This window comes from Pseudorca crassidens, chromosome 13 (genome assembly GCF_039906515.1).
Source record: "Pseudorca crassidens isolate mPseCra1 chromosome 13, mPseCra1.hap1, whole genome shotgun sequence".
Classification (NCBI taxonomy): domain Eukaryota; kingdom Metazoa; phylum Chordata; class Mammalia; order Artiodactyla; family Delphinidae; genus Pseudorca; species Pseudorca crassidens.
Genome location: NC_090308.1, coordinates 76,064,556 through 76,208,734, shown reverse-complemented (window position 1 = coordinate 76,208,734; position 144,179 = coordinate 76,064,556). Strand labels below are relative to the sequence as shown.

Here is a 144,179-nt window from a genome sequence, read left to right as displayed (position 1 = left end):
CAACAAAATACCATAGACTGAGCAACTTAAACAACAGGAATTTATTACTCACAGTTCTGGAGACTGGAAGTCCGAGGCCAAGGTGCCAGCATAGTTGGTGTCTGGTGAGAACTCTCTTCTAAATGGCCACCTTCCTGCTGTGTTCTCACATGGCCTTTCCTTGGTGTGTGAGGGTAGAAAGAGAGAGAGGAAGCAATCTTCCTGGTATTTATTCTTATAAGGGCACTAATTCCATCATTAGGGCTCCACCCTCACCTAAACCCAGTTACCTCCCAAAGACCCCCATCTCCAAATAGTATCACATTTGGAGTTAGGGCCCCAGTATATAAATTTTAGTGGGACACAATTCAATTCATAGCAGTAAGTCTGAATTATTCAAGATTGTATTCTAGCATCAAGCACACTGTGCCTGGAACATTTAAGTAATAAATAAATATGTGTTGAAAGAACATATGTATGAATAAGTGAGTAAATGAATAAATTTCTATTGCCATTGGAGACAAGGAGAAGGTCTCAAGAATGGAATTTTGGGGAACAATTTTGATGAGTGAGAAATAAGAAGAAAAAAATCCAGAAAAAAGAAAGGTCAAGAAGGGAGAAAGCTAGACCACAAGATGTCTTGGAAGACAAGACATTGAGAGATTTAAATGAGGATTATTCAGCTGTGTTAAATAACCAAAAAAGGCTGACATTAACATTTATCACTAATTCTTATAAAAATTGCATCAGTTCAAATTAGCAAAAAGGCTAGGGATTTGATGCTCAAAATAACTTACACTAGAAATCAGGTTATTACTAAACAGTCATCCTAATTAAAATGGAAAACAAATCATAGCATACGTAATATATTTTGTCAAAATACTAACACTCACTGACAACAAGGGCATTGCCATTCTTCTAAACAGCATGTGCTTTTTGCTTGTGAGAGAGGAATTTATAAGATTAAATTCAAAAGAAATAGATAGAACCATTGAGAGACAGAAACTCTTGGTCTATGGTACTTTAAAGAGCAGACTGTGTAAACAGATTTATAACTTGCTTCGATTCACTTAACAATATATGGAAATGTTTTCCATGTTATCACTTAATCTTTCACATCATTATTTTCAATAATTGCATCACACTCCATCTTAAACATGGAACAAATGTTACTAATTGCTTTTGGATAAACAGTTGTTTCAAATGAACTGCAACTATCAACTGTTCTGGGTCTACTATAACTAGAAATAATGATTTGCAAATATCATGACTATATTCTTAGAATACGTTTTTAGCGTCAATAAGGAAGCACATTTTTAAAGCTTTTGATTTAAATTCTCCTACAAGCGGTGATAGCAAGTACTGATTTCCCCACATCTTCATCAGCATGGGTTTTATCATCTTTTTCTTTCTTTTTCTAGTTTTTTTGATGTTGCTGAAAAAAATTGTCACCATGTGGGTTTAATTTGCATTTACATGACTAGTGATGAGTTAATATTAAATAACACTAGACTACCAATATATACTCACATATACATTCAGGATTCATTGAGTGGAGAAGAGTAAATTTATTCATTGAAACATCAATTAATTACTAAATTTCTTCCGTGATCCAAGCTCTGTTTTAGATAGTGCAGATAAATAAACAAAACCAACCAAAGTCCTTGCTGTCAGGAAGCTTATATTGTAGTATATAATAAAAAAAAAGATAATAGAAAAAATGTTTAAAAGTCAAGAATACTAAGGAGGAGCAAACCAGAAACCAGAAAAGGATGCTTAGATAATTTGAGAGGTCAGCTTTAAATTGGGTATTCAGATGCAATGGTGAATGGAATTGTTTCCTTAATTTCTCTTTCTGATAGTTCATTGTTAGTATATAGAAATGCAACAGGTTTTTGTATATTAATTTGGTATCCTGGAACTTTACCGAATGAGTTCAAGTAGTTTTCTGGTGGTGTCCTTAGGAGTTTCTATGTATCATGTCATCTGTAAACACTGACAGTTTTACTTCTTCCTTTCCAATTTGGATTCCTTTTATTTCTTTTTCTTCTCTGATTGCTGTAGCTAGGACTTCAAACTCTATGTTGAATACAAGTGGCAAGAGTGGGCATTCTTGTCTTGTTCCTGATCTCAGAGATGACCTACCAAGGTGATATTATTTAAATAAAGACATGAAGGAGGTGAGAAGTGTGGCTTTATATATAAGAGGAGAAGGGAGCTGCAGGTAGAGGGAATGAGAAGTACAAAGAGCAGGAGCAGGGCTACCATCTCCTGGTTTAATTATTAATTTTCTAGGATCATCAGTGAAACCAAGTACGGCTGGGGTAGAGGGACTGAGGTGAGTAGTAGAAGGTGAAGTCAGGAAGGTTTCAGGCGTCCAAAATTGACTATTATCCTGCAGATTATTCTAGGAAGTTTGGCTTCTTAATGAGTGAAATGGGAATACACCAGAAGTTTTGAGGAGCTGAAAGATATAAACTGAATTGAATTTTAAAAGAATTATCCCTGCTCTGTGACAGAGGTTGGGGGCCAGAATAGAAGACGGGAGATCAGAGAGGAGGCCGTTGTAATGATCCCTGTGAGAGACGAGGGTGGCAGGAGAGGTGCCAGCTACAAGTGAAACTCTTGGGTATATTTTGAAAGAATTTTCTGGAGGGTTTGCTCTATGTTATGAGACAAAAGAGAGAATTCATGGGTAACTTTAAATTTTTGGATTGAGTATGGAGTGGCCCTTAATTGAGATGGGGAAGACTGTGCGAGAAGGAGGCCACGGAAAGAAAAGATTAGGAGGAATCGGCTTTTGGAAGCACGAAGTGTGAGTTGCCTACAAGACATTCCAGTTAAGATGTGAAGGAGGCAGTTGGATATACAAGTGAACAGTTAGATGTACAAATTCAGGCTGCAAATATAAATTTGGGAGTTAGAGGTATGGCCAGTAAGCCTAAAAATGAGTTTGAAAACTAGGACATGGAAGATACAAAACCTTCAAGATCTGCAAATATTTATTTTTTCAGTTTTAAAGTAGAAAATAGTAATATTTACTATGGGTAATTTTAATAGAAAAATACTAGAGAAATTGTCATTCACATGAACTTCTTAAACATGCATTATAAATAGAGCACCCTGTAATTGTTAAAAATGGTAATAACCATGTATTTAGATATATAGAAATGTTCAGAGTAGTGCTTGAAAACACGACTACATAGAATATTACACAGACATGCATACTAAAAAAATCAAAGATTAATAAAACTCAGTTGAATGGGGAGTAAAAGTAATTCATAATTATGATATAACATGCACAAGTCTCTGGGGTTGCTTTTCAAAATCACTTAGCAATATGATTCAAAGGTATCTCCCTTATAAAGTAAAGCTACTAACTGAGAGATTTGGAATACTATGTAGTAATTAAAAAGACGATTTATATCTAAATGTACTAATATGCAAGGATCCCCAAGGAATGTCAGGTTTAAAAAATCAAGTTTCAGAACAGATTTATATTATAGATCCATTTATATTAAAATTCCCATATGCATATGTACAAAAAAAGTCTTGCTCTCCTACCCCTATATTGCCCTTCCCCATTCCCCTCTCCCCACTGATAACCAGGAGTAAGAGATACAAAGTATTAGGTATAAAATAAGCTACAAGGATATATTATACAAAACACAGAATACACCCAATATTTTATAATAACTATAAATGAAATAGAATCTTTAAGAATTGTGAATCACTAGATTGCACACCTGTAACTTATATAATATTGTACAGCAACTATACTTCAATAAAAAAATGCTTAGGACCCCCAGAAAAAAAATAGATTTGTTTCTAAACTGTGGAGTAAAATTCTTCACAGAGGTGCAACTTATTAGTATAGCTTCCTTCCCTTGAGGCATAAAAATATGAATTGCAACCCCAGGTGACACACAGCCTCATCATTCATCAGATACATTCTAATATTAACTATAATGTAAATGTTCTCTTTAGATGTTGTGTGGCCTAGCCTACCATTTGCTAATAGAGCTATTGATCAGAATCCATAAAATAAAAATAAAAACTTTGTACATTTGTTAGTATGTGGCATAGAAAGTGTCTGGAGGGTGGAGACCATGACTGTGCCTTTCTGAATACTTCAGTAGGATACTGTTCCTACTCTTTGACTCCATTAAAGCACTTTAAAGTTGAAAATTGTCCAGGACTGACTAATTCCAGGCAGTTTGAATTACCTAATTAAACCAATTTTTTAAATGTATATAATACAAACATTAAGTATGTAACCTTGGTGTAAGCAAGGACATATATATGGGGGGGGGGGGTGTGTGTGTGTATAAATACTTTTAAGTTCAAAGTATTTAAAACTTCTGGTTGAATTTTAGAAAATAAAATACAAAACGCAAAGAAAGTTTTTCTGTTCACAATAGGATCTGCATCTTACAAAGCCTCCTTAAAATGTATGCCTATTGCATTTCCACACAGTGTTCTCATCATATGGGAGATATGAGCTTACTCTGAATGGAGGTTGTGGATTTATTTCTTCTTTGTCAAGGTCATAGAAGGTAGAAAGAGAGAGGAAAAAGGGAAGCAAAGGGATTCACATATACAGTAGGAATAATTCCACGTTCCTTAAGAATAGATTCATCAAATCAATGTGTTGTTTACCTTAAACTTGCACAATATTATATGTCAGTTATATCTCAACAGAGAAAAAATTAATGGATTTACAAGCTAAAATACAAGTTTTTTTCTTTTTACAGTTGAAGACTTGTCTATATCCAGTTGTTACATCTTTTCCTTTCTTTGACACCAAATTTTTCAGAAAGACTCAATTGTTCTCACTATAATGAGAGGTGTAAGCATCTATATAGGTCTCTGTCACTATTGCTATCTATACTTGCTAGGAGCTCTTGAAACATTTTCTCCATATCTCTTTGTGAATTCATCCATGAGAAGAACCAGACAGTACAACTCTAAAAAAGCTTTGCACATAGAAAAATTTATTTGTCTTTAATCTTTTACTTTTTTTAAACAGCCAGCAAAACTCAGCTAAAGACCTATCCTTCCATAGGAAGCCTGCTCTGATTCACTAACGAATCACATACAGAGCCCTGGAGCGCACTTGCTTCCCTGTAGCTAGCAAAATGTATTAAGTTATCTCTAACATTATCTAATGAAGCACTTCCACTGGTGACTAAAAGTAGCAGAGTCCCTCTCATAAGAGCCACATTACAAAATGGAAATGCCAGCCTTGAGAAATGGCCACTACTCTGATCCAAAAAGGAGCCCTTAATGAGTAATGTTCACAGGAGAAACAAAAACATGAAAACTTCTGCAAAAGTAACTTTCAATGTCATTCAACCAACAGAACAAAGATCATAAAGATCATGAAAAAACAACAGAGAAGTAATGACTTAGCATGTCAATGAAACACTCCATGTCAATGAAAGACTCTAATGGAATATATACCCATTTCCTTCACTTTCACATGATAAAATTTAAAACTTGGAAGAACTTATACTTAGAAAAGAAGCAGTTTCTCTAAATTTAATCATTTGCTTACCAAACAATGACAGTGTGTGTTTATTCTTTGCTGCAGGAAGCTACTCTTTCTTCTTGCTTTTTAAAACCTTTTGTTGGGATGGATGAGGTAAAGCAAGTGGAAAGAAGATGGAACCCTCCATCACCACTGAGAGTAGGAAGAGGCAGAATGCTGTCTTCTTCTCTGGAGCAGCAAGAGCGAAACAAGAAAGCCAATCATTATGCTGATGTCAGAAGTTTTGGGGGAGAGGTGCTAGAGAGGCAGGGGGCAGGAGTCCATCCTGAAGATGGTCCAGGAGTATAAGCAGAGAGAATATTTTGGTTGGTAGAGGATTCACCAACTTAATAAACACTCTATGTTAAGAGATAGTAGAGGTAGGGAAGTGTTAAACGAGTAACCCAATGCTGCCACCAAGTCCTCACCAAACCATGGTGGCTGACGCTGCAACTTAATTTCTATGCTCTCTTCCTATCATGCCCCAAGTGTTTCTTTGAAATTCTGCTTACCTCACTAATCTATGCAGCCAGTACCAGTCATTCAGACCGATTTGCATGGTGAAACTTATTTGACCACACAGGTGTAGTGCATAAGATACCTAGTTCAGGCAGACCTAAGTTAGAATTGAATTTCCACAATGTACCAGCTCCATGGTCTTGGGCAACTTACTTAACTTAGATTTGCTATGTCATATATGGGCATCATAGTGCCTACTTCGTAGATTGTGGTTGGGATTTGATAAGATAATTTCAGAAAAGATCTCAGCACATAGTAAATATCGAAGATATTGTGGCTATTATTATGTTTTTATAATAGACGTTCTTCTGGCGAACAATATATTATTTCTATTAAATGCCCCATTCTTCAGGGGCTGGTCAGTCTTTAGTCACAGACAGTATCAATACATCAACTTTTTCAGAAATGGAGCTAAATATACAACATTTTCATCAAGTGGCAAAAGCTTGAGCTTGAAAGCTGTCCATAAGCAAAGAGTTTTCAGAGTTTAATTATTCTGAAAAAGCAGTTTCTCATTTAATTATTTCAAAAGGTACTTTTCATATAATGATTGTTAGTGATAAAAAAGGATCGCATATGTAAAGTGTTATTTAAGCATATAAAATTTGTAAGGATAACCATTAAGCAAAATCATTGTTTTCTTTTAGAATGTTTATAGCTTACCTTTTTGAATATTTTAAAATATATATTTTCAGACTTTGAAGACATTATTAAAAATGTAGAAAATTAAAACTGGATTATCAAAAGATAATTTTCAGCAAGTCAACAATGTAAATAAATCTTTGGACACAATTTTTTAAAAAAGAAATGGAGCTAAATAGAGAGGAGCATTTAATAGAATTTTTCTTCTAGAGTTTTCATATTTCTGTGCTCTTTAGGTCAATCTACTGGCCAATGCTATTTTGTGGTGTCAGTAAACATAAATCTCATTAACCAAATTAACAGATACTTGTCAGGGAAAATGACCATTCCTTCACTCATTCAGTCATTCATCTAGCATATATGTATCAATAACCTCCTATGTGCTGTACACTGCTCCATATACTAAGGATAGAAAGTCCATGATACCATAACCCCTGGGGCCCAGGGAACTCACTGTCTAGTAGGAGGGTTTGCTTTGTCAAAAACACATAGTTATCACTATAGTTTTATTTAGAAAAAAATATTTTCCATAAATGTCAAAGATTAAACAAATTGTCTTATGAAATATTACCTATTTCATGAAATATTACATTTCTATTAACTTGATACCTTTAAAATGTAATGACACTAGATAATATTAGAGACATACTATAAAGGAAAACAAATAATATAAAAACTGTACATATACAGATATACAGGATAATATCATTATGAAGAACTATATTTTTTATCTATCTACCAATTGAGAGAGACAAAGGGAGAGGGAGAGAAATACACTAAAATACTGAATTTTAATGAGATTACTGGACGTTTTATTCCAATCCTGAATACAGATAATGCAAAAAAGGAAAATTATAGTATTATCATAGAAACACATATTTTAAAAGAATACTGGCTATGTGAAGTTATCAGATTGTAATATACAATTATAATACATCATAATTAAGTATTGTTTATCCCAAGAATGCAAGGATGATTGAATATCAGAAAATATATCAGTGTAATTGGCCACAGATATAAGTAGCCAACTCATGATTACTTTAACAGATGCAGAAAATCATCTGATATGAATCACCTCATAATATAAAAGGGAAAAAAGCAATTATAAACAAAAGGGCATTTCCGGGCTTCCCTGGTGGCGCAGTGGTTGAGAGTCCGCCTGCTGACGCAGGGGACACGGGTTCGTGCCCCGGTCCGGGAAGATCCCACATGTTGCGGAGCGGCTGGGCCCGTGAGCCATGGCCGCTGAGCTTGCGTGTCCGGAGCCTGTGCTCCGCAACGGAGAGGCCAGAACAGTGAGAGGCCCGCGTACCGGGGAAAAAAAAAAAAAAGGACATTTCCTTGATCTAGTAAATCTCTAATAAAAATCAGTGGCACACACTTTACTTAAAAAATGCATTCAGACGCAATCCCTTGTTAAAAGAAAGAACAAGACAAGGATGACCATTATCGCTTTTATTGTTTAACAGAGTACTGAGGTCCTGGAAAAATACTATAGGAAAAGACAATAAGATGTATAAGATTTGAAAATAAAAACATAAACAGTTTTTATTTAAAGATGATAAAATAATTTACCTTGAAAAGCCAACAGTATTAATAATGTATTAAGTTCAGTATATAATATTTCCTGGAACAAGATACACATATGAAAATAAATAACTGTTTCTATACACAGGCAATAACAAGCTAGAAAATATATCCAAGAGCAAGATACACTTCATAATAGCCGTAAAAAAAAAAACCAATAAAGTACCTAGGAATTAACAAAGAATATACTAGAAATATGGAAAGTAATCTAAAATTTTATAATAGAAAAAGCTTCCAAATTAATGGAGAGAAAAATCTGTGCTCTTCTACAGGAACATTTCAAGTGTTCATAACATAACCATTTCAAGTGTCACAAAATTATTATAAGAAGTCTTAATCATAAATCTGGCTGCATTCTTTTTAATAAATGTAGTAAATACATTCTCTAATTTATATGAACATATAATGGAAGGTATTTAATGATAATTACATAAAATTAATGATTTCTTCTTCAGTGAAGACACTATGAACAAAGTTAACAGATTAGGGACATACTAAGAATAAACACATGCCATGTCTATTACTGACAAAGAAACATTATCTGAAATATACCTGAGTGCCTACAAATCAACCAGAAAGAGAAACAAAATTCCATAATAAATCAACACAGTATGAATTTACAGGAGGTAGTTCAAATGCCTGACTGGTATATAAGATCTTCAAATTCATTAATGATTGAAACATAAAACCAAGATAATAAATTATCTATTTATACTTATGTTTGGCAAAAATTAAGATGCTAGATGTTGTCATGTATTGGTAGAGATATAATGATAAAAGATCTCCATCATTCCGGTTTTACTTTTGAGAATATTCTAATAATTATTCACATTAAAATTATATATATTCTAGGGCCCAGTAATCCAACTGTTGAAAAATATTTCAGTCATATCTGTTAAGAGGATATATTTAACAATATACATTGTAGCAGTCTTTGTGTTAACTCCAAGCTGAAGGTAAGACAGGAATCCATCAGAAAAATGCAGAGGAGCCATGCCGTGAACACTTGGAACTCTGAAAAGCAGCAGATTCAATATATGCCATGCAGCGTGAATGTAAATTTTTTTAAATACAGTGCTTAGAGGAAAAAGGAAGGAACCTTTTAAATACGCGTGTTTTATCTTATATTTTGTTTGGAATGATAATATAAAGAAAAAAAATGTCACAGATACCTGAGAATGTCACCTATGGATAAGGGGAGGAGAAGGGGACTGGGAAAATGATGATGGTTTACCTTAAACTAAAGAGTATTATTAGCACAATCCTTTGTATCTGAGCGTCAATAAGAAAAAAATGTATATTCTGTTAGAAGTAAAGAAATAAATGCAATCTACAATGGAAGAAAATAATAATTATAGTAAAATATGTAAAAGAAAAAGCTCTACAAAAGCATAGCTAAGAGAGACTACCTATAAGGAAGCCAAAATGAAGCTTTCTGAGGATAAAGGCTGTTAATTGGGTGTTGAAGGTTGAGTTCACTAGGATGAAATGTAGAGGGAGAACATTCAGGATGAGGGAAAAGAATATTAAAAGGCTCAAAATGTGAAAGAATGGTATATTTTTAATTAGCTGAGATGAAATAGCATATTTGTTACTTTTTTAATACGTAACATTTTCCTCAGAATATTGTAAAGTAAAATTTAGATGAAGTTATTTTTCATTTATCTTAACAAATTTTGGCCAATATTTTATATAAGAAAATACATAGATTCATACATAATTAGTTTAATTCCAACATTCAATTCTAAAGTCATTATTCTTTGTAAAATAGAAATCAAATTATCACTCCACTAATTTTTCACAATGAAACTTTTCTTTCACATCTCAATGATGCCATCTTACATAGCAGTTGCTTTCAAAGACTGAAAGTTATCACCACCTGTGAATCACCATTTTCCACCTCATCCATTCACTTAAAAAATTCAAACCACAAAGTTTTCAGATAAATAAAAGTGCCTTGCATTTGCTTCCCTGGCATATGAATCTCTTAATATTTCCCAACATGCTTGTTCCTGGTTTTTTTGTTTTTAACTTTATACCCTAACCCCTTATACTACTTCGCTAGACCCTTTCTTTGTACCTCTTCTGACTTTCAAATCCGTACATCCATCCAGAGCTCTCCTCTGACCCTCAGATCCCAGGTCTCCTCTGTGTCTATTCACTTATCAAAGGTCTGAACCTCTCATTATAATTGCAAGGATTATATATTACTCCTCAACCTTCCCTAATTGTATTTTCTATTGCAGATAATTTTAACTGGTCCTCTAAGCCAAAAACCTTGGAGTCCTCTTTCATTCTTTTTGTCTCACACTTCTCATTCAATCAGTCAACACCTCCTGTTTACTTCGGCTGCTAATTACTTCTTGATTCATTCCCTTTCGCTCAGTCTTTATTGCCCCTCTCTCCAGGTCAAACCCTCATTATCTATCACTTGGAGAGAGGAACTAAGTGTTCACCCTGCTTTTCACTGTCTGCCTCAGACCTGTCCTCCAGTGAGTCTTCAGAATGAGCTCTCAGAGAAATGGTCTGACCTTATCATTCCCATGCTTAAATCTCTTCGTCTCGTTTTCAACTCCTGAGAAATGCCATCCAAGGTCATTCAAATAATTCAAATCTTTGAACTACAGAATAATACAGTTGATTAAAGCAATGATCTTCAAACTTTTATGTTGCATAGCCCTAGTAGTAAATATTTTAAAATTTATTTATAATTATATGCACATAATTGCTAATATGTTATTCATATTACAGAATATTCACCAAAATTTGAGATTAAAATGAACACAAATAGAAGCTCCAGTATTTTTCTGACGCTGGCCTTCATAGGTCATATTGTGTACTCCTGAGGAGTTTGTGAACCCACTTTGGTGATCTCTGGACTAAATAGTGTTGTTAATAAAGTCAGGGTCACAGTTTTGATAGCTCTTTCTGCCAGTTAATACCTTTTTATGTATAGCAACAGACTATGCCCTTCATCTAAGTCAGGCATGTTCAAAATGTACAATTGAATCAGAATACCTTGGGATTTGAAAGGATTTTAATGGTCTAACCATATAACCTTCAAGATGTAGTATGGAATAGCACAGGATCAGTGTAAATTTATCTCCACAGGTGAAAAACAGATAAAGTACAGTGCTTCAGAAATGCATCCATTGTCTTCATACATGAATCATTACGCAGTGGTTCAAAGTTAACTTTAAGCCTTTATCTCTTACTTTAAAAACCCTCCCCTCTAGCTAGCTATTTGACTTACCTTTTACAAACATATCATAAGCTTTTTTCCTGGCTTCAAACTTTCCCTTGAGCCAATAACCTACCTGGAAATTTCCCCTCTTACTTTTCTGACTACAAGAGCACTGATATAGCATTAGAATTCTCACTCTTCCCTGATTGCTTCATTAGTCCTCTTTCTTTCACTTTTCTTCTGAGTTTCAGTATTGTGTGTCCAGTTCTCTATTGGACAATGTCACCTCATCGTAGTTCAGGCTGCCATGAAAAATACCATCAACTGTGTAACTTAGCAGAAATTTATTTCCTCACAGTTTTAGAGGCTGGAAATCCAAATCAGGGTTCCAGCAGAGTTGAACATGGCAATGGCTCTCTTTCCTGGTCAATTTTTCACCGTGTCCTCACGTGACAGAGCGAAAGTGCTCAGGTTCTCTGGAGTCACTTCTTCTAATGGCACTAAGGCCAAATTGGGAGGCAGGGCTTCAACATGCAAATTTTGAGGAAACACAATTCAGTCCAAGACGTTCCACCTCTGGTTCACCAAAATTCATGTCTTTTTCACATGCAAGATACAATCATTTCTTCCCAATAGCCCCAAGAGTCTTAACTTGTCCCAGCATTGTCCCAGGTCTCATCTAAATAGGATATGGGTGAAACTCAAGGTATGATTTATCCTGAGGCAAAATTCTTCTCCAGCTATGAACCTGAGAAACCAGGCAAGTTATGTTCTTCCAAACTGCAAGGGTGGAACAGACACCAAAAGGGTGGAACAGACACCTTTCCCATTCCAAAGGGGAGAAATCATAAGGAAAAAGGGATGATGGGTCCTGAGAAAGCCCACAGTTTAGCAAGACAAATTCCACTGGATCTTAGGACTCAAGAATAATCCTCTTTGCCTCCATGTCCCACGGGGGCATAAGTGTCACCCTCAAGTCTCTGCCTGGAAGTCCTGACCCCACAGCTCTGCAGGAAGGTCCCACATGTCTTCAATTAATTGAATGAGGCCTACCCACATTAGGGAGGGCAATCTGCTTTTCTCAACTGACAAATTAAAATGTTAATCTCATCCCCAAACACCCTCACAGACGCACCTAGAATAAAGTTTGACCAAACGTCTAATGTCTAGGTACCCGATGACCCAGTCAAGTTGACACATAAATTTAACTATCACATACCTGATGTCCCAAGTGACTGCTGACTGGATACAGTTGCACGTTAGAAAGTCATAGTTTCTGTTGAAGATAGATGAGAAAATCCAGAACAGGAGGCTCTTACGTCCTTCCCAATCCACCCTGGATTACAGTAATATCCTTCACTCAGCCGTATGACACTCATCATTAGTTCAAATTCTAACGTTTCTCATCGCATCATTCTCAACCTCATCCTTCAGAAGCTCAGCTTTGGCTTTGCCCCCCTCTCTGTTCCCCTGGCAGGCCTAGACCTGGCATCTGGTTAGGTTCATGTTGGCCCTTCCTTGATAACACTTCTGCTTCTTAAGTACTGGCCCCTTGGTGGTCACACGATGACCTCACCTGCCCACCTGCAAGAAAGGTTGAAGAGTGTTGCATTGTTAGAAGATTTAGCTGTTTAACTGATCTGTTACTTTTTCTTTCCAGGATTTTAGAGGTTATCATATTTTACGCATTTCCCCATCAACTATATTATAATGCTGTGGTCTACAAAATGCCAAATAGTCATGTCTGATTTTACATCCCAAGTATTTTTCAGTTTGTACCTTATTTGCCACCCTTTCCACCACTAATATAGCTCAGTCTTTTACTATCTGGGAAGCTGCCTCTGAAGGAACACCTCAGGTGGATCGTTATTTCCAAGCTTTCGCTGTCAGTTGTGAATGACCAGAAGTTCTGTTTTATCAAGGACTGAGAATCAATCAGTCTCTCTCAGATAAATTCAAGCTAAGCAAGCCCAAGGGACAGATGTACAAAATTGGAATTTAAATATATTCATTTATAATTAAAGAAACCTCTTTCAAGTAGACTAAATGTCTACATTTCATAGTTAGCATGGTCGCTCCCTGTGGAACAGCTACATGGGTAGTCAAATTAAAATCTGAAGATAGCTGGATTATTACAATATCAGAACACCAGGAAAGAGACCATCTAGCAGTGTCTTCAGCAAAGATAATTAGAGGTTTTCTCTCCTGCTCTGGTGATAGATCTTCCCTGGGGGGCAAATATTCATATTTTTGAGGAAGAATATTCTTTCCATGGATAATAACATGGCAGAATGACCAAATAGCCTCTCAGAAATTTCTTTCATTCTGTATATACTCTTTTGCTCACATATTTGATTTTTTAAGGTTAATACAATAAGTTTGACTGCAATATATTTTTAATTAATTGAATGAGACTTCATTTTATAGTAACCTTTTTATTGCCAAAGTTGAAATATCACTAGAAATAGAAGATCCGGTGTTTTAAGTGGTAATGGTGAAAATCACAGTGAGACAAAAATCTCTGGACCATCTCTTGTTTTATAGGTGGGATTATATATAGTTTAGTTTGTTTTTAATTTATATACAAAACTTACTTTAACAGCTTGGGTTTATATTCTCTAGCAATATATAATTTTTGATTAACTATTAAAGGAAGGAAAATATACTTTAAAAACCAGATCAGAGAACAGTAAGTTTATATTATCTTAAAAATTTTTTTGCTCACATGAGTGTCTCACTTGAAAGAATAGGCAGAAGTCTTCATAAAGAAGGCTGTAGATATCCCTACAGATAGAACCAGTACTTTCCTTTGAAAACTGGTCTTCCTCTGCTCCAGGATATAAAGCATGAATGATTAAGCCCCCAAAGTTCTACAGACATAGAGTATGGAAGTATCGCTTTACTTTTAGAATATTTCCATATATATATATATATATATATATATATGGCAGTTCAATGACATAAGTTAAACATTCCCCACAAAATAAGCAAGCTTGATAAATAGTTTCCCTGTGAGTATACCTGGAAAAATATCTGTCGTGAAATATGTTCCTCAATTATATTCGATACTCTAAACTAATTTAATTTTAGAAGACATCTCCCAAAAATGATATTTTAAATGAGGTTGACCTTGAGCCATTCTTTCTGAAGTTAGAAAACAGGCCAAATTATCTATTGAACTGGCTCCCATGTTTGACAACCAGTGTAAACAATAGTAACCTATTTCTATTTTCTAAGAGGTGGAGAGAAAAAGGTCAGAGGGTTGAGATTTGGGAAGGATGGAGGGAGAAGAGGCATCCACCCAAATCATATGCAAGAGGTTTCAGGCTTTTAAGAACCTGTTAAAAGGAAGAGGATCCAGAGCAAAATTCTATTCTCAGGACATGAAATAATCATCTAGTCTGTCAAGGCTTTTTGACAAAGCTTGACTTTGAATTCATTTAGGAGGAATCTAACCCAAAGAGGTAACAAAGACAAACTAATTGCCTGGGAGTAATCGTCCATGAAAAAACAATGCTTACATTTTCATAATGGCGAAGAAACTTATATAGGAGATTTACTTAATTTGATTAATTTTGTTTAACTGAACTAAATTAAGTAGACGTTTCTGGGCAAAATACCAAAGGATTGCCAGACTAAAATACACAAGATATTTAGTCTTCAATTATTACCTCTCATGTAAACAGAAATTCCCTTGTAATAGACACTTTTCTCATCTTGAACATAAGGAAACGGATGTACAATTATTATTGATAGGAAATTACTTTTTATCCTGGCACAGAGGAAGTAAATTTTTTAACAAATAGGAAAACTGAATATTGGTTAAATTAGGTACCATTTTTTATTTTATTTTATTTATTTATTTTTAACATCTTTATTGGGGTATAATTGCTTTACAATGGTGTGTTAGTTTCTGCTTTATAACAAAGTGAATCAGTTATACATATACATATGTTCCCATATCTCTTCCCTCTTGCGTCTCCCTCCCTCCTACCCTCCCTATCCCACCCCTCCAGGCGGTCACAAAGCACCGAGCTGATCTCCCTGTGCTACGTGGCTGCTTCCCACTAGCTATCTATTTTACGTTTGGTAGTGTATATATGTCCATGCCACTCTTTCACTTTGTCACAGCTTACCCTTCCCCCTCCCCATGTCCTCACGTCCATTCTCTAGTAGGTCTGTGTCCTTATTCCTGTCTTACCCCTAGGTTCTTCAAGACATTTTTTTTTCTTAATTTCCGTATATATGTGTTAGCATACGGTATTTGTCTTTCTCTTTCTGACTTACTTCACTCTGTATGACAGACTCTAGGTCTATCCACCTCATTACAAATAGCTCAATTTCGTTTCTTTTTATGGCTGAGTAATATTCCATTGTATATATGTGCCACATCTTCTTTATCCATTCATCTGATGATGGGCACTTAGATTGTTTCCATCTCCGGGCTATTGTAAATAGAGCTGCAATGAACATTTTGGTACATGACTCTTTTTGAATTATGGTTTTCTCAGGGTATATGCCCAGTAGTGGGATTGCTGGGTCATATGGTAGTTCTATTTGTAGTTTTTTAAGGAACCTCCATACTGTTCTCCACAGTCGCTGTACCAATTCACATTCCCCAGCAGTGCAAGAGTGTTCCCTTTTCTCCACACCCTCTCCAGCATTTATTGTTTCTAGATTTTTTGATGATGGCCATTCTGACTGGTGTGAGATGATATCTCATTGTAGTTTTGATTTGCATTTCTCTAATGATTAATGATGTTGAGCATCCTTTCACGTGTTTGTTGGTAGTCTCTATATCTTCTTTGGAGAAATGTCTATTTTTTAGCCACCTGCTGGGCTTACATATATTACTATGGCCCTTCACAGTGGGGTCACATTCACTAAACAAGGAAAGAACAAAGCTACAGCTTGCTATAACCCATTTATAGGAAATTACAGGAGAACTTCTCTCTTAAGGCATGTGAGGTGGAGTTTCACAAGCTCTTCATGCCACAGCATGTCATGAACAGAATCTTTAAATTGTTTCCTGTTCTTTAAACTATAGCTCACATGTTTATTGTCATGAAGATCAAAACTAGCTCTTTTTAAAGAATTTACCCCTCCTCTCCACCCTCCCTCTCCCCTGCCTCCACCAGTAATGTCTAAGAATTTCCCTCGTTACTGCATCACAGGTGCTGGAGACGAATATTTCGGCCCTTCTTCTCTGCTTTCATTCCTTGCCGTTGCAGTGCTGGTACTGCTTCTCTGTCTACTGTCATGGGCACCACTGCCTCTATTGATGTCAACTCCTGATGTGCTACTCCTGCTTCCTCCTGAGCACCGCCCTGCCCCTGAGGCTGGAGTTCCTCATTGCCACCCCTAATTGAGCTGCTCAAGGAATTGGCTGCTTGTTGGAATACTAGTGTTTGTCATTGCAGTTGCAAACCTTTGGAAAGTGGATGCTTGGGGAGGTGTGTGGTCTACACCTGCCTTCTTCTGAAAAGGTACAACTCTTCCCTCTAATGACATCACCGCAGTCTCTGAGTCTCTGCCCACATCCCCCTAGTTCCCAAAGAGAAGGAAGCCCAACCTCATGCAACGCTGAAGTTCCCATTGTTCCTGTCCCAGCATAAACTGCTTATCAGGACAGATACAATGGTTGCTTATGATACAATGGTTGCAATTAAAAATTCATAATGTGATGTAGTTACTACATTCTTTTTATGAAGCTTTGGCTATTCGAAGTGCATGCTCAGAGTTGTTCACATGTGAAGACCCACTGTGGTGTTTTAAGATGGGAGTTAAGTATATTCTGCAATAATTCATAAACATTTTATTTCATGAATTAGCATGTAAATAGAAGGCCTCACAGAACACACTTATGTATATGCTGCCATGGGAGAATGGCACATTGAAAAGTATTTTTTGGTATATTTCAGCAACTTCAATCCCACCTTCATTGGCCCTTTGATCTTGATGTCCAAGAATACAGAGATAATCTTCTCCAACATGCGAAACTAAGCGTAAATAAATAATGAGTCTATTGAAGTTCAATTAAACAGATAATTAATCAAACAGTGTGTGTTTTGTTAAGAAGTATCCAACTTCTTAGGGAACCATATCAAGAATGCTTTGTTGTTGTAAGAATGTGATAGCAGTCCCCTGGAGGACTGCAGTCAGAGTGGTTAGCCTGATGCCAATATTTTTCTTATGCCATAACTTATGGCATTATGTTTGCTTTCATAATTGGAGGGTGGAAAAGCTTTAAGATCTTGAATTTAGGATGTTTTCAAATTTCATATCTTTTGGAATACATAAATTTAAAACCTAAGGAAAGCTCTCTCTTGTTCTAAGAGAATAAACTTACTATTGAGGCATTACTGATTACTCTGTAGTTTGGTGTTGGCAAAAAATGCAATTACTATGTGGCTCAACTTGATCAAATCTAGCTTAGTTGCATCAATATAAGAATGTAAGAATATATGAAGTTAATTGGTAATGATTTTGAGCCATCTACTGGATTTCTACACCCAGTCATCTGCAGGGCTCACCCTTGCACCTGCCAGATGTGACTCCCTCTGCATGGCTACAGAGAGGTTAAAGTTGGGCCATGACAGTAGCTTAAAGATCCAGTTGCTCATCCAGAGCAAACCATGATGAGAATCATTCCTTAAGTATCAATTGAAGTGTGGTTATTCAAGATGGACAGGGGAGGCATGGTTTTAATTTTTAGATTGAGCTTCCAAAGGGTGGATGTGTGGGGCTATAATAAGTGAAGAATTAGTTCAGTGAGGACTCATCATCATCATGGCCTCAGCCCTACCATTTGATCAAGACATCCTTCAACAAATCTGATCTTCAGAAAGAAGCATCATTTACTGTGATGGAAGGATGAAAGGGAGAGGACATGAAGGGTAGAAGACAGTTTCCTAGTTGGGCGTATGTGATATACTCATATCTTTGTGGAATGCCGTTTTCCTCTTTCAACCACCTCTCTTGCTTCTCCCCTGCACCCCACTATTTGTAGTGGTAAGAAACTAAGGCTGGACATTCCTTCAGTTTAGCAGACATTCATTATGCCCCTACTGTCTGTTATCTCAGATTGAAAATACATAGCAGTGCACTTAATGTTTCAGTTTTGCTTTACTGATACCTGCTCAGTTCTTGGTGAAGAATTCAGGAGCAACAATATTGTTGTGTGTACATTTCTATCTTGAAGCAATTTATTGCTATGACTCTATATATTTTTAGTATTTCTTTTTAAAAAGAGCGAATAGAAGTTAGAAGGAATTTGTAGGAAGGCTGCTTTCCATTTCACCTTCTATCCCTTAAAGAAACAAAGGCATGAAATCGTTATTCTGTGATTTTCTTTAAATATTTTCTCTTTTAGGTTTTTAATTTTTCAGTTTTGATACGTGACACTTAGTCCCAACATGATTGTGAATATGTCGCATGACAACAAGAAGTTTGCTTATTTATTCATTTACGTATGTTAAATAAGATCAAAAAATGAAGCTTGAATGACTTTATGGAAATTTCTAGGCCATGTATGAGTGTGTATATGGAAGTAGGATAGGGAAAGCCTCATATCCTTTTCAAGGGCCTAAAAGTTTAGATTCTTTGTCGTTCTTTATGTTAAAAAAACATATTTTGTTTATTTCTTTGAAGCAAACTTGTATTGCTATGCTTAACTTATACATGCCTCATTACCTTAGCAGCACCTTATAAATTATAACAAACTATGAGAAGCGAGACCTACAGCCTGACCTGACCTCAGTAGAAGATAATAACTATGGAACCCTTTGTATGGTTCCCACAGTTTGATTACACAACAGTGGGATGGTAGTCACTTTGGATTAAAAAATTTTTTCAAGTTAAACTCCCCCATTACAGAACTAATTGCAAAAATATTTTAAGTTGGTAATCTAGACAATTACACAACTTCTTAGCTTTCATTTGTAGTCGTGGCCTTGGCAAATTTACAAGATAAACAGAAAAACGTTAAAATTTTGGCAATAACACGCTTATTAAAACTTACTTTTCCTTAACAGTAATATGCTGGGCCTCAATTTTCATTTATTCTTTGTCTTCAAAAAACTAGCACACAAAGACCTCATAAAGTGATAAGAACAAGGCAAAAAAAAAAAAAGGTATAACTAATGGATAAGATTCTTAGCACATCCAATTTCCTCTCACTGCCTCTCTGCACTAGCCATCTGAGTACAAGAGTTGCTATATTTAATAATCACAGTTTGGGAAAGATGATGGTGGTTGTGCTGTCATTCTTTTAAAATCTTGAACCCATGAGTCATTCAAAAATTAAAGGATAATTTGAATACTTGAGGGAATTTAGGTAGTTGGGAAATGGATGATATTAAGCAGATTGATGAGGGGAAGTACATCATTTAAGTCATTGACTGAGATCATTTTAACTTTCTAAACTGAAAGCTGTATAGAAGAGCTCTGTACTTATCCACTCAGAAAGGTAACGTTGACATGAATACACCTAAAACAACCCACAGGGAACTAAACAGTAACTACATAAAAGCCTTAGTTAGCACGTCCTTTTTACAGTAGTACATTTTTTTAAACTTTTTATTTTATATTGGAATATAGCTGATTAACAATGTTGTGTTAGTTTCAGGAGTGCAACAGAATGATTCAGTTATACATATACATGTATCTCTTCTTTATCAAATTCTTTTCCCACTTAAGTTGTTACACAATATTGAGCAGAGTTTCCTGTGCTATACAGTAGGTCCTAATTTATTATCCATTTTAAATATAGAAGTGTGTACATGTCAATCCCAAACTCCCAATCTATCCCTTCCCCCCACCCTTCTCCCCTGGTAATCATAAGTTTGTTCGCTAAGTCTTTGAGTCTGTTTCTGTAGTACTGTACAGTTCCTGGTGTTACTGGGAAACTATTTCTTTTTAAAAATAAGGAACTAGAGTTCATTCTACCCTACTGGCCCCAGTCAGTAAATTAATTGAGCTATCAACTGCTGGACTCCGTTCCAAGCTAAACTATATTTAAAAATTAAAACATAATAAAAGAAGAGAAAGAAAATTGCCATTCTCACACTTCCAGAGCATATTAGAAAAATATATTCCTCCATGATTCTCCAAATACTGTACTTCTTTGTGTATTATTTTGTGACAAGTAGTTCAGTTTGCATTGGTCAGTTGGTGTTTAATGGGCACTGATGCCCCTTGTGGCACATTACTGTTTAGGGGTTGGAAGACCTAATTCAAAAGCCTCCTCCACACTTCTCCTGAAATTACACTAAAATATTGTTACTGAAAACTGAGTCACCATAGAAATACACAAATATCAGAGAGAAGGAGAAAGGGAGAGAGAAATAGAGGATTTAGAAACAAGATGATAAAGGCTATAATGTTGAGCCCACAGGCTATGTTTCCTAGGGAAGGGCAAGGTTGCTGAAGAACTGAATTTATGGAAAAAGGCACAGTATTTCCCCTACACTCTCTTCCTTCTTTCTTGTAGGTTAAATACAAAGATAGATAAAAGACAGTCTATCTGAATTTTTGTTTGTTTTTTCTTTTGGTTTGTTTTGGTCAAACATGACAAATCCCTGCTTTTCTAAGCAGTATTCTATAGATTCTCCAACTTAAGTAGCAAGTACACAGTAGACACATGGAAATAAAGAAAGACAAATAATCCTGCGCAGTGACCAAGGAGTTCTCATGTCAAAGCATTAAAAAAATACATTCCCGACTAACATACTAGTCCCCCCTGCCATTGTTCATAGCCCAAATGAGACACGGGCCTAACACTATCCTAAACTAGTTAAGCCTTCAGACTCCCCAAGTTGGACATCTTGATAATAGTGCAATAAACCAGAAGCCTAAGTAGAAGCTGGAGATGGCAATTCTATCCCTTCGAACAGATCGTCGTGAAGGGCCCACACGGCATTGCTTAAGTCAGTGGTTCTCAAAGTGTGATCTCTGGACTGAGAGTATCAGTATCGGTTGGAACTTGTTAGACATGCAAATTCTCATGTCCCACCCCAGCTCTACTGAACCAGAACCTCTGAGTTTTAACAAGCCTCCATGTGGTTTTGATGCAGGTTCAAGTGTGAGAACCACTGGCCTAAATCACGCAAGGTTGATAATAAATGACTTGTTATTATACAAAAGACGACTGTGCTTATGTGCTCCAAAACTGCCTTTGAATACAGTCTCAAAAGAGAAATGTTTTAAATGACACGAGCAATAAGGAAATTGAGGACTAGGTGATAGAGATTTAGTCTGATGTACAAATGTCAAAGAGAGGTCCTCAGAGGAGAAATGGGAGAAATTAGATGGCAATGGAGAACACTAACAGGGAGAAATGAAAAAAAAGAAATAAGGTAAAAATGAGTATTGATTTTCCTTCCTTCCTGATTAAATCCTTCAAGTGGAGAGTTTACCTGTGCCTGTGGACACTCTACAGTTGGGAGACCTCACCTGAGACACATTTGAGGGTTTGCCTTTCTGCCTCTGAGGTGCTTTGTGTGTTATGTGGCCGGGCTAGCTAGTCCTACTACGGGTTAAGGCCTTGAAAAGATTTTCGGAAGACATAAGCCATGTGCCCCAAATGAAAGGCAAGTGTATTCCATAGGCTTACTGGCCAGACCAAGCTGAACTGAGCACACCGGTTGCAAGTGAGGTGAAAAAGCTTTTGAACACGGCGGCCCCTAAGGAATAGTCATGGCCTATATGCAAGCCACAAAGTGCTGAATAAGTGTGTTTGATAGTATTCTCTTAATTAAACACTTTAACATGAAGCCAGGGTGAATAAGTGCCCCAAATATACAGTATTTCTGGAAGAAGTTGTAAAAGAGAATACATGAACTTCACAAAATTATCCGAAAATCATCGCGTGTAGAAAATTTATATAAAATATATAGGTGGTTAAAAATTTCGTAAAAATAAAAATAGTGTGACTACCTTAACATATACAATAGTTATTTGAACGTATGTGCTTTGGTATGTTCGTTGCATAGTTACTCCAATTCTTTACCTCCCTCTACAGGTTCTCTACTTCGCAGACTCTTTTTTTCTGACAAATGAGCTTTTGTGCACTGATTTCTTTTTTGAAAAATTCTCCTTTTACTAGAAAAGGAGAGAAGACTTCTGAAAATTAATGAGGTCCTGATTAAGAAAAATTAAAAAAAATGAAAACATCAACAAAATAAAACAGGAATCAAAAACCATGTGATGGATTTCCAATGCCCAAAGGTTAAAACGTTGCAGGTTTAAGAAAAACGTGCAAAAAAGATTACACTAAGATTGGTACTTGGTTAATGAACTGTGAAGACTCCCTTAGCAGAGACAATTGACGAAGTAATGGTGTTAAAAGTGTTCCTAGGGCTTCCCTGGTGGCGCAGTGGTTGAGAGTCCGCCTGCCGATGCAGGGGACACAGGTTTGTGCCCCGGCCCGGGAAGATCCCACATGCCGTGGAGCGGCTGGGCCCGTGAGCCATGGCCGCTGAGCCTGTGCGTCCAGAGCCTGTGCTCCGCAACGGGAGAGGCCACAACAGTGAGAGGCCCGCGTACCGCAAAACAAAAAAACAAAAACAAAAACAAAAGTGTTCCTAGAGGCCTGACAGGTGGGCTTCAAGCAGTGGTTAATTGCCAGGCTCCAGAGGGAAGTAAAACAGGCAGCTCAAGTGGCTGCTAGAAAGAAGAGCAGTTGGCTTCTTGCCTTCAGAAAATGTGAAGTTGGCAAAAATCCCCACAAAAACAAAAACAAAAATATTTCACCTTTCCCTTGGAATTGTGTTGTACAGAAAGTCACTATCTTAGATATACAGGTCAGAATCTTTATACATCATAATAAAATCAGGACCAGGTAATGCATCAGAAGATCTTTGACTCCAAATCTTTATCAGCCTCTTAGTGGTGGTTGTGGTCTGCTATCTAATCCAAGGCCCACTCCCAGATACATAGGTACCTTCCTGTGCTAAGACATACAGGACCCAACGAGCCTCAAGTCCTGAAGTCACTCAGTCAGTGGAGATTTACTGAGTGTCTAATGTGAGTTAGGCACTGGGCTAGGTCATGAGGGATATGTACTACAAATCTGGAAGAGACAATGACTGTCTTCACTGGAGCTTGAGGATATGATGGTAACCAGGAAGGTTTCATGGAGGAAAGGAAGTATGTGGTGAGTCTCGAAGGATAGGTTTTCTTTGGGCAGAAGGGCAAACATTGGTAAAGTGGGGCAGTTTGGGGAGGAGCTTCCTACCTAAATTTCTCACACTGAATCCCATATAAATAGGATGACTATGCACCTTGGTTTGGCTAGGACAATCCAAGATTATCTCTATCCTAATGAGATTATAATTGTGTCCTTTAATCTCAAAAGGGCTTTATTTGAACAGGAAACTTTATGGTCACTTTTTCTGTCAAATATCAGACCCCTTTTTGAGAGTGACACTCCTTTACACCAAAATGTAAATGAGGACATAACGATCAACTGCTTACTGATAAATGTAACAATCAAATGCACGTACAAAGCACGTTTTTATTTATTTTTAATTTTTTTATTGGAGTACAATTGCTTTACAATGTTGTATTAGTTTCTGCTGTAGAACAAAGTGAATCAGCTATATGTATACATATATCCCCATATCCCCTCCCTCTTGCGTCTCCCTCCATCCCCCCCCCCACCCCACCCGGCTAAGTCATCACAGAGCACTGAGCTGAGCTCCCTGTGCTATACAGCAGCTTCCCACTAGCTATCTATTTTACACATGGTAGTGTATATATGTCAATGCTACTCTCTCAGTTTGTCCCACCCTCCCCTCCCCCACTGTGTCCACAAGTCTGTTCTCTATGTCTGCGTCTCTTTTCCTCCCCTGCAAATAAACTCATCAGTACTATTTTTCTAGATTCCATATACATGCGTTAATATACGATATTTGTTTTTCTCTTTCTGACTTACTTCACTCTGTATGACAGTCTCTAGATCTATCCACGTCTCTACAAATGACCCAATTTCTTTCCTTTTTATGGCTGAGTAATATTCCATTGTATATATATATACCACATCTTCTTTATCCATTCATCTGTAGATGGGCATTTAGGGTGCTTCCATATCCTGCCTATTGTAAACAGTGCTGCAATGAACATTGGGGTACATGTATCTTTTTGAATTATGTTTTTCTCAGGGTATATGCCCAGTAGTGGGATTGCTGGATCATATGGTAACTCTATTTTTAGTTTTTGAAGGAACCTCCATACTGTTCTCCATAGTGGCTGTATCAATTTACATTCCCACCAACAGTGCAAGAGGGTTCCCTTTTCTCCACACCCTCTCCAGCATTTATTGTTTGTAGATTTTTAATGATAGCCATTCTGATTGATGTGAGGTGATACCTTATTGTGGTTTTGATTTGCATTTCTCTAATAATTGGTGATGTTGAGCATCTTTTCATGTGTTTGTTGGCACAAAGCAGGTTTTTAGACTCCCATTCACATGGCAGAGGAAGTGACCTAGAACTAAATATGTGTGTGTGCATGCACTTACATGTTACATGTTGATGAGTACACATATCATGTCTTGCGGTGTTCAGTGTGATGAAAACAGTGAAAGAACCCGAAGAGGACACAGAATGACAGCTAAGGGAATGAGTGCTATTTTATATATGGTGGTCAGGGAAGGCCTTGCTCAAAAGGTACCATTTAACAAGAAACCTGGAAGACAGGGGAATGTCTAGGGGAGTCACTGTGAGTAAATCTGGGTGTACTTTTGAGAGATATGGGGATCCACTGGAGGACTTCTGAGCAGTGGGATGGCAAACTCTGACATGGATTTCAGAGGACGCACTCTAGCTGACTAAAGTGAGAGGGGGTGGGAACGCTTAGAATGCACAAGCATTTTGATTGTTTATTCACTCGGAAGTTCAGCTTAGAATCATTCTTCATTCTTTTCTTTGATGGCATTGTTTTATTTCAATATACTCTTCATTAAAAAAGTGTTTGCTAATTCTAGTATAACTTATGTCCTGCCTCTCCAGGGGCATAAACTAGCAATAGAACTTCTACGTTTTCATATTCTAGCATCAGGGTGTCTGCACATAATAAGCTCTACCATGTCCTCATGGTAAGGAATTAAAAGACATTAGATTATTAACTTAAGAAAATAAAAATGGGTCATCGTTTCATGCACCCTCCCTCCATCCCTTTCAGAATAAACATTTCTGCTTCAAATTCTTACCCTTGAGTTTTCAATCTCTCTCACTTTCTATACCTTTTCTATATCCAGGGAAACCCATTGAGAACCTATCTCATTAGACTGCCCTGTATTCCAAAACTTGTTTCACCTCCCATTACAGTGTGTCTCCTTTATGGCCTGACAAGACTGAGAAGGTCTGTGATATTATCCTTGCAAGCTAACAAGTTAGCCTGCGTCAGTTTCATGGATGCTGATAGAAAATATGAGACTACCGGGCCAGACAAAACGACTTTATTACAGCACAGGCATATGTTTAATGGTTACATCAGGTTCTTTTGACCCTCAAGTCACATGGAGATGACACATGGCAGCCTGGGTGGATGCTGTGCACACGGTAGGGTTTTGTTGAGAAACCCCAAGCTGAAGAAACCTCAGTCTTTTCCAACTGGCTGCAAGCAAACTTACCTGACCTTTGCTCCGATGGAATACATCATCTTTATTATACTGGAGAGAAAGCAAGAAAGACACTATCTTCCAAGGCAGTTTACTGTACAAACTTCCTTGAAAAGATTGTCCAGAACAAAAGCCAGTCAGTACCTTTAATTTCAAGACATGCAGAAATGTAAGAGACCTGTGGATGATTATTTCTCAACCTGGCCTGAAGAGTCCAGCTAGATGAATGCAGTTAATGATATGGCCAATGTTAGGATGTGAATGGATAATTATTGGTTAGTACCAGGGACACCTATATCTTAACAAGGGGTTCCTAGACCCCTAATGGAATAGAATAAATCTCTGGTGCTGGGAATCCTGAATGAAAGTGGTAAAGGGAAAGAGAGAAAGAGGTTTTTTAATGTACTTTGGAAAGATTTAAATGGTCACCTTGTTAGTCAAAAACTGCTAAGAAATTACGCCTTTTACTAAGAAGCTCATTATATGAAAATACCTCATTGATGTCCAGGAAGCAAAAGAGTTTTCCTAATGTTATTCATATTAGATGAATGATTATTATGGCAGTTAACTGGTATATAATCCAATAGCAGTTTTCCTCGAATTGTAAATACTTATGTCGCACATTTTTAATGAAAATCACTTCCTAGTATATATTTATTTGAAAATGCTTAAATATTGGCTCTGTGTTGCTTACCTGCTGTAGTGTGTTTCATTTTACTTAATATTTACAAATAGTTCTTGTCTGACACACACATTTTTCTAGTTTATTTGTAAGTAACTCATTTTCATGTAATGGTTGTTTTAAAGAAAATCAAAGCTCAGTGGCAATAATTTATTGCTCTTAAAAAATCACTGGAATGAAAGATGCTATTCACAAGCTGATTGAGGTAAGTTCTGAGATATTCTCATTATACTGTGATTTTATAGGTGGTGCAGATCAGTAACTAGATATCAAAGAGATTGAAAGGAGTCTCTTAGGATTCCATTTATGGAGACTGGTTGGTATCACCATATTCTCTAAGTAATGACCTACCAAAAAAGCAAAATTTGGAAATATTCTGTTATTTGAAGTGTCAAGTTTCAAAAATTATCATTAATTAACACTTTTTTACTTCACTCTTCTGTCATATGCCATAAACTCTCAAAAATGCACATCAAGACATTAAAATGAAGAAAAAATTAAAATATCATATTATTTATTGTACTGTATACACTTGCCATGTGTTGTTATATTTATAAATAAAATTTTAATGCAGTATCTCATTTGATCTTTCAAATAAACCTGAAAAATTATCTAGATAATCAAAAAATTATCTATTTATGATTAAGGAAACTCACACTCAGAAAGTTGCTGTTTCTTTCTCAAGGAAAAATGCAAGTAGTTAGTCAGAGAGCTTGGATCCAAACCTTTGCTTTTCTATATGATCAAGCTTGATAAGCTAACCATCCTTCTAATTTATAAGGTCACAAAAAAGGAAGCCAGGACTTATATTGTCCTACATTTCCTGGGATCTATTTGATAATCCTTACTTTCAAATCCCTGGTTTTCTCTTTCCTGTTAACAGGCAAAAAATGTAGGCATGCATTTGCATTAAGATATAAAAAGAGAAGAGAGAGGAGTTTTCTTTTCTTTCTTTTCTTCATTAAAATTCAGAGCAGAGCCTGGCACCTCAGATTAAAGATAGTCATCTCCTGTCAAGGTTAATTGGATACTCTGTATCTGGTTCTCAAAATACATCAATTAGAAACAATTAAGACAGCATTAACAGAGATTAGAAATAGTTACATATTTGGGGACAGTTCTATGTAAAAACGTCCTTTTAATTCCACAACAATGAAAGATAGATGGATATGTAATTGAGTGCAGTGGCACATCCAAGTTCAAAAAACCCATATGGATCTTAGATGGCTGGCAGAGTTAGAGGGCTTCTATTTTTAATATGAAGTAGTAAGAATAATGAGTTTTATGCCAAAAGAGGCTGGTCTACTATCAATGAAAACAAAACCACACAGACTTTGTCGTCATGAGGCCATATGGAGATAATAATACTGGTAGTTAAACCTCCGCTGAAGGAGGTCAGTATAATCGTTCACTCCCTCTTTAACACAGGAATGGAAAGGAGCAATAAAATTGTTTACAACCAAGGAGAGAATTAAAGCTTCTCTTAGCCAAACTTCAGAGGTTCTTTCAACTGGGACACCTCACATCACTTCAGGTGGATTGCAATAGCCCACGCATGTGACTGGAAATCCCATTTCTTAGTTATCTCTTAGGACTAGACAATACACAGTGTTCACAGAGGTCTAAATTTGTTTTTCTCCATGATGAGAGAGAGAGAGAAGGAGAGACAAAGACGGAGAGACAGAGAAAAAGAGACACAGAGACAGATAAACAGAGAGATAGACAGCTGGGGAGGGCAGGGGCCTTCTCTCATTAACACATTAAAGTAGATGAGCTGACACAGTAAAAGTCAAAATGATCTGTGATGGGGAGAGTGTGGCATTCAGAATTGAGGTTTATGATGACCACACTTCATTTCATAGCATGTTCTCATCACTGGTCCATACACCATTCCTCAATTTATTTTATTTTCTCTCTCTTATTACCAAGCCCTCCTCTCTGTACCTGTAAGAAACCATCTAAAAGCTGGACATTTCCTTAAGTATGCATATATCTTTATATAATAAGTAGCACTGTTTCGTTTTGAATGGTATTATACGACAAATCTCATTCTTTCCTTTTTCACTTATAACTAGAAATCTAATCATGCTGTTGTATGCACAACAGCATGTTGTGTGTTGTTGATGTGTTGATTCTAACTACGGCAAAGCATACTATAGAATAGTGACTACATTTTACTTATCCCTTCGTCATGTGAAAGACACCTAGTTTGCCTCAACACCACCCCAAACATGAGCATTCTTGTTTATGTTCCTTACAACCTGTATGTGAATGAATTCGTTCATATAGCCAGAAGTGCTACCGTAGGGACCTGGATTACACACATTCTTAATTCTGCTAAATATTGCCAGATTGATTTCCAAAAAATCCTCCCCCCCCCCCAAAAATGTGATTTGTATCAGCTCACATTCTTACAAGTTGGGCATGAGAATTCTCTCTCCTAAAGTTCTTTGCCAATTGTCATCGTTCCTCTTCTAATTTTTATGATTCTGATAGGTGTGCACGTTATCTTATTTCAGTTTGAATTTCTCAAATTTACTACTGAGTTTTACAACTACATACGCTTTCTATGTGTAGGTTTCCCCATTCACAAATTGCCTCTATAATCTTCTTAATTTTTGACCATTTTTCTATTAGATAGCCGTCCTTATTTTTCCTTGTTTTTTGGAGAATTCTATTATAAAATAAATATATAAATTCCATTGTGGTTTTGCAAATATCTTTTCCTAAATAATCACCTATTAATTTTGTCTATCCAGTCCTTCACTGACCTGAAAGCTTTCATCTTGATATTAACAAATCAGTTTATTACCTTATGATTTATGCTTTTTGAATCTTTAAAAAAAATCTCTCCCCACTCTTAAGTCATAAAGATACTCTCACAAATTTTCTTTCACTAGCTTTATACTTTTACTTATTACATTTAAAACTCTTATATATGATACAAGGTAAGGACCTCAACTTCATTTTCTTCATATCTGAGCCAATTTCCCAAACTTTGTTCAATTTTAGTGGTATTAGTTTTACCAACAATCAATTTCCTATATTTATGTAGTTCTCTTTCTGAGATCACTGTTCTGCTCTACTTCTATTTTTCTGTTCTTGCCTCAATCCATTCTGTGTTATTGTCATAGATTTTTGAGTACGTTATTTTATCTGGTTGGGCAATTTCTCATTCTTTGCTTTCTTTTTGTTAGTTGACTTATGTATTTGTTGTACATTATTCTTTCATATAAATTTTAGAATATGTTTGTCTAAATTATCTAGTTGGGATTTTGATTGAGATTCCTTTAGAGTTTTGAGTGAGAGTGGATATCCCTATATTAAGTGTGCTCATCAATAATAATGATACGTGTCTCTAGGTATTCTGATTTTAGGTCCTGTAGTGGTTTTTCGTACTAGTATAAATGTTATCTTGCTTTTATTATATTGACTATTGATTTTCTCCTTGTATAGAGGAATAATACAACCAAGCCTCATTAAAATCCTGCTTTAGGATGAATCATTTGTCTCCTCTAACATATATTAACACCCATGTTGCCTTAGAGTACATAATTCTCAGAAAATATTTTACTATACTGAAGTATTATATTGATTATCTTTACTTTTGTCTGTGTGAAGGAAGGATTAGAGAGGTAAAATTATTTAGAAGAGCAAACTAGTTTACTTATGAAGAAGTTTTACCAGGGAGTCCAGGCTTTAGAAGAAGTTGAAACCCAAATTTAAAAGGAAGGAAGGAAGGAAGGAAGAAGAAAGAAAAGGAAGGAAGGAAGAAAGAAAAAATTAAAGAAAAAGATCCCCATAAAATAATGAAGGTTACCTTACAGTTAGCCAACTGATGGTAGGAAATTAGCAGTTTTCTTCAAATATATATGCTATTTGCAAAGACTTTTCTATATTTTCACATCAGCAATGTGAAAGTCAGGGATAAAATTGTTTATTAAGAAGTCAGTAACTTTCAAGAAAGTCTCAAAGATTAATTTATTCTGGGGACTAGAACTACACAGAGTTAACTGTCTTTTCAGTTTATTTCAGTTTGAAAAGCTTCTTTTTCACCCTATAACTGTGGTATGTGATGTGCACACTGACTTAAATAGAGGCAAGGGGCGGTATCAGATTTGCTTTCATACAGAAAGGCACAAACTCAGTGAATAGACAATCCATCTTAAACAAGTCATTCTTAATTACTGATTTTTCTGAAACCTGACTAGTTCTTTTTTATTTCCAAAGTAGCAACAGTTTTATATTTCTCTGATTATAAAATGATGTATTTTTCAGAGCTTTCCTTAAGTACCTTGAAATAGATTACGTGATTTAAGTCAGATGGACCTCTTCATTGAATCGCTCATGATATAAAGACCTATGATATTTAATTTCTTTGTTCACTTGGTATCCTCTAAGACTTCGTATGAGACCATATTGACATCTGAGAACAGACTGAGTATGCTCAGAGAAAACACAAGTCTATGTTTTGAAATAAATAGCCAGTATCTGTGTCATCCTATATCATCAATCGTTATGTCTGTATAGGTCCTCCCAACTCCAAGGATTTCTCCCATTGATGGTTTGCTTCTCTGGTTAAAATCTTTCCTTATTCATAGACCCAATCAATCTGTACCTCAGGCTGTCCCCTTTCTATGCCTTCTCCACTGGTGAAATAGAATCAATCATGAAACCATAAATTCCCCCCACATTAACCAATGGGATTAATGTGTTGTAGCAAAGCATAGGTCCACCAGTTCAGGAACAATTATTTTTTCTTTATTAGTGAAGTATAGTTGATTTACAGTATCATATTAGTTTCAGGTGTACAGCACAGTGATTCATATATATATATATATATATATATATATATATATATATATATATATATATATATATATATATATACTTTTTCAGATTCTTTTCCCTTATAGGTTATTATCGGGCACAATTATTGACATAGAAACTTATTTGATCTTAAGTCCCAAAGGCAATTGTACGCCTCTACGTAGACTAATAATGTCTTGTTACATTTCTCAACGACTAAATTCAGAGCAAAGGCCAGGTTCTTAACTTTTAACCTGTATAAATTGGTTACAGATATAGATTTAAAGCTGGCAATGCTCAGAAGTCTTCTAATTTTTCTTTCATTTGTGAGAAAGTAAAGCTTTATGTTGTATATATGTTATTTTACTCAACTATACAGTTCTAACAACACTCACTAATTATTCTGTGGCTTTAAAAGATCTCCTCAACTGGGAACCAGTAACTCAATGCAGTTTGAAATATGGGGTAATAATAATGATTTCTGTTAATTGACTTGTGGTACAAGTTTTGAATAACTTTTCCATCTTAATCTCAAAAAAATGTTACCAGAGAGTAGGTTCTTGTCTTGTTGCAGAAAGAATTCAGAGACAAGACAGGGAGGTCAAGAAAGCAAAGTGAGGCTTTATGAAGTGCTAGTATGCTCTCAAAGGGAGAGCAGGTAGACTCTGGTGAGTAGCTGCTCTGAGATTTTTTAGCAAGCTGGTTATATGGGGTGTAGAAATGAAGGGGCAGAATATTCATTAGGGAGGTAAGGGTTTGCGGGTCATATTCCCTGATTTTCATCTCAGCTCCATCTTCCTTGGTAGAGGAGGAATTTTTGTCCTTATTTGGTCTTGATCAAAAGTGTCATGGCCCCATGACATCAGTCCGTGATGGGAACTTCTCATCTGCAAGGCTAATTTTATTGTAATGAGAGCATAATGAGCAAAAGGTTACATTAGGACGCTGGCGATTCCCGCCCTTTCCCACCTTCCTTTGTCTGCTTCCAGGACACTTACGACCCTCAAATGTGGTTTCCTGTCAATTTGGAGGTTCCTGCTTTTCTTTATCTGCCCAAGGACCCCCTGCTGTTTACAAGCTGTGTGGTTTCCTGCCATCCCGTGCCCCCCCCTTTCTCTGCTCATATTCAGTTATCTGCCTACTCTAACATTCCCCCTCAAGGAGTCTGCACTCTTAAAAATCTTTTAAGGGGCAAAGGGTTGATGCTCTGCCTTCTGTAACTGCTTCAAGCTGAGCATGGTTGTTGCCCCTACCTGGGGGTCCAGATCTCCTTGTTGTCTGTCAGAGATAGGGGTCGTGGGGTTGTGTAGAGTGGCAGAGAAGGAGAGTGCGGAGTAGAAGGAAGCAACCTTGCCCAGCGGGTGTTGATGTTCCTCATCTTCAGGTGGGATGGGTTGAAATTTCTGGTGTAGCATCATCTGAAGCTGGAATTGTTGTGTTCTAGAGAATAGAGATTTAACTAGGTAGATAAAAATACAAGGACCAAAAAGAAAGAGGAGAAATAGAGTGGCTGTGGAACCTAGAAATGGCAGAAGCCAAGTATATCCTGGAAACCAACCCTTAGGGTCTTGGTCCATTCTTGCTTCCCTTGATTATACCTGTGGAGCCAGGAAGCCGGTTCATGGATTTTTTAAACATTTACTTCTACTTCTCCCGTGACATTAGTATATGTGCAGTGTGTTTTATTTATGACAGCAAAAATCCCTCCTTAGCTTGCTAGGAGATAGTCTAGGGCTTGGTGGTTGTCAAAGGCCTCCCCTGCCAGGGAAGCTAGGGATTTTTGTAAAAGTGTGAGAATGTCTCCAGTTTTCTTTAGTGCGCTATCCAGGGAAGAGGTTGCCTCATGGTAGGCAAATCCTCCCCAAGGGGCAGCTGCAGCTAGAGTTCCCATAATTCCTCCTAGCACCAGACCAAAGTTCCTTTATTTGTCTCACATGGGTTACAATGAAGACGGTTATTTGGGTTGGGGCCACAGTACCCAAGGTGCAGTTTCCATAAGAAGTGTGTTGTCTGGACGTGAGAGAGCAATGGCTTTGGTCATTGTGAGGTAGTTCTCAGAGGTCCCACATAGCCATAATGATCCAGGTGGTGCTGGTAAAGCAGTATGATTGGTTTGGTTATACAGCTGCAGAAAAGTTCCATGAGGTGGAATACAGTTGCGGTGGGGTCCCATCTATATTCTGGATTTGGTCTCTGGTTTAGAGTGTCAGGAGGGACGGCCTTCTTAAAGCTGAATCAGGTAAAATTAAATAAGTTGAGTATTTTTCCCAAGTTCATACAGCTAGCATGTGTTTAAGTCAGAACCTGAAACAAAGTTCCTGATTTTAAACAGCGTGATCTTGAACAAGACTTTGGAGATTTTATTGGCCCAAAAAGCATTTAGAATATAAATACTGTGTTAATTACAGGTCACAATTCTTGACAAAAAGTTGCCATAATTAAATTCACGAAACTTTCGGGTAGGGGAAAATTAATGATTAACAGGAAAATTTCACATCTTCCAAAATTATAGGTCAGCCTATTATATAGTCTTTTAGAGTTCTGTGGCAGTTTTATGCTCAAGAAATTTTGGAATTTAGTTACCCAAATTGATATCTAAGATGGAAAGTTGTGTATCAGTTACGATCACGTCACAGATCTGGTTGCGTATTTGTATCTAGTCTTTTATGAAACTTTCATCTATTTCTAATGACAGAAGATAGAACAATACCCACATTTTTAAGCAAATGCTCTAACTGACTTCTTATCATTTCCCCAAACCCTTGGGCCAGAAGAATAAGAGAGTGGGTCTCTGGTGGAGGGCATCTCTCACACTTCCATGCAGTAGTCAGTACACACAGGGGGGGAGGGGATGTAGCAGCTCATCCCAGCAGTCTGTGACTCCAATATGATGCTAAATCAGCACCTTCCATTCACCATTTCTGACCCAGCAAGGCTTGCATGGCTGAAAAATGGAAATCATTACAGAGAGCTGTAAAAAAAAAAGGAGTCTCAAGATGTCCATTCTTTTATGAGGTGGAAAACAACTGGGATTACCAGCAGTCACTCGGGTGCTACCATCTGCTCATTTAGTTCACATATCCAGCTTAACCAAACAAACCACTCAACTCCGCCAATTCAAAATTTAGACCAACATTTACATCAACATAATAATGGATGAGGGAGGAAACTCCAAATGTTTCTACCAGTTTACTCAATGGGTAATGATCGATTCTAGCAAGTCACAGAATAGGAGGATTAAATCGGAGGAAGCCAGAAGAGGATTCTCCCAGGGTTTCTTCCTTCTCAGGCCTCCACCACTGTACTAACCTGAAAACCACCTAAAGGCAGGTAATGAGTCCTTATATCTATAGTCACCAAACTGCCTCAATCACTGTGTTACTCTCATTGCCTTTACTCTGAAATATGCCGAAGGACATATATTCATGTAAGTTACACATCAACAAAGAAAATCAACATGTAAATTTAAGAACACAAATGTACAAATACCACAAAAACACACTCTTTTCGAGCTCATAAAAGAGGGAGTAGAGACTGTGTCATCAACGTCATTGGAGCCAGCTGATAAGAGGTGAGCCACATCGTACATATGGATTCCTCCACGGGCCACCAATGTGTCTTTAGGCTTTTATCAGAATTCCAGCTTTCACAAGACTGTGTTCACATTTTGCATAGTTATTTAGTTCTTGCTATAAGAGTTATATTCAAAACAAATTGAATGCTATTGATTTTAAAGTGACTTTTTAGAGCTACACCTGCACCAAAAGGCAGAAAATACAGAGTAATCGTTTATTCAACAAATATTTACTGAGTGCATATTATCTAGGCACTGGAGACACAGAAATGTACAAGTTAGGTGTAGACTTTCTTTTAATGAAGGATACGGTCTGTTTGTGTGTGGGGTGGAGGGGCTTAAGTTTACAAAATAACTCACTAAATAAATAAGCAATATGATTTAGGATAATATGAAGAAGTGCTATGAGACGGTGTGCTAGGGAGTGCATAGGACCACTTTAGATGTGGAAAGAAAGCCTCTGTAAGAACTGATTGACCAGAGGAAATGTCCGTGGGAAGATCTAGAGGCAGACCTGAAGCAGATCATTCCAGGCAGAGAGAAAAGTCCTAGAAGATCCTGATGCAGGAAGGGAGTTGGTGTGATGTGTCAACAAAAGGCGGCCAGGTGGCTGGAGCAATGAGCTGTGGCGATCGGTTGAAATCAAGTCGGTGGGAAGGTCAACAATGACTGTGATGTGAGAGGAGATGAGAAATGATGATTTGAGTCTCCTGAGCACACACCCAGGAGCTGGTAGCTCGCTTGCAGCGCTTTGTATCCGTGGGCACTGGCTTGCTCTGAGGCAGGGCTGCATCACTCCGCTTCTGCTGAACTGCCTAGCTGCAGAGCGTGCTGTTCTCTGAAAACATCACCTTCATTTCGACTGCACTGCGAGTAGGCGGCAGTGCCATTATGTCAGCCTTTATGAAAAGAAATTATCACCAAAAGGTACAGAGTGCAGGATCTGGGAAATTCCTGCTTTAACTGCCCAGCAGGACTGAAACAAGGAGCCCGGGCCATTTCTGCTTCCTGGTAAGGCTCAGATATGCTCTAAAGCCCAGCGCTCTAACCCCTTCCATTCTGGTGAGGCCCCGAGAATGCAGGAGTCCTAAAGAATCCAGATTCTTCTCAGTGGCAGACCAAGACACTAGCAACACAAATCTCTGTTCAGAAATGAGGCATCACAGCGCTCATGTTCAAGGTGCAAATAATCTGCCTTTTTAGCTGCAGAAGCCAAAATGTTTCTTTGGTTAGCATTTGGGGAAAGAGATGGGAACGAAATTGTGAGTGCAAACATTGAAGTGTTACAGAAAACGTCTTCCAAAACGGGATTTTTTTTCTCCTGCCCAAGTTCGTAAGACAGTGACAGAGGTAGAGGCAGACTTTTTCTGCATAAATGTTTCCCCTAACCAATGCCTCACGTGTATAGCACACAATACTCTTCAAACAGCATACATGGTAGAGTGACGCCACAAGGAAAAAATACATTCTTTATTTCTACAGATGTCTTTTACTCTCTGTCGCCTGATGTTTACATAAGAACTAAACAGTTTGAAGAGAATTATTTCTCATTTTGAAAAGAATATCACAGAACACATTTTGTGTGTTTGCCATCAGAAGTCTGATTTCCCCTTTTTAGTTTTTCTAATAAGGTAATCACACTGCTGGAATCAAATGATTGTGACTCAGGCTAGATCACACACACACAATACCCAAATTCAACAGAAGCAGGGAAGAGCTTTCAGATGTATCTCTTCCACTGCACAGATGCTGGGAGTCTACAATTCAAGAAGCTGAAGAGAGGATGACCCAAAGCAAAAGATATAAATATGCTCCATTACTGAAGGGACTTGGCTGAAAAACACAGAAGTTCTACCCCCACTGCAGTCAGCTCACATCCTTTTTATACTTTCCTCCTCCGAGACCTCCTCAGCCTAATGCGCGGTTATTGAACTCATCACAGTGGAGCTCTCCATTAGTTTCCAGGGTAATTGTTCTTTATCTAAAATAAAACTTTACAAATTATAAAAAGCATGCAGAGTTCACAGATATTATTCAGTATAACTCTTATGAGTTATAAAGTACTTTATAATTGCTTTTTTGTTAATTATGAGATTAACTTTTTCAAATAAAAGAACAAAGGCAAAATAGCCTGGATGACACTTGACAAATACCAAAAGTGTAAAGCTATTTAGAGGATTTTAACATTCAGGAGAAGGTAATTACCTAGAGATCTGTAATATTAAGGATCAAATATGATGGACATTTACCTTCTGACCAGCAAGAATCTTCAAGCTATTTACTTTTTATTCTGATTATAACATATTATAAATTTGGTTTCTTTAAATTGGAAATGCTGCAAAAGAGAAAGTCAAATCATAAATTTGATTTCCCTTTCTGCTACAGTAAATTCCCATTAATGTGCTACAATAAAGATAGCAAAATAAGTAATGTATTAGTGTACTATCTGGGGAAACAGAGGTAGACGCTGCATCTTTCTTTCATCTACCTGAACCCCTCAATAAAAACAGACAGAGAAACTAAACAGAAAAAGCCAGAAACCAAAGGACCATATCTATAGTGATACTAGGTTCAAGGGAAAAAAAGAAGCTATTAGTTTATTTTAATTTCGATCATCAAAGTGAACCAATAGATAATAACTGTAAAAGAACTAAGAGTATTTTAAGGGGACTGGACTACCATAAAAATAACCATTGTAAAAAGAAATACAGCCCTTCTTTTAAAAAAACAAAAACAATTCTAGAAAGCAAATAAAATAGAAAACTTAGGGAAAGAGGAAAGACTGATAAGATAATATGTATCCAAGAAGTGATTAAAAATATGTATATTTCTGAATTATATACTAATATTAAAAATGAAAGGATAAACCATAACATGTTTTAATGGTTATCTGTAGAGGAATTCAGAGATTAGATTAGAAAAGACCTTGGTAGCAGCTACGCGTCATTATTTATTGTTATTTTTTTAAAAAAATTTACCTATAAACATGTATGGATACATATAAAACAAAATTAAAAAGACATCCCTAAAATTTTAAAATAAAACAAATCAACCCAAATATTTCTCTAGTTTATAGCATAACCACACAGAAATCACCTTTTCCAAGAGCCTTTATAACAAAGTAATTTGATGTCATCTCTAGAGAGACATATCCTAAAGACAAAAGAGGTAGTAAAAATTACCTGTTTTAATTATCATGTGATTGCTGGTAACACTGGCGTTTTATTCTGAGAAAATCATGTATGTAGTATGTGATAAAGTAAATGAGTATGTGATATTCAAATTTCCCAGAGTGGCTGTCAGGTTTCTTGTGGGAGAAAGGAGAAACAGATGTAAAATAGAAGGAACTAAGTAAAAATTCTATAGTGTCGTTTTAATTGTAGTTATCAATATTTATCCTTTAGTATTTTATCTTTAAAAATACAAACATTCAATTCCCTTCCTCTGTCCATCCACTGAAGAGGCCCAGAAATCGTTATGAACTAATAGCAATGAGCACCCCTGGTGTGTAGATTAGATTTTTTAAACATCATTTCCCACTGGAAGAAGCAAGGGTTCTTTGGAATAAGGGCTAATTTCATCACTGAGACATAAAATACACATGGGGAGGGGGGAAGGGTAAGCTGGAACGAAGTGAGAGAGTGGCATGGATATATATACACTACCAAATGTAAAATAGATAGTGGGAAGCAGCCGCATAACACAGGGAGACCAGCTCGGTGCTTTGTGACCACCTAGAGGGGTGAGATAGGGAGGGTGGGAGGGAGGGAGACACAGAGGGAGGAGATGTGGAGATATATGTATACGTATAGCTTATTCACTTTTTTATATAGCAGAAACTAACACACCATTGTAAAGCAATTATACTCCAATAAAGATGTTTTTTTTTTTCAAAAAAAAGAAAGTATATTGAGAGATTGTGTTGAAACATTTTAGATGTTTAGTGTATGTTTTCTCTCATTATCACTTACAGTTAGAGCCATCAGCCTAGGGTAGAGAAACTCAAATTTGTCATGCATACTTAAGCATAGAAATTATAAGAAAACTGGAAAGATGAAAGTTCACATTACAGATTAAATATATTTACTGCATATGATTAAAATTGTTAAAGAATGACCATATCTAATTTCAAGTGTTGCCCATCATTCTGCAGTGCTAAAATTCCATCATTCATTCATTTATTGATTTATCCATGAACTGGTGAACATATATGTACTTTCCTATGTATCGAGAGAGTGATTTCAGTGTTAGAGTTTCAGTAATTAATAAGGCATACACTTTATTTTGAATACTGAACAAGAGAGCACTAACAAATAAGCAAATAATTTAAAACAATGTGGTAAATTTATGATAGAGATATGCAGTTCATTAGAAAATAATAGAAAAACATAAATATAACCACTCAGCAAGTGAAGGGAAAACTATGAGGTGTTCCAGGTTTAGAAATATAATAAAGAAAAGGTCTGGGGTGGACACTACGTAGGATAGAGAGAGGGACAGGGAGAATGAGATGACAACACACAACTCTTTTGTCATCAAAATCGAAATATAGTATAAGTAATTTTATTCAGTCTGCTGGGTCATTGTATCAGGGTTGAAAATTTAGATCATTTTCACTAGTCTGTAAATTCTCCATGAGGATAAGTACTGCCTTGGCTTTGCTCATCATGATATGCCCAGCATCTAACACATTTTCCAGCCCATAATATGTGATCAATGAAAAGTTTTTGAATAGAGGTACGGCTGGAGAGAGAGATGAATGAATAAATGTCTAGTTATTTTCAGAAAGACTGCAGTCAGCATTTACAGGCATTAAAATTTGTCCTTCTCTTGGATTATTCCTTACCATAAGGCCCTGGAAGTGACATTTGTTCAGAGAGTTTAAATATTGGGCTGGCTTTTGAAACATTCACAGACATTTTAAGAAATAACCAAGGGGTATCAGCTGCAAACAGCAGCTGAGGCTGAGGAGATGGGCTTCAGGAATCATCAGCAAGGCCTGCCTCTGCAGAGCCCTGACCTTGTTAGCAGACAAACTCTCCAGGGAAACTTTGATACATGCGTTCATTCATTCATTCAACAGACGTCTACCCAGTGCCTACAATGTGCTGGCACCATATAAACACTGGAGATGCAGAAACAGACTTTCACACACACGTGCACGCATATACCTGCCCCTACAGAACATATATTCAAGTCAGAGGAGACAGATAATTAGTGAAACGTATAGTATTTCATCTAGTGATATGTGCTATGGAGAAAAATAAAGGAGAGAAGAGGCAACTAGAGTAATGGTGAACTGTGGCCTCACTGTCTATGGAGGAAGACATAATCTGGGTGTCCAGTGCATCTTGAATACTGATATAACCGGGACATAAGGGCATGAGGTTAGACCTATTGCCTCCAGAAAGTTAGTGATGGGGCTATGAGGGTTTGATTTGGGTGGAGGGAGGTAAAGGTGGAGAAAGGGGGTTGCTTGGACTGTGCATTGCTCACTCGTGCTGGGGTGAGAGGTAGTCTCATCTGGAGCACTGCCAGTTCCTGGGCCACCTCCTGACTCCTTCCAGGCCGATGTGGAGGGCTGGGCCAGCTGGTTATCTCCAGACACGTCCAATGAAGACGTTATATTTACCATAAAACTTAGAGATGTCAGAGAGTCTAAGGAATCATGTACCTCAAGTTAATTAACTATTAGGGCTTTGGGATAATAAAAATAAAATCAGGGCTGTAAGCTTTCAATCAATATAACTAATGCATTGGTCCTTAGATTGGTCTACTTAATAATTATAGGGCTCAGTATTCTCATCACATCTCCATCCTCAAATTTGTTATATGACTTATCTATATATCCAAAGAAATACTGTTAGAAAGAACTGTGTTGAGATGCACTAACATGGACCAGTCTCTTTCAGACCAATGAATTAATTTTATTGATTGAAAGCTTAATGCCACAATTTTATTTTTATTACTCCAAAGCCCTAATAGTTAACTTGACATTCATGATTCCTTCTGATTCTCTAACAGAAGGATAATTATAACATCTTTATTGGAAGAAGACACAGACCTGTGATTCGCGCCTATGGTCAATGCAGGACCGAATGACTTGGCAGGTTTCCCAATGGTGCCAGGATTCCAGGAGACATCAGCTTTTCTATGGATACTGTGGAAACTCATTAAGCAACAAATCAGAGTGCGTGTCCAATCCTCCATGACCCTTTGCCACGTAGACAATAAAAATGGGGTTTATAAACAAAACTTGGACAAAACAGAGTAATAATCATCTGCTTCAAAAATAACAAATGCTAAGAAACTTCTTTTGTGTAAGGCAGAGTAGGGCCCAAATAACTACTTTCCAGATTGGAAGACAAAATTGCACTGTATGGCAAAGTTGGTAGCATCGCAAAACCATTTCAGACCTGCCCCCTTAATGTAGTACACGATGGACAGGTGCGAAATGAGAAATACAGGCAACTCAGGTAACAGCTGACAAATGAAGAAGGGCCCAGCTGGGCTTGAGATTTTTAGAGTTGGTTTGGGAAGAGCTTAAATCTTTGGAAACTGGATAGATGGAGAGAAATGGAGAGGGAATTCCAAATAGGGTGAACATTGTGAGAAGAAACAGGGAGGTGGAAAAGTAAACTGCTTTTCCCAAATTTATTCGTTAAGGGATGGGCGGATTTCAGCAAGACGGCAGTGGGATGGGTGCATAGCATTAGATTCGTGTACAGACGACTACAGAACTCCATGACCTTAAAAAACATGGTAGGGAAACATTCCATCCCCAAAATAGGTTTGCTTCTTTCTTTCTTTTATTTTTTTCTTTTTGCAACATAACCAAATCAAACTTTAGAGCAACTAAGAGAAAGAACGTTCTCTGCTGTGTTTTGAAAACCCAATTCCCTTTGCGTTCCTTATATCTTTAAATAAAACCAGAGGGAACTGCCATTCTCTCGGATATTGCTAACAAGCCAGTTTAGAAGCTTTCTAAAAAATCTAGAAACAATAAATGCTGGAGAGGGTGTGGAGAAAAGGGAACACTTTTGCACTGCTGGTGGGAATGTGAATTGGTACAGCCACTATGGAGAACAGTATGGAGGTTCCTTAAAAAACTACAAATAGATCTACCATACGACCCAGCAATCCCACTACTGGGCATATACCCTGAGAAAACCATAATTCAAAAAGAGTCATGTACCAAAATGTTCATTGCAGCTCTATTTACAATAGCCCGGAGATGGAAACAACCTAAGTGCCCATCATCGCATGAATGGATAAAGAAGATGTGGCACATATATACAATGGAATATTACTCAGCCATAAAAAGAAACGAAATTGAGCTATTTGTAATGAGGTGGATAGACCTAGAGTCTGTCATACAGAGTGAAGTAAGTCAGAAAGAGAAAGACAAATACCGTATGCTAACACATATATATGGAATTTAAGAAAAAAAAATGTCTTGAAGAACCTAGGGGTAAGACAGGAATAAAGACACAGACCTACTAGAGAATGGACTTGAGGATATGGGGAGGGGGAAGGGTAATAAGCTGTGACAAAGCGAGAGAGAGGCATGGACATATATACACTACCAAACATAAGGTAGATAGCTAGTGGGAAGCAGCCGCATAGCACAGGGAGATCAGCTCGTCTGGAGGGGTGGGATAGGGAGGTGGGAGGGAGGGAGATGCAGGAGGGAAGAGATGTGGCAGCATGTGTGTATGTGTAATTGATTCACTTTGTTGTAGAGCAGGAGCTCACACACCATTGTAAAGCAATTGTACTCCAATAAAGATGTGAAAAAATAAATAAATAAAAGCAAACAAAATGAAAAAGAAAAAAGAAGCTTTCTAGACAGAATGTTTTCTTTGGGGAGCTTCAGAGCTGCCGCGCTTATGAAGTGTTCAAAACCACTTCCTCCCCCCAGCATTGTGCTTCTGAACGAGGGGCTCAGTATGACTCTCATGCTGGACTTGTTTTCCCCCTCCCAAGAGAGAAAGGAAGGTCTTACAGAACATTTAAACACGTAGAACTCAGTCATTCCTCCAGGAAAATGAGAAACTGCAAACAGTACTCTGACGTACGAAGAAATGTTTTGAAGACTGTAAATGTCTCTGAGGGGGAAGTTGATGAACGGGAACTCGGGTATTATTCACAGTTCTCCTTTGTTCAGGTTTTATGTAACAACTAAAAGCACCCACGAAATTGTAGACACATCTTGTGCAAGGTTTATTTTCAGTGAACATAATGAAAGCCATACTTGGGACTATTGGGAAATCAGAAAACTTCCACTTGTTTTGGTAATTAAAAGACGTGTATCAGAAATTGCAAGAATTGTGCCTGAGTGGGTGAGAGTTTACTGAGCAGGCAGTGGTTAGGCTAGTTCATAAAAGACAACAAAGCAACAACAATACTAATACGAGCACTTACTATGTACTAAGAGTTTGTATACACTATCCCACTTCAAGGTCATACCACCTACTCTTTGAAGGAAGGATTATTATAGGGAAGGTGAGGCTTAAAGAGGCTTAACCAACTTGCCCAAGGATATCAGGGCTAAACAGTGGCAGAGGCAGAATTCAAACCTAAGTGTCTTACTCCAGACTTGGCATGCTTCCGCACTAAGCCCCATCACCTCCCTGCCCACTGATAGTTCTGAAATGAGCAGGAAAGTTCCTAATTCCCTTAATTTCTTGTCTTTTTTGCTTTCTGCATTCTCTTGTCAAGTGACGTTGATGTCTACATGCTTGAGATAACTGAATGGAGTCTAGAAATTGGTCACCATAAAAGGTCATGGAAGCAACCCCTGGAGGTAATGCAAGGAGTTCTTTCTGGAGATGTCAACATGTGGGGCTGGATAGCTTCTTCCTCAGGACCTGCCCAACACATGAGAGGGTACCCTCTGATGGCTTCCATGTGGCATCCAGTAGAGACCTTTAAAATATCAGGGAGATGTTTCTGAGGCTGCTCCAGGGTTAAATAACTTGGAAGCAGGGACCATAGGCAAGGCTCTCATAGAATTGATGGGCCTGAGCAGAGACTCAGAAACTTTCACTAATGCTTAGTAGAACAGCATTCATCCTGAACAAACAATTTTATCTCTCCCGCTGCCCAAATAGACCTTCAATAATAAAAAGGACACAGCGCTGTTCCCTGTTCTTGATACAGGAATCTTTAGAGATAATCTTCATGTAATCAGAAGAACTGAAAATACAACAGTGAAAAAATTTTAAGGGACTCTTAGAAGTACTTTTAATTATTTTTTTTACCATATTAATAATGTTAATGTTCAGATATAAAACTAAATAGAGAAAAAATGGAGTGGTAGGAAAAGGTTGTTGATTCTTCAAGTCTATATTTATTGAGCACCTACTGGACGACGGCTGTTATAATCTGTATCATAGAAGATAGGAAAGCAGTATATCCATAGACTATTTTGACTTAAAAGAATTGAAGATGCATGTATAACATGATATTTTTCAAGGGAAATAGTTACATATTGTCCATACTCTCCACTTTGGCGATTTGGAAACTGCACAGAATCTGACATCCAAATAGCATAAGGACCATATTGCAATTTCTACTACTTCTTCATAAACTTTTAGTTTCCTTCCTTTAGTGGGTTAATACCAGGCTAACTACACTGAAAGCAATGACTCACCTTGCCTTAGGTCACGCACTAGTGTTTATAAATCTCTGAAGGAGTTATATGTTTTAGATAATGGATTTCTGTTCCTTCCGCCTTGCTTTGTACGATCACTTCTGCTATCTCAGCATGATGAATCTTTCCATCTTGTTAGATTTATCAGACAGTGAAGAAACTTGACAGTCTGATGACTCTTTTCGTTCTCCTTTCTCAAGGTTCTCCCTTGAAATGTAATGAATCTGTAATTAAAGCAGCTGCATTTCATAAATAATCCTTTAAGGCTAAAACACAACCATTGTGAGTTGAGTAGTTATTATTGTCCAGAGAGACACTCTCCGTAGCACTAAGTATTTTAAATTAATATTAATAAATGTGTCAGAGCAATCACAAACTCAGTCCCAAGACTGGTCAAATATGCAGACTGAATAGGCAACTGCTTGCCCTGCAGTGACACAGGGGCCGGCAAGTACCTGGTGGTCCATCAAGACACCCATATTTGCTCTCCCTTATGTGAAAATCAAACAGGGAAAATTCTTTTTCTTTTTTCTTTTGTCTTGGGTTTATATGTTCATCCCTACCGAAAGTGTAAACATTGATGATGTGTATACATTTAATATAAGTTGGAAATGCTTTCTTCAAAGCATATTTTAGATTCGGGAACTATAAAGTGAAAATGAAAGGATGGACGATAAGGGAAATGGACACCTAATGTAAGTGGAAAGAGAATTCTTCAAGGGGCTCAACTGCATTGGAGGCCAGTGTAAGCTTTGGCTAATTCAGAGACATGCTCGGAGCTAACTGCAGTAAAACGAAAAGTAAAATAAATTCTGAATAATAATATCCTATCACAGGACTAGACTATTCATCCGCATACTCTAGTGAACGACTTACGCCCCAATGCCCCATGACTTAATAGTTTCCCAAAATTTTACTCATTTATTCAAGAAACATTTAAGTGTCTAAAATGTATCTTCCAATAGTCTAAGTGCTAGGGTAACAGCTGTGAACAAGATGGACAAAATTCACTCAGGAGATTTACATCCAGCTTTAAAATACCTCCTTTAAATCGAATCTCATTACACCATTTCTTATCATCTAGATCTATCATAGATCTATCCAAAAGCCACAGGGCAGTTTTGCTTACAGATTACAAGTGATCCCTTTCTATGGGCTATCTTCACAAGTAGTGAAATAAATAAAATATTTTATCATTTACAAATATACCTTTGCTCTGAATGAATAAGTGAACTCATTTCTCTGTCCCAGAGCATCGACTTCTCTTGTTAAGAAAGAACAGTCCAATCTCTCTGCACAATTCTACCTCCCATAATAAACATTTAATGCCTTTAAGCAAAGAATGTTATTCTCATTCTGGACTCTAGAAATTAAACAGAAACATTAATGTTATTCCTCTCATTTTCTCTCTGATGTCCTGTGTTGTATCCAAAGCACATTAGTTTGTTGAAAGGGTCAGAACTGAGACACAGGTGTCAGTGTGAATGACTGGGAGGTAAAGAAGAACCTGCAGAATAGCTCTTCATATCAGTTTGAGGTAGGAACCTTGGTTCCATCCACAGTTGTGAAAATGGAATGCTAGGCAGGCAGGCGTTCCTATTCAGGGTAGTTTATTAACAAGAAATAGAGGCTAAGGTCAAGGTCTGTATTTCTACCTGCTAGGCGTATGCCCTAGTGCAATTTGCTTAATATCTCTAAGCCTTAGTTTCCTCACCTGTAAAATGGACACAGTATGTATACTCACTTGTTATGGATTTCAGAGGAAGTATTGTTCTATCCTTATGTTACCAAGTTTGCTTGGTCCCTGTAGCCCTAAGAGAAGGCAGTCTTGAATACTTCTACCTCTTCTCTAACACTTTTTCCTTTGCTAATCAATGTACAAAGAAGAATAACATGTCAGTTGAACATGGGGGAAACCTGATATATACTGTCATATCAACCCTGAGAAGTGTCATTGCATTAAAAGAAAAAAAGGAAGTGGTCCGGGCCTCACCTCCCTTCTGCTATCCTAATCACTAAGGAAGGCTTTTATCTTGTTGGCCCAGATAGCAAAACAGACCTTCTAAAGACCTAGCTGGAGGCTTACCTTGTTCTGTACCTTCCTTCCTTTCTCTCTGAAACTATCCATCCTTTAGGAGACTGTATATTTGATGAAGCCATGTGGATTCCTCATGTATAAAGGTCATCTCTGTATGCTCACTTTCTGGACAAATGCCTGAAGATCTAGCTTTGGGGAAAGAGGGAAGCCTCCTTTTTAATGAAACCATAGCCACAGTCTCAAAGCAACTTTACGCAAAATAGAACCGATGCTGTACTTTGCTTTCATCTGGCACTATGTATCAACATCTCACCTTGTTAAAGAACAGAGGACAAAAGATTCGTAAATTTCCAAGGAAGAGTGTATAAAGTGTATGTATATGAATTCAAATTCAAGAATCTAGTCCCTACAAGAACTGGTGAGAGTAGGTGGACCATCAAATTGCAAAGGCAGAAAGCCAGGAGGAGAAAGTCTTGTTACTTAAATGGAGCTGCAAGCTGTGGTCTTGGCACCAGAAACAATGCAAGATCCTAGTTCTTGGGACTTGGGATGGAAAGGAAGAGCAGAATTAGCTGTAAGATTGAGATGTTGGATGAGAGCCCATTCTGAGGAAAGATAACACTAGGCCCAGATACTGAAGAAGCACTGAAAGTCTTAGTGAGGGATCGTTTGACACTTGCTATGGCCATTTAGAGGACAGGAAAAGACCATAAATTTGACAGGGAATTAATTAACACTGATCCAAATTGATTTCAATGTAAAATCCTTCTTACTCAATTAAAATAATCTAGAAAGATTTCATTCAGTGCAGTAGCTTCATTTAAGTAGCCATTAATATCCTATAAAAATATCCCCTTGGGTAGATCAGTGTTAGGATGTCACGTACCTCAAGGGGCCAACCATGAGATGCAATTGGACAAAAGCAGTCAGATGCAGGGAATCTAATAAAGAGCGTTGGGCGAAGAGAAGGGGAGAACTGTAGATCACAGAGCAGCTGCCAGTTGGACAGCAACAAGAGCCTCTTCAGGGTGTGGTTTCTCAAGAAGATCCAAAAACCCAGGTTCTGAGAGTCTTTTAAGTATGGCATTAAACAAGTTTTAATATTGGCAACTAAGTCTACTTTTATAAATTCATGTTAGTGGGAATATCAGTGGTTTCAGCGTGAAGCCGTGGGTTTGTTATAGGACTGAGGAGCCATTTTTTTTTAATTCATGGTTCACTAGTCAGTTAGGGTGGAAATCAAATATACTTGGCTTGCCCTTTTCTATCTGACAGAATTTTACCTAAATGACTTCATTAGCTTTTTTTTTTTTTTTTAATGCGTTACACGGGCCTCTCACTATTGTGGCCTCTCCCGTTGTGGAGCACAGGCTCTGGACACGCAGGCTCAGTGGCCATGGCTCACGGGCCCAGCCGCTCCGCGGCATGTGGGATCTTCCCGGACCAGGGCACGAACCCGCGTCTCCTGCATCGGCAGGCAGACTCTCAACCACTGTGCCACCAGGGAAGCCCTTCATTAGCTTTTTAATTAACAAGAATAGATATACCACTTAATCAAGTAATTTGAAATATGCTTTGTACCTTATATTATGATCTGTTATTAAAGTTATAACTAGTAAGAGGGAGAAGTTTGAGTGGGAGAGTGAGCAGAGGAAGCAGGTTTGAAGATAAATGAAAAAAGAAGAAAGAGAGAAGCAAGGAGAGAGTGAAAAGGCAGAGCAGACAAATGGTGCTGGAAAGAAACACATCCTGGAAGAGAGAAGCCATTCACACACTGGGAGAGCATATAGAGAGTAGTTAGAGAAATTCTCAATTGATAGCAATTGAGAATTTCACTTTGCTATGTACCTCATTTATTCACTCCCCAATTAATTCAAGTTAATAAAGATAATATTGACTCTCTTTGGATGCCAAACACGGTGTAGCTGAAACAGATGCAGCAGTGAAGAAAAGCAGGCCCACGAGTTCATGGAGTTTACATTTTCATGGGGAAACGGAAATGAGAAGATCAAGACATTAATATCTAATCTGTCAACTGGTAGGAAATGTTATAGAAGGAAAATACCAGGGAAGGAGAGGGAGAACTCATAGTTAAGAGATTGCCTCTTTGGGTAGGTGGTCAAGGAAGGCCCCATTTTAGCAGACATCTTAAGGATGTAAAGGAGCTGCCCATGAAGTTAACACTACATACTTTAAGCCACCTCCATGAGGGCAGACACTGCATCTGCTTTGTTCACCTCTGCCTTCTCATCACTCAGCACACAATGATTACTCTGGGAGGGATAGCCAAAATAGCCTTACGCGGTAGGTATTAGTCTCTGGACAGCCATAGCAGGAGATACAGCACATTCCCCCAAACCTGGAAGAGTTCAAGGTCATCATATTCGTCTGTTAGGCTGCTATAGCCACATACCTCAGACTGGGTGGCTTAAACAACAGAAATTTGTTTCCTCACAGTTCTGGAAGCTAAAAGTCCAAGATCAAGGTGCTGTCAGAGTTGGTTTCTAGTGAGATCTCTCTTTCTGGCACGTAGACAGCCACCTTCTCACTGTGCCCTCACATGCCCTTCCCTCTATGTGTATTCAGAGAGAGGTCTCTGGTGTCTCTTCTTCTTTTTTTTTTTTTTAAATTTTATTTATTTATTTATTTATGGCTGTGTTGCGTCTTCGTTTCTCTGTGAGGGCTTTCTCTAGTTGTGGCACGCGGGAGCCACTCTTCGTCGCGGTGCACGGGCCTCTCACTATCGCGGCCTCTCTTGTTGCAGAGCACAGGCTCCAGACGCGCAGGCTCAGTAGTTGTGGCTCACGGGCCCAGTTTCTCCGTGGCATGTGGGATCTTCCCAGACCAGGGCTTGAACCCGTGTCCCCTGCATTGGCAGGCAGACTCTCAACCACTGCGCCACCAGGGAAGCCCCTCTTCTTATAAAGACATTGCTTCTATCAGATTATGACCCTATTCTTATGACCTCATTCAACCTCAAATGAGGTTTTCCCTCCCTAAAAAACCTACCTCCAAATACAGTCTCATTGGGCGTTAGGGCTTCAATATATTGACATTGGGGGACTACAATTCCGTTCATAATAGCCATTGTATCCAGGGAGTTTCATTAGGCTTCTTTAATCACAAGCAACAGGTAGTGACCGTGATTAATTTAGACAAAATGGAGTGTGCTGAGTGGATGTTAGGGACAAAGCTGCCTTTACTTCAGCCTGGTACCGCTGGTACCCAACTATAGTTGGGCAGTGAATAACCTGTACGATCATAATTCATGGCCTTATTCAAGAGCCTTGGAGAATTGAAGGAAATGAAAAACCAGACTTTGGAAGAACAAAAATCAGAGAATTTCCAGACTTCAAAAGCTGGAAGTCATAGAGTCTCTTCAGTGTGCCGTCTTGAATGACGCCAGTCATTTCAGTCCTTTTAGACCTCCCATCAAGATAAAAGTTTGGAGGCTCTCAAGTCATGCACATCTCTCTTCGTAAAGAGAGGTCAAGAAACTTGATAAACAGTTCTACTGAGTCTTTCTTCATTGGGTCTGGGATGGTGCCCAAAGATAAATCAAAGGGCTGTTACAAGAAACAGGAGGGGGCTTCCCTGGTGGCGCAGTGGTTGAGAGTCCGCCTGCCGATGCAGGGGACACGGGTTCGTGCCCCGGTCCGGGAAGATCCCACATGCCGCGGAGCGGCTGGGCCCGTGAGCCATGGCCGCCGAGCCTGCGCGTCCGGAGCCTGTGCTCCGCAACAGGAGAGGCCACAGCAGTGAGAGGCCTGCGTACTGCAAAAAAAAAAAAAGAAAAAAGAAACAGGAGGAATGGACTCTTGGCAGACAAAGTTGTGACAGCTAAAACTCCTATTCCAGAGGAAAATGAGCCCTGGCGCCAGTGTGTGGGGATTGGAGTTCATGCTCTGCCATGTTCACTGGCTCTGTGACTTTTGTCAAGTTACTTAACTGATCTGTGCCTCATATTCCTCATCTGTAGATGAAAGAAAATTCTAGAATTATCTCATAAAAATGTTGATTTAATTCATAAAAACTTAGAGCAGTGCCTGACAGTCTGTAAGTACTCAAAAAACATTAGCTAATATTATTTTATCTGAGACTTAATGTCCTCATTCATGATCTACTGTATATTCTGCTTTAGAAAGTAATTTCTAAATCATTTGATTACCTGATTATTATTAAACAAATTTGGATTTAAACTGATTGAATTTCTCTCTCTCTCTCTCTCTCTCTCACACACACACACACACACACACACACACACACACACACACACACACGTACGTGTGCATGCACATGCTCTGATGTACGTCTCCTAAGTTTCTTCCTAAATATATTATTGGGAAATATGCTTATGAAATTGCTCTTCATGAAATTATAGTTGTGAATATTCAAACTCACTCAAAGGCCAGAGATCAAAGCATATGATAAATGCAGTATTTAATAGGCTATGAGGAGGCGGCCAGAGAGTGAAGGTGGGTGTTAGTAATGGTTGTGTAAAATTATTTCTATTCAACATCAGGCAGAGGGAATAAATACAAAGTTAATGAAATATTTACATGGCACAAAATTGGGAGGCACTGCAAATGTTGGAAAAGCCTACGAACCAATAGCAATGTAGCCATAAAAAGGAAAATAAAACAAATGAAATTCAACTAAACAACAGTGGAATATTATGATGAAATGAAATTAAATTGAGACAGTAGACTCCTAAATGATAACACTTATTACAGTGCACTTTGCAAAATTTTTTACATCGTCATCTCCACTGCTCAGCCCAAAGCACTAAGAGACATTAACTCATTTAATTAAAAAATTATTGAGTATAGACTGTGTAGATGCAGTGTTGTTCAGGGAGATGCACCAATGAACAGGTCCACATCCTAGCTAGTGATTGCTCAGAGTCTATTTCACCCATCTTTGTACCCCCTAAGGCACAAACCCGGAGAATAGGAGAAGAAAGGAACCAGAGGCCATTTTTCAAGTGATACCTAACTAAAAAAGGAATACTCAAAGTCAAAAAGTATCTGAAAGGAAAACTAATAATAACACGTATTCATTCCAACCAGACCCTGCTTTCAGTCCTTGGGTTGCATTCTCACTTCATCCTCAAACAGATGCTGGCACCTTGCCTTGCACTATAGTTAAGGAAGCTAAAGGTGAGTAACTCTTCCAAGAGTACCTAGATTGCTATAGTTAGCAGTGGTGCTGAGATTCAAACCAGGTTTGTCTGATTTGGTCCTTTTAAATCCTCATAGATCATTTTAATTTCTAGGAGGTAGGACACATCTAAGAGGAGCTTTATTTAAATCTGTGAATCTCATGCATTTTCACTGAGCACACAGAGAATTTTCATGCTTGAATTCTTGACTCTTTTAGTTGAAAAAACTGTAAAAAAATTTTCAACTGGCCATCAGCATTAGTGATTATTTCATTGTTAACATTTCTTATTAAGATTTGAGTTAGAATATATCAAACATGCTCACTGCTTCTTTATTCTGAGCTAAACTCTCCTTTGTGAAATATTTACATACATTATCTCAGTTGATGCTTACAGCAACTTTGTAAGGTAGGTAGTAGATAGGGAGGGAGAAGCATTTCCTTATCCTTCTTCTATACTGTTTGTAAACTAAGATTTAAGATTTATCCAAGGGCATATGAGGAAACTTTTTTTTTTTTTTGGAATCACCATCCCCACCCCAGCTTACCTGATACATTTTCCTAATCTTGTTTGAGCCCAAAATCACTCCTTCCAGAGAGGTTTGTTTTACCTTCCCGTAACTTGTTCATATCTATTTGTAAAAGACGAAGAACTACTTCAAAGACACTGTAAGACTTTCCTGAAGGGTGTATATAAGAAGTTGAAGCTAAGTTCTGAAGTACTCCATAAATGCTGAAAAGAACAAACAAGAATAGACCTCAGGAAAATAATCTGAAATCAATGAGCAGAATCGCTCTAGAAATCAATATCACCAAAGGAGACAAATGGCTGAAAACTGAGGACAAATTAGAATTGCACACACAGTGTAACACAGTACCCAAACAGGCAGTGATTCTCAAAGCTGTGTATAAAGAGACATTTGATCATACGTTAGGAAAGTAATAGCCTTTTTCTGCAAAGCTCTGGGGACACCGCATCTGATAGTAGTGTCTGAGGTAATATAACCCTAGCAAGAGTGCAATAGACAGGCAAAAGAAATGATTGGGGAGAAGAAATATTACTTTCCAAGTTAGGCTAAGGAGATTAATGTGTGTAGGTTGGTGATGTAATGTCAAAGAGACCCATGATTCTGAGCAATAATATCACTTCTCCAAAGAAAAATAGATGTTATTTAGTCTAATTTATGTGGGCTCATAAAAACAAACCAGCGGACCACTGAGGACTTAAAGAAACTAAAGCCAGATCTGTGCCTCTAACAAGAGTGTTCAAAATATTCAAAAAATGAAAGTGTATCTTAATTTTTAAATTGGCCTAGTGGCAAAGATTTTGGTTGATTCATTCTTTCAGTGAATTCTTATTGGATAATTGCTATGTGCTAGGCAGTGTATTAGGGGCTGAGGTAGAAAAATGAAGAAACTTTATCCTAAAGAGCTCATTTTTAATTCAAAATGCAATTGCATTAGAGGGTAAAAAAATTGTTGGTTGTAGACAAGGGCAGAAATCTAGAAATTCAGGGAGGCACAGGGTAAGAAATGAGGTTATGCTCAGCGTTGGTGCTGTCATAGCACCTGTCTCCACTCGGCAAAGTCACAGCTAAAGTCCAAATCTGTCAAAAATATGAAGTCAAGAATTTTCCCCATAGGATTCTGTTTCATTCTTTTACCTACTAGTTTCTTTTTATAAAACGTATCTAGAGAACTTGAGACAACATGTTCGTTAATGATAAGATGTAGTTCTTTCTGATAAGCTCAGCCCTGGCATATCCATTTATGAGAAACCAAAGTGACTTTTTCAACTTCGATTACTGTGAGATGACCACATCAAAGAAAAAAAAATGCAATTGCAAACAAATGCTTTATTAAAAGGTGTCATGTGTCTTAAAATGCACTTATCTGTATTGGGATGAAAACAGGCGCTTAGAGGAAGGGCAAATTTTTTAATGGGGTGGGAAAAAAAGAAATAACACTGTAAAACGAATTTCATGTTTTCTTTCATTTGGCTTTATAACATAAAGTTCCCATGTTATTATACACTTTTCACGAACATTTTAATGGCTGCAGATCACGTCCTGGAGTGCAAGTGATCACACTCTGCCGGCAGAAAGGGTATGGAATAGGCATCATGCCAGGCTGGTGCTGCAGTAAGCCAGGTCACTTTATGTGTGGGCGCCTCCAGAATGTCAACCCCACCAGTGAGCAAAGTCACACTTTCCATAGCCCAGATTTGAGCTCTGCTCACCAAATCCATGCTTTGACTTCCATCGGAAGAAAATCAAGACTTGTCTCTATGTCATGCACTAGTGGTACCTGGTAGCTTCTGTAGCCTGGCTTTGGGCCAGTGACTCATCTGTACTAAAGCTGAAGCAGGTACTCAGAGAGGAGGAGTGGCCATGGCAAGTGGGTACCATCCACACTTCGCCGGCACTAGTGGCATCATCCCACCATATCCTTCAGACCTGGAGGGGCAGAGTCTCCACTGTCTATAAGCCCTGTGGGTTGCCATAATCCTTGCCACACTCATCCTAAAAAGGAGGGAGTAGTTAACAGGTTAATACTATTAACCATATCAATTATCTCTTTAATTGTAATAGTAAGTAACACATATGGCAGGCCCTGTTCTATCTTGCATGCACTAATTCATTTCAACCTTGGACTAACTTTAGGAGGGAAATGTGATTGTTTCCCATTTTATAGGGAAGGAAACTTAAGGTTTAAGAATAGTTGAGATTTCTAGGAGAAGCTGCTCAACATCACTCAGCAGGGCTGTGAGAGAGCCAATATGGGAATCCAGGCAGTCTAGATATGGAGCCTACCTGCTTTACCATGGTGTTACCTGCACATCAGGGCTTCACCTGTTTAATTAACCCAGTGAGTGGCCAGATCTCCAGTAACAGAGTATATACGATATTGGAGCCAAAAGTCCTCTTTCAGTACCAGTTCATTGAACCAACAACCCGTGCTCTTATTAAGAAAGCTCTGACAAGGCCAACATAGCTTCAAATGAGAAACGGACAGAAGAAATGTTTGAAACAATAATGACTGAGAATTTTCTCACACTGAAGTCAGTCACCGGACCACAGTTCCAGAGAGCTGAGAGAACACCAAGACGAATGCCCAAAAACTACATCTAGGAGTATGGTCTTCAAAGTACAGAGATCCAAAGATAAACTCCTGAAAGAAGCCGGGAAAAAACAATTGTGTGTTGAGAAATAAACGTAAGATTACATTCAGCTTCTCCTCAGAAACTATTCAATCAAGAAGAGCGTGGAATAAAATATTTAAACTATTCAAAGACTATAAGCATCTCTTACAACCAAGCTCCATGAAGCAAAGTGTAAACACCATATGTACTTATTGGTGTTTACACTTTTTTTTCTCTTTTACTTATTGAGAACTGTCGGTTCTCAATAAGTTCTCAGCAGACAAATAAAACTCTAAAAAGAACTAACTGGAAGTTTTAAAAAGAAAATATATTAGCTGAAATAGGAAATTCAATAAACAGGCTTAATAATAGAATGGTGGTGACAGGGAAAAAATCATTGATTTTGAAGATAGAGCAATAGAAATTATCTAATTCAAGGAATAATAGTTAAAATGCTTTAAAACATCTCAAAGGCTTGAGACAAGTTCAGTAACAAAAGTCTTATCATTCATATTATTGGGATCCTAGAAGGAGAGGAGAAAAGATTGGTGTGGGAAAGAAATATTTAAATAATATCTGAAAACTTCCCACATTTGTTAAAAGGTACTAATTTAGAGATTTCAGAAGTTCATTAAAACTAAATAGGATAAACTCAAAGAATGCCATGCCCAGACACATCACAGTTAAGCCATGGAAATCATAGGCAATGAAAAATTTTTAATTTACTACATGTAAAGGAAAACAGGATGTGATTGAGATAATTGTGACTTTCTTGCCACAGACAGTGGAGGCTAGAAGACGTTGGAACAGCATCTTTAAAACACTGAAGTAATAGAAACAGGTAACCCAGAATTCTTTATCCATCAAAATGTTTTCCAGCAATGAAGGTGAAATAAATACATTATAGATAAAGCAAAACTAAGAATTTGTTGTCAGCAGAACTGCTCTAAAAAATACGTTAAAGGAAGTTCTTCAAGATGAAGGGAAATTATACCAAAGGTAAACTTTTTGAGCTTTAGGAATGAAAAAAGGGCAAGTAATATAGTAAACACAAAGGAAAATATAAAGAAATATATTTAAAGAAATACATTTAAAATATAAAGAAAATATTTTCTTTCATTTTATTTAAAATATGTATTGTGGATGAAAGGAAAATTATACCACATTGATGTAATTTTCTATGTGTATAGATGAATACATATAAAAACTGTAACATGAGAGTAAAGGAAGCTGAAAACAAGAGTGTGCTTTTTATAACCACAGTACTGTTACCAATTCAGAAAAATTAACTTCGATAAAATGCTTTTATCTAACTTACAGTCCACGTTCTAATTTTCATAATGATATATTTTATATCACTTTCCCTAGAGTACAAGATCAGTTTAAGATCACATGTTACGTTTAGTCACATCTCTTTAATCTCCTGTAATCTGGAAGAATTTCTTATCTTTTCTTTGTATTTCATAACATTGAAGTTTTAAAGTATACAGTACAATTATTTTATAGAATGTGCTTTGATTTCGCTCTATAGCTTCATGATCGAGATTTAAAGTCCACATTTCCAGCTGCTGGAATACTACATAAATTATACTGGGACCTTTAGAGGATGCCCCATTTGAAGGCACCTGTTGTCTGTCTGCTCTTTATTGGGTATGTTAAATTTGATCATCTAATCAGAGCGTCCTCTAATTTTCCCACTGAATAGTTATTATTTCTGTTTTCTAATAAGCGATGTATAGGAAGACCCTCTGAGATTAGGCAGCTGTTCTGATCTTCATCAAACTTTGTCCCTGTTTTTTTAATGTTCAAGTGATTTATTGTAAACAGGATTACCCTAGCACTCCACCATTACTGGCTGGCCCCCTAGCCTTAATACTCATTCATGATTCTTGAAACCTTTGGAATTATAATTTCAAAATAATAACTTTCCAACTCTGCCACTTCCTCCACGTTTACCCATCGGCATTCTATTGTAAAAAGAGACATTTGTCTAAACTAACCAGCTAACTAGTTTCTACTGCAGACTCGTAGATTTCTATTTTACTTTTTAAAAAATCTGCTTATTTTCTGGCATAACAAAAAATTCTAGGGTCATCTTGGACCTTCCCCACCCCAGGCCTGGAATTAGCCATTTCTTCAGGAATATCTGGTTCCCGAGGATGGGATATGGTACTTATAAAACAGCATTCAGGTGCTAGATACACTCTTTGCTATTAGGGCATCATTATTTCTAGGTCATTTCAGTGGACAGAGGTAAGATATATTTACAGGGATTTTGTTTTGCTTTGTTTCTCTAACCTGAGTTTATTTAGCCGAAGCATTGTGTTCAATAGTTACTTGAATTAGTTCCCCCCTCTACCCATTCAATGTGGCTATGTTACTCATTTATAATATAGTTGGATTTACTTGCCCCTGTTTGCATTCCATCTTAGAATTCCTTCTATCTTTCTAAATTTAATTTTGAATGTTTAGAATATGAACATGATTCCCAAATTATTCAAAAATTATACTCAGAAAAGTGTTACTCCCTCTGTTTTCGCTTTCTTTTCTCCTTAACCTAATAACATAGGTAACAAATCTTGCAGGGTTCTAGTTATCCATTTTGTGCTATTTTTTACAAAAATAAGTAGATTCACTCTGTATGACAGACTCTAGGTCCATCCACAAGTAAAGAGAAAAACAAATACCATATGTTAACAAATACAGTATATACGGAATCTAAAATAAAAATGGTTTTGATGAACATAGGGGCAGGACAGGAATAAAGACACATAGAGAATGGCCTTGAGGACACGGGGAGGGGGAAGGGTAAGCTGGGACGAAGTGAGAGAGTGGCATGGACATATATACACTACCAAATGTAAAATAGATAGCTAGTGGGAAGCAGCTGCACAGCACAGGGAGATCAGCTCCGTGCTTTGTGATGACCTAGACGGGTGTGATAAAAAGGGTAGGAGCGAGACGCAAGAGGGAAGGGATATGGGGATATATGTACGCATATAGTGATTCACTTTGTTAGACAGCAGAAACTAACACAACACTGTAAAGCAATTATACTCCAATAAAGATGTTAAAATACAAAAAATGTAGATTCATGTATGTTATATTTCTCCCTCTTTTGTACACAAATGGAAAAATACTATATATAAATGTGCACTTTACTTTTTAAAATATATTACGTATTACAAAATGTATAAAGAACATAAAGAATAAACAATTTCCCTATATATTATGGTTATTACAATGTATTTTGTAAATCAGTTTTTACTCAATTTTTTTCACAGCTGAACAGAACCTTTTGTTCATTTAACAATTCCACTATATTTGGACATTTAAGTGGTTTATAATATTCTGCAGTTGCAAATAATGCTTTAATGAATAACCTTGAGCAAAGCCATTTTTGTTGGAGGTGTATCTTTAGAGTTAATTTCTAGAAAAGAGATAGCTGAGTCAAAAGGCAAATGCATACATTGACTTTCAGACATTCCCTTTCATAGTGGTTGTACATTCTTTGAGCAATATATGAGTGACTATTTCATAGAGTGACCACAGCTTCGCCAGCATTGCCAACAGGATATATTGTCAAGCTTTCAAATTTTGTTCAATATTTCACTTATAAGTAAAGATGAACATCTCTTCATGTATTTAAATATTTAAAGAATCCGTATGTATGTGTGTGTGTCTATACTGTTTGTGTGTATGTCTATATATGATTTCCCATTTTCTTTAGGTTTTTTCTCACGTTTATTAAAATTTCTTCATATACTGAGTATATTACTTTGTATCAGTGATGTATGCTGCAAATGTTCTTCCAGTCTGTCATTTGCCTTTTGATTTTCTTTCTGATGTGCATTTTTCCTATGCAAATTTTAATAAATCTATTTATTATGAATATTTATATGAATTTATATATATCATATGAACATAAATCTCTAAAGTCTAAAATAATCTTATTTTATTGAATATTGATTTTTACATATATTTAGAAAGTTTCCCTACATTCATAAAGGAATTCATGAAGGTTATTTTTTTAATACTTGGACAGTTTTATATTTCACAATTAGAACTATGATTCATTTAGAGTTTCCTCTGTGTATGTTTTGAGAAAATAGTCTGTTTTATTTTTCAAAATATCTATTAAACTATTCCAACACCATTTACTTAAAAGGCCATCTTTGCTGCGGTGATTTGAGATATTTCTTTGTTATTTGTACTTGGGTTTATATCTGAACTTTCTATTCTATTCCATACATCTATTTGTTTATTCATGGGCCAGTGACACAAACTCTAATCATAGAGGCTTTGTTGTATGTTTCACATAGTGTAAAAAACTACTTCCTCCTCATAACTATTCCTTTTCAGTGGCGTCCTAGCCATCTTTACATGTTTATTTTTCCCATTAACTCAACTAGCTCCAGAGAAAACTCTATGATTCTTTTACTTTTATCACATTGTTTATAAATTAACTTAGGGAGAATTTATATCTTGATGCTGTTGAAATGTTCTAAAGAGCTACTTTTGTTCAATTCTACTTTTTGAAATTTCAGGGCATTTTTTTTTTCCGTTTTTGTTTTTTTGCGGTACACGGGCCTCTCACTGTTGTGGCCTCTCCCGTTGCGGAGCACAGGCTCCGGACGCGCAGGCCCAGCGGCCATGGCTCACGGGCCTAGCTGCTCTGTGGCATGTGGGATCTTCCCAGGCCGGGGCACGAACCCGTGTTCCCTGCATCGGCAGGCGGACTCTCAACCACTGTGCCACCCGGGAAGCCCCCAGGGCATTTTATATCTTTCACATATGTTCAGGGTTTTTTAAAAAATAAATTTATTTTATTTTGGGCTGCGTTGGGTCTTTGTTGCTGCACATGGGCTTTCTTTAGTTGCAGTGAGCGGGGGCTACTCTTCGTTGCGGTGCGCTGGTTTCTCATTGCAGTGGCTTCTCTTGTTGCGGAGCACGAGCTCTAGGCGCAGGGGCTTCAGTGGTTGCAGCACACGGGCTCAGTAGTTGTGGCTTGTGGGCTCTAGAGCGCAGGCTCAGTAATTGTGGCGCACGGGCTTAGTTGCTCCGTAACATGTGCGATTCTCCAGGACCAGGGCTCGAACCCATGCCCCCTGCATTGGAAGGCGGATTCTTAGCCACTGCGCCACCAGGGAAGCCCTGATCAGGTGTTTTATGTTAAATGTATTTCTAAGTATTTTTATTATCATAAAAGAGGCTTTCCCTTTTATTATATATTCTCAGATTTTATTTGGTTTTGATGACTCTGAGGAGTATTGGTTGGATGTTTTTAGGATGCACCTCTATTAGAACGGGTTTAATGTTTTTCTCATATTTAGACTCAGATTGTTGGTTTTAGGGAGGAAGATTGAGAGATCAAGTATCTTTTTAATCTCTCCACACCATATCGTATCAACGTGAATTACCATTGTAATTCATGATCTCCAGGCTGAGGTACTACAGGTCAGATTTTTCCACTGTCAGTTACTCTTTTGCCCCCTTTCTATAGAATTTTTTCCCTCTTCCCATAGCATACTCTTTGAAAGACAATTATTTAAGAAGCAGGGATTTACACTCCCCCTCCTTGAGCACAGAGTGTCAACATAGATTATTTAGAATTCTTCTGCACACAAGACATGTCTATTCCCTCCCAGTTATTTATTTACTCAATAATTTATACATATAAGTATGGGGTTATGGATATTTATTTTATACCTTGGGTTATTCTTTTGTTCAATTATCTTTTGCTCAAATTGTTCCACCATTGGGAGCTATTTCAGTTGGCTCCTATGTACCTCTGACATACCCATTATTGTGGGTTTCATTTTTTAGCATTCTGTACTTTCTGGCAGTACAAGATGCTCCAGTCCCAGAATCATCCACTTTTCTAAGCCAATTTTCTGATTTTTTTTTTTTTTTGGGGGGGCAGAACACTGCTAGAAACCAGGATCTCTCCCTTAGAAACTAGGTGTGTTCATTGCTTTTGGGGTGTCATTGTTTCTTTGTCTGAGTTGACAGACTAAGGAAATCTATAGGCGTGATTCAATTTTTTATTAAGATTTTTTTAGAGCAGTTTAAGATTCACAGCAAAATTAAAAGGAAAGTACAAAGAGTTCCGATATAGCCCTCACCCCTACACATGCACAGCCTTACCCAGGATCAACAACCCTCACCAAAGTGGTATTACGTTTGATGAATGTATATTACAATTGACCAGCCTATACTGACACATGATAATCACCTAAAAACCATAGTTTACATTAGGATTCACTCTTGGTGGTGTACATTCTATCAGTTTAGAAAAATGTATAATGACATGTATGCATGGCTATGGTATCACACAGAGTATCTTCCCTGCCCTAAAAACCCTCTGTGCTCTGCCTACTCATCCCTGCCCACACCCCACCCCCTGGCAACCACTGACATTTTTACTGTCTCCACAGTTTTGTTTTCTCCAGAATGTCATATAGTTGTTATCATACAGTATGTAGACTTTTCAGATTGACTCTTTTCACTTAGTAATATTTATTTAAGATTCTTCTATGTGTTTTCTTGACTTGATAGCTCATTTCATAGTGTAGAATAATATTCCATTGTCTTAATGTACCACAGTTTATCTGCACACTCACCTACTGAGGACATCTCAGGTGTTTTTAAGTTTTGGCAATTATGAATAAAGCTTCTATAAATATCCTAGTGCAGGTTTAGAGTGGCCATAAGTTTTCAATTCCTCTGGGTAAATACCAAGGTGTACAATTTCTGTTGTGTTGCATGGTAAGAGTATGATTAGCTCTGTAAGAAATCTCCAAACTCTTCCAAAATGGCTCTACCATTTCCCATTATCACCAGTGATGAATGAGAATTCCTGTTATCTCACATCCTCGTCAGCACTTGGGGCTGTCTGTCTTCTGTTTAGGCCATTCTAATAGGTGTGCGGTGATATCCCATTGGTGTCCAATTTTGCATTGTTTCTGATAACATGTGATGTGGAACATCTTTTTATATGCTATTTGTCATTTGTATGTCTTCTTTGTGAGGTGTCAAAGTCTTTGGCCCATCTTTTGTTTTGTTTTGTTTTTCTTGAGAGGTGAGAGGCATGAAGTTTATTTTTTAATTGAGTAATTCCACCATATAATTAAACAACAAATTCTAGAGGGTTGGCCCATCTTTTAATTGAGTTATTTATTTCCTTATTATTAAGTTTTAAGAGTTCTTTGTATATTCTGGATAACAGTCCTCTTTAAGATGTGTATTTTGCAAATATTTTCTCCCAGTCTGTCGCTTGTGTTCTAATTCTATTGACATTATCTTTTGCAGAGTGGAAATTTTTAATTTTAATAAAGTTCAACTTACCAATTATTTTTTTCATAGATTGTGCTTTTGGTGTTATATCTAAAAGGCATATCCAAGGTGATCTCATTTTTCTCCTATGTTATCTTTTAGAAGTTTTTTTTTTAATTTTGTGTTTTACATTTAGATCTGTGATCCATCTTGAGTTAATATTTGTGAAGGGTGTAAGGTCTGTGTCTAGATTCATATTTTGGCATGTGGATGTCCAGTTGCTTCAGCACCATTTGTTGAAAAGACTGTCTTAGTCCCACTGTTTTGCTTTTTGCTCCTTTATCAATCTGCAATTAAGTTTTGAAAGAAAAATTTGATCTTAGGTCACTTTGTGTAAATAATACCCTGAGATAGTAAGGTATCCTATTTTAATTTTTTTTCCACTTGTGAAAAAAAACCCTGGGTAAATCAGTATTTTCCTAATTTTATTCACCCCTCTTCCCCCAAAATGTAGAATGTAACTAATACGATTCTGAAATTATCATCCATAACCATGCATTTTTAAATGGCTGGACTGATTAAATCATTCTTGCTGATACCACAATTTATCTAAAAGAAGTAATTCTCCTGAAATTGAACTTAGAAAATAAATGAATACAAATACCAATCCATTTATAACTTTTCATTAATTACACTTTGCAGAAGATTTTATTTGATGAAGGGTATGATAATAAAATGTTTGATAACACACATGATTAAAAAAATATCTTAAGCTATTTTGGACTCACAACAGATCTCTTTTAAAACTTTACATTGTTTATATCTCTCTTCTCCTGGGACACCACTGAACCTCTAAAGCTGTAATTACGGCATATTTAACTGGTTAGATGTACTGCATATGAATGTGATCTAAACAATTTCCTTAATTTTTATGTGGAACTAAACCAGAATTCTTGTGAAATTTGAAATATATCATTTGTATTTTTTTTCTGTCATCTACTGGTCTTGTTACTCAATTTGATTGAAGATTGAAGAAAAGTCCCCAATCTATACATTTTAGACAATTGTCTTGGAAGGAAACCAGTTTCTTAAAAACGGGTTTCATAGTAGGAGACAAATATCAACAAATCTCTTTTTTTTTTCTTCTTAATATGAACTGGGACAAATTTTACTATTGTTTTTGTAAACAAGAAATAATAATATTTCTGAAATAAAAAGGCACATCTTCCTGTTAACCTCTCTGGATAGGTACATTACTATATAGTAATCTACATTAGCAGGCTCAAGGTATGGAAGAATATGAATCCTTGGAAACACTTCATTCCGTGAAGATGTTCAGCATTTGGGTTCCTAACTTACCAGCATCCCTGAAGTGTAAAGGACAGCACAAAAAGGACCCTAGGAGATTTTTAAAACAAAGAAAAATTTTAGCCTGCCCCTATTTCATAGTCTTTGGGGAAACCTGGAAAGGAGAAGAATCAGTGACAAAGTCAGAGCAAGGAAAAGTTGGACATGGTAAATTACAGACACTGACACCACTGAAACTGAGTCCCCCTAAAACTGAGTTCCTCTGCTGAGTTTATGATTAACCTCACTATCCAAAGTTTTATTCCGTTTCTTTTCCTGAACGTGTCCCCACCAAGATTGAGAGGTATCAAAGGAAAGGGGGGATTGAAACCATATACCAGCCCCTGTGTCCCTGTCCTTTGAAGTAAAAGGCTTTTGCTGTAGTCTCCCAGGCATCTCTTGAGTCTCAAAAGGCTGACTCAACAGTTAATGATTAGGAAACCTGAAGATGTAGAAACAAAGAACAGCTCTTGGGCTGGGGAACTGGTAACAATTTAGACTGTAAATCCACCACATAGCAGAATCACCTAACTCACAGTTCGATGAAAGAGATAGATAAAGGCCTGGCACACATTCCCGCGTTGTTTTTACAGGAAGCAGGTCCCCACCAGATGAAAACAGCTGACCGCAAGAGCACAGACCCTAGACTGGTTGGAAGCAGAATGTTGATGATGCTTGAAATTTCACGTTGATGCCAACCAATCCAAGAATTGCGCACGAGCCAGTCATGCACCCTGCAGCCCCCTCCCTCACACTGCCTATCAAACCCCTTCCCTGAAAGTCATCTGGGTGTTTGGGTCTTTTGAGCATGAGCTACCCATTCTCCTTGCTTGGCAACTTGCTATAAATGCTGCACTTTCCTTCACCACAATCCCGTATCAGTACGTTGGCTTCACTGCGTGCAGGTGACTGGACACAAGTTTGGTTCGGTAACGCCAACACCAAAATTTTCCCCTCCAATGGAGATGTGTTTTCTTGGTTCTTCATCTTGCTTCATACTTCTATCTTTCTCCCTAAAAACCAACAAACACCACCACTGTCTGTTGTCCCTGATATCTATCTTTCTCTTCTTCCTGTCTCTAAGAAATGAAGGAAAAATGGAAGTGACATCTCATTTTCCAGCAGAAGTAGACAATCCTTCCAGACTGCTGCTTTGAAACAGAAAGCCCCTCAGATGTTATTTCTGCTTTCTAAGTGGCATTTGGAAAATGAAAGAGAGGATATGAATCGAGGTATTTTCAGACTCTCCTTAATGTGTTCAGGTTCCCAAAGGATTCTGACTCACCTGGATCCCGTGAGCATGTTTTTCTTGATTCAGGAGATCTGTAGCCACACTTATTAAAAAGCTTCCCCATTACCCTTGTCAAGTAGTTTTTCTCCTCTGCTATCAGTTTAGGGACATGGAATTTCTTGTCCCCAAAGACTATGTTTTAGGGACATCAAACATTTCCCTTTGTTTCTTACAATTACCCCTTTAATGAAGTGTCTTCAGCACAGCAAAAGCAGTCTTCTGGTTATGGTATTAAAGAAGGTTTACCTTTGATATGTGGAGATCTGCGTTTACAAACAATGACTAATAAGAAAATTAAACACAGAATTCCCTAACTGAATGGATATCACATGTATTTACTTCCTACCAATAAGATGCATAGTGATCTAGTCAGCTGTCACAGACCTCCATTTTTTTCCTTCTAACCCCAAAGCCATTTCAGGTTGTCTGTACTCTGTAGAATTTTCTTCCCCCTTTTTCCTATTCTTTTTTCTCTTCCTCTTTATTATCCTGTTTCAGAGGAAGCAAGATCATATCTGACCTGTTTCCCAAGTGTCACCTTCCTGATATTAAGCCAGATTTCCTTTTTGTCTTGTTCAGGAGGATATGAAATGTATAGAATGAATTAAAGTTTTGCCAAAAGCATATATATTATGTAAAATATCATATTTGTTAGCAGAAGATTCTAGATTATATATAACTTTTTTAAATATAAAAATATTTTAAAATATAACTTTTAGATTATAAATAATGCAACTAAAATTAAAATATAGAGAGCTGATGAGAAAAAGGAGTGGAATTAATTATATTGCCCAAGTACTAACCAAAAGTTAGTTGCATTGGGCAAAATATAATCAAAGGAAAAGCTATTTACAGAAACTCACAGACATATATTAATAAAAAAAAGAAATGTGTGATATGAAATATGCACTATATATTTTTTAGACCACAAAGGAAATCTTCACATTTTTTTGAAAATCAATATCATAGGTCCCATGTTCACTGACTAGAATTCACTGAAGTTAGAACTCAAAACAAAATGTTGATTAAAATATAATATTTGGAAGCTAAAAATTGAATTTAAAATAATATATAACCTAAGGTGGATATCAGAAAGAAATTTAAAAATATGTAGGCCTGAAATAAAAGTACAATATATCAAATCTCTTGAGTGTAACAAAATTATATATGGAAAAAATTAAATACTAAATGCTTTCAATGAACAAAGTTTTAAATTCTAGAAATTAGACCTATAATCAGCAATAAATTTTATCCATATCATCACAGTAAGGAAATAATTATGATTTAAATTAGTTATTAAAATATAAATAAATAAAAACAAGTTAGTTTACTCTCCCCCTGCAATTTTTCAGTGGGTTGAAAAATCTATTACTATAAAACTCCTGGCAAGTCTGATTAAGAAGAATCAATAGGGCTTCCCTGGTGGTGCAGTGGTTGAGTCCGCCTGCTGACGCAGGGGATGTGGGTTCGTGCCCCGGTCCGGGAAGATCCCACATGCCGCGGAGCGGCTGGGCCCGTGAGCCATGGCCACTGAGCCTGCGCGTCCGGAGCCTGTGCTCCACAATGGGAGAGGCCACAACAGTGAGAGGCCCGTGTACCGCAAAAAAAAAAAAAGAAGAAGAATCAATGCATTTGACTTTATAGAACCTACATTCTAAGGGAAGTAAATAAAGTATTTATGTAGTAAGCAAGTCCTTGGTTTACCTGTACTCCCCCTCACTCTAACTGTAGCCAGTGCCACTGGAGGAGCACAGGGAGAATAGAAGAGCAAAGCAATTGTCTTTGTTTCTTATCAGTTTAGTCTGAAGTTTATTGGACATTATTTTACAGCAAGTAATTCTGTTGAAAGATGATTGCATCTTTAATTCTTTCTATCTATATTTCAGAAGGCAGGGTTGGCACTCAGTGCTATGACACATTAAATCACTACTAACTCTGCAGTTCTTTACTGGAATAACTAATCTCTAGAAAGTGCCCAAATCATTCCACTCCCACCCTTCAAATAAAGGATACTGGGCCAAGTGTTTGGGCAGCACAACTCAATGTGTGTTGTGCAACTGTGCCCTCCAGGAAGCTCTTGTTACCGGGTTGCAACAAAGGAGGGAATGCTTAGAGCCATTCTTATAGTTATCTTACAGAGTAATTGTAGGTTGTGGAAACTCAAAATGTAACAGAGAACAAACCTGACTCCATATTGGATCTATTCCTTTAGCTCTAACCTCTGTGCTCTGTTGCCTGTGCTTAGCCATGCTGGCTCTGCACCTTTGTAAAGGAATGTTGCCTATCGCCTGGAATATACATGATCGCCCATTCTCAAGGCTCTGCCTCTCAGGCTTTACCTTTAAATGTATAACACTTTTACATTGTTACAGAGATAAAGTTGCAGAACGGAAAATAACATCTGTCTTGTTGGAGGTTTGCAGGAACGTCGTGACCAGACCTACATGGACAGCTGTAAGAACAGAGGATTATCACACGCCTGCCGGGGTCTAGCTGGCAACAAGAAGTTTGCAACAAGGAGCACTTTTCCTTGCCCCAAAGCCTCATGTTTTGATTTATTGGCCTGTCATGCAGCGAGAAGTACGAACTTGGATTCGGTAACAATAATTCTTCAAATGGCCTTGTATTTTGTGTGTCCTCTTTTGCCTTTTCCCTTGCTCTATTAATTCATTTTTACTATATTTTACTAAAGCATTGGTCTGCAACTGAATGCGAATAAAAAACCAAACAAAACTGGTCGTTCACCACAGGTAGTTTGAGAAATACTGCTTCAGTACATCAGATGGCTTTTCTAGCCATGTTTGCACCTACTTTTAAAAACCCAGAGGGAGCAGCTGCCTAGCAGCTACTAAGTGAAACATCAGCTTCAACTGCAGACACTGTGATGTCAGGTGTGTTTGGGGGCACCTGGAACTCCCTTTGCACTCTCAGTGACATTTCTCAGCCTTCATCCTGCATAAGTGCCTTTATTCAAACAATGAATCAGCTGCTGCAGGCATCACGCTGGTCACCAGAGTTCTGTGGTGAGCAAGGGCAGGTGTGGCCTTGACCTCAGAGACTTGACTTTAGTGGAGATATTATCCCTTTACCACCACTGCCCTTAGAGTTTCCTTCTCCACCTAGTTTGCAAAATTTCCTCTCAGAAAAGAAGCTGATACTGATCTTAGTGTTAAAAATAAGCAAAGTGTTACTCTCCTCAAGGGTAGCTCATGTGAATTATTACTTCTAACTATGGGATGAAAAGTTCAAGTGTTAGGTTAGTGAGGTTCAGGATGAGGTAGGGAGAGTGTTTTGCTCAAGGGAAATTACAGCACACATGCAACGCTGATTTATCTGGACTAAGCCCAGGGTCACTCCCTTCTCCCCTAAATTGTGTCTCTCGGCCTTCACCTCAAACTCAAAGGACCACGGCCTTAACCCGGAATGGCTTTTCTCCATCAGTTAATAGTTAAGTAAGTATTTGCCCTTTCTGAGATCTATCAGGCCATGCCCTTAGAACACTTTAACTCAAAATTGCAGCTACAGTATCAAAAACAGCAATCACAAAATTTCTCATTCACTCCTTTTAATTGCAGAGGAAAAGTCGTGTTTGTTCCCAATCATTGTCACTTTCTTCTTAACTAGCTAGGAAGACATTTTGCTAATAACATGCCAGGAAATATACCTCCCAGGAGAGATGTGTTCTTTAGTGGCCACTGAAGGACCTCTTAGCAAAGACAATAAAGTGGATGACTAAGTGCAAAACATTCATTAAAGTGTTCCCCAAACATGTTTTATATGAAAAGAAAAATGATTTGGCTACAGAGAATGATTGGTATGTCAAAAATTTCATTTCAGGCAACAATTTTGTTATTAGAACAAGCCTCAGTTGTCTACACCTTGGTTTTGTTCAGAAGATGTAACGCCAAGATAAGTTTAGAAAAAACTTCCAATGCTGTTATCTGCCCTGCAGTACTTCTATTGTAAGTACAGAAGATAACTGTTCTGATATTTTTTTTCATTTCCTTGGGTACCAAATCTCTCTCTCACTGCACACGATGCCCTTCACGCTGCAGCTGTCTGCTGTGGCAGCTGCTACTCCCGCTGCTAAGGAGACCCGAACAGATAATCAAGGGGTTTGTCTCTTGGGAGGAGGAAATATACTCTTATCTTTAAACTCTTGTATGTCTTACAAGGAGCAACTGAAATGATTCTTATAGTCTAAGGTACCTCAAGAATGAAAGTCACTAAATATAGAGGCACTTTACACTGTGACCAGTTCCCTGAATAGGTGATTACTTTATAAGGAGTGGGTTTATAGGAGTAGCCAAATCCGTACATGCACCCAGCACACTGCTGCCCCTGCTAGAGAGGCCAGAGCTTGGCTTCATACGATGCTCCTACAGCCCCGTAAGGTAAGTGTCACTTCTGCCTTCAGATTATTCCTGTTTCACAGAAGGATTTCTTGTTCTCCTTGCATTGATGGTTGCCAAGTATCACTTTAAAATATGTCCCAGCATTTGAAATACAGAATATCCATGATAAAGGAGACTTACCAGGTGGCCGCATGATATTGTAAAAATGTGTCCAATTCAAAGGTGAGAAGACCAGAATGTTGGTTATCACTTTGCTTGGGTCTCTCAGGTTTCTTAACTATAAAGCAGGTTTAGAAACTGCCCCCCCCAGAAGTGTTATAAAGATACAAGGAGCGGATATGGGGAAGTGCACCTTGAAAAGCATGGAGTGCTCTACCTCACTGGTTCTCAAACTTTAGCATCAGGATTTGTTACAACACCTACTGCAGGCTCCTCTCCCTGGTGTCTGACTCAGCTCCTACCGGGTGGGGCTGGAGAACGTGAGGCTGATGCTGCAAGTCTGCACAGCACACTTTGAGAATAACTGAGAAAAATCAATTTATTTGAAACTACATTCAGGGCTTCAGTCTCACCCTTTTTCCTTGTCTATCTCTGCTTTAAACAGAGCAGTTGGGCATGTTTTATTTTTATTTTTTGAATTTAGTGTATAAATACCACAGTTCTGTTGTTTTTTTTTTTTTTTTTTTTTTTGGCAGTGTTGGGTCTTCGTTTCTGTGCGAGGGCTTTCTCTAGTTGCGGCGATCGGGGGCCACTCTTCATCGCGGTGCGCGGGCCTCTCACTATCGCGGCCTCTCTTGTTGCGGAGCACAGGCTCCAGATGCGCAGACTCAGTAATTGTGGCTCATGGGCCTAGTTGCTCCATGGCATGTGGGATCTTCCCAGACCAGGGCTCGAACCCGTGTCCCCTGCATCGGCAGGCAGATTCTCAACCACTGCGCCACAAGGGAAGCCCCCATGTTTTATTTTTATATCTTTGCCAGTATTTTCAACTTTTGGAAAGCAATTTTGTTCAGCTTTATGAGATATAATTGACAAATAAAACTGTAAGATATTTAGGGTCCAATGTGATGATTTGATACCTGCGTACATTGTAAAAGTGTTTCCCCTCATCATTAATTAATGCATCTATCACTGCACATATTTCCTTTTTCCTTTTTTCTTTTTGGTTAGAACACTTAAATTCTACTCTCTTAGCAAATTGCAATTTTACAATGCAGTGGTATCAACTATAGTCACCATGCTATACATTAGATCATCATACCTTATTCACTTTATAGTTTAATACAGTATTACCAGCCTCTCCCTATTTCCAGCCCCTGGCAACCACTTTTCTACTGTTACTATAAGTTTGACTTTTTTTAATTCCACATATAAATGATATCATGCAGTATTTGGCCTTTTCTGTCTGGCTTATTTCACTTAGCATAAAGCCCTCCAAGTTTGTGGAAGGCAAATATTGTCACAAATGACAGGATTTTTTTCTTTTTTTAAGGCTAAATAACATGCCAGTCTATATATAACCACATTTTCTTCATTCATTCATTGATGGGCACTTAAGATTGTTTCCATACTATGGCTATTTTGAATAATACTTCAATGAACATGAGAGTACAGATATCTCTTCAAGATAATGCTTTCATTCCATTTGGATATATACCCAAAAGTGGGATTGTCAGATCGTATGGTGGTTCATTTTTAAATTTCTTCAGGAAACTCCATACTGTTTTCCATAGTGGCTGTACTAATTTACATTCCCACCAACAGTGCACAAGGGTTCCTTTTCCTTCACATTCTCACCAGCATTTATCTCTTGACTTTTTAGTAATAGGCATTCTAACAGATTTGAGATGACATCTCATTATGGTTTCGATCTGCATTTCCCTGATAATGAGTGATGATGTGCATTTTTTCATGTACCTGTTGTTCATTTGTATGTCTTTTTGGGAAATTTCAGAACCCCTGCCCAGTTTTTAATCAATTGTTTGAGGTTTTCTTGCTATTGAGTTGTATGAGTTCTTATATATTTTGATTTGCAAATATTTTCTCCTATGCGGTAGTTTGCTTTCCATTTCATTGATAGTTTTCTTTGCTGTGCAGAAGCTTTTAAGTTTGAGGTAGTCTCACTTGTTTATTTCTACTTTTGCTGTATTTGCTTTTGGTGTCAAATCCCAAGAAATCATTGCAAAGACCGATGCTGATGAGCTTATTCCTTTTTTTTTCCTTCTAGGAGTTTAATGGTTTAAGATCTTATGTCCAAGCTTTAATCCATTTTGAGTTGATTTTTGTGTATAGTGTAAGTGTGGGTCCAATTTTACTCTTTTGCCTATGGTTATCCAGTTTTTCCGACACCATTTATTTATGAGACTATTCATTTCCCATTGTATATTCACAACTCCTTTGTCAAAAATTAGCTGACCATATAAGCATGGGTTTATTTCTGATCTCTTAATTCTGTTCCACTGGTCTATGTGTCTGCTTTTATGCCAATATTATACTATTTTTATTACAATAGCTTTGTAATATGTACAATATATTATAGTTTAAAATAAGAAAGTATGGTACCTCCAGCTTTATTTTTTTTTCTCAAGAATACTTTGCCTTTCCAGGCTCTTTTGTGGTTCCATACAAATTTTAGGATTGTTTTTTCTATTGCTGTGAAAAATGCCATTGGAATTTTTACAGGATTTGCATTGAATTCATAGTTTGCTTTGGGTAGTATGGGCACTTTAACAATATTAATTATGCCAATTTATGAACATAGAATATCTCTTCAGTTATTTCTGTCATCTTCAGTTTCCTTTATTAATGTCTTATTTTTTCAGTATATCAGATTTTCTCCTCCTTGTTAAATTTATTCTTAAGTATTTTACTGTTTTTGATGCTACTGTAAATGGAATTGTGTTCTTAATTTCTCTTTCTGATAGTTCATGTTAGTGTATAGAAATAAAGTTAGTTTTGTATGCTTTTTTATCCTGCCACTTTACTGAATACATTTATTAGCTCTAACAGTTTTTTTAGTGAAATCTTTAGAATTTTCTATATTTATTAAGTCATCCACAAACAGAAACAACTTTACTTCTTCCTTTCTGGTTTTGATGCCTTTTATTTCTTTTTCTTGTCTAATTACTCTAGCTAGGACTTCCAGTAGTATATTGAATAAAAGTGGCAAGAGTGGTCATCCTTGTCTTGTTCCTGATTTAGAGTCACTGAGTGTAATTCTGGATGTGGGTTTATCACATTATGGTCTTTGTAAGGTTGAGATATGTTTCCATTCTAATTTTCAGCATATAAATGAAGTTGAAATTTTCTACTTTTATCTATTTGAATTTCCCTTTGTGTAAATAGTCTACTTTTTCCCATTTGTTTATTGAGATTGCAGTTTTCTCATTTATTCATAAAAGCTTTATGTATATGAATAAACTTAACCCATTTTCAGTCACATGCATTTGTATTTATTGCTTTGCAAACTGTTCTTTGGTATTAATTTTTGTTGTATTTTAATTTATAGAATGTGTGTGTATTAAATTGATCTATATTTCTTATTAAAATTTTTCCATTGCTCTTATAACTACTCTTTTCTTGTGCAATTTTTAAATCTTATCATTCAGTTTTTCAGTAATTCTGCAGTCAGTATAAAAAAGAAATAAAATAAATGCAGGCAAAATCATCTCCATGGAAAAGTAACAATAACAACAACTTATTAGGTCCCTTATAGGTGCCAAACATTATTCTAGAGCTGGGGTTGTAGAACAGAATCTGATATAATCTGTCCCCAGGCAACTTAAATTCTAAAGGACAAAAGAACAAAGAACATCATATTACCTAAGTGAGTTAAGTTCATTACTAACTTTAGTACAGTTTTGTTGAATCTTCAGTTGAATATTTTTATATTACACTTTCAAACATGTTATTTAATAAGATCCATTTTTGTATACAAATGATTCCCATTATTCATTCAGTAGTTATATTGTATAAATTCACCACAAACACTGAATTAGCAAATACTGAATAATTGCTCCCAGTGGAAATACAGGGTAAGGTTCCTGAAAGTCTCTGGTCACGACATTTTTGTCAACCATCAACACTTAGCCTTGTTTTATTTGTCTCTGTTTAAAGACACTTTATTTAACATATATTATTGATTCACTAATATTGAATTCACAGCTAATAGCACTAATAACTCATGCCTGAATAAAGCTTATCTAGCATATGTATTTTCTCCATAAGACACTTCACAGTCTTCTTGTACTTAAGAACATTAGGCAACGGCTCTGCATTATGCTTCAGAATAATTTTAAACAGTGAAAAGACAGTTAATCAAAGAAAAGTACAAAAACGCCCCAAAAATGACACTAAATAGATGACAAAAAGGACACATTTACAGTTTGAGAACTGAAACAAAAAGGCAGAGTATCAGCTTGTTGAACCTCAGCTGGGAATGTGCATGTTGGATGACCCAAATTTTTTGCCACTCTTTGCATATCCACGAATGACCACAAAAACATGGCATTTATTGATTTGAGATTTCAAAAAAATCTTATTGAGTAGATGAATTCACAAATGCTGAAACCATGAATAATGAAAATCAATTGTTCACTTTTTACCCAGTCATTTTATTGAATACTCATATTAATTAATCACCAACATTTTCCAACTGATAATCTGATTTTCTATGTATATTGTCATGTATAGTAGAAATAATGATAATTTTTTCTCATTCTTCCCATTGACATTTGAAATGAAGTTTCATTCCTTATTTAAGGAAATAAATTTCATCACTATTATTTCACTCTTGTCAACTATATATTTTTAACTCTATTATCTTTTTTAGACAACCTCAATAAGAGTCTGCGTTTCTCTGTTATTGACTTATTGCTTTAATTTATAGGCTCCTAACCAAATAATACAATCTACTCCAAGTGCACAAAAGCCCATTTCATACATACCAAAGCTGCTACCCTATGCCTATGTTTGGAGATTCATCATCTGAACATTCTTCTTTCATTCACTTTCTCACTTGATAAGCAAAATCTAATATACAGAATAACAGGCCTGGTTTAAGTAACAAAATAAAAACAAAATAAAATTTTATTTATTAATTCTTTATCAGTTATTGCCAGAGATAATACAAAACACATTGCCCACCCCCAGTTTCAGTTATCAATATCTATTATTGTAGCTGACCTATATTTAAGCTATTGGGAGACTTTAAACTTCATTTCAGATTAAATTGTTCACAAAATAGTAAAAGCATGGCATATATGTTTAATCTCCACCACCAACCTGATTTGCTTTCCACCACATTTCACTGTATCTTTTTGTTGTTTAATTCTGTATTATTACTGCACTAGTATAATAAGGCCCAATGTTTTCAGTGGCTCAACACAGTGAACGCTGCAGATATTTATTAGATAGCAAATCTTTTAAAATTGAAAAGTAGAGGCCCTGTAATAAAAGGCATGCTATCTACTGTACAATGACTTATGGATGATGTGGACATAATGAGAAAATAGGGATAATTTCAGATTTAGGGTAAGGAGAGCTACTCTTTTCCCAGGCTTAGCTGAGTCTATAGTGTAATCTTTGCCAACCTAAGACAGGCACACTTCATAACCCATAGCAAAATATTCTTAAATTCTATTCACTGTGTATTAACTGTGTTCTGTTTTAACTTCAAATTCAAAGGGTATGTTCAGGTATTAAAGAAAAAAAAATGCAAAGAAAATTTAAAAGAAAAGAATTGATCAGTTTTAATAAGAAAAAATTTTAAATTCTGAGTAGTCAAAAAAATTGAGCAACTTATATAAATGGACAATTAAATCAGGCAATTTCAGACAAAAAATAGTAGAAAGTATATTAAAGTATAATTAAAATACCCAAATTCCTAAATAATCAGAGAAATGTAAATTGATATAAGAACATAAAACACAAAAGTGGAGGGCTTCCCTGGTGGCGCAGTGGTTGAGAGTCCGCCTGCTGATGCAGGGGACATGGGTTCGTGCCCCAGTCCGGGAAGATCCCACATGCCGCGGAGCGGCTGGGCCTGTGAGCCATGGCCACTGAGCCTGTACATCCGGAGCCTGTGCTCCGCAACGGAAGAGATCACAACAGTGAGAGGCCCACATACCGCAAAAACAAAAACAAAAACAAAAAAATACACAAAAGTGGAAATGTAGAAAACACTTTATCCAATGCTGGTAAGGATGCAAGAAATCAGAGTCTCTTGATGACTAGAAGGAGTACAAGCAGTTATAAACCAACTTAAGAGCAATTTGGCAATTTTTAAAATAGACTGAAAATGTAGATTTTTGGCTTATAAATCTTATTTACAGTAAATTATCTTGAGGAAATAATCAATGTGAACATATTTAGTTAGCTTCAAAGATGTTCATGATGGTTCTCGTTAGAATAGTGAAAAATGTCCCAAGAGAGCTGAATGGTTTAATGAACAATATAAATTTACACAATATAATGATACATGGTCATTAGATATGTTGTTGTAGGAGATTATGTGGTGACATGGAAATCTTCAGGATATATTTTTAAGTGAAAAATACACATTATAGAGCTCCAAATGAAAAGAGCTTAAAAGTTACCACTCCTGTCCTTACAACAAGAAAATGCTGAACAACTGAAGATCAATGATTTTTGTTTGTACCCATCAGGGAACTGTGGTCATAAGACACAATGGTAACTTAAATTTGGAGATTTGGGTGCATATAGAGAGATACAGCAATGGAGATCTGGAAAAGAAGCTTCTGGGACCACAAACTGTTTAGAATTACACGATAATTTTTATTAATTTCTGGATGTTGAATGTTGATTAGCTTTGAGAGTGAGAAACTCCTAGGGCCACTGTCTTAGGGGACCCCACCACACTTTTGTGAATTTTCCTTCAAGAACTCCACCAGGTCCTCACAGTGAGAATATGATAAGATCTTCTCTTGGCTCTGACACAGGAAGAGTGGAAAATAACCATTGTGAAATAAGCCAAGAGTCTTTTCAATAATGAAGGCTCACTCTCCACAGTAAAGGACTTTGTCAAAGCTCAATTCTGAAACTCTATCCCATCAGGAAGAGGGAATCCCTCTCCATTCCAACCCCTCACCTAAGAGAGGAACAAAAAAATAGTCAACAGGGATCAGGGCTTCAAGGAAATAGATTGAGAACATTGCAACTAGGGAAGGGGATAGGAGGAAGGGGAGATAAAATCTACATTACTAGACTTATGAAGGTCCCAACAGATGGGCCCCCTAAAAGCCTGAAATTTAATCAGAAGATTATAGAACACTACCTCTTCCATATACCCTACCACCATACCAACAGGATTCCAAGATAACAACAGTGTTTTACAGCCAAAGAAGTTATAAAACATAGACTTTCTGAGTAGGAGTACCTAGGGAAGCCAAAAGTCAAGAGGGGACCCAATAACAAAGACAATTGAGGAATATAAGCCAATGATACCTGTAGCTACATTAAACATTAAACACAGCCCAACTCCTAGCCAGATTAACATCAATCCTCACACAATGCCTATTACCCCAGTTCCTACTACCCGAAACAACAGGTCCAGCCAAGACATGTCAAAAGGCAAGAAAAAACACTTCGAGGAGAAAATGCAATCATCAGACCTAGACTCAGGTATGACACAGATGGTGGAATAATCAGAGAATTTAAAGTGATATTCTAATGGAAAAAGTAGATAATATGAAAAAACCTGATGAATGATATGAGTAAAGAGGTACAAACTCTAAGTCAAAAGGAGATAATAGAAATCAAAACTCAGTAACAGGAATGAGGAATGCTCTCAATGGGCTCATCAGGAGACTCGACATGGCTGAGGAAAGGATCAATGAACTTAAAGACAGGTCAATAGAAAGTTCTCAAACTGAAACGCAAAAAGAAAAGAAAGAAAAAGAAAAGTGCACGTTAATCATGAGCCATGGTGTGATTCTAGATTGCTGTGTGTCAATGAGTTAACAATAATTATTTCTAAATTGGCAGTGGTATTATTTGTGATTTTTCTATCTTCATGCATATCTGCAGCTTCTTCAAGGAACATAACTGCCTTTGACAATAATAAATATACAAATTGTTATAGACAGAATTTCATTATAGTTGCTCATTGGTAATTGGATTCAGTGTTATGACATTTAATATTATTTTTGTTAAAAGATACTAATTTGGCTACAGAAGCTGAGTGTATAGACACACACACACACACACACACACACACACACAAACACTGATATGTAGAGAAGTTTTTGTCTGAGAAGGAGAGGGAGAAAGGTTTTGTGGAAGAGAAGCTACAAAGAGAGAAGATGAGGAGAATGGAGTATCTGATCTTCCTATGGCCTCTGGGACTGCGTTTGATCTCCTATGAGTAAGGAATAAGGGGGGAGAAGACATCAAAACTGTTCACTTTGTGAAACTGTATATATGCTTAGCTACTTTTAGGGTTTATGACACAAAATGCAGCAGCATGAGCTGGAGAGGAGGCCTCTCAGTCATGGAACATAACCCAGGTTTGGCTGAGAACTGGAAACTTGGCAAGCACTTGTAGTCTGCAGCCCCTAAAAGGGAGCGTCACAGCTATTTCAAGCTACTCCTTTTGCCATATATGTGAATATGCAGCACATGGAACTGTATAAGCACATGTTTGCTGTGGAGTTTCAGGAAGAGAATCAGCTCTAGGGGCAGCCTACCTGGGTTAAAAAATGGCTAAGAAACCTGGGATCCCATAGTGCTTCAGATTTCTCACCTGTCAAATGAGGGAGTTAATAGTACCCATGGTATGTGGTTGTTGTGAGGATACAATTAAATTACCATACTAAGCATGGCATAACTCCTCACACATAATAACTGCTCAATAGATTATCATCTACAGTGGCTAGCTGACAAAATGGCCTTGAATACAGAAGTTCTAGCCCTTACGGAGCATCATAAAGTAGCTGCAGGAAGGTGAGGCTGAGGTCCTGCTTTTTGTAATCAGCAACTGCAAACCGGTAGATATTTTATCTACTGGGTTATCTTTTAAGAGGAAAAAATTCGTTAACCACAAAAAACTCAAGGTTGAGTAATTCAAAAAAGTTGTCTAAATTTTTAGTTCAAAGATCTTGTTAAATCTCAATGTTTTCACTTCTTTTTCCCCATAATGTTTATCCTTCAAAATGGAATGTACAGAATAAGAGTGAAGATTAGCTGTAAATCTGGATGATGTAAACAGAAGGAGCTCCAGAATGGAAGTCAGTAGTGTAGATTCTAGTGTTCATTCTGTAGTCATCCTTGGGGTAAGTCATTTTACAACTCTAAGGCTCAGTTATTTTAGCTGAAGAATAAGGATACTGGAATATATCTTCTTGTATAATGAAGACTGTTATACGGTGAAAACCTCTGGCCGGGCTTTCAGAAGGAGCCAGTCTGAATCTTAGGTTTATACTTTCTGGCTCCATGATCTTGAGGAGGTCACTTTACTTCTTGATCATTTCACTCCATGGATGCACTTCACCTCTCTGCCTGCACACTGTCAGAATATTGAGAATGTCTGAAATAGAATCCCTTCATATTTTTTGATGACAAATTAAAACATGGTATAAACAGAGGTAATCAAACAGTCATGAAGCAGAATTTTTATCTTTGACTGAATTTACCATATTGAATAAAGCTACTTTAACTCTCTGCTTCAGTTCCTATATTGCAGATGAGAAAGTTTTAAGAGATTATCGTCATCAAACCTACTATTTTACATATTAGAAAACTAACCTCAGAAGGTGAGGGCAAGGAGTTTGGGGGAATTGTATTCTTTTTCATCTCAGTTGTATCTAATATGGTTAAGTTCATCTCTTCAAGACCAATCTATGCTATGTAGCATAAATTAATTCTTCAAAAGAACTGTTACTAATTTGAAAAAGATACTCAAATTTACGTTTCACATATTCTTTACTCTTTATTCCTATAACTCAGAGAAAGTCTTACCCATTTTCAGAAACCTCAATAAGTCAGTGTGAAAGGACACATTTTCCTTTTTACAGGTCAAAAAATGTAGAAGTAAATACCTGTACCTATATTGCAAGATAAAGTCAGTAAGAGAAGTATTTTCACAGAATCTAACACTGGTATAAAGAAAAAAACAAAATTGTTCTTAAATAATTACATATGATTCTAAGAGTTGGAGGCTTCTTAAACTAGTCAGCCTACCACCAAAAAGGTTTTTTTTGTTGTTGTTGCGGTACACGGGCCTCTCACTGTTGTGGCCTCTCCCCTTGCGGAACACAGGCTCCGGATGCGCAGGCTCAGCGGCCATGGCTCACGGGTCGAGCCGCTCCGCGGCATGTGGAATCCTCCCGGACCAGGGCATGAACCCGTGTCCCCTGCATCGGCAGGCGGACCCTCAACCACTGCGCCACCAGGGAAGCCCAAAAAGTTTTAAATTAGCACAGGACTCTCACCAGTCTTTCCTATCTTCACAAGTCAGGACTTGAATATATCTGATGATCAAATGATCAGGACAACCCTTTGATAAATAAAAAATACTATACAAGATTTTACAACCTTATCATATTTTATCTGAGAAGTATGGCTAAGATAGCAAAGTTAGCATAATTTCCCCTAAATGTGGTGAGTTTCTGTTGAGTGTGAGAATTATCTACATTTTTAAAGTGATGAAGCTGCTGAGTTTATAATGACTTATTTCTCATTTCAAAAGTACATCCCCCCAATTCTGAGGTTTATGTAGCCTTGCTCTCCTAACCTTTTAATCATCTCTCTGTTCCACCATTCTCTTTATATAGGAGCAGCAGGCCTACATTTCTGAGTGTGTAGGAACTGGAGGCCCACATCAAGCTGTGTGACATGCCTGAATGACAAAATAATGGAATGATCCTGGAGACTCTAGAGTCATGGCAGAGATATTTTATTGCTTAGCAACCCAGACTGATATCAAGAGTTTTGCTAAATGCAGGTGGTGAGTAGGACTGTTGAAAATCAAAATTGCTTTGCTATAATTTTTTTAAATAGTTCTCAGCAAGAAATATTAATTAACTTACCCATTTATTTGTTTGATTGATTGCTATAACAGCTTTCTGGCCAAGCACTAAAGTGGCAATTACAGTTAGCTAAAGGGCCATAGAAACAAAAAACAGGAGATAAAAACACCTGCAACTTCTTCTGGAGGATAAACATCTGCTTTTCTGAATTGATACTGAAGTGCATTTCTCTCATCACTGTTGCTATTCAGTCTAGGAAAGTGAAATGGTCTTTGAAAGCACATTAAAAATAATGGTATATTACTTAAAAGCTGTACTTATCAAGAGTATACTTTCAGTCCAGACATCATAGTTATTCCATGCTTGGGCCTCTGTTTGCAGGAAAAGTGAATAAATGATTGTGCTAAGTAGAGTTTCACAGGTTCTTGAATTAATTTCAAATATGCCATGGGGAGCCAAGTATAAAATATTAATCAGTTGTTTAAATCAGAAGTATATGTCCAGTTTATGTCACAATAAAAATCACACCTGCTGCTACGAGGAATGACTACTGTGAAGACATACTTTATCAGTTTTCATATACCTGTAAACCATGTAAAAACTGAAAAGAAGAGCTTATTGTTGATATCTTGGATATCACATTTTAAGGATAAGCTACCTTAAAATGAAAGACTCCAGTATGAGGGTGGTATTCCTTTCCCAGTCATAAACCTGGGCATGTTTTCTATTTTCTAGTTAGCAGATGACATTAGGAAAACAATAGACAGTGCTTTGAATAGTTACCAATATGGTGCAGGCCAGCAATAAAGGGAGACGTTTTATCTCAAAAATTAGCTGGACACAAACAAACCAGAATACTCAGTTAACAAAGATGACCTCTTTAAAAAGTTGGACACAACAAGTTTAGGAAAATAAGCAAATGAACAGAAAAGAAGACCACATTTTCCGTGTATTTTTTCTGCCTTTCTTTTTCTTTCTTTTTCCTTTCTTTCTTTCTCTTTCTTTCTTTCTTTTTTCTTTCTTTTTCTTTCTCTCTTTCTTTTCTTTCTTTCTTCCTTCTTTTATTTTCTTTGTTTGTTTAATTATGATTTCAATTTCTTCTTCAGTCAGTTTCAGTTCTTTGAGTGTCTTTCTAGGAATTTGTTCCTTTAATTTATCTAATTGGTTAACATACGATTATTCTAATATTCCTTTATAATCTTTGTTTTTTAATGTCTGTAATACCAGTAGTAATATTCCCTCTTTTCATTTCTGGTTTTACTAATTTGAGTCCTTTCTCTTATTCTTGGTCATTCTAGCTAAAGGTTTGTTCATTTAATTGATCTTTCAAAGAACCAACTCATGGTTTCATTGATTTTCTCTATTGTTTATTTATTTCATTTATTTTCACACTAGTATTCATTTTTCCTTCTTTCTGTATGTTTTAGGCTCAGTTTTCTTTTTCTAATGTCTGATGGTAGAAGGTTGTGGAATTAACATCTTTTTTCTTTTATAATTTAAGCATTTGTAGCTACAAATTTCCCCACAAGCACTATTTTATCTGCACTCCACAAATTTCAATATGTTGTATTTACATTTCCATTTATCTCAGAGTATTCTCTAACTTCCCTTGTGATTTCTTCTTTGACCTATTATTTAGGAGTATGTTGTTTAATTTCCGCATATTTGTGGATTTCTGAATTTCCTTCTGTTACTGAGTTCGAATTTCATTCCATCATATCAGTGAACATACTTTGTATTACTTCAATCCTTTTACATTTATTGAGATATGGTCTATTCTGGAGAATATTCTATGTGCACTTGACAAGAATGTGTATTCTGTTGTTGGATAGAATGTTCCATAGATATCTGCTAGGTCTAGTTCATGTACAGTGTTGTTCAGGACTTCTATTTCTTTGTTGGCCTTTTGTCTAGTTGTTTTATCCCTTATTGAAAATGGGGTATTAGAGTCTCCAATTATTATTGTTGAATGGTCCAGTTCCCTCTTCAATTCTGTCAGTTTTGCTTCATATACCTCAGGCTCTGATGTTATATGTTTTAGTTGTTTTCCTTCTTGATGGGTTGCCATTTCGCCATTGTAAAAATGTTCTTCTTTGTCGCTAGTAACAATTTTTGTCTTAGAGTGTAATTTGTCTGCTATTAGTATAGCCATTCCAGCTCCTTTTTGGTTAATGTTTGTGGAGTATGTATATTTTCATTCTTATTTTTACATATTTGTGTCTGAATCTAAAATGGTGTCTCTTGTACACAACATAACGTTGGACGATTTTTTAAAATATCTACTATGCCAGTCTCTTCTTCTCAGTTGTAATATTTAATCCATTTTCACTTAATGTAATTACAAATAAGATAGGATTTAACTCTTCCATTTTGTTATTTATTTCTTTACTGTTTTTCTATTCCTCCAATACCACCTTTTTTTTAGGGTTAAGTGGGTATTTTCTAGTGTACAAAATTTTTCCTTGTTTTTTCTTTTACTATATATTTGTAATCATTTTCTTAGTGGTTGTCCTGGGAATTAAGATTAACATTTTAACTTATAAAAATCTAGTTGAGATTAATGCCAACTTAATTACAATATTATACAAAGACTTCACTTCTATACAATCCATTTGCTTCCCCCTCCTTTGTGCTCATATACAAATTACATCTTTATATATTACTATCAATACAGATTTACAATTTTTGCTTTATGCAGTTTTATTTTAAATTGGTTATGAAAGAAAAATCCCAACAAAAATACATTCACACTTTTTACAAATATTTACCTATGTAGTTACCCCTACCAGTTCTCTTTATTTCATCATTTGGATTTGAATTACTATCTAGTGTCCTTTCATTTGATACTGAAGGATTCCCTTTATGGTCTCTTATGGGGAGGTCTGCTAGCAATGAATACTCTCAGTATGGTTTATCTACGAATGTCTTAATTTCTCCTCTATCTTTGAAGGATAATTTTGCTAGAAATAGAATTATTGTTTAACAGTCTTTTTCTTTCAGCACCTTGAATATATTCTCATATTGCCTGTGGCATCCATTGTTTCTGATGAAAAATTGGTTATTAATCTTATTAGGAATCTCTTGCACCTGATGAGTTGCTTCTCTCGATACTCTCTGTGTTCTCTCTTAGTCTTTGGCTTTTGACAGTTTGATCATGATGTGTCTAGGTATGGATCTCTTTGAGCTTCTTGGATGTGTCAATGAATCTTTTTCATCAAATTTGAAAAGTTTTTATCCACAATTTCTTCAAATATTCTTTCTGCCCTTTTCTCTCCGCTACATCTAGGAATGCCATTATATATATGTTAATGTGCTTGATGGTGTCCCACAAGTCTGAGGCTCTTTTTATTTTACTTCATTCTTTTGCTTTTCTGTTCCTAAGACTGGATAATCTCAATTGGTTTACTTTCAAATTTGCTGACTGTTTCTTCTGCTGGCTCAAATCTGCTGTTGAGCTTCTCTAGTGAATTTTTTATTTCATCTATTGTACATTTCAATTCCAGATGTTCTATTTTATTCTTTCTTAAAATAAGTTCTACCTTCTTACTGATATTCTCTACTGAGACATCATTCTCAAACTTTTCATTAATTCTTTAGAAAAGCTTTCTTTAGTTACTTAAGCATGTTTTAAAAAGCTGATTTAAAGTTTTTGTCTAGTAAGTTGAACATCTATGCTTCCACAAGGACCACTCTATTGAATTTTTTCCAGTGTATGGGCCATAGTTTCATATTTCTTTGCATATCTCATAGCATTTGTTTTGAAACGTGGATATTTTAAACAATATATTGTGACAACTCAGGAGATCAGATTCTCCTCTGTCCCTGATCTTTGCTGTTGTGTCTATTTGTTGTGGTTGTTTATTATTGACTTTTTGGAACTAATCTGTAAAGTGTGTGTTCTTTGTCATGTCACTGAAGTTTCTGCTCAGTTATCTTAGTAGTCAGCTACTAACTGAGCAGAGATTTCCTTAAATGCATGGAAATATTAAGTTTCCCAATCTTTGCTGAAGGGCTATGTGTATTTGGTGCTAAGAGGCTGTGTGTGTATTCAACACTCAAAAGGTAACTGACAATTCTATCCTTGCCTTTACTTCCTGCTCACAGAGAACCTATGGTCTAAAGGTTTGTGTATCCCCCAAATTTACATGTTGAAATCCTAACCTCCCAAGTGATGTTATTAAGATGTGAGGCTTTGGGGAGGTGATTAGGTCATGAGGACAGAGCCCTTGTGAATGGTATTAGTACCCTTATAAAGAAGGCCTAAAAGATATCCCTTGCACCTTCCACCATGTGAGGACATGGCAAGAAGGTGTCATCTATGAGGAAGTAGGCCTTCATCAGAAAAATCTGATGCCATGATCTTGGACTTCCAAGCTTCTAGAACTGTGAGAAGTAAATGTTTGTTGTTTATAAGCCATTCAGTTTATGGTATTTTTGTTATAATAGCCCAAACAAACTGATATAAGGGTTTAGACCCTTCTCAGGTTTTTTCTTAACATGTATACAGCCCTGGGCATATGAACAACCCTATGTATTCATGCAGCCTTCTAGATCCTCATAAATATGTCAGCCTTAGGGTCAGCTCATTTCCCAGATTTTCCTAAATGTTTTGGTTAGCCTGTTGTTTGCTCCAACCTTTAACCACCATCTCAGGCAAACAGAATATTTAACAATTGCCTCTGATTGTTTTTGGATGCCCCCAGAGAAAAGGCTGTTCTCACTAGGTGAACTCCAAGTCAGGTCAAGTAAAAACAGCCCTGCCAGCAAGAACCATCAGACAAACCAATGACAGTCCTCTGAGGATGGGTCTTCGGAGCTGCTCCAGCACCATTGTGCACTTCCAAATGCTGCCACGCTTCTGGTTTTCACCATGATTATGGGCTATTTGTTTTTAAAGCTACCACTGAGCTTGGCAGGAGGGCATGGGAATAGGGAAAGTTAAAATGCCACAACACTTACTTCTTTTACTGAAATTCAGCTGTTTATACAGATTCTGTAAAGCTTTTGGTTAATTTATAGAGTTCTGAAAAAAAATCTGACAATTTTTGCATTGTTCATTTTTATGGAGGGGAGACTATTCAGAGGTCCTCATTCTACTATGTTTGCTAACATTTTTTATTTAGTTTAGATTTGTTTTGTTTTATAACGTTTTTATGCACAACATCAAATTACACAAACTTCAGCTTACTCTATTGCTGGGATCTACTCCACAACTAAAAACTAAGAACAATAGTAATTACCACAATAGCTAATATTTATCAAGGTCTTAGTATGTACCATTCATAGTTGTAAACATTTTTATATATAATGAGTCTTTTTAAAAAAATTTTATTGGATTACAATTGATTTATAATGTTGTGTTAGTTTCAGGTGTACAGCAAAGTGAATCAGTTATACATATATATAATGAGTCTTTTAAAAGAGCAATTCAACAGGTTAAGTTATTCTCAGTATCCTTTTTTACAAATGTAGAAACCAAAACATAGGTAACTTGCCCATCACCACACAATCAGTGGTAGTCAGGAATTGAACCCAAGAAAGCCTTTACTCTCAAGTACAAATTCTTATGCATGTCACACTAAAACTAAAAATTGAAGCTTGGTAAAAAAAAAAAATCTAAATAAAGTTATCTGGCTTCCTTATATAGAATAACTTCCTAGAATATAAAGGGAAAAGGGAGAGGAGATAATTATTTTTGGTGTCGAAGTTGATTTGGACAGCTACTCTCAAATATATCTATAAAAGGAGATTTCCAGACTACCTTTAAGGAAATAATGCATTAGTAGGACAGGATGAGCATTGAGTTAGGGCCTCTTTTGTTACGAGGGCAGTGTGTCCCACCAGTTTGTCTGCTAATGCACCAATATTTGGAAGTAGCTACAGAAGAAGGCAAATAAAACCACTCACTTTGGATGCTGCTTACTGTTTACTCTTAGATTTTTAATTTGATTCTTTGAACAACCTATGAGATATAATCTATTCTTTCAGGTAATGAAATAGAAACTCTAAGAGGTTAGGTAAATTCTTGAATATAAAGCATTTTGTTTTTACTGTGTGACAGGCAATGTTCTATGTACCTTACATTCATTGACATTTTTCCCTTCACAACAATCCTGTGAGATAGGGATTATTAGTGTCATTCCCATTTTACAGATGAGCAAACTGAGGCAGAGAGAAGTTAAATAACTTGTCCAAGGTCAAGTGGTAGAGCTGCGATTTGAACCCTAGAGAATCTAGCTATAGAGACTGAATTTTTACCACTACAATAAACTGTATAGGATTGCAAGGCCACTTCTGTGGGACCACAAAATGCCACATTAAAAATGTCAAGATATTAAACTATAAAATTTCAATCCAATAAAATTAGTTTTATGTCAGTATAACTCTTAATCCTTTCTTGATTGAATGATACACTTTATACTGAAAATTTTAAAATACTATATAAAGACTTCAAAGCCCTCTCAAATCCTCCGTTATCCTGGGATTATTTCTGCAAAGGACATGAGTTTTGGTCATTTTCTATAAATCAGGAACAAAATTTTCTATGCGTCAGAGAGAAGAAACTCAGGCCTGAAGAGGGTTGGGGACCTTCCCAAGGTCACCTGGAAAACCTGGGAATAGATCTGAATTGCACGATAAGTTCTCCACCTAGTTCCTCCCACACATTACTGCCATAGTAACTCACTTCATAAACAGTTCCAATGGGCAGAGTACTGCCACCACTGAGCTGACTTATGCTGAATGCTAGAGCTTTCTCACAGTACTAAGAAATGCAAGCCAAATGCATGCCACTGATGAAATCATCTAAAATTAAGCACAGATTTCCCAAAACAAAAGAATGAATGATTCATTTTCAGTTAACCAGAATGTAGAAGACTGCTCTTCTCTTCCTGGTAACCCCATTTCCTTAAACACAGACTTCTTGTAAGTTTCACTTCCGTTAACTGTTTTGGCTTTAACATTAGGGCAGTTTCCCACTCCCCAGACTGATTATATATTTGAAACATCCTATTCCCTTTCTGTGGCCATTTTGACCTTTCCTTGAAATTATGAACTATTTCAAGCTCACCTGAAGTTTTGATATCCTTTTGGTCTTTTGAAAACCCTGTGTTTAGAAGACTTTCATCATTATATCTACCAAACTCTGACCTCAATCTCACCTCCATTTAACCCTTAAGTTCTGGGTTAACTAAACAATATTATTTCTAGGCTGACTTCATCAGTGATTTTAATCATTTTATTAAGTTTCTTCTGAATTGTATTTTGATTCCCTAATGCCTTTGCATATTGACTTCTTTGAATAGAATATTCTTCTAACAGTTATTTTACACAGTAAATCAGTCAACCTCTGACTTTCAACAGAGAAGATGCTCCCTCTGTGGATACATTCTTGACCTTCCAGCCTCTGGACATCACTGAACTTTGCATGCCGCATCATAATTGCATTTATTGCACTGCTACTTAGCTGTATCTCCCAATCCACATGAGAACTCCTCTGAAGGAAAGGACTGAGATCCACTTGGCAGATATACACAGCATCTGGTGAACACGAAGAGCCCAATATCTACTTTAGAATTAATGAAATCAATTTAAAAACTCATCGATTTGGAATAATGGAGTTATTGCCAAGTTTGACTTTGTAAAAATTCTGTTATAGAATATTTTATAAAACAGCAACTACACTTAAGTAAATAGTCCTATTAGTGCCAAATACAGTAATTAAGATAAAACTAAAAGCTAATTAACCAGTAATATGTGGGCAAATTAATTTCTAACAAGTCACAGTTCATATACATTGTAAACCAGATCATTAATGCAAAATCTGTTTTATATACAAAAATAATGTTGCTGATCTTTAATGGGAGATACACAGGGATAAAATCCCTGATTTCCTGGGCATGTGGCTTAAAAAACTGTTTATTTCACTTGCATTCCAAAACCTTAATGATTGTTGAGGAAGTAACTATTTAATTTTCAATCGGTGTTACTATTTTGACAAGAAGAATCATATATATCCCAAAAGAAAAGTTCCATGTAAAAGGAATTCTGTTACAATTATTTTTCATTATTTCATGTTCCAATGCTGTGTTCTGTACGAGAGCACTTATAAAACGAGAGAAAAGCAAAAGTTAGATAGACATAAGCACATTTGACCCCATAAAGAATTTCTAAATTTTTTAGTGTCAACTACAGATCTGTTTGAAGTGTCTAGGTCTTTAAGACAATACCAGTAAGTGATTAAAGAAAAAGATAAAAAGAAGAAAAGCAAAGGCAAAATGTATAAGAATCTATTGCTGTCATTAATTTAAGGCTCGTCAAGTCACTGGCGAAGTTGTCCAAGCATGTGAAGAGTTTCAACCTCACAAGTAAAACTATGTCGTTCTGAAATAAACTGTCATCCCATATGCAGTTAATTTGTTCTCCTAAGGTGTCTGAATATTGTTATTCAGGGCACTGAGAGAATAAACATACTTAAAGCTGTTTGGAAGAGATAATTTACCTCACCTACGTGAATATTTTATTTCAAACAATAGTTTTTTCATCGTTTCACTAAAAAAACAATTTAGTTACTATATCTGCTGCTTTACTTTTTTTTTTTAGTAGGTGATTATCAGCGCATGAAAAAGATATGGTATTATCACATTCTATTTATATGCTCAAAATAACCTATTGGAATACCTCTAAGTATATTTTTAAAAGAAAAATACAAAATCACCTGTACAGGGAGAAAGAGCTTAGGTTTTTCTTCCTTGGGAAGAGTAAAAGCTTAAGTAATATGCTTTAAAAATTATATATGATCAGCCACCAACCAATCTGGTTTTCTTAGTACCTTTGGGCATTTAGCTTTTTTTTTTTTTTTTTTTTTGCGGTACGCGGGCCTCTCACTGTTGTGGCCTCTCCCGTTGTGGAGCACAGGCTCCGGATGCACAGGCTCAGTGGCCATGGCTCACAGGCCCAGCCGCTCCGCGGCATGTAGGATCCTCCCGGACCGGGGCACGAACCTGCGTCCCCCTCATGGGCAGGCGGACCCTCAACCACTGCACCACCTGGGAAGCCCTAGCATATTTTTGTCTTCTCATATTTGTTGTGCCTCATTGCATTTATACTTTAATCTATAATTATAATTAGTGTTTTTTACTTTTATATTATTTAAGTGCCTACAAGATGTTGCAATAGGTATATACTAAGAAGTCAGATGAATAAATAAAATATAACTCTTACTTTTGCTGCTTTTACTGAACTTACTCCCTGCAATCACAACTGCTGTTATTACTACTAATAATAATTGCTTTCTCCCTCACTACAAAAAAGCAATAATAATATGAATGCTGTATCATATTTTCAAAAATCCAGAAACAGTTGAAATAAGTGAACAATTCAAATATTATTTTGATGAATCTTTCCTCAAAGTCTAGAAGCTCTTTGGAAATAAGAATGAGTTATGTGTCAATTATGAAACAATCATTTTCAGTTTTCTCCTTATTCTCCAGAATTTTTGGATATAAATCCAAATCCTTCTCTTTGTTTGCTGTTCTGAAGATATAATTATCTTCACACACAAGGAACATGGCAATAGTATGCTATATTTGTAACTCATTGCACATTATTAAACTCTGCTCCAATTCCACCCTTCACAGGGAATCTTTCCATTTTAAAACCTCATTGCTCATTTATATAACTCTAGCAATTTATTTGTATAATACTAGTAATAGTTTAGCCTATATATGCTTATATGCATATGCTTATATTACTTATGCTTATATTGCGTATGCTTATATTGCATATGCTTAGATTTTATTAGAACTTGGTGTTAAGAGCATGAAGAGTCTTTCATACCTCTGATATTTATATCTTTCTTAAAAATAGCTCCCATGAATTGTATTTATGTATTTATGATTTCTTAACATAGAGCCATAGATTCTTTACAAATAATTAAAACACTTCTAGGACTTTAACTTTTTTTGTTCTTCCTCTGACTCACCTAGAAGGCAGAAACCATACCTAACGTTTCCTTAATAACTAAGCATCTCCCTAACCCTACCTGGGAGCTGATTAATCTGAGCTGCCTACCTGGAGATGTTTATCTGACTTGATAGGAGAGTTTCCATAGCAGAGCAGCTTCACTGCTGTTGCATCAGAAATGCTGCCATTTGGGCAGGTGCGGGTGACGAGCAGTGGAACCACTGAAATAGTTGGTGACAAATATCAGCTGCTGCTGGTGAAGGAGCCGTAAGGTAAATACTCAGGTGCCTTCAGCCAGACAACAGCTGAAGGGGAGAGCGGTTATGACAACCGATTCTCCCCAATGCCAGTCATTATTTTTTCAGCTTCCCTCAAAACATGTATAAAATAATCCATATTTTCAAATCTGTATTTCAAACCATATAAAAAAATCAGTTATATCACTACTCCCTCACAATTCAAATACTTCTGTAATGTAAACATTAGTTTAAACATCCATGTGCATAATAATAATCTTAGTAAAGTTCTGCAGCATAGTAAGCTGTATTTAATAGTATGTTCTTTCTTAATTTCCATCCTTAAAAATGGTAATTGTTGGGCTTCCCTGGTGGTGCAGTGGTTGAGAGTCTGCCTGCCGATGCAGGGGACACGGGTTCGTGCCCCGGTCCGGGAAGATCCCACATGCCGCGGAGTGGCTGGGCCCGTGAGACATGGGCGCTGAGCCTGCGCGTCCGGAGCCTGTGCTCTGCAACGGGAGAGGCCACAACAGTGAGAGGCCCGCGTACCACCAAAAAAAAAAAAAAAAAATGGTAATTGTTCAATTGATGTTGAAGACAACCACTGTATGCTTCAGACCAGAGAAGTTCTCAGAGGCCAGCCACATGTACAGTGGATGGCAGCTTTGAGAAGTCACATTGCAAAGGAGATTTGTCACAAGTCAATATTTAAGGTGACCATACAGAGACATAGAACAGTGGCATCCAAACATCTACCCCCTAGGAAAGATGAATCTGAGGCATTTTCTCTGGACTTTTTAAACTGCAGGTGGTCACAGTGTAATAGAAAGTGGCTTAGGACTGAAAATAGGAATTGACAGCCTATAAATCTGTCAAACACTCAAGACTTCCTCACGCATCTCACAAGCAGAATTCTAACAACCAGGAGTTAAGGACTTAGCCAGAATATCAGATGTTTCCCCGTTGGAGAAAGGAAATAAGAACAGTGAAAAGATCTCCATGTATCCGGTCATGTCTATGTAAATGAAATCCTGTCACAGGGCTTCACCCAGGTGCCTGATCCCTTTCTTAGTGTCTCACATTTAAACATAAGAAACAGTAGGAGTAACCCTTTTTTGAGAGATCCTGAAAAACATTTTTCAGCAAATTCATGAATAAATCAAGAAAGGGAAAGATGGGATTTTAACTCAAGAAAATGTCTAAAATAATGAAAGAACAAATAAAAGTAAAGGAGGGAACAAAAGAAAACTGCTATTAGTATCCTCAGAGCAGGGTGAGAAAGATATTCCATCCACAAAACAAGAACAAGTTGTTAGGTTTCTATTGTTGTGTAATAAATTACATGATTTATTGTGCTTAAAGCACCACAAATTTACTATTTCACAGCATCTCTGTTCAGAGTCTTATATGACTGCAGTCACCCTCATCTGGGGCTCAAGCTCCTCTTTCAAGCCAACTTGTTTTGGTGAAAGAGTTCAATTCTTTCTTGGTTAGAGGACTGAGATCCTACTTTTTGCTAGCTGTAACCCAGTACTCTCGTTTCCTAGAGACCACCTATCAGTTCCTTGCCAGGGTGGCCCCCAGAAGCATGAATGTTACTTACCTGCAGCAAGGAGTACAACTCTCTGACTTCTTCTATCACTGTCCATTGAGCCCCCACTTGAAGAGCTCAACTAAGTTATCTCAAGACCACCCACTATAATCGCCCTTTCAATTAACTCAAAGTCTACTGATTAGTGACCTTAATTACATTTGCAAAGTCCTTTCTTTCACATGATGTGATATAGTCAAGGAAACAATACACCATCATATTTATAGTTTCCTCCCACACTCAAGAACAGGTGTGTATATGAGAGGCCAAGAAGCTTGGAAACCATCTTAGAAACCTGCCTACCACCCATTGGAAAAGAAAAAAAAAATCAGAAAACAGGAAATAATTATTTATAACATAAAATATAATTGCTGAACAAATTGCAATAGAAGTTTTGAAAGATAATGATATGGAAATAGAATCTGCAGAGAGAGAAAGAAACAGAGATGAGAGAAAGAGAGAGAGAAAACAAAACCATGAGTAAAAAATCAAGAAACTTAGGGAAATTGTCTAGAAAATTCAGTATTCAACAAATTGGAGTTCTATAAGGAATAGAAGAAATTCAGAGGAAGAAAGTTAAAGAAAGTAAACGAGAATTTTCCTGAAATAAAGTATATATATTTCTAATAGAATCGGTCTACAGTACCCAGCCAAAGAACAAAAACAGATCTACAGCAGAGCACATCATTATATGATTTCAGGATAGGAAATAGAGAGAAAACCCTAAAGTCTCTAGAGATTTAAAAGAAACAAGTCATGAATAAAGAAACAAGACCGATATTTCTCACCAGCAGCACCAACTGTTAAAAGCCATTGGAGTAAGTACTTTAAAAGTCTGAGGGAAAATGCTTTTCAAACTAAAACTTCACCCAGCTAAACCATCATCGCATGTCAGGCTAGAAAAGCATCAAGGAATTTTCATGTCTGCCAGGGTTCTGAACACTTACCTCCCATGACATTATTTTGAGAGGTCCTGAAAAACATTCTTCAGCAAATTCATGAATAAATCAAGAAAGGGAAAGATGGGATTCAGGGAATATGGGATCAAATCAAGAAGTCTAGATTATAGAAAGCTAATGGAGAGATACAAAGCTAAATGTATAAATTAAAAATATTGAGACAGAAAATTGGGCATGTGAAAAGTGGGGCAGTTATTTACAATACAAAACCCACATATTGTGCATTACTTTGGCTCTGGAAGAAGTATTTGCATAAATGTAATGAGGAAGGCAATGATCATTGACTTTTTTTTTTTTTTTTTTGGCTGTGTTGAGTCTTCGTTGCTGCGCATGGGCTTTCTCCAGTTGTGGTGAGCGGGGGGTACTCCTCGTTGCGGTGCACGGGCTTCTCATTGTGGTGTCTTCTCTTGTTGTGGAGCACGGGCTCTAGGTGCGTGGGCTTCAGTAGTTGTGGCACATGGGCTCAGTAGTTGTGGTTCACGGGCTCTAGAGCGCCAGCTCAGCAGTTGTGGTGCACGGGCTTAGTTGCTCCGTGGCATGTGGGAGCTTCCTGGACCAGGGCTCAAACCCATGTCCCCTGCATTGGCAGGTGGATTCTCAACCACTGCTCCACTAGGGAAGCCCCAATGATCATTGGTCTAATTCCAATGTTTGGAGGGATAAATTTGGGAGAAATGGGGGAGTGGTGGGGAGATTTCAAAGAGCTAACTCTTCATCTTTACTATAGAAAGTCAAAAGGTAGAATCTAAAAATCATCAACTGAGAAATATTCTTAGAAAAAAATTATTTGGAAAAATATCAAAGAAACAGCTGAGTCAAAACTTTGCTTGAGGAATGAGACTAGAATGGGAACAGCTCTTTCTCATTATTAACTTTCTGTTACTATTGGATTTATTTTAATAGTGTGCTTATATATTTTTTCACCATATAGAATATTTCCTGCATCTGTTGGCTTCATCATAATTGAATTTCAGATAATCTTTTGGAAAAAAAACACTGTTGCAATGTTTTGTTAAACACAGAAAGCTAAGCTTTTAACATGTAGAATGTTAGTTTACCCCACCATCAACCTAACAAATTGAAACTTCTTGATTCCCACTTTTTTCTAGTGCTAATTATGGTTGGTATATATTTTTATTTATTATATTAAGGAAAACCTACATTTGTAGCACTTTGGAAGTATTAAAGCATTTCAGCTTATATGATGTTAGTTATCCTTCAACAACTGTAATGAAGGCAGAATATTCATTAAATATACACATTAATTATTAATATTAAATATTCATTCTATTGTAAAGATTAAGAAATTGAGGTTCATGAATTAAGTAAATACTCAGAATTATGTTTTTCTTAGAACCAATCTTCTAACATTAGCATAGTGCACCTCTTTTCACACCATGCTTTCTCCTGGATATAATATTTTATTTTATTTGGAATGTCTAGATCAAGTCCCATTTTGACAGTCAAGGTATTGTGTTTTATTATCTGACATTTTTAAAATTTCAAATATAACACCGTGTACTCAATATATCCATTGATGTCACTGTGAAAGGCAATTTCCTTGTTATATAATTGTATGTAGGAAATATGTATATATTTAATATATATATACTATTTATGCATTTATAATTTTACTTCTACTTTGTTGAGAAAAAGTGCATGAATATATATTTACTCTAGAGAGTTCTTCAATGTATTAGAATGTACCATGCATCTTAAAAAAAAATGCAAACACCGAAAGGATCCACGTGTGAAAATCAAGAAAATAGGAGGCAAACATTAGCCAACTGACCTTTCCTTCAGCCCTTCCATGCTTCACTTCAGAAGACTCCCACACCTTTCACCCTATCCTCAGCATATACTAACACACTGGCACTCAGAGTTTTTGGTTCTACCTTTAGGGAGCTCCCAGATTTGAGATTTCCTTTGGACTCATTTTATCTTCTCAGAAGAACTCAGCCAGAATTTAAGAAAGGAGAGAGATGAGAAGTAGACTTCAGTAGTGGAAGATGATGACTTCAACAGAAAGGAAAAGTAGTTCATTCCTTTTCAGGCAAAATCAGTGTGGATTTGGGGTGGTCATAAAGGCATCCTAGTATCACCCAAGGCAAGCAAACAGCAAGCACATAGTGATTCCAAGATAGATCCCAGAAGGACAATTCAATTTATCACATGACAACATTAGGGAGGCAGAAAATTGGGAAAATCTGTAAAGGAAGCTCCCCCACATCCTCAGGTTTTTTGAATTATTTTTTAGATCCAAAATACATATATATCCAAAAACTGGCACCATAAAGGAAGTGGGCTTGCCAACTTCATAAAGAACAGATGAATTAATGTAGTTTTACTTTAATTAAATGTATGCAGTGTAACTGTGGCAATAATTCCTGTCCAGTGTCTCAGCTCTCTCCAGAAGTGTTGAGAAAAGTGAAATATGCCAAAACAGCCATACTCTATGAAGTGAATTACTTGGAAAATAGTTGCAAATAACAACAAATTGCAATGACACAAATGGTATCTAAAAAACTTTGTTCGTCTGCCTTTTTGACAACTATTTACTGAATAGCTAGAAAATAACAGGCAGGCATAATTCCTGCTCTCAAGAAGTTATCTAGTAAAGTTGGAAGGATCATAAATTTTTTAAAAATACAATTGTATAAAGCATAAAAGAGGGTGGTACTTGGTGCTGGCTCAACTGAGCAGAACATCTGTTTTAGGGTAAGAACATGGAAGTCATCTTAGTGGAAGTAGCCCTGAGCAGAATTTTGAAGATGAAGTAAAATATAGCTTGATTCCAAATTGTGTGGGAGGGGACAGAATGGATAACTGTTAGGACTGTGTTTAGTGAGCAAAACAGAAAGTCAACTAGCACAGCTTAAATCGATAGGAATATTTTTCCATAATAAATACTCCTTGAGTAGGAAACTTAAGGTTGGTGCAACTGCTCAAGCAGTTGGTGAAGGATTCAGGCTCCTTTTAGCTTCTTTCTTTGCCAATCATACTGAGTAGCTTTGGTTCTCTTGGGCATAAGATGACTGTTCTAACTTCAGGTATCATGTCTGCATTTTAGTCAGAAAGAAAGGGAGAAAGATGAAGGGAAAAAAAAGTGCCTCTCCATCTGTCCATTTTTACTAGAACAATAGCACTTCTAGAAGTCCTATACAGTAGACTTTAGCTGTTCTATTATGGACCAAAACTTGATCACATGGCCACCCTCAAAGGCAAGGAAGGTGAATATTTTAAATTTGGCACATTGCCTCCCCAAATAAAAATGAGTCATGCTAGTAAAGAGAAAATAGATATTGTGTAGGAAACTACCTCCAGGATTTCTACTTCTGAGAAGACACAGTAGTTGTATTTTGTCCAATTCCACCTACTAAGTATTACTAAAGACCCTGGACATTATATGTAAGACAAACACAAAAAGATTCTGAAAGGTGAAGAGAAGACAGATTGTCTAGGGACCTTTGAGGAACAATAAGGTGGTGACTTCTCTAGGTTTGATTTTTGCCTCACATATCACAACTCTGGAGCTGAAGAAAACTGCAAACCAGACATACCAACAAGTAAAGACAAAAAGGGCACCAACAAAAACCTTTAATCAAGGAACAGGGAAAGGAGCAGCCTAGCAAGTCAGAAAAACTTTTAGACCATAATCACTCTACTCAGACAAACACCACAAAAGAAATGTAAGAAATGTGGCCCCACCTGCATACATAAAAACAAAGGCTGAGTAATGATCCTAGACTACCACCCTTGTGAATCTGTGAGGATGTACTAAAACTTTTCCACTGAGTTATGTAGAGAAGGCCATGTAGGAAGGTGGAACTTATATTCCTCACCTTCTCATCCTTCCCTGACCACCTATCAGTAAAGGCCACATGGGAGGCCTGGTTTTCAGCATCATGTGATAGCTCGTCTCTGCTGGGCTAGTGTCTGAGGAGACCTAGTGGAAAACGGACTTGCAACATCACCCAATGTTAAAAAGACCACCTACCATGGTGTCAATGGAGAACAATTGATAAGCCAGAACTCCCACTCCTACCTGGCAATAAAGAGGAGCATCCTCTTTCTTCTGGGTGTCAATTGAGGCCACTAGGAAACCTAAACTTTAACCTCCATCTGCTAATAATGAGGTAGTACTGCTCTCCCTTTCCCCTGCTGGAGTGGTACCAAAGAAAGCTAGCTAAAACAAAAGTTTTAAATAAGTTCCAGTGTCTCATAATATGAAAGTGTCCAGGTTTCAGTAAAGAAAAAAAAAATCATTCATCATGCCAAGAAACAGAAAGTACTTAAACTGAATTAAAAAATAATAAAAAGGTGCCAAGAGCAAGATGACAAAAATGATGCTTGGAACAAGTGAAAGAAAAAGAAAGAAGGAAAGAAAGAATGAAAGAAAGAAAGAAAGAAAGAAAAAGAAAGAAAGAAAGAAAGAGAAAGGAAGAAAAGAATGAAAGGAGGGAGGGAGGGAGGGAAGGAAGGGAGGAAGAGAGAAAGAAAGAGCAAGCTTTGGCAAGAAAGAGTCTCGAAATAAATAGAAGATATAAAGAGAACAAAATGAAAATGTTAAAACCAAAAATACAACTGAAATAAAAAGTTCAGTGTATGGGCTCAAAAGCACGAATTGCAAGGCAGAGATTGACAGAGTAGTTTGGAGTAGTAGTTTGGACTCCTTTATTTTTTCTGTGTGTGTAGAAAAATAATTATATATATATATATATATATATATATATATATAAATTTTAAGTTGATGATCTCAAGTTCAAACCCATTTTAATGATCCCACATTTTATTCCCTCCTCAGGTTTACTGTTTTTTGACACTATATTTTACATCTTTTGTTTTGTGTATACCTTAACTACTTATTGTGTATGTAAATGATTTTATTACTTTTGTCATTTAACCTTCTTACTAGCTATGTATACGGTTGATTTTCTACATTTACTGTATATTTGCCCTTACCAAGGAGCTTTTTCCTTTCATAATTTTCATGTTATTAGTTGTAGTCTTTTTGTTTTTGCTTAGAGAAGTCCCTTTAACATTTCTTGTAAAGCTGGTTTGGTGGTGCTGAACTCTTTTAGCTTTTGCTTGTCTGTAAAACTTTTGATCTCTCCATCAAACCTGAATGACAGCCCTGCTGGGTAGAGTATTCGTGGTTGTTGGTTTTTCACTTTCTTCTACTGTTGATTTTTTTCTAGTGTATTTTTATTTTAGTTATTGTATCCTACACCTCTGTTTAGTTTTTCTTTATATTTTCTCTTTGTTAAAAACTTCTAACTTCTCAGTCTGTTTATCCATTCTTCTCCTGAGTTCTTTGAACATCTTTACAGTTCATTACCTTGAACTCTTTATTGGGTAAATTGCCTGTATCCATTTCACTTAGTTCCTCTTCTGGGATTTTATCCTGTTCCTTCGTTTGGAACATTTTCCTCTCTGTCCCCTCACTTTGCCTAATATGCTGTTTTTATTTCTATGTGTTTGATTGGTAGGTTATGTTTCATGACCTTGGAGAAGTGGCCTTTTATAGGAGATGTCCTATGCATCCCAGCAGCACAATTCTCTCTGGTCACCAGAGCTATATACTCTAGGGGTGTCCCATATTTGTGCTACATTGGTCCTTCTGTTGTGACAGAAGGTCCTTCTGTTGTGCGTGACCTTGTGGGCCCTACCTTGTGTGGAGACCGCCAGCCACTGGTGTGTGGGACCAGGTCATGACTCTACTAGCTGCAGGGGCTGGGGATCCCAGAACTAGTGTCAGCCTACTGGTGGTCAGGTCCAGTTCCTAACATGGCTGGCTTTGGGGTCTGGGGTGTCCTAAAGCTGTTTTCTGCCCATTGGTGGGTGTGGTTGGATCCCAGCGTGATTGGCTGAGGGCCCCAAGGTGTCTCAAAGCTAATGTTGGGCTGCTGGTGGGCAGGACTCAAGCTCAAGGGGTCTCAGCCTTGGGGCTGTCCTTCTGGTGGGTGGGATTGGAGTCCAGGATGTTCCAGGGCTGAAACGTGCCTATTGGTGGGTAAAGCCAAGGCCTAGGGTTCTTAGAGCTTTCTTCAGCCCCTGGTGGTGGGTCCAAGGCCCAGGGCCATCCTGAGGCTAGTTCTAGCTCACTGTTGGGTAGAACCAGGTCCCTGGGTCTCTGGTTGCAGGGTCTGGGGGTTCCACAGTTAATGTTCTGGCCAGCTGGTGGGAAGGTCCAGGAGGCAGGAGTCCTGGAGCTGATGCCTACTCACTGGTGAGTGAGGCTGGTCCTGGGCTTAGGGCCAGCCCACTTGTGGGTGGAGCTGGGTCCCAGGGTCTCTTGGCTGCAGGACTCTGGGGGTCTCAAGGCTAGTGCAGGCTAACTGGTGGGAAGAACTGGGTCCCAGGGTCTCTGGCTGTACATTCCTGGGGGTTCCAGAGTTGGGTTCCAGGCTAACTGGTGGGAAGAACTGGGTCCCAGGGTCTCTGGCTGTACATTCCTGGGGGTTCCAGAGCTGCCCTCTGGTGTATGGGGCCAGGGCCAGGGGTCCTGAGGCTGTTGCTGACCTGCTGGTAGGTGGGCTTGGTCCTGACATGGCAGACTGTGGGGCTATGGTGGTCCTGGGGCTGGTGTCCACATGCTGGTGGGTAGGGCTGGGGCCCAGGGGATCTCAGGGCTTGTGTCCACCCACTGGTGGGTAAAGCCAGGTCCTGGGTTTAGTTTCTGCCCCCTTGGGTGGAGCCAGGTCCTGTGTTCTCTGGCTGCCTGGCCCAGATATTTCAGAACTGGTGCTGGCAGGCTGGTGGGTGGGCAGTGTGCAGGAGGTCCTGGTGCTGGTGTGTTCGCACTGGTGCGTGAGGGCTAGCTGTCTTTAAATACTTGAAGGGCAGTAATGTAAATGAAGGGGAAAATACTAGAGGAGTTGCACTTATAATGACATGGTAGAGAAACACTGTTAGGTTCAATATCAGGAAGGATTCTTAAAGGCTATAGCCTCTCAATAATTGGACATACTTCCTGTGAGAAGGGACCACCCCATTATGGAAGAGTTGATGAGGACCTTGGTGAGCATTAGCCAAGAGTGTTAAAGAGGAAATGCCTTAAGGTCTGTGAGATTGCGTTAGATGACTTCCAATTCTTTTCTATAATTCTATGAGTTTATGGCAAAAATTACTGGTATATTTTCACCCATTTGACCCTACGATTTTACTCAATCCTATTTGCAGATGATAAATTATATTTGGCCTGAATTAAGACCAAAACCTGTAACATTTTAATTTAAAAGTATTAATTGAGTCACCCAAGATTCAAATATATTGCTTGGATTTCATAAAACAGTGTTCCAAGTAACTCAACTAAAAAATCTCATCTTTAAATGGGGCCTTATTTATTACCCAAGACATATTGGTAACTAAGGCTCTGGTACATAATTCCTGACAACTGTGGCCTATTTCTATTTAGGAAGATATAATTTTCTTTGATATTGTCTTTTAAACAGAAAACTATTCAGAGATGCGTGGTTGTTTCTACAAAGACAGCTCTCACTTTTAAAAACATAAAAATGGTAATATTGTCTCAATGTGCAAACAGAATGTGTGTCTCTCCAAACAATTCTTAAAAGAAATTTATATGATAAATTATAAAAGACAACTCCATTTTTATATGGCTTACATTCTATAGCCAAAATGTATTTGCCTTCATTTTAAAAATTAGGTATTTTGAGAAAAGTAATTATACCTATAATTATGAATAGCCATATAGCCTGAAGTATTAACAACTATGCCAACGACAAAAAATGTGAGTCTGGAACATTCAGGACTCAATATCTGGCACCATACAGAGCAACAATAAATGCTATATAAACACTAGTAAGGTGAGTGACATGAAATCTCACACTCACGAATTGTGTGACAACATAGAGTTCCAGTTGTCACACCATTAAATCTGATTTCCACATGTGGATGCTGGAACAACCAAGTTAAAAGTCCAGAGCCCTTGGGTGAACATTACTATTTATGGCTTTATAATAAAGAAATATTAAATCACGTCTCAAGATGCACAATATGAAGAGATAAGTGGCTTTAGAAGTGATGTCTTAACATTTTTAAGAGGGAAATAGTCAAGAAAAAAAGACTGAAATAGGAGGCGTTTAACTTTAAAATAAATCATGATTCTTCACATATTATTATCAAGAGACTCCGAAATTTTGTCTAACCATTCTCTGGTAAAGAAGTTATATTCCTTGATAAAGCCCTAGAGATACATTCTCTAAGATTTGGGAGATATTTGGTGAAGTCCTTCGGGAAATATATGAGTAAACCAATACTTTCCTCTTAAATCTTTGAAGCACAAGAAAGAAATATACCTATTTAGTATAAGAAGATTTAAGAAATATGTGAGAAAAATATGTGCTCATGAAATTGTTTTATAAAGAAAGGATCTCCTGAGAAGCATGTGACTGCAGAATTTCTTCCATCCACTTTCTTGAAAAAATTGCTTCATGCACGGCTGATAAATTGATTATATAAAGATGGAAGGAGACAAAAATAAATGCCTTATTACTTTTTAAACAACTCACTAAAATAACTGAATTCAGAGACAAGGGACTTTAAAACTCAAGGCAATCCTGATTGATAAGAAAGGCCTAGTTTGGAGGGGAAGAAATATGGTACTAACCACCTGGGTGATTTGCGGTGAAGACACAATATCTGTGTCACCAGGACTACTTTGTTACAAGTCATAGCATAAGGATTACTACTACTGAGTGTCCTTCCTTTGTTGGATGCTTCACTCAGCTACCTTTTCTAGTTTGGTTAACCTGGGTGTATTATTTAACACCAATCTTCAATTTCCTCACTGAAGCAAGGTCAATGATAGCTGTGTAGTTGTGAAGATTAAATGGGATAAGGTACTCAGCACCTAGCATAGGGCCTGGCATCTAATAACCATTTCATAAATGTTTTCTTCGCGTTATTAACTCTTGAGTCATACCCTAGAGGTAGGTATTTTTAAAGTATGGGGATCACAGTGAGGTAATGGAATAAGTTAGAAAACAAAGTCATGACACACATACATACATTTTGTAAACAGGCTGACATGTTTCTTTTGGCAGACAGTACAGTATTTGGCCCACAGAATGTTTTTCTTTTCATATTTGGAATTATTTTTCAATGTATAGATTTCACAAACCAATTTCAATTTCCCACTTTTATTGAAAATGTGAAATATCTAGTGATATTAGACCTACCAACCCAAATGGCAACCATCAGGGTAAAGGTGGAGCTGTTCTTTTGAGTAGAGGTTCTCAAGTTTGCCATGGTTTCCACTTTTACTATTATCTCCACAACAACAAAAACACAATAAGTACAAATTATGATTATGCTTACAAAAGTGTCCACAAATATTACTATTGTTCTTAGATTTTTTCCATAGGAATTGCAAATCTGGTGGTGCCCTCCATTTGACTGAAGTACACAGACTCCTCCATGTGTCTGAACTACGCAAGTAAGTAAAGTAAGTAGCTCTATTTTTAATTTTTTTAGGAACCGCCATACTGTTTTCCAAAGTGAATAAACCAATTTACATTCCCACCAACAGTGCACAAATTTCCCTTCTCTCCACATCCTCACCAACACTTGTTATTTCTTGTTTTGGGGGTACTAGCCATTCTAGTAGATGTGACATGATAGCTCATTGTGGTCTTGGTTTGTATTTCCCTGGTAATTAGTGCTGTTGAGCACCTTTCATGTACCTGTTGGTCATTTGGAAGTCTTCTTTTGAAAAATGATTATTCAGTTCCTCTGTCCATTTTTCACTTGGACTGTTTGTTTTCGTTGTTGAATTATATGAGTTCCTTACGTATTTTATATATTAACACTTTTTCAGATATATAGCTTGCAAATGTTTTCTCCCATTATATAGGTTTCTTCTATTTTTTTTATTGGCTGTGCAGAAGCTTTTTCTTTGATATAGTCCCACTTTTTGATTTTTGCTTTCATTGCTTGTGCTTTTGGTGTCATATTAAAAAAATCATGGACAAGACTAATATCATGAGCACTTTCCTTACATTTTTTTCCTAGGGTTTTTTATGATTTTAAATCTTATATTTAAGTCTTTAATTCACTTTGAATTGATTTTTGTGAGTGGTATAAGAGTCTAGTTTCACTTTTCTGCATACGGTAATCCAATTTTCTCAACACCATTTATTGAAGAGATTATTCTTTCTCCACTGAATATTTTTGTCTCCTTTGTCAAATAATAGGTGACCATATATGCAAGGGTTTATATCTGGGCTCTCGATTCTGTTCTATTGGTATGTGTCTATTTTTATGCCAGTACCATACTGTTATGACTACTATAGCTTTGTAATATAACTTGAAATCAGGATGTGTGATGACTCCAGATTTGTTCTTTTTCTTTTTTTCATGATTGCTTTTGGCTATTTAGGGTCTTTTGGATTCCATACAAACTTTAGGATTTTTTTTCTATTTATGTGAAAGATGCCATTTGAATTTTTATAAGGATTGTATTGAATCTATTCATGGCTTTGGGTAGTATGGATATTTTAGCAATATAAATTCTTCTGATCCACAAACACATCATATCTTCCCATTTGTCTGTCTTATCCAGTTTTTTTCATCAAAGTCTTGTACTTTTCAATGTTTTAAATTTCTCACTTCCTTGGTTAAATTTATTCCTAAATATTATATTGATTTTGATGCTCTTATGAATGGTATTGTTCTTTTTATTTTTTCAGATATATTGTTGCTAATGTATGCAAATGTAACTGATTTTGGTATGTTGATTTTATATCTTGCAATTTTACTAAATTCATTGATTAGTTTCAATAGTGTTTTTTTGGTGAAGTCTTTAGGATTCTTTTATATAAGATCACATCATCTGTAAAGATAATTTTACGTATTCCTTTCTGATTTCTCCTTTTATTTCTTTGTCTTGCCTGATTACTCTGGTTAGGAATTCCAGGACTATGTTGAATACAAGTTTTGAGAGTAGGCAACCTTGCCTTGTTCCTGATCTTAGAGGAAGAGCTTTAAAACTTTCACATTGAGTGATGTTCGCTGTGGGTTTTTCATATGGCCTTTATTATGTTGAGGTATGTTCCTTCTGTACCAATTTGTTGAAGATTTTTATTATAAAAGGATGCTATATTTTGTCAAATCTTTTTTCTGTACCTATTGATGATCAATGATTTTTATTTTATTAATGTGATGTATCACATTTATTGATTTTGATTTGGCAATATTTCATTGAGAGATTTTGAATTTGGTTTGGCAATATTTTGCTCTTGAATTTGGTTTGGCAATATTTCATTGAGAGATTTTGCATCTATATTTATCAGAAATTTAAGTCTGTAGTTTACTTTTCTTGTAGTGTCCTTATCTGGCTTTGGTATCTTGGTAATATGAGCCTTGTAAAATGAGTTTAGGGGTGTTCCCTCTTCTTCAATGTTTTGGAAGGGTTTGGGAAGAATTGGCATTAATACTTCAAATATTTGGTAAAATTCCCTGGTTCTGGACTTTTCTTTTGGGGAGGTTATGATACTGATTAAATCTGCTTACTAGTCATTTGTCTATTCAGATTTTTCTACTTCTTTCTGATTCAGTCTTGGTAAGTTGTGTTTCTAGGTATTTATCTATTTCTTCTAGATTATCCAACTTTTTGGCATGTAAGTGTTCAGGGTAGAAGCTTATGATCCAATATACTTATGTTAGTATCAGTTGTAATGTCTCATCTTTAATTTCTGATTTTATTTATTGAAACTTCTCTTTTCTTAGGCTAGCTAAATGGCTGTCAATTTTGTATATCTTTTCACAAAATCTTGCTCTTTGTTTCATTGATCTTTTCTACTGTTTTCTTGTCATATATATTTTTATTTCCTCTCTTATCTTTGTTATTGTCTTGCTTCTCTTAACTTTGAGCTTAGATTGTTCTTCTTTTTCTGGTTCCTCGCATAGTAAATTGTGGTTGTTTATTTAAGATCTTTCTATTTTCTTAATATATGCATTTATCACTTGTAAACTTTCATCTAAGAACTACTTTTGTAGAATCTCATAGGTTTTTATATGTTGTGTTTGCATCTTCATTTATTTCCAGATATTATTTCCTTTTTTATTTCTTCTTTGACCAATTTATGGTTCAGGAGCATGTTGTTTAATCCCCACATATTTGTAAGTTTTCCAGCTTTTCTCTTGTTGATTTCTAGTTTCATACCATTGTGGTCAGAAAAAATACTTAGTGTAAGTTTAATCTTATTAAATTTACTAAGACTTGTTTTGTGGCCCATAATATGATCTATCCTAGAGAATGTTCTTTGTGGACTTGAGGAGATATGTATTCTGCTGCTATTGCATGGAATGTTCTATATATGTCTGTTAGGTCCATTTGCCCTGAAGTGTGGTTCAAGTCCAATGTTACTGTGTTTTTGTTTATATCTCCTTTCAGATATGTTAGTATTTGCTTAATATATTTAGATGATCTGACGTTAGGTGCTTATGTATTTGGAATTGTTATATCTTCTTAATGAGTTGATCCCTTTTTTGTTATATAATGACCTTCTTGTCACTTGTTACCTTTTTCAGCTTGAAGTCTACTTTGTTTGATATAAGTGTAGCTATTCCACTTTTTTTTGGTTTCCAATTGCTTGGAATATGTTTTTCCATCACTTCACTTTGAACCTATGTGTGTCCTTAAAGCTGGAGTGAGTCTCTTGTAAGTAGAATATATTTGGGTCTTGCTTTTTTATTCCACCCAGCCATTCTATGTCTTTTGATTGAAGACTTCAATCCATTTACATCTCAAGTAATTATTGATATGTAAAAGCTTAATAATGTCAACTATTAATTGCTTTCTGGTTGTTTTATAGTTCCATTGTTCCTTTTTTTCTCTCCTGCTGCCTACATTTGTGGAGGGGTGATTTTCTGTGGTAGTATACTCTGCTTCCTTTATCTTTTGTGAATGTATTATAGGTTTTTGCCTTATGCTTACCATGAGGCATACATAAATTTTTTTTAGATACTGTTATATCTATATATATAGATATATATTTTATTTATTTATATCTATATCTATTTTATGCTTATAGAATCTTAACTTTCATCATATACAAAAACTCAGCCTTATTACAACCGCTTTCATATTTTTAATGACACAGTTTACCTCTTTTTATATTGTGTATTTATTAGCAAATTATAAGAGCTATAGTTAACTTTAGTACTCTTTTCCTTTAATCTTTATGCTATAGTTAAGAGGTTAACACATCATCATATTACAGATTAGAGTTTTCTATGTCATACTGTATATTTACCTTTACCAGTGTATTGTATACTTCCATATGTTTTAATGTTACTAATTAGTATCTTTTTATATCAGCTCAAAGAACTTCTTTTACAATTTCTCATAAGACAGGTCTAGTGATAAAGAATTCCCTCGGCTTTTATTTGTTTAGGAAAGTCTTTATTTCTCCTTTATATCTGAAGGATAATTTTGCCAGATAGAGTATCCTTGGCTGGCTTTTTGTTTTTTCTTTTTCCTGCGATTTGAATATACCATCCCATTCTCTCAACCAGTAAGGTTTCTGCCGAGAAATCTGCTGATACCTTAATGGGGGTTCCTTTGTGGCTTACAAACTGTTATTCTTTTGCTGCTTTTAGGATTCTTTTTTTTTTTTTTTTTGCAGTACACGGGCCTCTCACTGTTGTGGCCTCTCCCGTTGCGGAGCACAGGCTCCGGATACGCAGGCTCAGCGGCCATGGCTCACGGGCCCGGCTGCTCCACGGCATGTGGGATCTTCCCGGACCGGGGCATGAAGCCATGTCCCCTGCATCAGCAGGTGGACTCTCAACCACTGCGCCACCAGGGAAGCCCAAGGATTCTCACTTGGTCTTTGAATTTTGACACTTTCATTACAATGTGTCTTGGAGAAGATTATTTTGGTTTGAAATAATGAGATAATCCATTACCTTCATGAACTTAAACATTCTGCTGTTGATGCTCTCTGCTGTATTCTTTATTTCATTCACTGAAGTCTTCAGCTCCAGAATTTCTATTTGGTTATTTTTTATCTTTTCTGTCTCTTTATTAAATTTCTCATTTTGTTCTTGTACTGTTTTCCTGATTTTGCTGAGTTGTCTTTCTGTGTTTTCTTGTATAATTGAGTTTCCACAAAACAGCTATTTTTAATTCTTTATTGGGTAAATTACAGCTCTCCATGTCATTGGGTTTGTTTAAGAGGAATATTATGATCTTTTGGTGATGTCGTATTTCCTTGATTTTTCATGTTCCTTGGAGTCTTGCATTGATGTTGTCACATTTGAAGTAGCAGTCACCTCCTCCAATCTTTACCAGCTACCTTCAGGTAAGAGTTACTTTTCATTAGTCCTGCTATATAAGCTGTGACTTTCTTCTTCAGCCTTGTATACTGCTCCATGTACCTGCTCCATGTACCTCCAGATGTACCTGCTCCATGCCTCTTTCTCCCTCTTGTGGCATAAATCTTAAACTTGTATGTTTCCTCTTGATCTTACAATGCACCAGGCTGGCTGGCTGGCTGCTGGAAACTTCTATTTTGTTTTCCCAAAGGTGGCACTACAGCTCAAGATTGTGGGCAAGTTCCTCCCTTGCCCACAGACCTTGGACTGTTTTCTGTACACGTTCCCTGTCTACTTGAGCTCACTCCCACTGCTACTCTCAGGAGGACACCAAGGAGCTGATCCTTCCTGTCATTTCCATTTTCATAAAATATCTTTTTCCATCCTCCCACTTTCAGTCGTTGTGTGTCTTTAGCTCCGAAGTGAGTCTTCTTATAAGCAGCATATAGATTTTCTTTTTAATCCAATCAGCCACCACGTGTCTTTTCTTTCTTCTTTTTTTTTTTTGGCTGCGTTGGGTCTTCGTTGCTGTGCATGAGCATCCTCTAGTTGCAACGAGTGAGGGCTACTCTTCATTGCGATTGCAGTGCACAGGCTTCTCATTGTGGTGGCTTCTCTTGTTGCAGAGCACAGGCTCTAGGTGTGTGGGCTTCAGTAGTTGTGGCACACAGGCTTAGTTGCTCTGAGGCATGTGGGATCTTCCTGGACCAGGGCTTGAACCCGTGTTCCCTGCACTGGCAGGCGGATTCTTAACCACTGCACCACCAGGGAAGTCCCAGCTACCCTGTGTCTTTTGATTTGAGCACTTAGTCCATTGACATTTAAAGTGATTATTAATAGGTATTTACTTATTGCCATTTTATTACTTGTTTTCTGGTTGTTTTTGTAATTGTTCTCTGTTCTTTCTTCTTTTAGTTTCTTCTTTGTGGTTTGATGATTTTCTTTTGTGGTATGCTTGTGTTCCTTTCTCTCTAGGTCTTGTGTACCTGCTGCAGATTTTTGATTTGTGGTTAGCATGGAATTCATATACGTTGACCTATAACTATATCTACTTGTTTTAAACTGGTAGTCATTTAACTTCAAGCACATTCTAAAAGATCTATATTTTTTTAACTCTCGTCCCCCACATTTTGTGTTTTGATGTCGTATTTTGTACCTTCATATTTATCCCTTCACTGTTTATTGTAGTTATAATTGATTTTACAATTTTTTGCCTTTTAATCTTTGTACTAGCTTATTTAACTGTTTGTTCCTCAGCCTTCAGTATATATTTGTCTTCCCTAGAGGGATTTTTCCTTTCCTATAGATTTTTACTTCTTTTTATAGCTTTTTCTTTTCCATTTAGAGAAGAGCCTTTAACATTTCTTTTATGGTAGGTTTAGTATTGATGAACTCTTAGTTTTTGCTTGTCTGAGAAGTTTGTTATCTCTCCTTCAATTCTAAATGATAATTTTGTTGGGTAGAGTATCCTGGGATGCAGGTTTTTCTGTTTCATCACTTTAATTATATAATGCCCCCTTCAGGCCTGCAAAGTTTCTGCAGAAAAATCACCTGATAACTTTATGGGATTTCTTTGGATATGACTTTCTCTTTTTCTCTTGCTGCCTTCAGAAGTCTCTCCTTATCTTTAACTTTTGCCATTTTAATTATATGTCTTGGTCTGCTGATACCCTGATTTTGGACTCTCCAACCCCCATAATTTTTTATGTGAGAAATAAATTTCTGTTGTTTAAGCCACCCAGTCTATGGTATTCTGTTATAGCAACCTGATCTGACTAAGAGACTTGTACTATAGAGAGAGAGATGTGTGATTATATCATAACTATATTAATTTATTCTACTTTCCGTCTTTACTTGATTAACATATTCTCTCTTCATATGAATCTTACACACTTTTCCTGGTCCCCACGGCAGAAAACATGGTTTTGTACATTTCTTGAGTGTTGTTGCTTTACTACTTGACTCTTACTTTCAAGTTCAAAATAAGAAGAGATTCATTGTCCCAATTGGTGCCCACCTCCTGAATGAATCAAGAGTGACCAGAAGTTGGGTCAGTTGATAATATGGTTGCAACATCTGCAATAATATGTATAAAGTTTTTGCCAGAGGGAGAAATGAGTGGGGGACAGATTATCTGAAAGGAAGGGAAGGATCATTTCCAAAGGAGAAAGTTCAGACACAGAAAGCAATAGATCTTCGATGCATTAGTATTTACAAGCACTTTTCAAAGAGACCAACACATGAAAGTATACAGTAAATACTGGTTTTCTTCATTCTCTGCTTAGCGATTTTTAGTGGCTTCAAATTATCTTAGCAGCCTTCCATGTTTTTTAGTCTTTGTGTAAGTTTGTCAATTAAGGAAAGAGCTCTTAATTCCTTAAACAAATCTAACATTTATTGTCCCTTATGTCCTTTTCCTCCCTTTCTCATCTCCAACTAAGAAACTGTAGGTGGTTTCTTTGGCATAAGTTACACAGGGATTTTTCTCTAAGAGTCTGTAGAGTGTGTTGGAATTGAGTGTAATGTCTGAAGTCCATAGGATTTGTAATTAAGTTCTATTAATTTTATAATCGGGTAAGTCGGGTTTCTCTACAGTTCAGTAGTATCTATTTCACAGCGTTGTTTCAGATATCAAGTAAGACGACTGTGAAAGAACATTGTATATGGTCAAGTGGTATTCAAATATTTTCAAGAGGCAGCAGGTCCCTAAAGTGAAATACAACATGGCAGGAAAAGCTTCAAAAGTTTGGAAAGTGTACTACAGAAGAAAAGGACAAAGAATTCTAGTCTTAGAATGTATGCAGTGCAAAACTTTCTTCTGGGTAATAAATGGGATTTCAAGAATAAATATAGCTTCTCCTTTCTTTTCACTCAATGTAAGAAATATGAAAAAAGGCCAAAATTGCTTTAAGAAGACCAAAGGGTTGAAATAAAATTATGCCAACTCATCAGCTTCCTTCCCATTTGACTTAACAAGAATGAGAGTCTCGATCAGTGGGGAAACTACTAGTTCTATTATTTTGAAGTTTTATTATGAGTTATCCCATAGAGAAATCACAGTACTAATAGCTGGAGAATTCAGGGCAGTCACTATTCTCCTGGGGTCTTATTTAGTCACTAGCCACTGCAGCCGCTGACTTTCAACACACTTTGAAGGGAGTTCAGGGTGGATATCAGGAATGACATACTCTGTGTTCTGGGAAAAACTGACAGAACAGGTCTTTGGATAGCTCGATACTTTCAGGAATTTTTATGAGCCCAAATTTTTGCATCTTCTCATACCTAGAAAAGCACTAAAATTATTAACGGAAACATCTGCTCCTCGTCACTAGCAGAAACCTTCTGCCAAATATATGTGCTTGATTGCATGTATCCCCCTTCACCAGTCACATATACACTGACTTCCCCTGCTACCTCTTCAGAACAGTTCCTCAGAGCTCTCTGAGATGCTGTCTCCTGGGCTACAGTCCTCATTTTGCCCCACAAAAAACTTAACTCACAGCTCTCACGTTGTGCATTTTTTTTTCAGTCAACAAAGTAAAAGCAGGAAATCAACATCTATACTATGGCAGTAACATCTGTAGTGTGCATAGTAGACAACTGAAGTTTAAAGTGATTTAACATCAGAGTTGGGATAAAATTTTCTGGGCTTCCCTGGTGGCGCAGTGGTTGAGAGTCCTCCTGCCAATGCAGGGGACATGGGTTTGTGCCCCGGTCTGGGAAGATCCCGCATGCCGTGGAGCAGTTGGGCCCGTGAGCCATGGCCGCTGAGCCTGCACGTCCAGAGCCTGTTGCTCTGCGGCGGGATAGGCCACAACAGTGAGAGGCCCGCGTACTGCAAAAAAAACAAAACAAAACAAAAACAAAATTTTCTATTTGAATATTCAATGTTGTTCCAAAACATTTCTTTTCTTTTCTTTCAGGAAAGCAAGGGATACTTTATTTTATTTTTGTCTGTGTTGGGTCTTCGTTGCTGCAGGCAGGTTTTTCTCTAGTTGTGGCCAGTGGGGGCTACTCTTCATTGCTGTGCGCAGGCTTCTCATTGCGGTGGCTTCTCTTGTTGTGGAGCACAGGCTCTAGGCACGCAGGCTTCAGTAGTTGTGGCACACAGGCTCAGCAGTTGTGGCTCACAGGCTTAGTTGCTCCACGGCATGTGGGATCTTCCCAGACTAGGGCTCGAACCCGTGTCCCCTGCATTGGCAGGTGGATTCTTAACCACTGTACCAGCAGGGAAGCCCACAAAGGATACTTTAAAGATATATAATGTAAAATGTATCACTAGACTTCAAAAGTTAATTTTCAAAAATAAGTATATAATTTGAATTTAACTTATATGTGTAAATTACTAAATTTCACTTTGAATTAGAATTATTTTCAAAATTCCTTTTCTGGAATTATCGTTTAATGAGTCTTTATAAGCAAGACATTTTCATTTTAATTACCATGTTTTCTTTCTACATGATAAATGAGATTTTTACAGAAGAAAAGTGAAACTTTCATAAAACACTTTCGAAAATATACTCTTACAAAAACCAAGCATCATTGTCATAATGATTCATAGCTCAAATCTATCCATAGAATTAAGGTTCTCATGTTTTCATGTTTTGATACTTACTTATGGGTTCTAAGTAGAGATATATTTTAATTTTGAAGAGAAATAATGTGATCTGTGAATTTTTTTAAGTCATAGCAAAGTGAAAATACACACCATTTGACATGAAAGAAGGTTGTTCTCTGAAGTTAATAAAGTATTGTAGCTGGACGTTTTTTCCAGTTATTTGTGAGAAACTACACAGAGTTCCTTCAGAAAAACCACATTATCTTTTAAATGCCTTTTTATAATTAAAATATAAATGAGATATGCAGAAGAGACTGTGTGTCCTAAAAGTAAATAAAAATGTTTGCTTCACCCTGCACTGGATTATCAGTAGAGAGGCAATGTATGTATTTAGAGCACAAGGAAAACAAGAACAGTACTATTTGTATGTATATGAATTTAATATTTCAAAAATGGGAAAATGCACCTCTATTGTCCTTTCTCGCATCTATGTTAGTGTACAGTATCGAATGTATGTGTATATGTGTGTGGTGAAAAGGGAAATGAGACAGAAATATATTCTGTGCAAGCTTCCAGGAAACTGCTGACCTTATTATCAACCATCCCTCCTTTAAACATTCTTGTTTCTTGTCTCATTCATTTCCTTTCATTCCTTCCTTGAAATATGAAAACTACAGTTTCATAAAATGAACTGTCAGAAAATTTTCTATATTATACTTTACATTCTTAGAAGCCATTGAGCACTACATAAATAGAATACGTAAAGTTAGAATCATCTAGAAGCATCAGAAAATTTTCTCAGCAATCTGTGGAGATGACTTGTATTTTTCACAAATAAAAGAAGGGAAGAAGATAGTGATATATTTTTTTTACCTGATCTCATGTTTATAGAACTCTTAAGTGAAGGCAGTGCAATCCCAGTCACGTTTTTGAAGGCACCTCGGCAATCTATTTTTTTAATCATAAATTTGCATTTTGGTGTGATTTTTGACACAAGAATAAACTTCCGTTTCATGCCTATGTTTCCCTTAAAAATCAGACTTTCTACTTTTCCAAAGATTATAACAATTTACATCCATTTACATACTGATCATGTATTGATCTCCCCCCTTACCAAGAGGCACAACTGTTTAAGATATTAAAGTGAATTACTTAGATGAATTTAGTTGTTTTTTTTTTTTTTAAAGATTTTTTATGGACTTCCCTGGCAGTCCAGTGGTTAAGACTCCACGCTTCCAATGTAGGGAATGCAGGTTCGATCCCTGGTCAGGGAACTAAGATCCCACATGCTGCGCAGCCAATAAACAAACAAATAAATACATTGTTTTTAAAAAAAAGGTTTTTTATACTACTTACGCACATGCTAAAAAGTTCAGTAGGGTCCTTGAAAGCAGGGGAACACTAATAAATGTTGAACATCTAAGAGGGCAAATGTTGGGCATAGCTTTCCTCATGTAGTCTTTACAACTATCCTATAAAATGGTTATTATTATCCATATTTTATATCTGAAGAAGCTGTGGATCAGTAATAATAAATTGCTCAACACAGTAAGCTGCACAAACAGTAAGTAGGAAAGTAAGATTGTAATTCAGATTTCTGTATCTCCAAAATTTGTATTTATTCACAGTGTTACTGGTTCTCCAGTCTTTACATTTCTATTACTCAAGTTTCAAAAGAGAGAGAGAGAGAGAATTAGAAATATAAGATTGCCAAATTTTTCCTTTACTGAGTGTGGACATTAAAAATCAAATGAGCAATTTTCTTCTCTGCTTATGCCGAAAAATTATAGAAAAGCAGCAGGGAGGAAAAAGTACAAAAACCCAAACTTCATTTTCTGCAAAATAAAGAGATAAGTGTAATCTATAATCTGCAGATGCCAAATTAAATATAAATGCTGATGTTAAGCAGAAAGTGAAAAGAAGAATAGAAACACGTGAGGATGAAGTACCAAGAAAACTCAGAAACACCAGCAAAAATTCACTTCCTGTAGGTGAGAGGCTCACCCTGAAATAATTACATTGCCTACTTAACAGCAGATATAGGAATTGGGGTTACCAGAACTGTTTGCAGAAACCTTTCTCCACACTAATTAATTCAGAGAAACAAAAATTGGGGAGATGCATAAAAATTGCATAGTTTGGCCAGAGCCATATTTTCAGGGCCATGTTAGTTGTCTCTATTATAACAAAAAATGTATTCTCTAGAGTGTAAAATCTTAAAACGTGCTCTAACCCTCCCCCCCTTCCCTTTAATACTACAAAATGTTTACTTTTTACTATCCAACCTCTGATTATTCCAGTGTCTTATTATAGTAATTCTTTATACTAAAATTCTCCTGTTTTAATTACTGTGTGGTTTCTGTTGCCTGATTGGGCCCTGGGAAAGAATGAATGTTGGTATAAATGGGACCAGATTGGTCATGAATAGATAGTTGCTGGGACTGGTTAAATAGATGCATGGGGGGTTATTATATTCTCCTACTTTTGTGTATATACAGAATTCTCCATAGTAAGAAGACAGCTAAACCAGCTTTAAAAAATATGTCTGCAATGGAACACATGACTATTCATTCTACATCATAGAAAAAAAGACTGTAAAGAGTTTTGCTCAGATTTTGCCAAGAAGAAAATTTGTAACAAATTTACCCCACCCCCCAAAATTTACTTTTTAGAACTTTTTATATATCAGAATTGCAGATAAGACATGGTGGATCTAAATACACATATGTAACAGTTGAATTATTCAGGTACTCGGCATGAAACAAGCTTCACACTCAAATTAGGGTCTTTCAAGGAAGGCTTAGAAAGAGAATATTTTCAAAGGTGTGGGCACTGTGACAATATTAACAGCAGAGCTGTTACCACCCTAGGACGCAAAAATATGACCATAAGGAGCAGGTGTTAGAACCTGAAGGAGAAAGTTCTATAAAGAGGGCTACCTTGAAAGATCAAAGAGCACAGCAGTCTGAGGTAACCTCTCAGAAGGTCCCTGACTTCATTCTCCTCCCTCCTTCGGGTCTCCTGAACCTGACTGGAGACCACGTGGCAAAGGACCTACCTGTTGGTCCGTACCTGTCAATAGCCTCTGGGACATAGATCAGGGTGGAATTAGATGGAAAGTACGTATGGGGAGGTCAAGGAAAAGCTATGATGCAGAGGTACAAAGACACACTCAAAAAATACTTACGGTGAGTAACACTGGGGTATAGAGGAAAAGAAAGGGTGAGGGAAGAGGAAGAATAAGACACATGAGATAGATCATGGTACAGAGTAGCAAATTTATAGATCTGTGTACAAACTACACAGTACAAGGTGAGGACAATTCTGTAAACTTAAAATCACTAAAACAATAGCAAAATCCTTGTCAAAGATCAGAAATACACACTGCCAAGCAAGAAAAAGTATGGCCAAATGGTCTTTCACAGGTGTTGCAGCCACCTAGACACCTACCGGCAATATATTAGGACCTATTTTCCCACAGCCTTACAGAATTATAAAACTTTTGAAATTTGCTGAGCTGAAAAGTAAAAAATGGTATCCTAATGTAGCTGACCCCATTTTCTCTTCAGTAATTTAAGATACAAGGTATATCATATACCAAATTTCTACATGTTGCTGTATCTATTATTGAACTCCCTATTTCATTTCATTGTTTTGTCTATTCATTTGCCAACATCATCTTATTATAATTACACAGGACATTTACTATGTTTTCATGTCTGGTAGAACTAGTCTTCTCAGACTCTTTATATTTTGGAGAATTTTCCAAAAATTCATTTGTTTATTTTTCCATATTAACTTCAGTTTGTCCAGTTAAAAAACATGCTTCGTGGGGATTTTATAGCCATTGTGTTAAGTTACAAAATAACTTAGAAAAAACAACATATTCTGAAAGCTCTGTCTTCAGAATATTGTTGCAAATGTATATAAACTTTGAACTGCTAAGAATTTATCCTACAGATGTGGTGCACATGTATGAAATGCTTTAAGTACATGACTATTCATTGTGACATTGTTTGTTATAACATGCCGAACACATCATAATCAAAGGCAAAAGGCAAATGACACAACGGGAAAAGTGTTGACTCCTGGCACGGAGAAAGGGTTGACCTCCCTTACATATAGTGAGATTTCTGTAAATTGTCAAGAAAAATCCCCATAACACAATAGGAAAATGGATAAAAACATGAAATGGCAGCCCATCTCCACACCAACCAAAAGCAAACAAATAAACACAAACAGCCCCTAAGCAAATGAAAGCTTGCTTAAACTGACTCACATGTAAGATAAAATTAAATTAAAACTTACTGTGTAAAAGTGTCAGGAAGTTTGCCCTCAAACTCTGTTGAGGAGGCTGTGTGGAAACAGTTGCTCTCATACATTGTTGGTAGGAGTACAAACAGGCAGAGTTTCTGTGGAAGGCAATAGTCAAATACCAAAATTACAAATCACATACTCTCTGATTTGATCATCTCACTCCTGGGGATGTGTCATGCAGATACACATAAATTTACCACAAATATGTATAATTATTTTTAATATAGCCATAAATTAGAAATGATCCAAGTATCCATCTGTAGACCATTACTTAATTAAAGTATGGTACTTCATAATGCCATATAATGAAACTGTAAAAAGAAATGCGGAATCTCTCGATAAACTGTGACATTTTTAATGATATCTTACTAAGATAAAAGAAAAAAAGTATGTGCAATACTCACTCGAAAGAAAATGAAATACTTAGGTATAAAGCTAACAAAACATACAGAATTTATATGTTATAACTTACAAAATGCTAGTGATAGAAAGAGGATCTAAGTAAATTAAGAGACATACCATGTTTATGGTTTGGAGATTCAACATAGTTAACATACAATTCTCCCCACATTGATCTGTAGATTTAACGCAATTGCTATCAAAATTGGAAGGTATTTCATAGACATACACAAGCTTATTCTAAAATGTATGTGGAGAAGCCAGGAACCTAAACAAGCTAAGACTATTTTGATAAAGCAGAATAAAGTGGGAGAAATTACTATACCTAAAGTTAAGTCTTACTATAAAGCTACAGTATTCAATTTTTACTATAAAGTATTCAGTAGTCAAGGCTTACTATAAAGGTACAGAACTGTAAAGCTACAGTACTCCAGCTACAGTAGTGGCAAAGGTGTTAATACATGTATCAACAAACAGACTAGAGACCCCAGACAGAAATACAGTCAACCGATTTTTAATAAAGGTACACAGTGCACAGCAAAGGAAACCATAAACAAGACCAAAAGACAACCCTCAGAATGGGAGAAAATATTTGCAAAGGAAGCAACTGACAAAGGATTTATCTCCAAAATTTACAAGCAGCTCATGCAGCTCAATAACAAAAAAACAACCCAATCCAAAAATGGGCAGAAGACCTAAATAGACATTTCTCCAAAGAAGATATACAGACTGCCAACAGACACATGAAAGAATGCTCAACATCATTAATCATTAGAGAAATGCAAATTAAAACTACAATGAGGTATCATCTCACACCAGTCAGCATGGCCATCATCAAAAAATCTAGAAACAATAAATGCTGGAGAGGGTGTGGAGAAAAGGGAACACTCTTGCACTGCTGGTGGGAATGTGAATTGGTACAGCCACTATGGAGAACAGTATGGAGGTTCCTTAAAAAACTACAAATAGAGCTACCATATGACCCAGCAATCCCACTACTGGGCATATACCCTGAGAAAACCATAATTCAAAAAGAGTCATGTACCAAAATGTTCATTGCAGCTCTATTTACAATAGCCCGGAGATGGAAACAACCTAAGTGCCCATCATCAGATGAATGGATAAAGAAGATGTGGCACATATATACAATGGAATATTACTCAGCCATAAAAAGAAACGAAATTGAGCTATTTGTAATGAGGTGGATAGACCTAGAGTCTGTCATACAGAGTGAAGTAAGTCAGAAAGAGAAAACCAAATACCGTATGCTAACACATATATATGGAATTTAAGAAAAAAAATGTTATGAAGAACCTAGGGGTAAGACAGGAATAAAGACACAGACCTACCAGAGAACGGACTTGAGGATATGGGGAGGGGGAAGGGTGAGCTGTGACAAAGCGAGAGAGAGGCATGGACATATATACACTACCAAACGTAAGGTAGATAGCTAGTGGGAAGCAGCCGCATAGCACAGGGAGATCAGCTCGGTGCTTTGTGACCGCCTGGAGGGGTGGGATAGGGAGGGTGGGAGGGAGGGAGATGCAAGAGGGAAGAGATATGGGAACATATGTATATGTATAACTGATTCACTTTGTTATAAAGCAGAAACTAACACACCATTGTAAAGCAATTATACCCCAATAAAGATGTTAAAAAAAAAAAAGGTACACAGTGATTCAATGGAGGAAAGATAGTATCTTCAACTAATGGTGTTTGAACAATTAGGCATCCATAGACAAAAAAAAAAAAAGAATCTCAGCCTAAAACTCACACTTTAAGCAAAAATTAACTCAGTTTGGGACGTGGGATTAAATATGAAACAATATAAAACTTTTAGAAAAAAAATGATCAGAAGAAAATATTTAAGATCTAGCAATAAAAGAGATTTTATCCTTGACACAAAAACCCAATCCATGAAAGAAAAAATTGATAAATTAGATCTAATCAGAATTTAAAACTTTTTGAAAGCCCATGTGAAGAGGGTCAAAAGACCCACCGCAGATTGGGAGAAAATATTTGCAAGCTATATATATCAGACAGATGTCTTATATCTAGAACATGTAAAAAATTCTTAATATTCGATAGTAAACTCCCCAAGTCCAAATATTAAATGGGCAAAGACACAAACAGACATGTCTTTGGAAATAACATACACATGGCAAATAATTACATGCTAACATCACTAGCCATAAAGAAAATTCAAATTAAAACCACAATGAGATATTACTACACATCTATCAGAGTAGCTAAAAGACACAGTGGTAACACCAAATGGTCGCACTCGTATGCTGTGGTGGGGAGGTGAAATGGTACATCCACTCTGGAAAACAGTTTGGCAGTTCCTCATAAACCTAAACATGCCTATGTCACTTCACCTAGCACTTTTACTCTTGGGTATTATCCCAGAGAAATGAAAACTTACGTTCACATAAATGTTCATAATGTTCATAAATGTTCATAGCAGCTTTACATTTGTAATAGCCAAAAGTTAGAAACAACCCAATGTCCTTCAATAGAAGAATGGTTAAACAAACCAAGGGACATCTTTATGGTGAAAACTAGAGCAGTCAGAAGGAACTAACTGTTGATACATGCAGCCACTTGGATGAATCTGAAGGTGATAATGCTGAGTGGAAAAGCCTGTCTCAAAAGGTATATATGTAAGTTTCTACGTATATAACATTTTCAAAATGAAATTTTAAAGATGGAGAACAGATTAATGATTGCCAGATTTCACTAATTTTACACAAATACATGTAAAACTGGTGAAATCTAAATATGCCCTGGAGATTGTACCAATGTCAATTTCCTGGCTTCAATATTGTGTTAAAGCTGTGCAACATGTTACCACTGGGTAAACTGGATGAATGGTACAAGGGACCATCCTATACATTTTTTGCTACTTTCAGTGCATCGGTAATCATTTATATATTTTTATATGAATACAAATACATTTCATATATTATTTTATATATATTTATCAAAATTGTTTCAAAATGGCAATGTGAAGAATTATGTGTATAATATGCTATTGTTTTGTGGAAAAGGGGAGAGGGGAAATAACATATATTTGTTTTTGCTTACGTATCCATAAAGGAACTACAGAAGTATACTAATGACAGTGATTACCTGAATGTTTGTAGGTTGGGGGAACTGTATCAAATAGGAGACAGGTGTAGAAAGACATATATATATATTTTTTTTTTTACATTTTGAACCATGTTAATCTCTTTTTTTTTTTTTTGTGGTACGCGGGCCTCTCACTGTTGTGGCCTCTCCCGTTGTGGAGCACAGGCTCCAGATGCACAGGCTCAGCGGCCATGGCTCACGGGGCCAGCCGCTCCGCGTCATGTGGGATCTTCCCGGACCGGGGCACGAACCCGTGTCCCCTGCATCGGTAGGCGGACTCTCAACGACTGTGCCACCAGGGAAGCCATATTTCTTATTTTAAAAAGTAAATAATTATTATTCTAGGCATAAAAATAATTATAATGACCATCATTCATAAAAGAACACAACACCAAAATATTTGAATGACATAACCTTGGATTTAGGTCAGGTATTCAAATTTAATTACTATTACTTTATTAAAATTTTACTTCATTATTATTACTCTTATTTCTGTGGATTTAAGGAAACTTGACCACTGGTCAGGGCTGGTCTTGGAAATAACACTCAGAAAACACTGCATTCATTCACACCAATGTCACCCAGGTGCCAAAATGAATCTCGTTTTGATTTGCAGTACTGTGCTTTCTATGCAAAGCATTGTTCTTTTGGACTTTAGAAACAGGAAAAACAAAGAGATCCTTTAAATAACCTCCACAAATTGAAATAGAATATGCCTCTCTGTGCCTCTCTGTGTTCCTTGGGAAATAGACTTATGTGGTACTAGTTGTACATTTCCCAAAAAAGAAAACAAAGAACAAGAGAAAAGCAAATTTCAAAACTCAAAAGAATTTTTGGAAACAGTCAAGAGCAAATGAGGGGCCTCAATAAAAAATGCACAGGCAGCCTCTAAGCACAATTTATTAATGCAGCATATAAAAGTAAAATGCCAGCCACCTCAGATACTAATGGAAATCAATAAATGTCAATGTGCATAGTGCTGCTATGATGGAAATCTCTGCTTTTTTATTTATCTGCTACAACAGAGAAAAGTGAAAGTTGGTAACTTAGGCCAATAAAATATTAAAGATAGTCTGAGGTTATTCACATTCAAAACTGCAATTACCTGCTAAGTTAAAGGGCCATTTTTCTAGGTATCGAAGCTTTATGTATCAAAGCTAATTTTATTTATTTAGCCACACCACAGGGCTTGAGGGGTCTTAGCTCCCTGACGAGGGATTGAACCCACGCCCTCCGCAGTGAAAGCGCAGCGTCTTAACCACTGGACCGCCAGGGAGTTCCCAAAGCTAATTTTAATATTAGCTGTCTATGCATTTACTTTTCTCATTGCTTCTTTCAATATACGTACAAAGCAGTGATCAGTTTAGCCAATATTTACAGGAGAAAGGAACAGACTTTAAGAAACTATGAAAGCAAATTTAAGAGCTCTAAATTCATGTTGTTGTTTTTTTTAAGTACACATGGGAACACACAAATGTGTTAGCAATTGGACGATCTATCATTATTGGGGAAAGGCAAATGTCTTGAATTTCAATGGCAGCAACCCAGTGAGGCCAGAGGGTCTACAGGAAGGGTGCTCTGAAGAGGGAACATGTCTGGGAACAGAGTCTCCCTCTGTACACACTTTCTTCCATTGAGACCACTGTCATCACTAGCATGTCTTCCAAGTTTGGGGACATTCAAAGCAAGTATTCAAAGAATGATAACAGCTGACCCCTCTGGCCTGGTCAATTTTCACCCATACCAGTTTGGCCCACGCTCTCACTCCTCTACCCTTTCTGCTCAAATGTCCCCTTATTAAAGAGGCCTCCCTTGGTACTCCTCACTAACAGAGCACACCACTGTGTATCACTCACAGTTTTCTTCCCAGCACTATCACCACTGCCTATTTTATATTTACTTGGTTATTGTCTCAGTCCCCCTCAGGAATGTCAGCTCCATAAGGACAGGGATTGGACAGTTTGATTCAATTCTATGTACCCAGTATCTGGAAAAGCAATAACTCAATAAGTCCTTCTACTTAAACCTCACAATGATTCTGTAAGTAAACGGATGCTAAAAATAACTGGGTTCCCTAAAGTTACCCATTTGATCAGGGGGAAATTTTATGACTCAAAGTCATATCTCTGAGTTCTAAATTCTATGTTTTTTCCAGCATATCACGCAGCTTCTCATTTTGATACTATGAATTACTTTAAATCTGGAAATTCTCATCAAGTCTTTGTGGAAATGGAGCATTGTGAAGAGTAAGTGTCCACCTAAAAAGAGCACGTACTTTTTAAATTAGTTTGTTATATAATTCCTCCTTCATGTGCACAAGCAAAAACCTTTTTCCAGAAACACAGAAAAATATTCAAGTATACTTATAATTAAGAATAATATGGAAACAAAAAAAAAGTGTCACTTTTCAGGATAAATTTAGATGCTAATGCAAGGACATTAATAAATCAATGAAACTAACTGCAACTATTTAACAATTTACTAAACATTTATAGAGTATCCTTTATAGGTCAGAACCTCTGCTAAGGCCATGGAGTTATAAAGATAAATAAATAATAATCCACGTCCTTAAAAGTGTTAAATCCACTTCAAGATATAGACACATAAGTAAAAATACAATATAATGGAATCAGAGGCTTTTGTAAGTTGGTAGGAGAGCAAAGGGAATCAGTAACCAGTTCTGCCTAGGAGCATCAAACAGAAGAACTGCAGTTTGAGCTGCATCTTGGAAGATAAGTAGACATTCCCAGGTCCAATAGCAAGAGGGAGTAGCAAATGGGAAATGATATGTGTATTTCAAGGACTAGGACATTTAATATGTCTGGGCGTCAGGTACATTGAGAAGGTACAGCTGGAGATGGGACTGTCAAAGAGCATAGCAATACCACCTAAATATCCTTAAGAAGATTCAGTGAGATGATGCATGTAAAACCATCAGCATAGTGCCTCACTGTGTACTGAATAATTGCTGGCACTTGGAATGGAATGGAGGAATCGAGATTTTTATATATCCACAATTCCAAAAGAAAAAATGTCTCTTGGTATAAAAATAAATCCACTGTTTATCAAATAAAATTCTTTATTGGGGTCCCCATGTGTTTAGAAATGGCAAGCATATTATTTACACAGAGCAGTATTCAAAACCAGGGAATCCAGATAGCCATCTTATCTGATGTTTTCAGCAAGAACCGATATACGTGACAGGGAGTTTTAAGAAGTAATGAAGCAATCCTGTATTTAGAACCAGCCGTGATATGGACTTCACTTGCTTGAATAACAGGCTGATTTTACAGAGAAGAGGGTGTGAGTTTGATTTCTTTTTTCATTACTCATGACTTCAATCCTTAGGGAAATGACAAGATAATTTAATTCCCAAACACTCATTTGGGAGTGTCAATGATAAATGATTGGAAATATTGCTGCTCCCATCACACGGCTTTTCTTATTGGTTCTCGCCTCCGTACTTCTTTCTTCTCTTCACTCAGCCCCAAGGAGCGAACTTGATATTGGAGCGATAAAGCTTGTCACAATAAACGTAATCTTCTGTCACAATCTTTCTCTTTTTCCCCTTTTCTATTGTTTCCCCCTAAAAAAATCTTCAGTTTGATCCTTGCATGGCAACTTCATACTTCTGTATGACTGAGGGACAACAGGAATTAATTTCACTGTGCCAGTCAGCACAAGAAAGTTGTAATTTTCCTTGTCACTGCATCTTACAACCTCCTAATGAGCAGCTCTAATGCTGGGCTATTGAATTACACAATAAACAAAAGTTTTCCATCATTTAACATTTGTTCAAAGACTCTGCTGCGGGTCCACGAGAGGAGAAAGAAGAGAAATGTGCACTTATCCAGTGAATTCAATCAATGCAAACTGCAAATTTAGTTATTCAGGCTATCAAAATCTGTTGTTGTTATTGTTATTGTATTAATGCCTAAATTATTTGAAAAAAATTATCCTAACCTTACATGAAAGCTTGGCCTTTGTGGACATAAATGTGCCTAACAAAAAAAAAAATGATTTTGTATTCTAATTGAAGAATTGTTTATTTTGCAAATGAGTAAAGGGAGATACTTGGGCTAGTTATGTTTGTCTGAAAGGATGTAAGGGCTTTATTACATAGAACAGGGATCAGAAACCTTTATCTTTTGGGCCAGACTGAGGTCTTATGCCCATAAAAGTCTACTGTCTCTACCTCTGGACCTATGAACTGCCAACCCACATGGCTGCAGCCAGGACTCCCACCAGGCTCTTCCTCACCACAATTCCCACTGAATAGCAGGGACTCAGTGGGAAGGACACAAGAGCCAGAACAATGCCTTCCTTCTGGGGGGCATGGCCTTCCCACCCTAGCTCCTGCCAAGCTTCCCTCCTGCTTTAGGCTTCCCTCCATACGACTCATTTAGTTCATCATAACCTCATCCCTTCAGAAAAATCTTCCTTCACCATCCTGTGCAAAAGTACAGTAGGCATTTCTAGAAGGAAAATGTGATCCCATGAAGGACCAGTGTATGGAAATTTGTATTTAAAACATTAATGACAATGGAAGTACAATTGTGCAGAAAGCATAGAAAATGAGGTTGCCCATTTAACTTTGCTTTCTGGTGCTGAGAGGTATTTGGCTCTTAAAGTACCATGACCTTAAATTGTGAACTTTCCTGTTGAAAATCTTCTTAGAATGTATTAGTGCACTTTTCATCCTGAGTAAGTAATATCACTTAGCCTTTTCTGACGATTCAGCATCTTGCAGTAGTTTGTTAAGAACAGATAGGCAGTTTCTCTTTTAAGGTAACACATTTTTCTTTCACTTGTACGCTTTTAACTAAAAGACTTTTACAAAACTATGTGGTTGAAAAATATTTTACTAAGCATTATCCTGCAAGGTGAAACATTCATTCATTCATTCTTCATGCATTCATTTACTGAGCACTTAAGTAGTTCCTACAAAGTGCAAAGCACTGTGCCAGGCTCTGGAATGCAATGGTGAAGAACACTAAAACCTTTAAGAAAGGAAGAATGTGCGGGCCAAGTTCACCTTATATTCTCTTAAGATACTGTTGAACACTCCCGAAAACCCATCTGTACACCTGCAGCATTACCATCCACACAGCATGTGGTAGAAAGACTGCAAACACAGCATAAATGCAAGACAAATACCTCCATCTGGAAGAATCCGAAAAGATTCTCAAAGGTGACCGGGACTTAAAGAATGAGGAAGAGGAGGGGTTTAGCATTTCAACCACATTTTTCAATAACCCTACATTTTCTTGCTCTCTGTTAACAATTATTCTTAACTTTCTGGGGATCCCCGTAAAGAATCTAATAAAAAATGTTAATATATTTGTATATCCATATACCTGTACACGCACACACACACGCACACACACAACCTCTTCTTTATCAATGGACACAGGTTGCTTCCATATCTTGACTGTTGTAAATAAGGCTGCAATGAACATAATGGTGAATATATCTTCTCAAATTAGTGTTTCTGTTTTCTTCAGAAAGATACCCAAAAGTGGAATTGCTGGATTGTATGGTAGTTTTACTTTTACTTTTTTCAGTAACCTCCATACTGTTTTCCATTGTGTCTGTACCAATTTACATTTCGATTAACGGTGCACAAGGGTACTCTTTTCTCCACACCTTTACCAATACTTGTTATTTCTTATCTTTTTGTTGTTAATCATCTGATGTCTTTTTGTGAGGTTGTAGTTCATTGTGACTTTGATTTGCATTTCCCTGATGATAAGTAATGTTGAGCATCTTTTCATGTGCCTGTTGGCCATCTGTATGTCTTCTTAGTAAGAATGTCTCTTCGGGTCCTCAGCCTTTTTTTTTTTTTTTTTCATCTTTATTGGAATACAATTGCTTTACAGTGGTGTGTTAGTTTCTGCTTTATAACAAAGTGAATCAGTTGTACATATGTTCCCCTATCTCTTCCCTCTTGCATCTCAGCCTGTTTTTTAACGGGGTTGTTTGATTTTTTTTTTTTTTCCGGTACGCGGGCCTCACTGTTGTGGCCTCTCCCGTTTGTGGAGCACAGGCTCCGGACGCGCAGGCTCAGAGGCCATGGCTCACGGGCCCAGCCACTCCGCGGCATGTGCGATCTTCCCGTACTGGGGCACAAACCTGTGTCCCCTGCATCGGCAGGTGGACTCTCAACCACTGTGCCACCAGGGAAGCCCCTGATTTTTTGATATTGAGTTGTAAGTGTTCTTTGTATATTTTGGATATTAATCCCTTATCAGATATATCACTTGTTAATATCTTCTTCCATTCAGTCAGTGGCCTTGTTGTTTTGTTGATAATTTCCTTTGCTGTGCAAATGTTTTTTAGTTAGGTGAAAACTATTTATGTATTTTTGTTTTTGTTTCCCTTACCAGAAGAGACATATCCAAAAAACTATTGCTAAGATAAATATCAAAGAGCATACTGCCAATGTTTTCTTCTAGGAGTTTTATGGATTTAGGTCTTACATTTTAGTTGTTAGTCCATTTATAGTTTATTTTTGCGTATAGTGTGAGAAAGTAGTCCAGTTTGATTCATTTGCATGTAGCTGCCTAGTTTTCCCAACATCATTTATATAAGAGCCTGTCTTTTCCCCATTGTGTATTCTTGCATTCTTTGCCATAGATTAATTGCCCATATATGTGTGGGTTTATTTCTGGTCTCTTTAATATGTTCCATTAATTTATGTGTTTGTTTTGTGCCAGCACCATACTGTTTTAATTACTGTAGCTTTGGAGTATAGTTTGAAATCAGGGAGCAGGGTGCCTCTAGTTTTGTTCTTCTTTCGCAAGATTGTTTGGCCATTCAGGATCTTTTGTGTTCCCATACAAATTTTAGAATTATTTGTTCTAGTTCTTTGAAAAAAGTCATTGGTATTATGATAGGGATTGTATTGAATCTGTAGATTGCCAATGCCCCTTTTTAATAATATTAATTCTTCTAATTCATGAGCATGGTATATGTTTCCATATGTTTGTGTCAATTTCAACTTGTTTTGACATCTTATGGTTTTCAAAGCACAGGTCTCTCACCTCCTTGGTTAAATTTACTCTTAGGTATTTTATTCTTTTGATGCAATTATAAGTGGGATTGTTTTCTTAATTTCTCTTTCTGCTAATTCATTGTTACTGTAAAGAAATATAACCAAAAATATATATATATAAAATCAATTTCTGTATATTAATTTTGTATCCTGAAACTTTACTGAAATATTGATTGTTTCTAATAGTTTTTTGTTGGTGCCTTTAAGATTTCTATATATAGTATCACGTCATCTGCAAACAGTGACATTTTATGTATTCCTTTCCAATTTGGATTTCTTACATTTTTTTTTTCTTGTTTGATTACTGTGGCTAGAATATCCAGTACTATGTTGAAAACAAGTGGTGAGAATGGGCAGCCTTTTCTTATTCCTGATCTTAGAGAAAATGCTTTCAGCTTTTCACCACTGAGCATGATGTTGGCTGTGGGTTAGTCATATGTGGCCTTTACTATATTGAGGTATGTTCCCTTACTACCCACTTTTTTGAGATTTTTATTATAAATGGATGTTGAATTCTGCCAAAAGCTTTTTCTGCATCTATTGAGATGATCATGAAATTTTTATCCTTCCTTTTGTTAATGTGGTGTACTGAATTGATTGATTTGTGGATATTGAATTATCCTTGGATCTCTGAGATAAATCCCACTTGATCATGGTGTATGAGCTTTTTCATGTGTTGTTAAATTTGGTTTGCTAATATTTTGTTGAGGATTTTTGCATTTATATTCATCAGTGATATTGGCCTGTATTTTTGTGTGTGTGTGTGGTGTCTTTATCTGGTTTCATTATCAGGGTGATGCTGGCCTTATAGAATGAGTTTGGAGGTGATTCTTCCTCTTCAATTTTCTGGAAAAGTTTGATAAGGATAAGTGTTAACTCTTCTTTAAATGTTTGACAGAATTTACCTGTGAAGCCCTCTGTTCCTGGACTTTTGTTTGTTAGGAGTTTTTTGATTACTGATTCAATGTCACTACTGGTAATCATTCTATTCATATTCTTTATTTCTTCTTAATTCAGTCTTGGGAGATTGTATGTTTCCAGGAATTCATCCATTTTTCTAGTTGCTCCAATTTGTAGGCATAGAATTGTTCGTAGTAGCATCTTTGATCCTTTGCATTTCTGTGGTGTCAGTTGTAACTTCTCTCTCATTTCTGACTTTATTTATTTGGGTCCTCTTTTTTTAATTAGTTGGTCTAAAGCTTTATTAATTTTGTTCATCTTTTCAAAGAACCACCTCTTAGTTTCATTGATCCTTTCTCCTGTTTATTTAGTCTCTTTATTTCTACTCTGATCAATATAATTTCCTTCCTTCTACTAACTTTGGGGTTTTTTTGTTCTTCCTTTTCTTGTTTTTTTAGGTGTAAGGTTAAGTCACTTATTTAAGATTTTTCTTATTTCCTGAGGTAGGCTTGTTTTGCTCTAATTTTCCTCTTTGAATTGCTTTTGCTAAATCCCATACATTTTGGAATGTTGTGTTTCCATTTTTATTTAACTCAAGGTATTTCTTTATTTTCTCTTTGACTTTTCAATGACCCCACTGGTTGCTTAGTAGCAAATTTTTTGATTCCACATGTTTGTTTTTTCCACTTTTTTTTGTAGTTGATATCTGGTCTTATGCACTTGCAGTCAGATAGGATGCTTGCTATGATTTCAGTCTTCTTAAATTTACTGAGATATGTTTTGTGGCCTATCATGTGATCTATCCCAGAGAATGCCCTATGTGCATTTGAAAAGAATGTGTATTCTGCTGCTTTGGAATGGAATGTTATATATATATATATATATATATATACACTCTATATATATTCCATCTGATCTAATGTGTCATTTAAGGCCAATATATCCTTATTGTATTTTTATCTGGATGATCTGTCCATTGATGTGTGTGAGAGTTAAAGTCTCTTACAATTATTCTGTTACTTTCAATTTCTCCCTTTATGTTTGTTAATATTTTCTTTATGTATTTATGTGCTTCTATGTTGGGTGCATATATATTTACAATTGTTATATTTTCTTGTTGGATTGATCCCTTTATCATTATGTGATGTCCTTCTTTGTCTCTTGTTACAGACTTTGTTTTAAAGTCTATTCTGGCCTTTTTGTTGTGCTGCCCACACTCATGGGCCACTCTCCAGTGGTGTCTGATCCCCATGTACTCCTCTCCTCCACACTGGCACTGACATGATGCTGTCCTGCAGCCTAGCCAGCACCTGCTTCTGCTAAGCACCATCGCCTTTGACATCATCTTGATGGCCAGCCACAGCTGGCTTAAGTCGGGTGACAATATCCACACGTTCTCACTGTGATGGTGATATTTCCACAAGGGTGGCTACAGCAGGTCTTACAAGGATGGCTGCCAGATCGTCATGATGTACGTGTGGGGAAGGGGAGCTGCCACCAAGCCCTTCTGCAGCTTTATCATCCTGGTGATCTGTTTCATCCTCTCCTTCTTTGCCCTCTGTGGATCCCAAATGCTTGTCCTTCTGAGACTGAATGGTGGCTTCCTGGCCCTGGCCGCTGTGTTCCAGATCATCTCCCTTGTAATTTACCACGTGAAGTACACCTAGACTTTCAACCTCATACCAACCCTCCTGTCACTACCTCTATAACTGGGCCTAAGTCTTCAGATGGGCAGCCACAATCATCCTGATGGATAATTTCCCAACTATGAAGATGGCCTTCAGGGAAATGCCAAGCCCAGGTATTTGTACACATCCACCTAAGTTGGGAAATGAGCAGAAGAAAATCACTGCTACTGAGATGGACTACAAAGAAACTGTTTTCCTCAGAATAATTTGAACTTATTTTTATGGCAATGTTCATAGAGTTAAACTAGGCAAAGTGCTAAAATAATTTGGGAGAAAATGTTTCTTAAATGGTGTTATAGTTTTATATTCATATTTTACATGTGTCTTGTAGAGTTAAACAAGACTTACTCTTTTAACTAATTATCTATAAGATGCCAATATTTTCTTATAACTGTCTATACCATTTATACTGCATTTGTAAAAGAATGTGAATATTAGACATACCACTTTATAAGGTAAAAATAAGAAGGCTTCAGCAATTTGAGTAACCTAATCAAGTTTTTGTTTTTCCCGGATGGAATGGACTAGGTCTATTAAGCACTAAGGAAAAGAGGGAGATATTAGGAAAAAATTGTTACTGACCCAATATTCTAAAAGAAGTACAATAAATAAATATTTTTCAAGCCTCCAGCTATTTAAAGAAGCAAAAATATTTCTTAAATGTGTATTACTTGTGAGAATTTCTAATTAATAACCTGAACAAGTGACTTCTTTCTAAGCTTCATGTTAACTTGATATGGCATTGAGGAAAAGTATTTTGTCATGGCCATAGCCTGTTGCAGTAGCAAGGCCTCCTTAAGTAGTAAAATTTTAAGATAAAATTTTCTCATTTAAAGTGGTTTATAGGGTTGGAGTATGGGAAAATGCTATACTAATAAATCTGTACTGTTTTGTGTGTGTGTGTGTTATGTGTATTTAGTACCAGAATAGATGAGATTGAAAGATGGACTGGTCATGACTGATGGATAGGATTAGGCTGTTCAGTAAAGCATCAGCGGTTGGTTCCTATGACAAAAGTAACATTAAAAAAGGCTAAAGAGAAGAAATGGCTTGAGTTTTTTATCTTAGTTTTGACTGGGCTCTAATCATATAGACACAGCTTCTAATAGATTGCAACTATAAGCAAAAACTTAATCTAGTTAAAAACCTGGTTTTCCTTGACAAAGAGATTTTTAAAATCTGATGCAAAACATACAACAGGAGAATTCAGGGATGTGAGATTTATCTGAATGGCAAATATATGATACACCATATGGGTTTTTTTTTACCCTTTGTACTTACATAATGAAAACAATTCATTTTATATATCAAATTATTATTTTATAAGTTGTAAGAGTGAGCAATTGTAGTTTTCAATATGAACTTTTCCCAATAAAACAAGTGTTCTAATCTTGAAAATAAATAAATAAAGTCTATTTTATCTGATATAAGTATCACTACCCCAGATTTCTTTTCATTTCTATTTGCATGGAATACCTTTTCCATACTCTCACTTTCAGTCTGTGTGTCTTTAGATCTGCAGTGAGCCTCTTGTAGGCAGCATATATATCAGTCTTGATTTTTTATCCACTCAGCCACTCCATGTCTTTTGATTGGAGCATTAGTTCATTTACATTTAAGGTAATTATTGATAGGTATGTACTTATTGCCATTTTGTTCATTGTTTTCTGCTTGATTTTGGAGTTATTCTTTGTTCCTTTCTTCTTCTGCTCTTCTCTCCCCTGCTCGCTCCCCTTGTGATTTGATGACTATAGTTAGTCTTACGTTTGGGATTCCTTTCTTTTTGTTGTGTTGTTGTTATACAGTTTTGTTATATAGCTTTGGTTGGTGGTTACCATGAGGTTCATATGTAATAACCTGTGTATATATATGATTATTTTAAGTTAATGGTCCCTTAAGTTCAAAAACATTCTAACTACCCTTCATACTTACTCTCCCCACGTTCAATGTTTTCAACATCATATTTTACATTTTTTGTTTGGTGTATCCCTTTACTTATTGTGGATATAGATGATTTTACTATTTTTGTCTTATAACCTCCGTATTAGCTTTATGAGTTGTTGATCTACTACATTTACTGTATCTTTGCCTTTACCTATGAGATTTTTTTTTGTAATTTTTGTATTTCTAGTTATGGTCTTTTCTTTTCAGCTTAGAGAAATTCTTTGAACATTTCTTATAATGCCAGCTTAATGGTGCTGAACTCTTGTATATTTTGCTTGTGTGTAAAATTATTTATCTGTATTTCCAATCGGAATGACAGCCTTGCTGGATAGAATATTCTTGTTTGTAGGGGTTTTTGTCTTTTACCACTTTCAATATTTTGTGCCACACCATTCTGGCATGCAGAATTTCTCCTTAAGAGTTTGCTGACTGTCTTATGGGAATTCCCTTGTACTTAACTAGCTGCTTTTCTCTCAATCCTTTGAGAATTCTCCCTTTATCTTTAATTTTTGCCGTTTTATTTATAATGTATCTTGGTGTGGACTCTTTGGGTTCATCTTGCTTGGGACTCTCTGTTCTTCTCAGGCCTGGATGTCTGTTTCTTTTCTCAGATTATGGATGTTTTCAACTATTATTTCTTCCAATAAGTTCTCCACCTCTTTCTCTCTCTCTTCTACTGGGACATCTAGAATGTGAATGTTAGTACACTTGATATTGTCCCCAAAGTCTCTAAAATTATCTTCATTTTTTAAATAGTCTTTTTTCTTTTCTGCTTGGCTGGTTTCCACTACTCTGTCTTCTAGCTTACTGACCCATTCCTCTGCATCATCTAATTTACTGTTGATGCCTTCTAGTGTATTTTTTATTTCAGTTACGGTATTCCTCAGCTCTGTATGGTTCTTCTCTATAGTTTCTAAATCTTTGTTAAACTTTTCACTGTGTTCATCAATTCTTCCCTGAGTTCATTGTGTATCTTTATGATCACTACCTTGAACTCTTTATTGGATGGATTGCTTATCTCCACTTTGCTTAGTTCTTCTGAAGTTTTGTCTTGTTCTTTTGTTTGGAACATATTCTTCTCCCACCTCATTTTCTGAAATTCTCTGTGTTTATTTCTATGTATTTGGTAGATAGGTTACATTTCCTAATCTTGGAGAAGTGACCTTATGTAGGAGATGTCCTATGGGCCCAGCAGCTCACTTCCCTCTGGCCACTAGAGTTATATGCTCTAGGGGTTCCCTCTATGTGGACTGTATGCACCTTTCTGTAGTGGCAGAGCCAACTACTATGCATGTGCTGGTAGGTGGGGCTGGGCCTTGGCTAGTTGGCTGCCAGGCCCCGCCTCATTCAGTGGCTGCTGACCCACTAGTAGGTGGGCCTGTGTCCTGGCATGGCTGGTAAAGGGCCTGGGGGTGGAGGGCGAGGGCTGGGGCTGCTGTCAGCCCACTGGCAGGCAGGATTGTGTCCTGAGGCAGCTTCCTGGGGGAATGGTGGGTCCTGGAGCTGATGCCAGCCTGCCGGAGGATGGGTCCAGGTTCTGGCATGATTGGTTGCTTGGCCCAGGTTTCCCAGGACTCTTGTTGGCTTGCTGGTAGGAAGGTAACCCCCTGGTACTAACCAGCTAGAGAAAGGACACTGAAATGGAGTGTCCTTGTGGTAGAATGAGTACCCTAAAAATTGCTGCTGTCAGCATCTATGTCTCCAGGGGGTATCCCAGTGGCTTCCTTCCTGTCCAAGATCAACAGATGTATCTGACCCAGGCTTCTTTCAAATTGCTGCCTCTGCACTGGAACTCAGAACATGTGAGATTTTGTGTTTGCCCTTTAAAGTGGAGTCTCTGTGTCCTACAGACTTCTGGATCTCCCATATGCAAGCCCTGCTGGCTTTCAAAGCCAGACATTCTGGGGTTTTGTCCTCCTGGTACAGGACCCCTGGGCTGGGGACCCTGATGTGGGGCTCATACCCCTCACTCTTTGGGGAGAATCTCTGTAATTGTGATTATCCTCTTGTTTGTGGAAGTGTGAATCTTGGTTATACCTTGTCTTTGCCCCTCCTACCTGTCTTGTTTCGGTTCCTTCTTTTGATCTAAAATAGGTCATAGGTATCATTTCTTAAAGGTAGGGGAGGGAACTCCTTCGTGAATGAAAATAATCTGGCCAGTCCATCCGCCCTGCTGTGTTAGACTGCGGCAGTTGCTATAGCAAATATCTGTGTTTTATGAACATCACCAAGTAACACTAGGAGTCAAAGATGAAAACAAACTTGATTAAATGCAGACTAAGTGACCTTTAAAATTATTTCATTGCTTCTGGACAGTGGTTTGGGTTATTGTGGACAAATAGCTACTCAGTAGATACTTGTGGTACTTGGGGCTGCATCTACATGAGGCCAGGAAAGCCCCCTCCATGTGTCTGCCAGAGTCTTTCCCCTTAGAAATACACACCAGCCAGCCACCTTTAATATGGAGAAACCCACAGTGAACATTAAGAAGCACAGCAAGACAGCTTATATGTGCTCAGTTCTGTTTTTCTAGCTGAATACAGTGATATATTTACCATCCCAAATTATCTTTTCTTCTGGCAAACTTGAATGCTCATGGTATCTAAAATAATCAAAAATCTTACAGAAATATACAGTACAAAATGCAACCATACTGTTAACTAAAACTATAAAGAAGGTAAGTTTTGTTTTCAATAATCTCTTAAATTTCACTCTTCCCCTGGGGCCCTCACATGACTGCTTGTGACATGCTGCTACTCTTTCTCGTCTATCTAGAAGTATTTGAGTTATAGCTCAAAACTAGTCCTTTCTTATCCTCTAATATTCAAAAATCAGATTATTTTAGGGCTCCCCTGGTAGTGCAGTGGTTGAGAGTCCACCTGCCGATGCAGGGGACACGGGTTCATGCCCCGGTCTGGGAAGATCCCACATGCCGCGGAGCGGCTGGGCCCGTGAGCCATGGCCGCTGAGCCTGCGCGTCCGGAGCCTGTGCTCTGCAACGGGAGAGGCCACAACAGTGAGAGACACGCGTACCAAAAAAAAAAATATATATATATATATATATATGGCAAGTGGTTGAACGTTCTCCATGAATGCTCTTGGGATATGATAGCTTTAGGTATGCAATGGTTAAGAGCACAAGAGAATTCTGATTCTAATGTGTATTTGATCTAACCTTGAACAGATTACTCTGTCTCAACCGAATTCCTATTATTTAGATTGAGATTACACCTCCTCCTAGGATTGTTTTGAGGATTAAATGATATAATATATAGACACTAAGCATTGTGCATAATGCAACATAAAAGCTTAATAAGTTGCAGTGTATTTTTACCGATATTATTTTCTGCTACTCTGTTGCCATGTTATCCTGTAAGTTTTACTTTACTGCAAAAAAAAAAAAATCAGATTATTTTAATGTTCTGGGCTCCGACAATCTACAGCACTCAGAAACTCATTTACATTAAGGTGTAAAGGACTGATGGCTAATGGGATGTAATAAAACTTCAAGAACTATTTATATTTTAAAACAAAGGAAATGAATCCTTAATTAATAACCATCAGGCAGGAAACAGGGTAAGTTTTCTAGAATCTCTTAAATCCCAGCATATGATTGATTTGCGATAGCATCGATAAAACTGGTTCCAAATCATAAAGTCTGTACAGTTCTCACTTTCAACAATAAAAGGGATCACAATGATGAATGGTCCAAAACATTCACTGTTTCCAGCAGAACTACAGATGTTGGCAACTTCCTTCCTTGGATGTCTGAGTGACCCGAGATCTTACATGTAACTTATACGTGCCGTTGTACGTCTAGTGTCTATTAGATTGATTGCATCAGGCTTAAAGAGTCTTCCATTTGAAGAACTTGTAATAAAATATTTTTTCCTCTTCAGGAAAAAGAAAAACAATAAAAGGGATGTTACTAACACGGAAGCATAGCATATAATATCAGACCCTTGCTCCTAAAGACAGGAAAGGAAGCTGACAGAATAGAATACTAAGTTCTACTGAGCAATCACATTGCTCCAAGAACTGTCTCAGGTGTCTGCACTTATTATATAATGCAATCTTAAAGTCTTTTCAAGAGGGACACAGTAGCCCTATTTTAGGTATAGGAAAACTGACATTTACAGGGATTAAATAGCATGTTCCAAATTGCATACTAATAAGGAGAAAAAACAGAAGTTTAAACAGTTTTTCTGACTCAAAATTCCATGGTCTCTGGATAGACACCTGGCTTATTCTGTCTGAACAGAGGGAATCCAATCAACAGCTACCATGTTTTAAGCACTCTCTGGACTGAGCACTGCCACATGGCAGCTTGCTTAATCCTCATCACAAATCTGTGGATAAGACACTATTTGGTCCACATTAACACCTGAAGAAACGGATGCTCAGTGTGGTAAAGGTCACAGAACTGGCAAGTGGTAAATCTGGAATTGGAGCCAAGGTCGGCCTAGGTGTAGATTCTAATTCCAAATTTACCAAAGTTTCTATGCTGTGTATTTTTTGTTTCAACTAAAAATGGGTGATGATACTCAAAGACACAGGGCAAAAAGTATTGGGGGCAGAATTGTCTCCAATTTATATATCTCTTTTATCCAAAACAGAGGAGATTCCACAGCCCATACTCACTATTGTAATGTTTGCTCCTTGATGGAAGCAAATTTTTTCTTTTATGTCTAGTCTAAGTGTTTTGGTTTTATGTCACTTTAGTGAATACTGATAAGTTTTTGTCTCCAAGATTTACTGCTTTTGTTGTTAGTGGTAGTGTTTTAGAATTCTGGGGAAAGATACAGAGGGGAGAGGAAAATAACGAAAGGGAAAGCTCTTGGCAAAGAGGGGCTGTGATAATAATACACACAATTTAAAAACAGAGAAAAAATAGCATTAATTTAAAAGTTTTTATCTATATAATGAGAAAACAACCCTAATACCTGAAAATATCCTGTTACTTGCCTGAATTTACTTTTCACTCAGAAATTTGACTCCATGTAAAAATAGGCATATGTCTCAAGTACCCAAGTTTTTGACATATGTATATCGCTCAGTAACTTTCCATAAAAGGGAAATACCTCCTGCCATGCATTACTCATCACAGCCAAAGCATTTATATTTAATACTGCCAAATCCAGCAGTTTAAATGTACCTTTTTATCCATACCAACTCCCTTGGAAGAGGTCAGGGGCCATGATGTGTTCCCTGGATGGTCAAGGTTGTAGTCAGACACAGAGGGACAAGAGTTTGGGAGGAGACCAAGAAGGAAACCTGTGTTCCCTAGACACAACACTGAACTTATAGATAAACGCTTAAAGTTCTATTCTACTTTACTGTTTCAGATTAGCATTTAGAAAATGCTCTTCTCAAAGACTAACTGAAACAGACCTGATAATACATCTCCTTTCCAAGTATAATGATACAAATTATTCAACTGGGGCTGCTGCCATAATTCTCTAAATCACAGAACTGGATGAAATTGTTGTAATACCTTGTTCATGATAATGACTGTGATGATGATAACATAAAAAAATAATACCCAACTCACGATAGTGTCATAAGGTCTAATGGGGGAGGGCGGTTATTTAAAGTATGTGGCACAGAGTAAGTCCTCAATAATGCTACTTCCTCCCCAATCTCTTTTAAAGTGAAGCAGTTAAATTCCCAGCAACATGTCTGGAATCCAACTCTAAGCATCAGGATTACACATGGAAGAGATGAAAGACTGTGAACTATGTTCTGTAATGTAGAATGAAAACCTAGTTGGATACTGACACTATTCGTTTCATTTTAAACACTCAACAAATAAATAAATAAATAAATAAATAAACAAAAGACAGGATCCTTTGTGGAGCATCCTTTGATTCTTGTTCCCAACCTAGGCTTAGGAAACTCAACAGTGTCTCCAGCTGAATGGGTGGGTACCAAGAAATTGACAAACATTTCTCACAAATAGTTTAAATTACTGCCACTGAAAACAAAAAAAAAATCACAAAGTATTTTGGGAATAAAACATGGGGAAAGGTTTTCTCTGGAATCAAAAGGCTGCTAGATCACTGCTCTAGGATATTAAGTCTCTAAACTGTAATAAGAATAAAATATAATAGATGGAAAGCGCAGAGCTTTCACCTTTGATTATATAGTTACTTGTGTTTACAAAAGATGAACTCTACATAATATGTAAGTGTGTACGTGTCTGTTAACAGACGGAATCCAACCGGGCTTACTAAGTGAAATAGATTACAAGGAAAGCATGCCATTTGCCATATGCTCACAATTGTTATTTCTTTTATTTGTTGTTTTATCATTTGTTTTGTATTTTTAATTAATTCTTTTTTTTTTTTAAACAGAAGACAAAGCCCTTATTTGGAAGTGATGTAAAAACAAAGGACTGAATCTGAGAGTCACGCTTTGCTGACCAAGATCCAGAAGTAAGCTGTTTGTTTTAGGGTAGACAGGATTTGAAGCATCTGGGTAAAAGCATGTAAGGGGAAGCATTCAACATCTTCTGAAGCTGAGCCATGAATACCATGTAAACAAGTCAGGAAAACAATGTATTGTACATTAAAAAGCACATTTTCTCATCTGCAAGTTTTATGTTGCTTTTGTTTTGGAGGTATAGATATATACATCTCCTTAGGAAATGACAGATGCTCTATAACTAAGCTGTTATACTCAGAGTGTGGTCCATGGGTGAGCATCATTGGTGTTTCCTGAGAGCCTGTCAGAAATGCATAATCTCAGGCCCCACCCTAGACCTACTGAATCAGAATCTGCATTTTAACCCAGGTGACTCAGGCTTATTAAATTTCAAGAAGCACAACTGTGAAAAAACAATTGCACTTGACTTTCTATAGCATTCAGGGACCCCTTTCACACCCAAGGATCCTGCACGTGCCAAGCATTGTTCTAAGAGTTTCATATAATTATTCTCAGTGTATCTCACCCTGGTCACACATTAGAATTACCCAGAGAGAATTTTTTAAACAAGATTATCAGGCCCTACTCCAGATAACATAATTTAATTAGTCTGAGACAGGGTCTGAGCAAAGGTCTTTTTAAGCTCTCCTGATAGATCAAATATGCAGTCAAGGTTGGAACCAATTGCATTATCCCATTTAATTTTTACCTGCAAACATAAAGGTGCGTATGATTACATTTGCAGAGGAGCTTGCTCATGGTTGCAAAACATGCATTTAAACTCGTCTTTCTGATTTCGAACGCTCACGCTTGCCGTTTAAATCTACCAAAGTGTTGGGGACCTTCATGCCATCCGATTGCAAGCTCCCCATGTGTGATTATCCCAACATGCTATACTCTGTTGGAAAGTCTCTGAGAGAGAGGAGAAAAGAGAGTGGACTCTGGGACCTTAAGGTTGGGCAAGGCTAGGATAGAAAGATGAAGAACCATACAATTGCTTCTCCACAAAAACAGCCCGGCCCGGTGCTGAACCCATTGAGAGTATTCAACAGACCAAGAATGGGCTGGTGAGTCACAGGGGGGAGGTGTGGATCTACACACACGATCCCAAATTCGATTAGCACATGAGTTTACAAGAGACAACCAGGTGTGTTTACAAAAGTACCCTGGCAAACACATGAAAGGATGCTCAACATCACTAATCATTAGAGAAATGCAAATCAAAACTGCAATGAGGTATCACCTCCACCAGTCAGCATGGCCATCAGCAAAAAATCTACAAACATAAACGCTGGAGAGGGTGTGGGGAAAAGGGAACCCTCTTGCACTGTTGGTGGGAATGTAAATTGGTACAGCCACTATGGAGAACAGTATGGAGGTTCCTTAAAAAACTAAAAATAGAATTACCATATGACCCAGCAATCCCACTACTGGGCATATACCCTGAGAAAACCATAATTCGAAAAGAGTCACGTACCACAATGTTCATTGCAGCTCTATTTACAATAGCCAGGACATGGAAGCAACCTAAGTGTCCATCAACAGATGAATGGATAAAGAAGATGTGGCACATATATACAATGGAATATTACTCAGCCGTAAAAAGAAACAAAATTGAGTTATTTGTAGTGAGGTGGATGGACCTAGAGTCTGTCATAAAGAGTGAAGTAAGTCAGAAAGAGAAAAACAAATACAGTATACTAACACATATATATGGAATCTAAAAAAAAAAAAAGGTCATGAAGAACCTTATTTTATAAAGGAATAAAGACGCAGACCTACTAGAGAATGGACTTGAGGACACGTGGAGGGGGAAGGATAAGCTGGGACAAAGTGAGAGAGTGGCATGGACATATATACACTATCAAATGTAAAACAGATAGCTAGTAGGAAGAAGCCACATAGCACAGGGAGATCAGCTCGGTGCTTTGTGACCACCTAGAGGGGTGGGATAGGGAGGGTGGGAGGGAGGGAGGCGCAAGAGGGAGGAGATATGGGGATATATGTATAGCTGATTCACTTTGTTATAAAGCAGAAACTAACACACCATTGTAAAGCAATTATACTCCAATAAAGATGTTTAAAAAAAAAAAGTACCCTGGGCACAGCCTCTGGACCAAGTAACCTACCCTTTGTGGGCTGCTCTATCACTGCAGTCCCATCAACACACTTGCGAGCAAAAGATAGCCTGAAATTTCAACTGATTATACCAACATGGGATGACCAGTCAGAGGCTAATGTGTGGAATGTTCCTACGGAGTCAGGGAGGATGTGAGTCATGACTTCACGCATCATTTAAACAAGCCATGTGTAGATTCTTTTAAGCATTTGCCATAAATGGCTCCTTATATCACCATCTGTTCACTTTAGGTACAAGAAATATTATAAGATCATTCTTGTTACATAGATTTCCAGTTTGCAGTTTTGAAAAGCGTTTCTCCTATCTTTTGAAAAATGTGCAAATAAGTAAGAAGAAATGGGCATTTTCTTTTACAAACTATACTTGCAATGGTGTTAAGACAATCTCTCTGTCAGCTGGCCCAACTCCAGGGACTGAGTCTCTCTCAGGGAGCACTGAAAATCCTAGTATAATCCTAAAATGTGGATGTTGACTTTGAAAGTCTAATTTAACTGACAGGTGTGTGAAATGGCACATAGAAAACTCCCCATTGGGGACAGTAAAAATGCTAGGGAGTAACAGTTAAGGAGAATGGCAATGATATAACCTCACTTATTTTCTCATTATATATGATCCTTTTCTAACACAGAAATTTATTTTTGTGATACATAAGATTGTACTCACATTTATAAACACCTGTTTTTAAAGTGAATGTCAAAATTACACAGACTGGAAAGTCTGCCTTCTGGGAAAAACTGACATATAACACACATTACTTCTGGCGGCGGGGCGGGAGAAGCAACCCTCTCTTTAAATGGTAGGTGGCAGTGTTCTACCTTTGAACTATGGATATATTAACTTCAAGCCAATGAAATTCTGAAAAGAAAACACAGTGATGAGAAACATCATAATGATGAAAGAGTTTAATAATTTGTTCTATTTTGCATATAAATTCTGTGTATTCTAATGTCTGACTTCACCCAATGTCACATTAATCAAAGGTCACAATGTTTTAAAGCACTAAGATTTTAGCATTACTTCAGGATAAGAGAAGAATAAGAAAATAAGTTTGCAAATATGAAGAAAAACTTTAGTTTTATTTTAGGGATCCTCTGCCTGAATGTGCAGTTCTGAAAAAGCTGCTATTTTAAATAAATGATAAACCCCTTATCTCTTGGCTCATGGAGCCTCATGTTCACTGAGTCTACAGAAGTTGATACCATTTGCAGGGTCCAGGAAGAGGGAATCAGATTATGAGCAGTGAGCACCTGCGTCCTCTGCGCAATTCAGAGGCGCTCTGCCCCCTGGTGGACTGTTCAAGCATAGGCTTTGAGAAAGGGTTTGGAAGCCTCATTTCCCGCCCCCTTCTCCTACTGGCCTTTTCTCATCTGAAAACTCCAGTAGAAGCCCCAAGTTGAAAGCTTTTGCCCATTCGTTTCGGTCAAAAATTTCCTTTGATATAATATAAAAACCCTCGGCTACCTAATCAGCCCTGCACGGCTAAAATAAGAACCATATGAGATCAACGCGTTATCGTTGGTTATCATGGCTTTCCATAGGTAAGAAAAAAGCAGAGAAGTGGAAAATGAGACACTGGGGAGAGACGTGGAAGCGGTGAGGGCCTTTGGAGTCTGGGAAACAACTGGAAATCTCTGGACAATAAAGAGAAAAGAGAGTTTTAAAATGAGAGGGGCTTCCCTGGTGGCGCAGTAGTTGAGAATCCGCCTGCTAATGCAAGGGACACGGGTTCGAGCTCTGGTCTGGGAAGATCCCACATGCCGCGGAGCAACTAGGCCCACGCGCCACAACTACTGAGCCTGCACGTCTGGAGCCTGTGCTCCGCAACAACAGAGGCCGCGATAGTGAAAGGGCCGCGCACCGCGATGAAGCGTGGCCCCCGCTCGCCGCAACTAGAGGAAGCCCTCACACAGAAACGAAGACCCAACACAGCCAAAAATAAATAAATAAATAAATAAGCCAAGCATTTGAAGCCCTTTAAAAAAAAAAAAAAATGACAGGGTGCTCCAGGAAATGAAATATTCTGCAGTTTCCTCTGGGCCACCAGAACCACAGCAAACCGTCTCTTCTGCTCCCTTTCGGCCTCTTGGCTGTGTCGCCAGCCCAGGGGGTAAGTCTGAAAGGCTCCAAGCCTCAGTTGCTTCTAGCTTAGCCATGTTTCTCCCATTTGGGCTAGTTTGGTCTTCCCCAGTGCAAGCTTTCTCAAAGAGCCCTCAAGGTTTTCTCAGCTACAGGTGCCCTGCACCCACAAAGAAGGCCGTGACAAAATCATGGCTAAAGAGGAAGTATCATCTGCTGAGAGCTTAGAAATCTTGATAAGCGCTTTACGTGTACAGGCTCTAAGCCTTTGCAACAAATCGCAAACCACACAGCGATAACAAGCTCTATGTGCAGCTCAAACCTAGAACTTTCCGATTCCAAAAGCTATGTTTTCTGTCTACTTCTCCAGTGCTCAGATAGGTTGGTCTCCTCCTCTTAGGTCTCCCCCAGGCCTGCTTCTAACTCAGGTCCTCCCTTTCCTTTTTCTGTATTTCAAGCACCATGTAGTTAGTGCCTTGGAATCTAATTCCCCAGCCTAGAGACTAAACATTCCTTCTAAGAATGCTGATCTGGAAAACCCCTGGGATAGTGGAACTGACTTGCCCTCTTTGCAGACTGTGTCTAATTCCTTTTAAATTCTTCCTCCGGATATAAACTAAATCCCTCAAATTGTGGCAGTACGTGTACCAGAGTATCATTTGTCATCAGCTTTTCTCTCTTGAAGGTTCAAACTCCTAATTGCAACCCAGAATCCAGTGAATCAGTCTTTCCATAATAATAGAATTACCACCCAATGCTTTTTAGGACACAAAAAAGGACTTTTATTTCATTATTTTCCTAAACTTCATTTTGAATTACACATGTTTTGAAAGGTGGAAAAGGCAATCTGCAGTCACATTAACTCCATCAAATACACATAATATGAGTTTTTGCTGCTTCAGTGAATTACAGTCCACTCAGTGTTTCCTGACGCAAGAAGATAATACTAAGATAATAGAGAGGAAGAATGAAGAAGACTGGTCTGTAGAAAATGTGTTGAAGTCAATAACTGTTCATTCATAGGTGCAGTGTCCATTCTCAGAAAGGAAACTCTAAAATTCCTAGAAACACAAGACAATATTGGTATTTGGGGATGAACCCACATTCATATATTTGTGTGAAATTTTGTGCAGTTCAACAGTATGGAAAATGTTATTTGTTACCACAGCCAATGAAAATATACTTTCATTTCTATGACGGTTAAATATTTCCATCTCCCATATAATGTTCTGCAAAAAAGCCATACTATGCTATAGGCAGCAGTAACTGAAAAGGCGCTTAACAGTCTTAACTACATACCCCTAGGATGAAAAATACACTTTGCATAATCATGTGCGATGGTGGATGAGAAGTCTGGATCTCTTATAACTACAAGGGTTTACAAGCTTCTACTTCATACAGTATGACCCCAATCCAGTCAATTCAGCCAAATAGTCAAGCAAAAATTTAGGTAGGTCATCTATAAGTGGCAAACAACCCGTTTGACTAAATTGACCATGTTTTGTTAATAGGAGGACACAATCATTGCAGGTGCCCTATAAAGAAATTACTTGTAAATGGCTATTGGTTTCAATTAATTTTGCTCTCTTAGGCTCCTAGAAGTTGGCTTAATTGCTTCTTAGGCCCAAGAAAAAGCCTTAACAAAAAGACAAACATATTAATAACATAAAAATAAATATCACGCTCTGTGCACAGTCTTCTCGGTAGTAAGCTAGATTTCTCCACGGGAGAAATGTCACAAAAAATGAACAGACAGACGTGGGGATACAGCAGAAATTTAGGATTAGCTAATGCCTACAATTTTCTCTTACTCCAGTGACAGGTGTCAATGTTGATCAAAATTTTCTTTTATACTTAGTTTACGTGTGAATCTTTGAATAGGATATTTTCAAGAGTCATTATGCCAGAGTAAAGGGCTGCACAGCAGGGAAGCAGTGTACTTCAGCTCAATACATCTATTGTCTGACAGTCTGGACTGGGGAGCTTCAAGCAGGGACTGAATCCATTTTACAAAGACAACTTGTTTCTGCAGACAAAAGGTATCACCTGCAGAAAGCTCTCTAAAGAACGGAGTGTGAATCT

At 37.1% G+C, this 144,179-nt stretch overlaps 1 long non-coding RNA gene and 1 pseudogene across 1 annotated transcript; one reads left to right on the top strand and one right to left on the bottom strand.

Annotated features, from left to right (window-relative positions):
• Positions 1–32,098: 32,098 nt before the first annotated feature.
• On the bottom strand, positions 32,099–116,439 carry LOC137205067 (uncharacterized). Its single transcript, XR_010933988.1, has 4 exons — positions 116,333–116,439; positions 46,868–47,004; positions 32,806–32,992; positions 32,099–32,447 (listed from the first exon to the last, which is right to left on the bottom strand). It is a non-coding gene; the product is annotated as an uncharacterized lncRNA (long non-coding RNA).
• A 3,145-nt stretch (positions 116,440–119,584) lies between these two features.
• Positions 119,585–129,649, top strand: LOC137204903 (p53 apoptosis effector related to PMP-22 pseudogene; annotated as a pseudogene).
• Positions 129,650–144,179: the final 14,530 nt, after the last annotated feature.